Below are 144,179 nucleotides of genomic sequence, written 5' to 3'. Positions count from 1 at the left end.
CAGTGAGGATGCGTTGCTACTAACCCTAGGCCATCATTTCACAGTATCTAATCTGCACACTTGCCCCTCCGCCCCAAACACACACTCTGTCCACACGTGCGCATATGCTCGCATCTATATTGGCGTTCTCCACCTCTACAAAGAGGTATTGTGGGGCTCGGTCCCAATTAAAAGCAGACAGCATCGGCGCGTCGCCCGCGTTCTTCTTCTTTCTCCTATTAATCATCACACGCTGAGCAGCCGTCAATCACAGAAAACACCGGCAGCTCAGCAAACAGAACTACTGATCTTCTGTGGGTAACCAAGCAGTGTGTCTGCATTGGGAGAAGCCTATTTCCGTGTATTCGTGCTTCAGCATTGAAGCATATGGTGACACAGTTGTACGGGGTAAAGATCGGAATCCTCTTTGGGTTCCCACAAAGCGTGAGAACTGAGTGTAAATTCACTAGTCAGATTAGTGTGGGCATAAACTGGTAATCAGATGGGATTTTTTTTTTTTTCAATGGGTTTACTGGGAGTATATCCCCGTGTGTAGACAATAACTCTGACAATCTGGTTAAAAAATCACGTTGACAGTTGAATAAAACAGTACTAGATTATTCCTTAACATGTCTCCTCAACCCTATATAGGGCAAGTGACTATTTTTGGTAATTAAAAAAACAAAAAAAACAAAAATCTGACGTCCACATACTGTATGTAGACATCATGTTTTGGGTCATGTAGGCCAAAACATTAGTATTTGGCGTGTAGTGCTGCAATGATTAATCGATTAACTTCAGTATTCGATTAGAAAAAAATATTCAAATTAAATTTTGTTGCTTTGAGTATTCGTTTACTTAAATTGGCGTTGTAATGGTTTATTTTAAAAGTGTTTGCATTTAGTTTTATTGATTAGGGTGGATACTCTGCCCTCTGGTCTGCCTCTTTTCACATGGCTGAATCCAACTGCTCCCTGTTAAGACCAAAATAAGCTAAGTTTTTGTTTGAGCTTATGCTTTTTAATGCATTCATCATTTAGTTTACAGGTATATTTAGCCAATTTTTGGGAATATGTGTCTGAACCATTTGTTAACAGCATTGTAAATAAAATTTCAGCATTTTATAGCATTTAAGCAAGCAGAGATTTTCTATTTAAGTTAGCCAGTTGTTCTTCTGTTGTACATAGATACTCATTTTAAAAAAAACAAAAACATTTGAGGCTCAGCTCAGGGATTTTAATTTTTAATGTTTCTTATCTGATTCCTCGATTATTCGAACTAAGTAGTCCATCGATTAATCGACTTCTAAAATATTCGATAGCTGCAGCCCTACAAGCGTGTCCTATATGACCCAAAATGTGATGTCCATGTACAGTATGTGGGTCCCAGGTCTCCAGACTCCCTCATAATTATTTTTAATTAATATTTTTTGTATGCACTAGTATTTAAAATATTGTTTGTCTTTATATTATATTAATAAATAAAAGTATGAAGTTATAAAATGCTAATAAAAACTAAGCTGGAATAAAACCTGAAATACACACTGGTTATGCTCCCCAATAGCACTCTTAAGCGTGCCATTGACAACAATAGACGTCCAATTCATTTAAACCTGTGGTCTCCAAACTATTCCACATAGGGCCTCAGTGGGTGCAGGATTTCACTCCAACAAAACAAGACCACACCTTTTCACCAATCTGGTGTTTTATAAGTATAATCAGTTGATTGCATTCGGGTGCTGCTTGTTTTAGTAGAAACCACATTGGTTAAAAGGTCTGTTCTTGATCGGTATGAACAAAACGGTTTGGAAAAAGGAACGGTTTGGAGACCCCTGATTTAAACTGTTGGACTGGCTTTCTCACACTTTTATTCACACATGCAAGAACTAAGAAGCAAAAAGGTTAACCACTCACCTACCATGCTGTCCAAACAGAAATATGGTAAAAGATATAAAACAATAGCAAAGGAGATGCAGGCTTTGTTGTTAGTTATCAAAGTGTCTTCCTCTTCCTGTTTCCCACGAAGTTGTAGGCTTATAAAACCCAACTTTGTGGCACGCTAATAAGGGCAAACAAAGGTTGCAAGACTGATGGGTGCTGCTTTACCGAATAAAGGCTGTTTTCCACCAACAGGAATAAACATAGGAAACACCTGCAACTGCTCGAAATCCAGCATTTGACCAAAATAGACCCCCGGCCATGCGATCAGACCTCTCTGACCTTGCACTGAGTTGTCTGGCATTGCATAGTGACGGTAAAATGTCTCACTAGCAAAAGCCCGTCTGCGGCAGGCTCCCAAGCGCACAACCAGAAAGAGATGTTTCTCTCTCCCACAAGGAGAGGGTTACCAACATGGTCCGGGCTTAGCTCCATGTGAGCCTAAGTCCATCACAAGTGTACAAGTGTGCATCATTGAATCAACTTTATTTAATCCCTAAAGCCAGCGATCCGCTCTGGGCAGAGTCCGTTCCTTGGGTGCCCCAATGCTTTGCACAAGCAGGAGTCAATGGGCATTTGACTGCTCCTGTTCTGAATCACGCGCTATTGAATGGTTGGAACCTGTTTTGTCACTAGACCACCAATAATCGTTCCAGTAAATCTGTCGCAGAGATACGCAGCTCCTAGCCTTGACTGACAAACCTTGCAAGACTCACTTGAAATTGTCAAAAGTAGAACTTCTGGTGTGTTCAGCGTTGCACTCCAAGAGCTAAATGATTCTGTGAATGCGTGACACCCAATCTGTGCATTAATTAGATGTTCTAAAAGATGATAGCTGATATGAGTAGCATGATGTGTAATTGAGCTGTGAACAATAGATAAAAGATCATCTGAATAAACAGAGATTACAAGTAGAGAGGCAGTCATGTAAATCTTTCCACTTGGCTCCTTTTTACAAGGTGAGACAGGAACTAGCCAATGGCCTCTGTGACACTTGCAGGAACAATTCATTTGCTGTAACGTAATGTAACACCACTTAAAGGGACAGACCTTTATTATGTGCTTGTAGCGGAAAGAATCTCACCTGCGCTTGAGTCAATCAGTGTGTGCTGCATGTGCGTGGGTATAAATGGTTGTGCTAGTAAGCGGTGTCATTTTTTTGTGTTTAAACATTATTAGAGGTACAAGAAATTCGTGATTTGCATACTTATATTCATATGATGGTCACTTATACTATGCGTTGTCTGTACCTTTAAGAAAGGTACACAAGAGGGAGTTTAGCAAATTTAAAAATGTTAGAGATCCACAATTTACACAAGCTGAAAGAAAGGGCTCCACAGGACAGAAAAAATAACACACCACAGGATAATCATTTATTGACAGCTTCTACAGGATAATCATTTAGTGACAGCTTCTTCCGACTGAAGTAGGGCTACAGCTATCGAATCTTTTAGTCGTCGATTAATTGATGAACTACAGTGATCCCACACTACTTCGCGTTACAAACTTCGCGCCCTCAGTCCATCGCAGATTTTTTTTTTTTTTATTAAAAAAAAAAAAAAATACAGATGAGCTGGCCCGAGCCGATCGCTAGTCTCGCGTTCACTCCTTCCCTCTCCCTGTTCTTAGTTCGTCAGAGGGTGAACTGGACTTGCTTTTTAAGTAAACGATGATTGACGGACGGTTAAGCTTTGATCTTGCCAGTGACTCAAACTTCAAAGCGCTGCGTGCGTCAATCATCATTTAACTTGTTAAAAAGTTGCTGTGGCAACTCATGAGAAGCTGTAGCGGATTTGAGTGGACACTCAATGAAGCATTTAATAAAGACAATTTATTGGGCGTCTACTTTTTTGCTTGTTAAACCATAATTCTGTGAGACAGTTACATGTTTAAAACGTATCCTAATTATTACACTTAAAGTGCTGGAAAACCACTTATTAAAATATATAGATGCATAAATTTTTTTTTAAAATTATACTTTGGGGAAAAAGGTAAAAAAAACATGTCTTATATGGATCTCTTTCCAATGATAGATCCGAATAAATGCATTGAACAACAAAAAAGTTTTTTTTATGTTTTGGGGTGTGCTACTTAGCGGTTTTTCATCTATCGCAGCGGGTTCCAGTCCCCATTAACCGCGAAAAACAAGGGATCACTGTAGTTAGTTCGAATAATCGAGTAAGTCCGCTAGCTTAAATTCTATAAAATGCTAACTTTTTTATTTTTTTCATTTTTTATTTTGACAATGTTCTTAACAAATGGTTCAAAGACATAAAATGGCTAAATATACCTATATACTAAATTACGAATGCATTAAAAAAAACATTAGCTCAAACAAAAACGTAGCTTATAGAATAGAATAGAATAGAATAGAATAGAATAGCCCTTTATTGTCATTATACGGTTGTACAATGAAATTGTGGAGCATCTCCCTTTACAGTGCAGGACAAGTAAAAAATCTCGAAAGTGGCTTGCAAGAATAGTGTATAAAATCTAAATAAATATAAAATATGTATGAGGTAGTCCTATGTTCAGGCAATGCAAATAATTGAAGTGAAGTAACAGCAGTTGACAGTGAACACATTGAATATTGCACAAGTAAAATTCTCGAAAGTGGCTTCCAAGAATAAAGTATAAAATCTAAATATATATAAAATATGTATGAGGTAGTCCTATGTTCAGGCAGTGATAATAACTGCAGTGAAGTGGCAGCAGTTGACAGTGAAGGCATTGAATATTGCAGATTAATATAACACGTAAATAAGTATTGCACAATGCACATAGAATATGTGTGAATAGAAGTTAAGTTGCAGAAGTTGACAGTGAGGCATTGAATATTGCACTCAGTCAGTATTGCACATAGTATATTGCATGTAAACGAATATTGGACATCGGGTGATGTGATGTTATATATGGGTGTTCAGGGTGGAGATGGCTTTAGCAAAGATGTTGGTTAGTATGTTGGTCTTAACAGGGAGCAGCTGGATTGAGCCATGTGAAATGAGTTATGTCATATTCACTGTTGCCACTAGAGGGCAGTGTATCCACCCAAATCAATAAAACTAAATGCAAACACTTGTAAAACAAACCATTACAACGCCACTTTAATTAAACGAATACTCAAAGCAGAAAAAAATACTTTAATTCACTAACTTTTAACATATCCCATTAAACAGGAAAATCACTCTGAATAGACAGTGCTGTATTTTTTTTTTCTACAAAAGTGTAATTCTTGCTGTACTGTATTCATACAACTGAATGGAATAGGTACTGTACAGTAAATGTTTTATTTTAGCGAAAAGCAAAACAAAGAAATTATCAAAGCAGACACACTTTGAGAGACAAAGAAAGGGGGAGGAAGAGGACAAAAGCTCACATAACAGTTTCATAAGCACTGTGAAGCAAAGTGCAAGGATGTCAAATTTTACTGTATGTGGTTGACATAAGATTTTCCACAGCGGTGGCATTTTCCATCCCACAATCAGTCTGGTTTTGTGTCGTCAATGGGGGATAAAGTCACCACCGAGAGTGGCAGATGGCAGGCCTGGCCCCATCAGCCGGCAGTGTGGTGGGGGCAAGCATTGAGAGGGGAAAAGGCAAAAGAGGCTGTCCCGACACAAAAGTGCTTCGGGTCAGAGGTTGGGGGAGCATCTGCTCTGGGCCTGAGGGGGACATTGCATCGCTGGGAGAAACCTGTTGCCGTGGTGCGTGTGGGTGGATCTTCAAGACAAAGAGGGTGCATCCCAAAAAAGACGTGGAGAAAAGTTATGCTATGGTTATCTTAAGTACAATACAGTTGCATTTTATCATTTATAAATGTCTGATTTCAAATTTTTAGTTAACTGTACTTTAAGGTTCACTTCGTTTCAATTGACGTATCGACACCTTGTTAAAATAATCGCCAATTTTTTTTAGGAAACACAAAAAAAAATGACTTCAATTATTTTTTATATTTACAAACAATTTTGAAGGTTTTTGTAAAATATTACAGAGGCAGTTATTTTAAGAGGGTGAAAATATTTTACATTTCCCCCCTATATTTAATGACAGTGTCTATGTTCAAACTACGCCTAAGGTTACAGTGGTGAAATTTTTTAAAAATATACTTGTTAAGAATAAAACCTCTCAAAATTCTGGTCAACGCTCAGTGTTTTACTTGTGTAAAAAGTTTGTGAATCACTGTTGTAGGATAATTACATGTTAATAGTGGGGGAAAACTGTGCACTCGTACTATTGCCAGTACAACTAGTTAAACGCTGGTAGAATGTATTATGCCACTCGTCATACTAGTAGAATAGAGCACAGAGACTTGGGGGCCGTTTACATGGTGACTCTCCGAGAAGACGAAAAATTTCATGTTTGCATTTATATGGTTCCGTCTGCATTCGAACAATGTCACAATTTAGCATGAAAACGATGTAATATTCATGCCAGGCCCTAGGGGGCAGTGCTGATTTACAAGGCGAAAGCGAATGATGCACTTTGACCTCCTCAGCTCGGAAGACAACATGCCTGCCCACTCCAAGCAATGGCATTTTGTATTGTTCAAAATGACACAAAAATGGAAAAATTCTACCTATTTAAATTAAAAATATTACAAAAACAGTAAATTAAAGCCGTCGTTCTGCCATATTTGCTGTTTTTAATGTTTAGTAGCACCGCTGCGCACGCCCAACGTGACATGTACGAGTGCTGACGTTATCTGCGCGGTCCCGCGCCGCTGGAGCTTTTGATATGCATGCGGAGCAAGCCCCCTTCAACGCCCCGCAATCGAATTCCTCCACTTTGGAGGCAGGATTCCAAGGTTTGCGTCTTTGCCTTCCGTCTTCGCCGACAGCATATGAACGCGAGGCCACTCCGTCATTGTGTCTTCGTGTCGCAGTCGCCATGTAAACTGTCCCTTATTGATTTACCGATAAGATGAGAGAGCACACAAGTAAGTGGACCTTAAAAGTGCCTGTGACACAAAAAAAGTATGTTTATTTCATATTCGATGCGGTATTTTATGCTCCTGAATGAAATGGACCACTAAAATGTGTGTGGAAGCGATTGATATATTCATTACATTTTTTTGATCCCGTGCCATGAAAATGAGTGACTTCTGGCCAGAGTCTGGATTGAGGAAGAAGGCGAATGTGACATCAGTGGACTAATCATTTTGACAATACAGCCATTACTATAGTATGCAGAAGGACTCTGGATTCAGATGATTTTGCGGATTAATTTGTTTTATTTTTTGCGTCACGCCAGCCCAATGTGCTGCAGGCTTTTGTTGCTACACCAGGGAGAGTGGTGTGAGCCTTTTTGGGTTTCAAAAAGATCCTGTTTACTGCAAATAATGGGCAAAACAAGTCCGACAATCTAGAGACCATTGGATGGATGACAAAGCTTTAAGCTACGTGTTTTATGCTACGTCAAATACTGGGATCATGGCAAATGTTTTAAGAAGGAGGTGGCTTGCATTTTGTAGGTGACAATGCTCCCTGTCCACCGAGAAGGCCACTCGGGCGACGACCGGCGGCTTGTTGCACACCATGGTCGCCGGCCGATGAAGACGTGCCCGCCTAGCGAGCACTAATGTATACTCGGCTTGGGCCCGGGGAGCCCCCCCTTTTGTTTCCGGTCTTTGATTGTGTCCAGACTTCCAGTGAAACTGGATTGGAAATACTTGTGCCATCAATTGCACTGAAACATGACCATTCACAGCCAGTCAAGCAGCGGAATCAAGAAATATCACCGCAGAATCAGGATTATTCTCTGCGGAATCAACCCTTTTTTGCCGCTGATTTCTGAGGGGACTACTACAACAGCGTTTACTGTACTAAATAATAATCATGTAACGTACAGACCCAAAATGCTATATCCGCGTATATAGATGCCAGAGCTTTAAAAGGGTGCGTTTTGAAATGATTAAAAATAGTCACTTTCCCTATAAAGGGTACGTAAATATCCAGGCAGTCGTCATATGTTCATATAATTTTATTTTAGGGATGTCCCGATCGCATATTCTTGCAACAAAGTCTGAATCCAAGTCACCTGATTGAGAATTTGCCGATGGGCTGGGGCTGCCAAGTCTGGAGCCGATACCGGAAAAAACCACAGTCTTTTTAGAAAAATTTGGTTGAACAAAAGTTCCAAACATGTTACAGCACTGTACTGTTTACTGTTATGTACCTCCTCAATTTAAGTACATTTAAGGCCGAGACTTGAGTGGAGCAACAGTTCTTTATTCAGTGTGCTTCTCCTCACATGTGCACACGACTCCTCACTTAGGTTCCTTTTTACCGTGTTAACACAACAACAGGGGGCGCACAACTATGGAAACAGCAGTGTGACATAAATATGTTAAATTTACAGTGCTTCCTCTTCCGCTTTTTCCGGGAGTGTTGCGGAGTATAAAATGTTTAGAGTTTTGTTTCTTTTGCCAATGCCATTGTCTTTCTGGATTATTTTGTTAATTTTTAGCCCTTTATATTGTATATAATGTTTTTAAATTAAGAACCAAATCTTTTTACCCGATTTAGATCATTTGAAAAATGGCGCGATTTCCGATCACGTGATCGGATTGGGCACATCCCTATTCTATATTACGTTGAATTTTGAAGCGGGGGGGGGGGCTATCTTCAAAGACTGCCTGAATGCCTTGGCAGTCTTGTGCCGATTGTAACTGTCTGGACTCCCCGTGGTGCGCATGGGCCCGTTAAGAGATCTCACCTCTGCAAAGTCAACAAGAGAGGTTTCGGCAGCCCTGTGTGACACCGGGGGTCGGGCGGGTGCTGAAAAAGGGAAACAAGCAGTTGAGAAACATCTGCAAAGGAAAAGGTAGGGGAATAACTAAAAGGATAGACCTGAGGAAAGGACAGAAGTTGCAACAGATGACTTAATGTGAGTTCCTAATGTCCTCGAAGGAGAGGAGAGCTTGGATTGTCGGCAATCCCACCCGCCCGGGAGGGACGGGGAAGGGAGTTTGGTGGGGAAGGGGGGAGGAAGGAGAAAGGAGAAGGATTCTTTCCCAACAGCTGCCCTCATTAACATGCGCACCTGCTCCCTATGGAGACACAAACAGATGCCCCCCCTCCAACCAAACACACAAATTCAAACCATAGCACTTGTTTTTTTCCTGAGATAACAGTAGTACTGCTATTTACAAGAGTAAAATCAAAACAGATTACTATCATCATTTCTTTCTTTCGGTCTTACCACATTTATAGGGGCACCACAGTAGACTAGTGGTTAGCAGTTAGCACGTTTCCCTCTCAGTTCAGAGTTTGGCAGTTACAATTTCAGGTCTGGTCTTGCTGTTGTGTGTGTGCTGTGTGGCTGTTCGCTAAACTCAGGTGTTGGGAAAGTATAACCCACTGTGTATTTACATAATTACGATTCCTCTATAGTTTTCTCCACTACAATTGTGTTATTAAAATGTATTTGAATTCATTTAGGTCTTCAAATAATTTAATTGAGTTATATGATAATGATAATAATAATAATAATAATAATAATAATGCAAAAATAGATTATTTTAGTAAAGAACATTTTTATTCATTAATATTTTATTAATGTTTTATTATTAATTTTTTCCAAAATATTTGTAAAATCTATCAAATTTCTTTTTACATTTTCAACTCTCCATGAGGGTTTACAGGTTGCTGGAAAGTAACTACGGTACTTAAAGTAATTACTGAAAGGCGGACGAAAGAAGGCAGACTATGCCCTGAACTGGTCGCCAGTCGTTCACAGGGCACAGATTGAGATAGACAACCATTTGCACTCACATTTAAACTGTCACTGTTTTATAAAATAATTTTGTAGGATTAAATAATGAATATGTAATAATAAAAATCAAATATATTTTAAATGCTGTAATATATTATATACAAAAAAAAATGTAACCAAATCGTTCATTTGTTTTCTAAATAATAGGCTAATTGACTAAAAAGTAGGGCTGGGACGATCCGCTTTTGTCATGATCCGATCTGTATCCCTATGGCAACATATTACCTTTTGAAATGTATAACAACACAGAGGCTTGTTTCTCCGTTTAAACTAGATGCCATTTGATATCTACAGTGATACCTTGTTTTTCGCAGTTAATGGGGACTAGAACCTGCCGCGATAAGTGAAAAACCGGGAAGTAGACCCTCCCCCCCCCCAAAAAAAAGTTTATTTATTTTTTTGTTCAATATACACATTTATTCAGCTCTATTATTGGAAAGGGATGCATATAAGACATTTTTTTTTAAAAATGTTAAAAGTTTTAAACATGTTACTGTCCTACAGAATTATTTTTAAACAAGAAAAAAAGTAGACGCCCAATCCATTTTAAAAAAAAGGGGAAAAATGCTTGTCTTAATTAAATGTTTTATTGAGTGTCCTCTCAAATCCGCTCCAGCTGCTCACTTACACACAATGAGTTGCCACAGCAACTGTTTAACAAGTTAAACGATGATTGACGCATGAGGTGTTTTGAAGGTCGAGTCTCTGGCAAGATAAAAGCTTAACCGTCTGTCAATCGTCGTTTACTTTAATAAGTAACTCCAGTTCACTCTCTGATGAACAAAGACCAAGGAGAGCTCATCTGTATTTATTTAATTGAAAAAAAAATCCGCGATGGACTGAGGACGTGAAGTTTGAAGCGCGAAGTAGCGAGGGATCAGTTTCTTTTTTTTTTTTTTTTACATTGAAAAGTGCATTGACTGTGGCAGCAACTGTTCCTGTGCAAAATAGAACAAAAACTATTTAAAAAACCTTTTATACGGTATCCCGATCCGATACCGAAATTAAAAAAAAAATTTTTTCAAACATGTTGCTGTCCCACTGAATTATTTTTAAACAAGAAGAACATAGAATAATACTTGTCTTTATTAAATGCAGTCCACTCAAATCTGCTCACGCTGCTGAGAACACTTACACACATAGACTTACACAGCACACTACGGCAAGTTTTCAACAAGCTCAACGATGATTGATACATGCGGCTCTTTCAAGTTTAGTGCTCCCAGGCTTCTCTGCCAAGATCAAAGCTTCAAGCTTGTGAAGCATCGTTAACTTTAACAAGCAAACTGCAGGAATTGGATCGGGACATCTCTAGTTTGTTGGCTTGTGCTAGGCAACACAAGCGGTCAGACGTTAAACAACTTTTTATTGGCTCTTGTGTCACTCCTGGTTGAAGTCAAATGAAAATAATTTCAGATATACCGTATATATTTAAAAAAAAAAAAGATCATAGCATTTAATTGGTGCTTTGAATGAGACCAGGGCTTTCTCTTTTTTTTTTTTTTTTTTTTACACACAGTAGCAGCCTTTCACACAGTGCAACATCTGAACTCCTGTGCAAAATCAGTAATAACAGTCACTGTATTTTAGTCACAACGACCCATCAATAAAAATATTCAAGTAAATATTAAAGAAAACGACAAAGAAAATATTGTAGTGCAGCAGCATCTTTATTGCAATATCAATCCAGGGATCAGTTCAGTTGCAAACAAAACACCAACTAAATTGCAATGTAGAACAAAAGTAAAATGTAGGCCTAGCCCACTATATATGTGCAATCAACTTAGAAATGCAATCAGTAACTACCACATAACAATAAAAAATAATGAATTAAAATGAAGTGCAGCAGCATTTTAGCAGCCATAACAATCTGTTTCAACATGAGGAAATATCAGTTTTTTGCAATCGAGAGAGCAGAGAGATAGTAGAGGTTAGATCGGGCCTAAAAAAATCCAGCCTGACCCGACACGGCCCGCTGGTATTGAAGCCCGACCCGGCTTGGAGTGACGCGAACCCCCCCCCCACGCAGCAGCAATTTATTTTCATTTCTTCGAGTTTTCTTAATGTTTAAATAGTCTACATATTTTTATGATCATTATAAAAGCATATACACAACGAAATAACGCTGGGAAAGTTTAATATAAGAAAAAAAACATGCGATTTTGCAGGCACAGAGGAGAAGATTCAAAAGTATCACATTTGTGTTGCCTTTGTGTGCATAAAAAAGTGTCTTTCGTAACGAATTCTCAGTTGGGAGAAAAAAACCCCGCAAGTTTTCTTAATGTTTAAATAGTCTACATATTTTTATGATCATTATAAAAGCATTTGCACAACGAAATAACACTGGGAAAGTTTAATACAAAAAGAAAAAAACGTGATTTTGCAGACACACAGAGAAGATTCAAAAGAATCACATTTGTGTTGCCTTTTTGTGCATAAATAAAAGTGTCTTTCGTAACGAATCGCAAGCGCCACAGCGGAGGAGAAGAAGAAAAAGCGGGCGGCGCCACTGCTTCATGTGCGTGCACAAGCAAATGCACAATACAGAGAGCCTGCTCTTGGTTTTATCCCATTTTTAAAAATAATTTATTAGTCCGGCGCGGCGGCCCACCCGAACGTGAATGCTTAACATTTTGGGCCTGACCCGTTCGGTTTGGGCACAAGATCTAACCTCTAAGAGACAGGACATAACATAACAATGGCTGAAGCGGAGAAAGAGGGAGCGAGAAAAATTATTGATGCACCTAAGACATTGAAAGCAGACATCTGGAGACATTTTGGCTTCTATGAGGTTGGTGGGAAACTTGACCAGAGTTATGCAGTGTGTAAAAAATGAAACATGAGAATAATAATACAAATAGGGAAACCAAATCAGTTGCTTCACCGGAATTGCGCAGGGAAGATTTTTGAACGTACTTATATATTTTAAAATGCGCTGAATCGATTCAGCTTGTTGCACGCATCGAATCGAATCGTCCATGCCCCGCATCGGGATGCATCGCCGCATCGATTATTGTTGACACCACTAGTATCGATACTCAGAAAAAAGTATCGATTCTTAGTATTGGGACATAAAGGATCGCGATATATCGCCAGATGATATTTTTTCCCAGCTTTTTTAAAAAGATTATAGTAATACTAATGAAATTGCTATTAATTATTACATTACATTCACATTCTTATATTTTTTTGCCTCATCTGCAAATGAACTGGTGCATTCTAAAACTCAAATGTGGTCCGAAAGCAGAACATTTAAAATTTTCCCTAGGCGTGGCTAGTTGTTAATTGAGCGCTTGGGTCGCGACCAATCAGCTCGGATAGACTTTTGTTTTGCCTGTGACACTAACGAGAGCAAGCAGTATAGTAGGTAAATGGACACATTCAGCAACCAGCATGACTGTACAAGCATCTTTGCTTTTTTGTCTGATCAGGAGCAAAGAATTTTTGGGTGAGTCCTGAATGCAACTGTTCATGGTGGCTTTCCACTGAGCGGCATGGTCACCTTGATCTCTGCGTTCATTTGGGATGAGTTTCGACAGTGTGGGGGATAAAAGGTTGTCAGAATTGGCTGGACTCTCCTATGGGGTCTCTTGCTCCACCGCAATGTGTTTTTAAGGTTCAGAGAGAATCTAATCCGGAAGAACAACAGCGCTGTCAGAACGGGTGGGAAAATATGGGTACACCCTTTCCAACATACCCACTCATACAGTATAACCTTGTGAAGTCATGAGATGTTTGTTTGTGCGCAGGGCTAACAAAAACATCGAACGTCACACCGCAACTAAGGCAAATGTATTTTTTACCCAATGCTTCATTATACTGAAACTTCTTATTTGAGTTACATTCCGCAGCTGCATGGAATTATCAAAGATACGACATTATAGAAGTACAACCCAAACAACAACAGAATCAAAGTAACGAAGGAAGTAAACCCATAACGATAAGAAAAAACATGGCAAGTGCAACAATGAACTGAAAAGGTCTGACTCCGCACTTGCAAGTTTTTGTAAAACTGAATAACCTCCCCCCTTCATCTAAGAAAAAAAAATACTTGCATACACAGCACCTCATATGCAGAAAATAAAATCATGTACTCTTAAATGCAGAAGTGTGTTTTTAAGCACATTCATAATTATATGCCAGACTTTTAGATTGTTTCACTAGTAATACAACTTGATCAAGTTTCAGAGTGTGTCACCTTGTACCTTAATGCAGTGGTTCCCAGACTTTTTTGCACTACTGACCAGTTTGATATGGGCCTTTTTTTTCCACGGACAGGCAATCTGTGGCAGAAAATTCCACTAAATATGAAATAACACAAAGGGGCTAAAAACAAACATGAAGTGCAAGGAAAATGTAACTTACCATACGCTCAATCAACATTTTTTAACAGCGGAATCTCCTAAAACTTGATAGCACATCCATGGTCGCAGGCATAATAATCTCCTCCAATCGTGAAAGGTGTCTTGGCTTTAACACTACAGTTCGCTACGAGGTACGATGCATTCGCTTTTGTTGCGTCCCCTCGTTTGCTAGCTTTTAGCCACATACTGTACAAAATGCAGTTGGTTGTAGGTTCCTCTTCTGGCTCAGTAGGTGGCCTTTTCCCCCTAATAGAGCTGTCCAAAGATGTCGCAGCACACATCCAAAAGCAGCTAACGTTACTGTTTACATTGACTGACTCTAGGCTGCTATAGGTGTGCAAACACTCCAGCAATGGCGGCCAACCACTAGAGGGTGACGAACACAAATCTCTACTTGTATTAGTCAATAGAGTAGACAAAAATATTGATGTGTTAAGAGGCACAGGCCAGATTGCGATAAATTATTTAATATTTCTCTGCGGCCTGGTAACAAATGCGCCACGGACTGATACAGGTCCCCGGCCCGGTGGTACATACAGATGAACTCTGTGTAGCTTATTAAAGCGGTGACAAATCTGCAGAATGAGAAAGAGAGAACCTGCCTGTACTGGGACTTGGAATGGCGATGTGGTAGAATATAGCCGTTCTTAAAGTCATCCATCGTGCCTGTCGCTCGAATGTGAGAAAGTATCTGGCGTTGTAAAAGCAAGCAAGAAAAAAAGTGTCTGGATGAGAAACAGCACCAAAATCCTTGTGTGGGCATAGGTACTGTTTCTGAATGTAAAACACAGGCTGCATATGTGACCCATGTGTCACATTTGTAAGAAAATATTTTGTCACACCTCAAACCCTCTGTTTTTGATGAACACACAACGATAAATTAAACAGAGAATTTATAAAAATAACAGTAAATCTGCTTTTATGTGTGGATGACAGACAAAACCATAGGAAAACATCTTCGTTAATAGTATATGTTGCTGCGTGTGAACAAGGCCTGAGGGAAGCAAGAGTAAATAGAGGCTAACTGACGAGATACACCTGGAAAAGATCGTAGTAGCTTTGGGAAGTTAATTGGCACAAGGAAGGCATGAGAAAAACGGGTAGAAATTAAAACCTAATTGGTCGGGAAGACATAAACGAGGGACAAGAAAACAAGAAACAGCATGTAAAAAAGCTAAATATAGTATCAACAAATATAGTATCAACAAAACACATATCATGAACTGTAGCAGGCTAAAAGCAGTTATTCAACAGAAGATAATACTGAAAAGTGAAACCAACATAAAAACAGGGCTACTGTGCCAACATTTTAGCAATTCCCATTTGTAGTTAGGGACCCCTCTCACCCACATCACAGACTGTTTACCCTGCAGGTTCTGTTGCGTGTGGGGCAGGACCACCAGGTTCTTAAATAGTTTTGTCCCCGTGGCAATTAGACTTAAACTGCAAATCCCTCACATAACATGTTTACCTGCCTTGCACAGTGCATATATCTTTTCCTCTGCTTTCTTCACAACAGCTGTCCCAATGACTACGTAGGCAACCGATGTCAATTTCCAAACCCGTGCAGCCCGTCCCCGTGCCGCAATGGTGGCGAATGTCGCGCCGTCTCCCACGGCAACACGTTCGACTTCCGCTGTGTGTGTCGACCGGGTTTCACCGACCGCCTCTGCCTCACGTCGTCCAACCACGCCTGCATGAGCTCGCCCTGTCGCAACGGGGGAACGTGCGACCTCATCAGTCTCACGGTCTACCGCTGCCGATGCCCACCTGGTTGGTCAGGTAAGAGACAGCAGAGCTTGGTCCCACAATCTGCGAGGTGATGACTGCAAACTTTTTCTCTTACTAGAATTTCTAACGTTTTCTTCGGTTTTGCAGGCAAAACATGTCAACAACCCAACCCCTGCTCTTCAAATCCGTGCGCAAATGGCGGCCAGTGCTCGGCTTTTGATTCCACCTTTGTGTGCACGTGCCCGCCCGCCTTCCACGGTCAAACTTGCAAGCAAGACGTCAATGAGTGCGCCCAGAGCCCGGCGCCCTGCCTCAACGGCGGTGTTTGCGTCAACGAAGTGGGCTCCTACCACTGCCGCTGCCCTCAGGATTACACGGGGATGCACTGTGAGACCCGCTACGTGCCATGCAGCCCTTCGCCATGCCAGAACGGGGGCACCTGCGTTCAGAAGGGTGACACCATCTACGACTGTAGCTGTCTGCCAGGTAAGGGGCATTGAGACGAAGCAGCAGATACATTTGATTTCCTAGTAAATGTGCCCAGCCTAATGCCTGGAATATAGTATGAGCAAGTGGAATGGCGGCAGGAAGCAGCAGTGCAGACGTTTCCCTTTGATAAGTCAAATGTTTGGGCTTTGGGCTTGTTTAACGCCTGTAAAGTTGAATCGGTGCACTACAAATCTCTGACGCCACAATGGAAAGATTTGTCTCACTTTTTGAAAAAATAATCTTTAAAGGAGTCTAGAGCTGAAACGAATACTCAAGCAACTCGATTAACTCGAGTTTAAAAACTGATCCGAGTAATTTTATTCACCTCGAGGAATCGTTTAATTTTGCCAGCTCTAAGCATCACGTTTTGCCTGGACTACTTTTAATGCGGGACAACGCGCTGAGGTCACGTGCGTAGAGGAAGCAATTGAAAAAAAAAAAAAAAAACCTTACTGCAGCCGACAGCCGCTACAAACTACGCCGACGTTCCTAAAAACTACGCCCGCATGATGCTAGTGCGGTAGCAGGTAGTGTCCGATGCGGCTCATAGATATCGCATGCATTTAGAACTAGATGCGAAATGACTGACTCGGCCGCGTCTGGGCAGCGTTAGTAAACAGCCGCCATCTTTAAGCAGTACACTTCTCAGCGCTAATAAATATTACGTTACTATCACTTGCTCACGTAACGTTAGCCCTTCGGAGGGCTAGGTTTCTATTGATTATGACCACTGTCGATGCATGGCTAACGTGTCTTACATACAGGCTTTATTTAATCTGTAAAAACACAGCGCTGTAGAATGATGAGGGTGTAAAATTAAAACATAATAAAGCTAACTGTCAGTTTTAGCTCAGTAGTCATTGCTGAATAAACACCAAGTAGCTCTGGTCCCTAATGTGCTCCAATACAGCAGCAGGTAGCATACATTTATTTTGAACACTGCAAAAACTCAAAATCCTATCAGTACTTACGGCTTAGACTAACTTAAAACTTAACTAGAACTTAAAAATAGCTTGACACAAATGGAAATTCAATTGAAACACGTGGGAAAAACACGTAGCTTTCATGTGATGTGTGTTATCAAGCGTAATTACATTTTTAAGTAAGAATTTTTTTTTTAATAAGATCTAGAAGTTTTTTGAGTGAAAGCAGTGAATTTTTTTTCTAGTCACATCTGAGATGCAATTGTTGGCTGTTTTCAACAATGTCCATCGAAAATAAAGACATTGATTGACTGAAAATGGTTCAATATTGGATTAGATGTCTTTTTTTCTCATGTAGATTTATAATTGCTCTGTACCTAAAAAAAAAAAGTTTTATCCGATTACTCGATTTATCGATAGAATTTTCAGTCGATTACTCGATTACTAAAATATTCAATAGCTGCAGCCCCAAAGGAGTCTATATACTTGATCGAGTTGGCAACAGTGTCACTTAAGAACTGATAAAGTAAGGAATCTACTGCCAATTTGAGTTAATCACAATTTTTCCATTTTCTTCTCCACGTTATACTGGCTGTGTACATTCACAGAATGAAGTATTGTGTAGCAGTTGTGTGTGTTCAACTTTAAGCCTTGCTGTGTAACTCTTGCGGGTGTCCGTGCTGGAATGTGGCGAGATAGCGAGCTGGGCCAGCACCTGCTGAGCTGTGGGTCGATGCTCTCTCTTACTATTGTAGCTGTAAAATAACGTCTGTTGAAGCTCTAAACTTCACTCTAATGTGGTTGAAGTCATCTTGTCCTTGTTTAATTGCTTCCTCACTGTGTTATCAGGATTCACGGGTCAAAACTGTGAGCACAACATCGATGACTGTCCAGGCCACAGCTGTCAGAATGGTGCGGTTTGTGTTGACGGCGTCAACACCTACAACTGCCAATGTCCCCCACATTACACAGGTAATTCAGCCAGATAATCAGTTCACTGGCGTACCGCAAGCAACACTTCACTTTTGCTCAATAATATTCATGACGTTAGCAGTTGTTGCAATGCGGGTCAGCCTCCCGTTTGTTTCTAATAATAAATTAATTGAAATATTTATGGACGAGATGTTTACTGAGCTAAACCTACCAATTGTGTCTGAAAATGATGTCCCTGGTGCCAAATTCACTGGTAAAGACATGGAAGAACATACAAATGTTCAGTCAAAGAGATGGCTTGAGTGTCGCGGGCTGAAAAGATGTGAAAAAGAGCCGACCTGATCCATTTTCTTGTGTGCATTGCCTTACGCCACAATGACAATGACATTCTCCTGCTTCAACAATGAATTCTTTACCCCAATATGCCCTGTCTTTCTTATATATGATGTCCTCTGGTTGTCTTACGTCTCTGACCGTTCTTGGGAGCAATTAACATTGCTATTTTTGTGTAGCGATCGCAAATGCTACTCAGTGATAGCCAACGAACACTTTTAATCATTTCATTAAAAACAAATCTTAATTCTATAATTTATTTACACTTCCCCCTAACTAAAGTTTTTTTTTCTACAGAAAAGGTAACAGTGGCATTCAGATACCATTTTAATTTTTGTCAGGTCATTCATTGTCAGACAGAAGCAGCATGGCAAAATGCCACGCTAAAAATAGGTAAAAATATCAAAATGGCTAACCTTTTCGTCCTCTGTAGGACCATGGCCCTCAGCAAAATGTTTACTGCGTATAAAATGTGAATGGCTTCACCTTGCTGGCGTTAAACTGGACTTTTGGACGTCCGCGCAAGTCGATCCATTCTTCACATTTTTTCTTCCGAGTTTTTTGTTTCGGGAAACGTTAGAAGAAAACATCCTTCATATGTTGTGATGTCTAGAGTCGTTTCTACAAGTTCCATAACAGCAGTATTGTTCGGCATGTTCTTTTTTTTGTAGATTACCGGAGAAAATAAGCAGAAATAACATGGATTGTATGCGAGGGCGTGTGTATAATGTCCCACTTCCGCGTTACAATGGCGACGTCACCGTCTAAAAATAGCAATCGTGCGGTGCGCTATTCAAAAGCGATATTCATGTATGAACATGACAGAATTATTCCAAAAATAGAATACAATACATCATACGCACTGGAGATGCTGATTATAAACTGTACTCATGATTTTTTTTTTTTCCGCATCTCAGGTCAATATTGCACTGAGAACGTAGATGAGTGTGAGTTAATGCCCAACGCATGTCAAAACGGGGGCACCTGCCACGACACTCACGGCAGCTACCACTGTGTTTGCGTCAATGGGTGGACGGGCGATGACTGCAGCGAGAACATTGACGACTGTGCCAGCGCTGCCTGTTATCTTGGTGCCACCTGTCACGATCGTGTGGCCTCCTTCTTCTGCGAGTGTCCGCATGGTCGCACAGGTATGGCTCTTGTTGTAAAAAGAACTGAAATCTTACAGGACCATTATTAGAAGTGCAGGTACCTGCGTAAGAAAGGGCCGTGGTAACATTTGTGTGAATGTTCTCTCTGGGTTTATAGGTTTGCTTTGCCACCTGGATGACGCGTGTATCAGCAATCCGTGTCAGAAAGGCTCCAACTGTGACACCAACCCAGTCAACGGGAAAGCGATCTGCACCTGTCCACCGGGATACATGGGCTCAGCCTGCAACCTTGACATCGACGAGTGCTCTCTTGGTACGTCCGGTTGCTTCTTCATCTGAATCCAGTTCTTATGAAAGTGTGTAACATATTACTCACTTCCCAGGTGCCAACCCTTGCGAGCACGGCGGTCGCTGTCTCAACACCAAAGGCTCCTTTCAGTGTAAATGTCTTCAGGGCTACGAGGGTCCCCGTTGCGAGATGGACGTTAACGAGTGCATGTCCAATCCGTGCCACAACGATGCGACCTGCTTGGATCAGATCGGAGGATTCCACTGCATCTGCATGCCAGGTTCCAGCATTCAGGAAATAGAAAAATAATCAAGAAAGTGGGCACAGTTGGACTTACTGAGGTTTCACTCTTTTCAGGTTACGAGGGTGTCTTCTGCCATATTAATACGGATGAATGCACTAGCCAGCCTTGTCTGAACAACGGCAAATGTGTGGACAAGATCAACTCCTTCCACTGCGAGTGTCTTCAAGGTAAGAATATAATAGAGATTGTTCCTGAGAATCTCCTTATTGGTATTGAGACAATAATAAACAAGATAAGTGGATCATTAACCCATCTGTTAATGATTATGCTAAACCATTAAGGGCTCACAGAAGAAAGGTAAACAAATGGTTTACTACGCTCAGTGTGGGAAAGCATTAGCATATTTGGCGGGCACGGGAGTTTGTGCTGGATCTTGGCGCCGAAACCGAGGGCAGGGATTGGTTTATGGCTCGCCAGCCTGAGCCCATTGTGTTGTCTGAAAGAAAGTTTCGGTTCACAGTAAGGCCTGGGGGAGAGGGAGGGGTTCTGAGCAGCATTGTTGTGGAGTGGTCCATTGGTAGTGTGGCGGGTGAAAAACTTTTTTACCAATCTTTGCCTTGAACAAAGTGTCTTTTGTTGGATTGCACCTGCAGGATTTTCAGGGAATCTGTGCCAGGTGGATATTGACGAATGTGCCAGTACCCCTTGTAAAAATGGAGCAAAGTGTACTGACGGACCCAATAAATACACCTGCGAATGTGCTGAAGGTACGTCATCTGGTTTTTGCTGTGTCCTTTGTGAAGTTTCTTGATTTTCCACTTGATCTAATCCTCCAGTTTCCTTTTGGTTACAGGTTACACAGGGCAGCACTGCGAGACCGACATCAATGAGTGCTACTCTGACCCCTGTCACTACGGCACCTGCAAGGACGGCTTGGCCTCTTTCACATGCTACTGCCGTCCGGGTTACACGGGCCGCCTGTGCGAGACCAATATCAACGAGTGTCTGAGCCAGCCTTGCAAGAATGGCGGTACTTGCCAGGATCGAGAGAACACTTATATCTGTTCCTGCCCCAAAGGCACGGCAGGTGAGACCTCATCGGGTGGAGAATGTTGATTATACAAACGAGGGTTGCTTAATTTTTTTCTTTACGGTCCAGGTTTCAACTGCGAAATCAACCTTGACGACTGTAAGAGCCACCCTTGTGACTACGGCAGGTGTATCGACAAGATCAACGGCTATGAATGCGCCTGTGAGCCAGGCTATACAGGTGAGCGTGGGTGGAGTTTGCAGGTGCAAGGGGTGGTCCCTCGAGCATAAGGAGGGGTGGACGAGACAGGTGGCTGGCGGGCCCGCTCTGATGGAACAATGGTGTCAGGTTGCCAGTGGGAAATGGGGTTTGTGTGGGGACGGCCTGAATGGAGCACTGTCCCCAACCTGATCCAAAACATACTTGAAAAGACTATGTAAGAAGAGCCTTTAATAGGAACAGGGAGTTTATTAACATTTCTTGTGTGATTGCACGGCATTCTTGTTAGGTTTCCTCCCCTTTTTGGCCCAACAGAACCGGTTCTGACTGGTAGTTTCTGTGCGATTATGCTAAAAGAGGGCAAGCCAGGACCAAGTGCGTGCGTGTGTGTGTATGTGCGCAGGCTGCTGTGCATCCTCCCTCCCCTTCGTCCACTCCGTCTTTTTGTGTCGATATGGGGAGAGCGGAGGGCACGGCGGGACGGAGACGCAAGGGGACAGAGGACTTATTGTAACTGATGATGAGGCGGTTGGGCCCCTCCCCTCCTGATTGATGAAGAGTAAGGGAGTCGGGTTAGCGGATTGGGAGGGGGGGGTTAATTGTTACTCGGCGGTGTGTGAAATGGGTCTGGCCTTCTGTCCTTGTAAACAAGACTTGTGAGGTTAGGTGTCCCTGGATTGGGGGTGGTGTGCATATGTGTGTGTGTGAGAATAGGGAGGGTAGTTACACTGGCCCCCTTCCCTTCCTGGAGCCACCTCCCCCTCCCAGAGCCCAAACGCTTCTTCTGGCTATTCAACAGGCTGCCATTCAGTCAATGGCGGCAAGGAAAAAAGGCCCCCAAGGGGCCACCAGGCTCAGCACTCACTGAGCTGCTCCTGCTCCTTTCAATTGAATGCTCAGGGAGTTTTTAGTGTTAGCCGTCTATTGTCCAAAAAGCCGCACTGTTCACCTCAATGGGGGGGCTCAAAGAATACCGCAGAGCAGAGCAAAGTGTCCAGCTGTGCTTTGTCAATGTGCAGAAATTTGTGTACAGGCATTTGCAGTGCAAAGATCCCACATTTTTACACCGAAACACATGTCCTGATGAAATCATCTCATCCTTTCAGGAACAATGTGCAACATCAACATTGACGATTGCGCCATCAATCCGTGTCACCACGGTGGCACGTGCGTGGACGGCATTAACGGCTTCACCTGCCTCTGTCCCGAGGGCTACGATGACGTTACATGCTTGTCCCAGGTGGATGAATGCGGCAGCAACCCCTGCATCCACGGCCGATGCCAGGACCTCGTCAACGGGTGAGCGGTAGCCTCGTGTCTCCGGTTAGCGCAAAGCCGTAATCGCGTGAAGAAAACGCTGACATTTTATTGTCATCGAAGGTATAAATGCACCTGTGACTCTGGCTGGAGCGGTCCAAATTGTGACATCAACAATAACGAGTGCGAGTCCAACCCGTGCATGAATGGAGGAACTTGTAAGGACATGACCAGCGGCTACCACTGTACATGCAGAGCTGGCTTCACAGGTCAGCCACACTGGCTTCACACTCCCATTTTTTAGTTCTCCTTTCCTGGCATCTAACCATATCTAAACCTGCCAACTTAGGACCAAACTGCCAAACTAACATCAATGAGTGCGCTTCCAACCCCTGCCTCAACCAGGGCACCTGCATGGATGACGTGGCAGGATACAAGTGCAACTGTCAGCTCCCGTACACCGGTACGACACGTAGACACTTGCTTTATTCGCTGACAGTTAAGAAGGCTGTCTTCCCTTTTTTTCCTTACAAAATACTTATCATGTGTTTTTTAAACAAACATTGTCCAAAAGACATTCTAGCAGGGATGCTTGTTTTGTTCTTCAGTGTGTGGAAAGATCAGCCCATCTGTGTTGGAGGGATAACATAGAATGTGTGTGTTTTCCTTGGGGGGGCCTGGGGGTAGTGTGCTGTAGTTACTAATATAAGCGAGAGAACTTGAGCTCGCTCCGCTCCACCATTCCCATTCCCGCCACATCCTGTTTCCTGTCTGTGATCGCACAATAACAGGAAACAGGAAAGCCCTTCCTATTTTGTTAAGTCGTCATGGAAATGGATAAGGAAGAGGGATGGAAACTCTTAGTTACCGGCTTCAGTGTTTGTGCTTTTGTTCCCAGGTGAAAACTGTGAGACTTTGCTGGCCCCCTGCAACTCGAGACCCTGCAAAAATGGTGGACTATGTAAAGAGTCTGAGGACTACCAGAGTTTCTCATGCAGCTGCCCTGGGGGATGGCAAGGTGTCTATTTTTGTCGTTTTCCAGACACGTGTTTGCTGTGCATCTAATGGTTCACGCAATTAACGGCACGCTTCTTTTGCATCAAGGTCAAACTTGCGAGATTGATATCAACGAATGTGTGAAAAGCCCGTGCCGCAATGGTGCCCAATGTCACAACACGATGGGAAGCTACCAGTGCAAGTGCCTGGCTGGGTACACTGGTCAAAAGTGTGAGACTGACATCGATGACTGCAAACCCAGTAAGGACCACATTTAAACTATCAAATCAAATTTGATAAATGTGTGGATTACAGCAATCACCACTTGGAAAGATTAGCATTATTATAATGTCCTTGCAAAAATATCCTGTTAGGGCACGTCTAGGAGAATGTGTTAGGCTTTTTTCATACACAAATATTAGCAATCCTCTGAGAGTGATTTAATATCATTTGATTTGAAACTTTCTAAAATTTGAAATTTCTTTGTAAAATATACAGTGTACATTAATTTTCATGTCAACCATTACCTTTTGCAGTGTTGCCTACAGATAAGAGTAGTGCTGCAACGATTAATCGATTAACTCGAGTATTTGAATAGAAAAAATTCTTCGAATTAAATTTTGTTGCTTCGAGTATTCGTTTAATGAAAGTGACGTTGTAATGGTTTATTTTGAAAGTGATGGCATTTAGTTTTATTGATTAGAGTGGATACACTGCCCTCTGGTCTGCGTCTTTTCACATGACTGAATCCAACTGCTCCCTGTTAAGACCAACATAAGCAAAGTTTTTGTTTGAGCTAATGTTTTTTAATGCATTCAGAATTGATTTTATAGGTATATTTAGCTGTTTTTTGTGGGAATATTGTATGTGTCTGAACTAGGGCTGTCAAACGATTAAAATTTTTAATCGAGTTAATTACAGCTTAAAAATTAATTGATCGCAATTCAAACCATGTATAAAATATGCCATATTTTCCTGTAAATTATTGTTGGAATGGAAAGACACAAGACAAGTTATAGAAATTTTATATTAAAACCCCTCTTAATGTTTTCATTTTATTAAAATTTGTAAAATTTTCAATCAATTAATAAACTAGTAGCTCGCCATTGTAATTACACCATGCTCACTCATTGTGCTCAAACCCGTAAAATCATTTGGACCCAAGCGCCAGCAGAGGGCGCCAAACACCAAAAAACAAGTAACAAGCGGACATTACACTGCTGTCATTTTAATCTGTTTGAGCGGGGGATGTGCATTAATTGTAGAGCTGTCCCGACTAGTCGACATAGTCGACGTCATCGATGACGTAAATCCGTCGACGAGCACAACATCCCGTCGACGGTTAATGAAGGGTTAAAAAAAATATGCGTGGAAAGTTCAGAATGTCGGATGCTCTGTATGCAAGCGGGGAAAGCGGCACAAAGCCAAAAAAAAGCGCACCAGAGTGTCCAAAACATTGACTTATTTCAAAGAAACAACGGAGGGTACACTCTTCTGTCCTGTCTCTTCAATGCCAAGCTTGGCTGCACGTCGGCCGTGAATAAACACCTCAAGCGCCGTCACCGTTTGTAATTTTTTTTTTTTTTTTCATTTTTTGTACACCAGAGGGTGCTGTCGCCTTACTGAATAATAATGTTTCATTGACAATGGGCCTATAAGTGCTATTAGTATTGTCCTTAATGCTAACTGAAAGGTTTATTTCATGTTATGGTTTATTTTATGGTATAGAAAATTATATAAGGTTAAAAGGTCATAAATATATACAGTATATACAGTGATTGCACTCAAGGGAGAGATTGTCAATGATAAGGTAATAAATTAAGGTAAAGGCAATTCATTGATATATAAATAAGGTTTAAAAGGAAAAAGGTGAAAAGTTTTTGTTAATTTCTAATTGTGTTGTTTCATTTGTGTGCACCATAGCTTTTACGGTGTGATTACATCAAGGATGGAATAAAAGTTGTAAACCATCAGTTTAAGAGACCACCTTTTCAATCGGGATGCTACACTAGTTAATTCTATCAGCATTTGAACTCATTGTTTATTTGTGATTTATTATTATTTATGTGTTTATTTGTACTTTAATAAATAATTTAAGTGTTCCCATGTTTTTTGTGAATTGATAAGCGTCAACAAAAATTTCATTGCTAAATTAGTAGACAAAAACTTTTTTTTTTTTTTTTTTTAATTATTAGATTAGTCGACTAATCGTAAAAATAGTCGGCTGACTAATCGGGAGAAAATTAGTCGTTTGGGACAGCCCTAGTTAATTGCGTCAAATATTTTAACGTGATTAATTTTAAAAAATTAATTATCGCCCGTTAACGCGCTAATTTGGACAGCCCTAGTCTGAACCATTTGTTAAGACCATTGTTAAAAAAAAAAAAAAAAAAAAAACTCTAGCATTTTATAGCATTTAAGCTAGTGGACTTTTTCAATGTAAGTTAGCCAATTGTTTTTTTGTTGTTGTACATGGATCCTCATTTAAAAAAAAAAAAAAAACGTTTGAGGCTCAGCTCAGGTATTTTAATTTTTCATGTTCCTTATCCGATTATTCGAACTAAGTAGTCCATTGATTAATCGACTACTAAAATATTCGATAGCTGCAGCCCTAGATAAGAATTTAATTCATGCTTACATACGTGTAACATAAAACACTAGTACAGTGGTACCTCTACATACAAAGTTAATTCGTTCCAGGACCTTGTTTGTAAGTCAAATGGTCGTATGTCGAGCAGGATTTTCTCATAAGAATACATTATAATTCCATTAATTCGTGCCACAGCCCAAAAACCTACACTAAATCCTTAATAAATACTGCTGGTACCATTACAAATGGCAATTACACATAGCAAAACAAATACATCATAAATAAAAAATCGGAATAATAATATGATAATAGTTCCTGTAATTATGTAATGAATCGGGTTCTAATGTGGCGGGCGTGTTTTGCGTGCTGTATCTGAACGCACCGCGTGGCTGACGTGACAGAGAAAGATGCGGTAGAGATTTTACTTTCTCTTTTAATGTTTTGTTGTTGGTGTCATCTGCGGCAGACAGTAGGCGTGTTGTGTTGCACAAGTTCTGAAATAAATGATTAAAAACCTGACGAAGCTGGCGATTTCTTTGGCGATGTTACCACAATAATAATTGTCACCTTAACTTATAAAAAATGGCGAACTTCATTTTAATGGTAAGTGTCTTTTTCCTTTTGTCAACACCTGCACTAGCCTTCTTGGAAACCGTGTTGATTTCCCTCACAAGAAAATCCGCCGTGCGCTGTCTTGCGGCAAAACAAAGAAACTGCGGCGCTATCATTAATAGTTTTTATGACAGATGTCGAAAAGACTGTGTGTCGAAAAGATCGTATGTCAAGTTACCACTGTATTTCAACCCATCTCTCAAATAATACATGGAAATAAACATTTATACAACATTTTAAAGTTTTTGTAAGTATTTCATGAGATGAACATTAATGTTGCCGCCAAAATTACTTTAAGCAAGAGTGTTGTACAGGCTATAGTTTGCAATCATAGTGTTGAGAGTTTTACTTTTTAAAGTTAGGGATGTCCCGAGCCAGGTTTTTGTACTTCCGATCCGATACCGATATTGTTTTGCACTTCCGATCCAATACCAATACTAGTCGATTCTGATACCGGCCTATCTGAGCATGTATTTAAGTTTAAAGTTATTTAGCCTCCTTACTTATTTGTCAGACTCATGTTGAAAAGGGTTTCAGTACTCTTGATAACAACTAGCCAGCTGAATTAGGCGAGTTTGAATAACACACAATGGTTGGTAACAAGAAACTGACCTGTTTACTCAGTGATTAACACAAAACATTATAAATAACAAACAGAAATGGCATAGTCAGTCAGTAAAACGTGTAAATAATATTGTAAACTGTCTTAAAAAAGCAAAACACACAAACAACCTCAGTGGAAAATCCCACAAACCCCCGAAGTTATTAGCTGCTTTTAATGTTTTAATGTATGTTTTAATGTAAAAAATGTACAAAAAGCCTCTGAGGCTTTAATAAACGACTAATTCAGTATCAAGTTAACAAGTTAACCATTCTGTATCAGCAGCTTTAAACTACATTCAATTAATTTAATGTTGCGAATCAACTGTTAAAGTTCCATAATTTCCCTTCTGTCTACTTTCAACATGTGAAAGTTTTAAAACTGTTTTGAAGATAGATTCAAGTCAAGATTTTGCTGATTTAGTATTTTTATGCTGTAAAATGCGGACCAGATTTTAGGGAAACCAAAGCAAAAACTGGAATTGATTATGTAAATTGGTGCACTGGAAAACCCGGACCGGAACCCCCCCCACCACCACCCAAAAAAAAAAAAAAACTGGATCGGGAGTCTGGATCGGTATTGTTCCGTGTCGGCCAATCCGATACCGATGCACATTTTTTCGCGCATATCGGCGGTTGATCCGATCCAAATATTGGATCGGGACAACCTTATTGAGAGTGCCTTATTATATTTTAATATTATTTCTCTTGTTTGCCTTGAATCATCTGAATATTATGAGAATGTGTGTTAATGGAAAAGTATAATCTGGTAAGGCTCAAACATCCTTTTGCTCTGCTTTTCAGATCCATGCAGCAATGGCGGTCTGTGCCATGACAGCGTCAACACTTTTACATGTACCTGCCTGCCCGGCTTTCGTGGCGGCAGATGCGAGCAGGACATTAACGAGTGTGAGAGTAACCCATGTAAGAATGCTGCCAACTGCACCGACTGTGTCAACAGCTACACGTGCACCTGCCCACCTGGTTTCAGCGGCATCAACTGTGAGATCAATACTAATGACTGCACCGACAGGTAGTACTCACAACATTGCTGTAAACTCCGAACGTGTGGGAGATGTTACAACTAACTCTGTTGTGTTTCATTAGCTCCTGCTTCAACGGTGGCACCTGTGCTGATGGTATCAATGCTTTTACTTGCCTGTGCCTGCCTGGATTTACCGGCAGCTATTGTCAATATGACATCAACGAGTGTGACTCCAGACCGTGCCTCAATGGGGGCACGTGTCTAGACAGTTTCGGGATGTACAAGTGCACCTGCCCCCCAGGCTACACGGGAATCAATTGCCAGGTAATGGGAGTGCTCTTCAGTGCAGGCTTCTTCATCATCTTATGGTAGTTTGAAGTTAACATTTCTTTTTTGTTAGAATCTCATACGCTGGTGTGATTCGTTCCCCTGTAAAAACGGGGGCACGTGCTGGCAAAAGGGGGCCTCATACACCTGCCAGTGTCAAACTGGATGGACTGGCCTCTACTGTGACATTCCGAGTGTGTCCTGTGAAGTCGCAGCCAAACAGCAAGGTAGTCATTACTCGGTACTTGCCTTGAAATAGGGGTGACATGATTTAAGAGTTTTTTTGCGATACAAACTCTCGTTATAATTGACCTGGAACCTACATGGAATGTGTCTTTTCTGGCAAACCATTTTCAGATATGACAGAGAGCCACTATGCTCATTAGGTGTAGAATCTAAAGCAGACTGAACTATGACACGTTCTCTTTAATAATGTTTATTGGGATTTGAACTCCGGTGCAAAGGAACCATAGTTGATGTATGTTTATGGAGGAAAAAATGTGGGGGAAAAATGGCTCCAAGGGGCTTTTAATGCACAATCAAAGTTGACATTTACTGTCAAACACAGACATAGACAAGAAACAAACATTTTGTATTTAAAACTACCACTTAGGCCTTTTAATCTGTTGGCTAAATACTAATGCTAACACTTATAACGTGTCGCAGCACAACACAATGCAAAAAATATTTCGTGCTCATTATTGAATGTTTGGTTAATGTAAAATATTAAAGCATGCTATTTTTTTTCCCTCTAAAACAGGGGTCCCCAAACTCTTTCCTTGTGAGGGTCACATAACTTTTCCCTTCTCTGATGTGGGGCTGGGGTCAGTTTGTAACAGAAAAAGTGGGACGATAGCAGGTGTGTCTAAATGTAAAAATTTATTGTTTTTCAGAAAGCCACAATCAAATAACCCTTTCTGGATTCTTCACAGAACAAACGTAAATAAAATAAAAATAATATAATATAAAAATAATAACACTATTAATTAAATAGATAATAACCAAATAACCCTCTCTGAGTTCTTCACAGAAAAAGGCCAGGAAATAAATAACACTATTGAGAGAGGGAAAAAAAATTTTTTTTTTAAAAATGTTCTCTGGTATTGTTCAGGGGGCCGGACCAAATGTGGAGGCAGGGCCCGCGGGACGTAGTTTGGGGACCCCTGCTCTAAAACAACACAATACAAAAAGTTTTTAGAGATATACGTATGTATACGAATGTTAGTGTTACGACCTTGGTCACGGAACGACTATGATTCTTCAGTCAAGGCATCAGTCTACTCATTGTAGAATTGTTCCATGTCAAAACAAAAGACTATTAGGTAACCACAATTCTTGGCTCTTAGGTGTAGAATTGGCTCACCTGTGCAGGAATTCTGGCCAGTGTCTTGATGCCGGAAGCACACATTACTGCCGCTGCCAGGCAGGCTACACTGGCAGCTACTGCCAGGAGCAAGTGGACGAGTGTTCCCCTAATCCATGCCAGAACGGTGCCACGTGCACCGATTATCTTGGAGGCTACAGTTGCGAAGTACGTGATGGCATTTAAGTTGAAGCATAAAGTACAACATTGTTTCAGGCTACAAATTCTCATATTTGTCTTAACTCCAGTGTCTCCCTGGCTACCATGGAGTAAACTGCTCCAAGGAGATCAATGAATGCCAGTCTCAGCCCTGTCAGAATGGAGGGACTTGCATTGATCTCATCAACACGTACAAGTGCTCCTGTCCCAGAGGAACCCAAGGTACATACTATAATTGCACTCCAGAGTTCCCAAAACAAAGAAATCAGGCCATAGCCTTCACCTGACACTTGCTTCCTGTCAGGTGTCCACTGTGAGATTAATCTGGACGACTGCAACCCGTTCAACGACCCGCTGACCCACGAGCCCAAATGCTTCAACAACGGCAAATGCGTGGATCGCATTGGCGGCTATCAGTGTGTGTGCCCGGCGGGTTACGTGGGTGAGCGCTGCGAAGGCGACGTCAACGAGTGCTTGTCGGATCCTTGTGATCCCAGAGGCTCCTACAACTGCATCCAGCTCACCAATAGTTACCGCTGCGAATGCCGCACCGGATATACAGGTACAGACTGTACATCCTGATATGTGACATGACAGCAGGATGAGTGTGTTATTGGTGATTAACACATGTTTTTAAAAAAATCTATTTAACAGGGCAGCGTTGTGACAAAGTGTTTGATGGCTGCAAAGGAAAACCTTGCAGAAACGGAGGTACCTGCGCAGTTGCTAGTAACACGCCTCATGGCTTCATCTGCAAGTGCCCACCGGTGAGTTCAGCACTCTAAAAGAACCTTCAATCACCTACACGCTTTTTAACTTAAAGGGAACCACGGATAGAAAGACTTAGGGGCAGTTTACATGGCGACTCTGCGACACAAAGACGCAATGACTGAGTAGCAGACTCGGCACGCGTGCATATGGTGTCGGCGAAGACGAAAAATCCTGAATCCTGCCTCCAAAGTGGAAGAATCCGATTGCGGGGGTTGAGGGGAGCTTCCTCGGCATGCATATCAAAGGCCCTCGCGGCGCGAGACCGCGCCGTTAATGTCAGCACTCGTACACATCACATTGGGCGTGCGCAGCGGTGCTACTAAACATTAAAAACAGCAAATATGGCGGAATGTCGGCTATAATTTACTGTTTTAATAATATTTCTAAATTAAAAATGTTGAATGTTTCAATTTTGGTGCCTTTTAGAACATAAAAGAAAATGACATTGCTTTGACTGGGCGGGCATATTTTTTTCCGGGCTGAGGGAGCTTGGTGGGATCAAAGTGCATCATTCTCTGTCGCCCTGTAAATCTGCACTGCCCCCTAGGGCCTGGCATGAATACTACAACGTTTTCATGCGTAATTGCGACATTGTTCAAATGGAGACGGAAATGCAAATTTGAAATTTTTCGTGTTCTCGGACAGTCACCATGTAAACGGCCCCTTACTTCTTAAAAGATAAATGTTATGATAAGTTAAAATAATTTGATATTAAGACCCCTCTTCATGTTTTCGTTTTTATACAATTTGTATTAGATCGCCATTGTTCTTGATGTCGCAGGGCGGTGACGTCAATGGGTTATGCTGCCAGGCATCATGAGAATGACTTTAGCGACATAAACATGCCCTCTGTTCAGCCCTTTCAATTTGAACCTGAGAGGAACATTAATGAGCATAACATCAATGTCAATATTTCACAAAACGAGCAGCAAAAGCAAAACAAACAGGAAAGACTGGATGAGATGAGACGAAAGTAGGACCCAAGCGGTGTTCTGCTAAAATGTGCCACACCAGCAAAACGTCCTACAAGAGGAAAATTTGATACCCAAAGTACTACCGTGCGCTTTCAGCTTGTTTTGTTTAGTTGCATACAGACAGAACTTACTAAAGATGCCTTAAGAAAATACTAAAATGTAGTCATATCAAAGGGGTGGTTTAAATACACAGCCTGACTAATAATCTGCTTTAAAGGTGCCACAAGAAAAAATACAATGCTTACAGGTATGAGAGGGAAACACATGCACAAAGTATTTTGAGGCAATTAAAAGGTAATAAAAGACTCCATGAAAACACAAATAGTAAGACTTGCCGCTTTTAACCTATGTGTGCATGAGTGTGGACGTCTCGCCGCGTAGGAGGAATTGCAGAATACTGGTAGTGTTCGTCAAATTACGTCATCACCGGGAGCGTCCATTGTGCGCATAAGACATAGCGCCCTCCATTGGTCAGAACGTGGACTAAATACAGTGGTACCTCTACATACGATCGCTTCGACACACGAACTTTTCGACATCCGACGTAAAATTTGACTCGCCATTTGTTTCTACATCCGACGACATGCTCGAAATACGACGACAATGGCAGCACCGCAGACGAATGCACGGCGGATTTTCTTGTGTGACAAATCAACACAGGTTTCAGAAAAGGTTGGTACAGGTGGTGAAACAAGGAAAAAGTTGACGCTTACCTTCTAAATGAAGATGCAAATGACAGAAAAATAAGAGCGTAGGGTGGGCATCCGTGAAATGGCTCAACAATACATCTCCACGGTCCTCCTCCGACCATCGTTCGCCAGTCTTTATAAGTTAAGCTGACAATTCTTATTGTGGTAACATCTCCAGAGAAATCGCCAGCTTCGCCACGTTTTCATCATTTCTTTCACAACTTATTCAACACAAAACGCCTGCTGTCTGCCGCAATTGACGATGTTCTCAAGAAAGCATTGAAAGCGAAAGTAAACTTTCACCCGCTCCCCTCCCTCTTTGTCACGTCAGCGCCGCGGTGCCTTCAGGTACAGAAAAAAACGTCCGCCTTATTAGAACCCGTTTCGTTACACTATTACAGGAATTATTATTATTATTATATTATTAATCCGATTTTTATTTATTATTTATTTGTTTTGCTATGTGTAATTGCCATTTGTAATAGTACCAGCAGTATTTTTTAAGGATTTAGTGCAGGTTTTTTGGCTGTGGAACGAATTAATGGAATTATAATGTATTCCTATGGGAAAATCCTGCTCGACATACGACCATTTCGACTTACAAACAAGCTCCTGGAACGGATTAACTTCGTATGTAGAGGTACCACTGTATTATAGATTTTTAAATCAATTGCAATGTTTTACGTGTTTCTCATATTATAACATATTTTAGTAAAAGAGAACAAGTGTGGCTTATTAGAGCCTATAAGTCTTAGGTTCCCTTTAAAACCCAGTTCTTTTTAGATTTAGATTTGATAAGCAGTATCGATAAATCATCCGGAATCGCTTCTCATCAATTCATATTTTATTTTGATGATACAGATGATGACTCATGTCTATCTCTTCATGTTAGGGCTTTACTGGATCCTCCTGTGAGTATGATTCTCGCTCATGTGGGAATCTAAACTGCAAGAACGGGGGCACCTGCGTATCAGGTCACTTAGGCCCACGCTGCCTGTGTCCTCCTGCTTTCATCGGACCCGAGTGCCTGACCCCGACTGACAGCCTCTGTGTCTCCAACCCGTGCTACAACGGCGGCACTTGCCAAATCACCCCAGACGCACCGTACTTCCAGTGCAGCTGTCCCAGCAATTTCAATGGCCTGCTGTGCCACATCTTGGACTACTCCTTCATCGGTGGCTTCGGCCGTGACATTACACCCCCTCCAGAAGTGGAGGTGAGCTGTGAGAACCCCCAATGCGACGAGTGGGCCGGCAACCACATCTGCGACTCGCTGTGCAACAACCATGCCTGTGGCTGGGACGGAGGAGACTGCTCCCTGAATTTCGACGATCCATGGCAAAACTGCTCGGCAGCTTTACAATGCTGGCGCTACTTCAATGACGGAAAGTGCGATGGCCAGTGTAACAGCCCCGGATGTCTCTACGATGGATTTGACTGCCAAGGACAGGAAGGACAGTGCAAGTAAGTCTAGAAATGTGACTACAATTTGTGTATGTGCCGATAGCGCAGGTTTCAAACCCAAGGCAAGATTCGGTCAGGCATATTATTTTTTGGGGCCTGTGAAAGTAAATCATGTGTGTGGACTTCATGATTCTCGCCAAAGTAAAACTCAAATAACGTTTCTGCAGTCCTCAATGAAAGATGGAGGACTACAAAAATCAGAGTATATTTGGTATATAAAATAAATGAATAGACATTTCATTAAAAAAAAATAAAAAAGAGAATATTTCCTGTTTTTCCCTTGTAATTTGAAATAAAAGAAGAAAAATGTAAACATACAGTATATTCTCTATCAAGAGGCTCAGAAAGAGAATTTCAAAAATTTCGACGACAACTCATTTGTTATCAATTAGATGTTGAGTAGTCGATTAACTAAGTCGGCCCTATTTGCCAGACCCTCTGATCGAAACCATAACAACATGGCCAGCGACAAAGATGAGTTTGACAGGGCTACAATGAGTAATCAAATAGAATAGAATAGAATAGAATAAAATAGCCCTTCAATTTACAGTTGGACAATGAAATTGTGGAGCATCTTACAATGCAGCATAAGTTAAAATCTCAAAAGTGACGTGCAAGTATACAGGTATAAAATCTAAAATAAATATAAATGTGCATGAGAGTCCTATTTTCAGGCAGTGCAAATAATCAAAGTGAAGTAGCAGCAGTTGACAGTGAAGGCATTGAATATTGCACGTTAATATTGCACGTCAGTAAGTATTGCACATAGAATATGTGTGAAAAGAAGTGAAGTAGCAGCAGTTTGACACTGAATTAATTGAATATTGCAAGTTAATATTGCACGTGAGTAAAGTATTGCACATAGAATATTGCATGTAAATGAATATTGGGCATTGGGTGATGTTGTATTACACCTGGTTGGCAACCCCAAGCAGACAAAAATGCTACTTTCACCTCACATCAAGGATAATACGCTTCACAAAAATAAACTCTCTCTGAAACTGAATTTGACTTAAAAAAAAATCTCAAATTGAAATAAAACAATGTTTTTTTTTCCCTTTAAATGCCGACTAATTGAAAGGAAATGTTAATTTACATAACTGCAGTGTGAGACTAGATTTTTGAAAAACTAAATTCAAAACAAAATGACGGCAACTAAAAGTAATTTAAAAAATCCCAATATAAATGCAACATCAAGTTTTATGCTATTGTTATGTCTCCAATTTGTATTAAATTAATTTGTTATTTTCTACCCTACAGCCCACTTTATGACCAGTACTGCAAAGACCACTATGCTGATGGCCACTGTGATCAGGGCTGCAACAACGCAGAGTGTGAATGGGATGGCCTGGACTGTGCCAACAACATGCCAGAAAAGCTAGCAGATGGGCATTTAGTCCTGGTAGTCCACATACCTCCAGAACAGCTTAAAAATCGCTCTTCGGCATTCCTCAGAGACCTCAGCAGCGTTTTGCACACCAATGTCATCTTCCGCCGTGATGCCAATGGGGAGCCCATGATCTTCCCCTACTATGGCAACGAGCAGGACTTGGTAAAGCACAATGTGCTGAAGCGCTCTGCAGACGGTTGGCCCGAGTGGGCGGCGATGCCAGCGAATGTGTTGGGTCAAATGAAGGACAGTGTGTCTGCCATGGTCAGCCCGCGTAAACGCAGGGAACTGGATTCTCTGCAAGTCAAAGGGTATGTACCGCATAACTAATTGTGACTTATTCCCCTGTATTTTTACAGGAAGAGCGTGTACACTGTTAAAAAACAAAAAATGTACAATATTAATGCTAACTTAACCTTTTATAAGACGCTCCTTTAACTCATTCGCTTGAAAGATTGGCAGCCCCTGTCAAAATGATTGGATGTCTAAAGGTTATTCAAGGCTCAACATCGTTTTGGAATTTAATATCCATTTATTTGGACAACAGGTCTTCAGCTTGTCAGAATAATAATGCCCAAACAATGCTGTCAGAATTAGACGGATAAAACACACAGCCTTACATCAGCACTATAAAAGATATAAATAATTGACATAAAATGCTCATAAAACAACAAACTGTACCTCATTGGCTACATAGACTCGAAGGGAATAAAGATGAGGTTTTGCAGCTTCTACAACTTAGCTTCCACGTCCAGCTCTTGAATTGCCAATGCTTAACAAACATAGTAGTGTGTGACCTTATAGTTATTCCCTGGGGTAACGTGAACATGCGGACCTTTAATATGTGTTCCCCCAATATACTAGTATATATATCCTATAATAAAATATACTCATAAACCTATTGAACTGAATTACGACTCTAGACGTCTTACATTTTACCCAATTATTTAACTAATTCTAAACATTATGAGTAAGTACCGTAATTTTCACACTATAAGGCGTGCCTGACTATAATCCGGCACCCACCAAATTTGACACGAAAACGGCATTTGTTCATAGATAAGCCGCACTGGACTATAAACCGCAGCTGTCCTCACTGCATTATGGGATTTTGACACCAAAAGATATTAACCAGTAACACTTTATTTGACAGCGGCATCATACGACTGTCATAAGACCAAATGAACCACCATGAAGCTTTGAACCAATTGGCTGCAAAGCTTCATTGCTTCAAGAAACTTCATTTGGCCATTACTGCTCCCTTGAGGGAGACAGTCAACCTCTGCTGCCACCTGCTGTCAACACTGTTGTTGTCCAACATGCCTCATAGCATGCATTGCAGCGCTACAGATGTAAATAACAATCAAAATTCATGTTCTGTGCTAATTAGTTCTTCAGTTACTGCTCCAGTTGTTTCATTAATTGCTAGTTATGGTATTTGGTAACACTTTGACAGTGCCACCATAAGACTGTCATTAGACAATCATAATTACGACATGACACTGTCATGAGTATTAATGAATGCTTATAACACATGTCATTTAGGGTTATCCGGCAAATTATCTCGCTTTGAATGGATGTAAAAGATACGAGCTGGACGTAAATGGAGTTAGTGACATAATTTGCCAGATGACACTTCATGACTTTTGTCATAAGCATTCAGTAATGCCCATGATTGTGTCATGTCATAATTATGACAGTCTTTTGACAGTCTTATGACACCACTGTTAAATAAAGTGTTACTTATTAACCCAAAAAAATCAACAACTAAGCCGCACTTGACTATAAGCCACAGGATTCAAAATGAAGGAAAAAAGTAGCGACTTATAGTCCGAAAATTACAGCATATCAGAGATGACCTGGTTGGCAGCTACACTCCCACCAAATGAGTTGTGATTTCTCATTAACTATTTGTCCGATTAATACCTGTTACGCCATGTTTTAGACAACTGCCAATGCAGGAGAAGAACAATAGGGACAATGTGACATCTGCAGTACTTGCACTCTTGCCAAAGTGCTCCAATATGTGGAAGTCAGTCAACTACAAGCTAATGGTGATTCAGAAAAATGTATATAACTATGCAAAGGACTAAAAAGGTCGGTAGTGTGCGAAAATATATGTAGAACTTGTATAAAATATCACTAAAAATGCAGTTTTCATGAAAACTAGAGAATACAAAAAATGATGGCAGATTTGAATTCAGCACCCAAAAATTGTACAGTGTCAGTTAAAAAAACAACACAAAATGAACAAAAAAAGTAGGCCTGTGTGAGTTGTGTGAAATTAGCCTCACTCCCGATGGTTTCAAAAGAGGTGGCAGCTAGAGAGTCCGCCAGAGCATTTAGCTCAGTGGTCTGTGTGCTGTGTTGACACCGAGGTAGCCCCAAGTCAAGTCAAGTTTAACTTGATTTTGTCAGTTTTCTATCTAAACTTGAAAATTCAAATAGAATTGGTTGACTTGAAATTTCAAGTTCTGCCATTTTGTTAAAGTGTCAGTTTAACAAATCTCTCCTTTCAACACATAGATCTATAGTCTACCTGGAAATTGACAACCGGCAATGTTACCAGCAATCCAGCGAGTGCTTTCAAAGCGCCACAGACGTTGCAGCATTCCTCGGAGCACTGGCCTCCAGTGGAAATCTCAATGTTCCCTACATCGAAGCTGTCACCAGTACGTAACTGACGCATTCCTGCGCATGTTGTCGCCAATTCTATTACTTAAGGAACTAACTCTGAATGTGACTTTTTTTTTTCAGGTGTAAGACCTACTCCTTCAAGTTCAGAGCTGTATCCCATGTATGTGGTCTTCCTTGGATTAGCAGCTTTGGGTTTTGTAAGCCTTGGCGTTTTGGTGTCACGAAAACGACGACGAGAGCATGGTCAGCTTTGGTTCCCAGAAGGATTCAAGACATCCGAGCCCAGCAAGAAGAAACGCAGAGAACCCGTTGGGGAAGATTCTGTTGGACTGAGGTAAGAACTCAGCTGCCTGGATTATGAAGGTGGTAGCACACTGAATGCGTCAGATATAATCTATTCCCTTCTCTTTTTTTTTTCCTGTTTTCTTTTTTTTTAAACAAACAGGCCAATGAAAATATGTGACATAAATCTCATGGATGACAATCAAAACGAATGGGGTGATGAGGATCCCGACTGTAGGCGTTTCAAAGTAAGTGGAGGGCCATAGGAGAGCCCTTTTCCAAGCATGGTTGATAAATAACTTTGTGTTTTACAGTTTGAGGAGCAGTCCATGCTGGACCTGAAGGACAATACTGACCAAAGGAAATGGACCCAGCAGCATTTGGATGCGGCTGACTTGCGCATCCCGTCCATAGCCCCTACGCCTCCTCAAGGAGAGATAGAAAATGACTGCATGGATGTCAACGTTAGAGGACCAGGTTTGTGTGTTTTACTAGTCCAGTGTTTCAGTCTTTACTGAGACAAAACACATACTGAATACGGGCCATTTCACCCAAACCACACCCTTGGGTCCAATATCATGACTTTAAACATTTATTTTTTATTTTTTATTTAATAATAGTAATAATAATAATAATACATTTTATTTCTAGAGCGCTTTTCAAAACACACAAAGACGCTTCACAAGAGACATGGAATCACAGTACGATAAAAAGGTATTAAAAGGATAAAAAATTAAAAGCACAATAAAAAGAAGTAAAAATATAACAGCTAGGAGTTATGGTGGGTAAGAAAGAGTGAACAGGTGTGTTTTCAGTCTAGATTTGAAAAGTGATAGAGTAGATATGCTGCGGAGATAAGGGGATAGGGAGTTCCAGAGCTGGGGGGCGCAATGACTAAAAGCTCTGGAACCAAAGGTGGAGAGGCGGACATGGGGGACGGAGAGGGGAAGAATAGTGGTAGAGCGAAGTGAACGGGTTGGAATGTTTAGACGGAGAACATCGCAAAGGTAGGGAGGGGCCAGGGCATGGAGTATTTTGAAGGTGATAATGAGGATCTTGTAGTTTATTCTTTGTTTGACGGGAAGCCAGTGAAGTTGACGGAGGATGGGGGTGATGTGGTGTTTTGCGGGGGTTTGAGTGATGAGGCGTGCTGCTGAGTTCTGGAGGAGCTGCAGTTTCTGGAGGGACTTGTTTGGGAGACCGAAGAGCAGTGAGTTGCAATAATCGAGCCGGGAGGTTATTAGATTACAGACCAGGGTGGAAGCGGTATGGCGGGTGAGAGAAGGGAGGAGGCGAGAAATGTTGCGAAAGTGGAAATAGGCTGATCTGGTGATGCCTTTGATATGTGACCGGAAGGAAAGTGTGCTGTCAAGGATGACACCCAGACTCTTAACCTGAGACGAAGGAGAGATTGGTAAATTGTTAGTCATCTTTGAGCTTTTGACAAGCTATCTGAAACTGCAAAACTATTTGGATTCTGATTACCGTATTTTTCGGACTATTGAATCCTACGGCTTAAAGTCCAGTGCAGTTTATTTGTTGATTTATTTGGGTTAATAAAACTTAGTAGTTAGTAACACTTTACAGTGATCCCTTGTTTTTCGCGGTTAATAGGGACCAGAACCCGCCGCGATGATTGAAAAACTGTGAAGTAGCGCCCTAAACCCTTTATTTATTCAGAACTATCATTGGAAATAGACACATTTAAGACGTGTTTACCCCAAAGAACTGTATAATTTAAAAAACATTTTACTGTCCCACAGAATATTTTTAAACAAGAAAAAAGTAGATACCAATCCATATAAGTTAAAAAAAAATGCTTGTCATTATTAAATGCTTCATTGAGTGTCCACTAAAATCCGCTCCAGCTGCTCGCTTTACACACAATGAGTTGCCACAGTAACTGTTAAACAAGTTAGACGATGATTAAGGCATGAGGCGCTTTGAAGGTCGAATCTCTGGCAAGATCAAAGCTTAACCGTCTGTAAACCATCATTTACCATTTAATAAGCAAATCCAGTTCACTGTCTGACGAACAAAGAACAGGGAGAGTGAGGTAGGGAGCGAGCAAGCGTAAGACGGCGTGATCGGTTCGGGACAGCTCACCTGTATTTATCTATTTTTTTTAATTTGAAAAAAATCTGCAATGGATTGAGGGTGCAAAGTTTGAAGCGTGAAGTAGCAAGGGATCACTGTATTTGACAGCAGCGTCATAAGACTGTCATAAGAACTTCATAATTATGAAATGACACAAGCATGGGCATTACTGAATGCTTATAACAGATGTCATTAAGTCCCATCCGGCAAATTATCTCACCAACTCAATTTTTGTCCAGTTTAGATCCTTTACATCCATTTAAAAGTGAGATAATTTCCCGGATGACACTAAACGACATCTGTTATAAGCATTTATTAATGCTCGTGACAGTGTCATGTCATAATTATGATTGTCTTATGACAGTCTTATGGTGCCACCGTCAAATAAAGTGTTACCAAATACCATAACTAGCAATTAATGAAACAACTGGGACAGTAACTGAATATATAACTAGCACACAACATGAATTTTGTCTGTAGCGCCTCAGTGCATGCTAGAAGGCATGTAGGACGACACCAGTGTTGACATCAGGTGGCAGCGGTGGTTGACTGTGTCCCCCATGGAGCAGTGATGGCCAAATGAAGCGTCTTGAAGCAATGAAGCTTTGCAGCCAATTGGTACAAAGGCTTCATGGTACTCCATTTGGTCTTGTGACAGTCTTATGATACCGCTGTCAAATAAAGTGTTACCGATTAATTCTTTTAGTGTAAATATCTCATAATGCAGTGTGGACAACTGCGGTTTATAGTCCAGTGTGGCTTATCTATAAAATAAATGCTGTTTTCGTGTCAAATCTGGTGGGTGGCGGCTTATAGTCAGGTGCGCCTTATAGTCCAAAAATTAACGTAAATTTGACAAAGGAATAACATTTTTTTATATCAAGTTTGAAGAAGTTCACGATCTTAAATTGTGAGAATATGGACAAATAACATACACTTTTGCCTTTAAAAAATGTCTTTAGCAACTTCTGACCCTAATTCGTATTATTCATGTAAAATTGTATATTACTGATATTGAATTTGGCAGCTTATCTTATTTCTTAAAAAGATACATATGGGGAATTTTCTACCCAAAACCAACCGAAATTCAATCAAAATCATTCGAATAGCAAAACATCTATTAACAATTAAAAATTTAATTAAATTACTTTGTATAGAAATGTCCATGTTTTATGCATATTGGTTATGAATCACTATTCATTGTTTCTTCACTATTTGTGTTTTGCAGATGGTTTCACTCCACTGATGATTGCCTCCTGCAGCGGTGGCGGACTTGAGACTGCAAACAGCGAAGAGGAAGAGGATCCTTCCACGGAGATCATTACGGACTTCATTTACCAAGGTGCAAACCTCCACAACCAGACCGACCGCACAGGCGAAACGGCCCTCCACTTAGCTGCACGCTACGCCCGTTCCGACGCCGCCAAGCGCCTCCTGGAGTCCAGTGCTGACGCCAACGTTCAGGACAACATGGGACGGACTCCTCTTCATGCTGCTGTGGCTGCAGATGCGCAGGGGGTGTTTCAGGTAAGGGCCTCGTTGTATGAAACAGAACTTCTGTAGTTGTTTTTAGTACAGCAGAGCATCACGTAAATCAACGCTTTCTGAGTCGACCATGATAAAAATGGTTAAAAGTATTGCACACATATTGTGGGACTGTTTTATTTGAGCTTAAATTAGACTAGCCGGCGTTGCCAGGCATGCTAATTGTGTGGGTTCTTGGGGCCAAGGTTTTTTAAATCGACACCTAAGAAACATTGAAATGTGGGCTTTCCCATATTTTTTTAAATGTATACTGGATGGCTTGATCGAGCAGTGTGGGCCTGCATTGCTCGGGTGAAAAAGTCAAAATTGGCATTTTCTATGCTAATTTTTGGAGTTCCAGATTAATTTTCCGCACTAATGGAGGCCTACAGCGATCAAACCCATCTAAGAAGACTCTCAGACACATAAAGTACAACTGTGTAAAATTTCGTCTAAATCAGCCCAGCCGTTTCGGCGTCAATAAAACACGAACACACAGACAGCCACACAGACAAACTCGCCTTCATAGAGATTAAGTTATCCAGCCAAAATGTATCCCTTTTTAATAGTCCAGAAATTATTTATTTTTTTATTTAAATCTAGCGTCTTGTTATGGAGTACTCAAAGACACAACGTATCATCACAGTACATTTAAATTTGTACATGAAGTTTGAAAGCCAACTGCAACATTGTAATCGCAGGAGACGCGGCTTTTGGCCAATTTGCCCAAAAGATGGTGCTGTCGTCTCCACAATCAGTTCGCATTTTCCATGCTAATTTTTGGAGTTTCGAATTATCTGTCCACACTAAATAGAGGCCTGCAGAGATCAAACCCATCTAAGAACACTGCCAGACACAAAAAGTACAACGTTGTAAAATTTCGTCAAAATCTACCCAGGCATTTCGTAGTCCATAGGGAACAAAGACAAACGCACAAAGTTCCATTGAGATAATTATAGATCATTAACAATATAGGACAATTATTTAGGATATTTGGTGTTTTAAAAAATATTTGCAAGCATTCTTTTTTTCCTTGTTATTTTCTCATGGTATCAAGTCTCACACAAGTCCTAACAGTCACTAACTAAACATGCGGGTGTTTTTGCAGATTTTAATCAGAAACCGCGCTACCGATCTTGATGCGCGTATGCATGATGGGACAACGCCGCTCATCCTGGCTGCCAGATTGGCAGTTGAGGGTATGGTGGAAGAGCTCATCAACTGCCACGCTGATGCCAACGCCACCGACGATTCTGGTAGCTAACCCTTTGTCCAGTTCCATACTCCATTAAATACACAACTGTTATGCTCACTCAAAGTCATTTTCCTCACCAACTTTTTTACTTTTCAGGAAAATCCGCACTTCATTGGGCTGCAGCTGTAAATAATGTGCAGGCTGCCATGATGCTGCTGAAAAACGGTGCCAACAAAGACATGCAAGACAACAAAGTACGTGTGATAATGTGAAAACTTTGACCTAAGGTTGAAATACTGTGCCGATTGTGACAGAGCAGAATTGGTGCAAAGTAGTAACTACATGAGGCATCATATTTTCAGCTTTTGGCATGTTAAAGTCAGCAATGTTCTTGTCGAAATTCTTTCACTTAAAGGGTTAATGAATTAGGAAGGGCGGGTAATCTGACATACTCAGCTAAAATATTACCGGCCATAGACTTCACTATCAGTTGACGAGTCAGCCCCTTGTGGCTTTCACTGCGATAAACTTGCATTCTAACGCTGGATTTAGGTGGAAAACAAAAGTTTTAGTGCATACAAGCAGGCAGGAGTGTCTCAAGAGTGATTTGATCAAGGATTCACAGGTAATTATCATATCAAATAGCACCATGCATGCACTTTGAAACGTTGTGAAAAAAATTAAATGAATGGAAATAATCAGATATTTATGTAAAATTAATGATAGCTGGCGGTTTTTTTTTTTTTTTTTTTTTTTTGCTACTAACCAAGAAGCGAACTGCCTTACGTTCATATTCATAGAAGCATGAGGCGCTTTGAAAGTGGAGTCTCAGCCAATCAATCAATCAATCAATCAATCAATCAATCAATCAATCAATCAATCAATCAATCAATCAATCATTGTTTACTTTAATAAGCAACTCCAGTTCACTCTCTGACGAACAAAGAACAGGGAAAGGGAGGGAGGGAGCGAGTGCGATTCGAGACATATGAAATAAACGCCAGAAGTGATTATGAGGAGTTTGCAATTTCTATATGTCACTCCAAGAGTCAAAGCCATGTTAGGTAGACTGATCATAGTTATTGCATTTGAAGTGCTTAAAAAGCATTTATTAAAATACATAGTATATTCATTTTTTTAAATCATACTTTGGGGAAAAAAAGGGAGAAAAAACATGTCTTATATGTATCTCTTTCCAGTGCTAGATCTGAATAAATACATCGAGCACACACATACACACACACACACACAAAAAAAATGGGGTGTGATATGCGCTACTTCGCGGTTTTTCACTTATCACGGCTATTAACCGCGAAAAACGATGGAATACTGTACACTGTGGTCATGATGAGTCATCCAAAGTCTTTCCAAACAGCTATTCAAGTCATCTTGTAAAAATTTCTTTAAAAAATATATATATATAATATCGCAATATATCAGAACCCCCCCAAAAAATCGCTGCAATAGTTTTTTCCAATATCGTTCAGGCCTAGCGCGAAGTTTGAACCACGAAGTAGCGAGAGACTGTAATCGGGATTTTATCAGAGAAAGACTTTGGAGAGGTTTTTGATGCCGCTGGTCATGGAGGTACTTGTTTTGGTTTTATGTCACTAGCGGCTTTGGTTTTGAAAATAACTGAATTTTAGTTTCTGAAAATAGGCCCCCTACGGAGCGGCCCAGTGCCCCGTTTCCCGTCAACTGATAGTGAAGTCCATATACCGGCATTCATAGTAAGATAGGCTTGTTAGCTCAGTTGTCTATGCAAAGCGCTGTCAATGATATAACTCATGTTGAGATCTGTTAACATTTTCATCAACAATTTTGAGTTTTCGGCATTAACTTGACACCTCCATCAAAACTGCAAAATTCAAGTGAAATAGGTTGACTTGAAATTTCAAGTTCTGCGAACGTGAAAATCACACTGTGAGGGTTGGCAGCGATCATTCCCTGCCAGTCAGAATGGATTGGAGGTCTAGCACAGTCAGTTGCCGTTTAGTATATTTAGCCTTTTAGTATGTTTCTTTTGGCGCAAATAATAAAGTACCCTGTTTAACTGCTTGTAGATTGAGAACCGCCTTACCTGCTAAACATGAAGTATTCAATGTATTTTTTTTATTGTGTGTTAGGAAGAGACACCTCTCTTCCTCGCTGCACGTGAAGGAAGCTACGAGACGGCGAAGGTTCTGCTGGAGCACTTTTCAAACCGCGAGATCACCGACCATCTAGACCAGTTGCCGAGGGATATCGCTCAGGAGCGCATGCACCACGACATCGTTCGCCTACTGGACGAGTACAACGTCGTCCGGAGCCCGGGCCTTCACGCCGCCCCTCTGAGCACCTCCTCCAGTCTCTCACCACCGCTTTGCTCCCCCAACGACTACCTCAGCAACCTCAAACCCAGCTTGTCTGTCAAGAAGGTGCGCAAAGGAGGCAAAGACGGCGGCGGCAAAGATAACCGGGTTAAGAAGAAGAAGTCACTGGACGGAAAGGGCAACCTGTTGGACACATCGGCTGTGCTCTCCCCGGTGGACTCCCTGGAGTCCCCCCACGGTTACCTGTCCGATGCTGCCTCGCCTCCCATGACGTCGCCATTCCAGCAGTCGCCTCCGATATCCCTCAATCACCTTCAAGGGAAGGGAGACTCGCACATGGGTCAGATGAGTATGTCTTTTGATCCCAACCCACCCCGCCTCTCCCATATGCCAGTATCCAGCCCTAACAGTCAGGGGACGACGTCTATAGGTGGCACTAGGGTCGGCCAGTGCGACTGGATGTCCAGGATGCACCCAGGTCAGCAAGGAAGCTTCCACCAGGCCTCAGCCATGAGCCACAACATGATGGGAGGCCTCAATGGCGTCAGCACGGCCACATTGTCGCAGATAATGGGCTACCAGAACCTACAGACCAGCCACCTGGGCTCGGCCGCGCACATGATGCAGCAGGCCCGCTCGCGTCAGCTGCAGCACCAAAACTCCAACTCGGCCACGGCCGGCGGGCAGGCCATGACGCAGAGCTTCCCCGCCATGGAGTTGAACGGCAGTGAGATGCAGCAAAGCAACGCGCGCTCCATGGCCATCCACAGCGTGATGCCCCAGGAGACCCAAATCCTCGGAGCCCAGTTCCTCACGCCTCCTTCCCAGCACAGCTATTCTGGACCGGTGGACAACACACCAAACCACCAGCTGCAGGTGCCCGACCACCCGTTTCTAACACCCTCCCCCGGCTCGCCCGACCAGTGGTCCAGCTCGTCCCCACATTCCATGTCCGACTGGTCGGAGGGCATCTCGAGTCCACCGACCAGCATCCACTCGCAGATGAATCTGATCCCAGAGCAGTTCAAGTAGACTCTTGTGCAATGAACGAGGACTTCACATAGTAGGAGATCCTGTCTCAACACTGAAAGGCCTCACATGATTACTTCATGATCAATTTTATACTACTAACGATAAGACCCGGTTTTTTTTTGTTGTTGTTGTAACTTTTTATTTATTTATGTGCTTTTTTTGGCCTGAAAATATAAAGATGCTTTTCTATTTATGCCTTTTTATTTCCTTTTTTTTTGTATGTATGGAAAGAATAGACAACTTTAAAAAGGAGTGTGCATCAGAAAAGAGACTCCTTAATGTGTACACTGGCTATTTATTTCTCTCTTTGGTTGCTACATCCACTGGATTTTCTTTTTCCCTTTTACAAGGTTTAATTGTTGCATTATGTATATAGAGATTTTTTTTCTTGAAATATTTTCAGTATTAACGCTTATTTTTTCCTCCAAATGACTCTCATGCCTGGTTACTGAGGTGTATTTTGTCAAGTCTTATCAAGAGTGTGTTCGATGATCAAATATATATCAAGAGACACTTGTCAGAAGGAGAGCTATCCATCTACTCTCTGCACCGCTTATCCTAGATGACTCGTTTCGGAAAGCCTGTGATTTACTTTTAGAGATTTGGGACCTTAAAGCACCACGCAAATCTCTCATCAATTGAGAGATACACAGCTAAATGGGGAAAATGCATCCAAATCAACCTGAGCCGACTGTTTTATTGACCATTGATTGAAAATGGTGCTGAGGAAGAGGTTTGTGTTATTTATGCTTATACAGTAGAAAGGAGTCCTTATTTCATTTTTGATCAAAAATCAATTTTTATGGTTACCATGTTTAACCTGTCATGTGCTAACTTACAGCCCATGTTTGTAGAAAATTTTATGTTCGCCACAGTCCGAGTTAGTGCCTGTGTGGAATTAGTTTTTCCTGGGAAAAGCAAATGTGTTTGTGGGATTTCTTGCATAATGTCTTCAAAGTGGAAAACATTTTTTGCGAAAGAAACGGGGACCTTAATGACAGCTTTCCTGCACTTTGTTGAGAAGTGTAGAGCAAGGTGTCGAAATGTCTTGTTTTATAAACTAACTCAGAGGTTAAAAAAGAATGTTTTAAATGAAGGTGTAATTAAATCAACCTTGATGCAAAGTTGTAGTTTGCAAATTACTTTTGACTAAAAATGTTTGGTAAAAATTGAATAAAAGCTGTTACTTAAAAAAAAAAGAATTCCTGTTTGTTTGTTTTTTTAAAAAAAACCTGAATACAGCGCAATGCATTGACTGACAAACAAATAAAAATATATTGTAATGTAAAATAATCATCTTTTCAGGCGTGTATAACAAATTTTTGTAGTGGGCCTCATTGTAGCTATGCTTTTCCCCCAGATATAAATGTATGATCACATGTTTTACTACATTTACAAAACAAAATGAATGCTGGTTTGACACCAGTGAATGGGATTCATTTTTCTCAAGGTGTTTGCATTTCACGGAGTGGGTTGAGCTTTTAACCTTACATGTTAAACGGGCTTTAACACTGCGCAGAATTTGCCAAAATTACTTTTAATTTTAGCGGTATTGAACTTTTAACACAAGACAAAGCAATGAAAATTTGTGAGCTAATAAAATCTGATGCTGGTGTTAGTTTAAGGGATTAAACTTTTACAGGGTGATTCTATGTTTTGCTTCTTGGTTAGTAATTACCACAATTGTTTTTCTTGATTTCTTTTAGTGTTTGCTAGTCAGAAAATTGCCATTTGAAATGACTTTAGTATTGGGTCAGGCCAATTATCTTATTTTTCTTGCCCTTGTCTCCAATTTCTGTCCTCATGAAAAAGATATAGAATGGTTACACGTTCTCCTGCGTATATTATTTCCACTTACGGTTTTAGTATTCTAAAAAAAAAAAAATTTTTTAAATTTACATTACTATTTCCACATTACTATAGATTTTGTCAATGATTGCCAATAAGCATGTTTACGAATCAAATGTCTGTTTGAACTGTGAATGCAGTATGGGGGAATCCTTTCTGTATAGGTTAGTATATCTGTATTATACTGCCTCCAGGCGGCCAAAGTACGCACACAACAACAAACAGCCAAATGTCCATTTGGAGGAGAAAAAATTTAATGAAATTTTATCCAATTATTTATTAAATCTAAGATAATCTGATTCTAATATATAAAACTGTTGAACTCACCATGAAACTTAAACCCTTTCCTGCACGAATATATATACGAAAGATATATATGGCGGAAAACACAGACAAGACTGAAAAAGTAGTTTCTGCTCTTGCAATCCTCTTTAAAAGAAACTGCTGTACTTTAAGCCAAAACAACTATTGTGTTTGATAGAACAACATGTCTATATGCTGCCATAGCAGATTCATGGCGCATTAAGCCCCCGAACTTTTTTTTAATTTGCCCGTTTTACCCTGAAAACCCCCGTTTACAGACGTCGCGCAACCATTTTTGTTTCAACCCAGCCATGAAAACAAGTTATCATATTTATTATTCAAAATATCTGTCATTTTTTGCTTAGAATCATTAATTGATGTCTAATATTTTGTGTAAAGAAAAAAGACGACTTTAAAAAATTATTCACTCGCATAGTTTAAACTTTTAAACAAATTACGTCACAATGAAAAAAATGGCGTCTGTAAAAAAGTCATGGATATCTAACTCATAACTATCGCTAACTTGTATTTTTTTTTGTTACTGTCGCATTTTCCCCAATATGTTAGATGATAAATAATCGCTCCAAACAAAGAAAAATTGGAAAAAAAAGTTCAAAAGGGTAAATATATGAAAAAGAAAATCTCGACCACTCCTTGATGTCTGCGATTTCTGCATCGCGACCCTTTTTATATTACCATGTTTCACCTTTAAAATCCCCCAAAAATCCAGCTGTGGCCATTCACAGCTGTGTCTTGACACTCAGTGATACATGGGACATGGAATTTTTGGATCGAAACAAGGTAAGTACGCGATAATATCTCGTTAAAGTCATGGCATCTGTAATTCTGCTCTCGCGTGCTCTCACCTCCAGATTGGGTTTTGCTGTTTAAAAAACATTTATTTTTAAAAAATGACCTCCTGTCCAAATTTTTTCTTCCCCCAGAAAATTGAGATTTTAAGCTTTCCAATGATGGATCACATGTGATCTCGTTAAAATCATGGTGTCTTTAATTATGTTTGAGTTAGGGGTTTAAAAAAAAAAATTTGTTTTTGTTTGTTTGTTTGTTTGTTTTAAATGCCCTCCTGTTCAAAAATTTTCTTCCCCCGGAAAAGACAGATGTCAAGCTTTCCAATGTTGTACCACACATGCATATCGGACAATTTTGAAAGTTGGCCAAATTGGGGGTCTCAGAGCGGAACTTGAACACTCCGATGATGTTCCGCTCTGAGACCCCCAATTTGGCCAAATTTAAAAATTGTCCAATATGCATGTGTGGTACAACATTGGAAAGCTTGACATCTGTCTTTTCCGGGGGAAGAAAATTTTTGAACAGGAGGGCATTTAAAACAAACAAACAAACAAAATTTTAAAAATGATAATTTAAACCCCTAACTCAAACATAATTAAAGACACCATGATTTTAACGAGATATTATCGTGTACTTATCTTGTTTCGATCCAAAAACTCTGTGTAGCATGTCTCACTGAGTGTCAAGACACAGCTGTGAATGGCCACAGCCGAACCTTTTGGGAATTTTATGGGTGAAACACGGTAATATAACAAAGGTTGCGATGCAGAAATCGCAGACCTCAAGGAGTGGTCAAGATTTTCTTTTTCAAATATTTACCCTTTTAAAAGTTTTTTAAAAAGTTTTCTTTGCTTGGATCGATTATTTATCATCTAAAATATCGGGGAAAATGCGACAGTAACAAAAAAATACAATTATTTTACAAATATGAGGTAGACATCCATGACCTATTTACAGATACTATTTTTTTCCGTTGGGATGAATTTGTTTAAAAGTTTAAAATATGCGAGGGAATAATCTTATAAAGTCCTTTTTTTAACTAAATATTACACATCAATTAATTCTAAGCTAAAATGATAGACATTTCGAATAATAAATATAATTACTTATCTCCTTTTTGTGGCTGGGTTGAAACAAATGCGGTTGCGCGGTGACTGTAAACGCGGGTCTCCAGGGTAAAATGGATAAAATAAAAATAGTTCGGGGGCCTAGTGCGCCATGGAACTGCTATGGCAGCATATAGACGTATTGTTCTATCAAACGCAACAGTTCTTTTGGCTTAAAATATAGCAGTTTATTTTAATGAGGGGTGCAAGAGCAGAAACTGCTTTTTCAGCCTTGTCTTTGTTTTCCAATATATATTTTAATTTTTGTTTTAATTCTTATTTTTTTAGAATTATCATCATCATCATTATTATTATTTTATCTAATACTTGCGGCCCAGAGGACAATAGCAGCCACACGTATGTTGCGATGGGCAATATTAAAAATAGCTTAAAAAAACAACAACACATGTATATATACTGTATATATATAATTCAAATAAAATTAATGAATTAATTGAAGGATCCACTTTGAAAAAATAAAAACAATTATATAAATAGCAATAATAATCTTCTTCATCTTTTCCTTTTGGCTTTTCCCTGCAGGGTTTGCCACAGCAAATCAGTTGTCTCCATCTAACCCTGTCCTTTGCATCCTCTGTTCTCACACCAACTACATTCATGTCCTCATGAACTACACCCATAAACCTCATCTTTGAATAATACAAAAGAATTTTAAAAACACCCAAATTAAAACAAAAACAAACAAACAAACAAACACACAAACAGACACACTAAAAACAAAACAAAACAAAACAAAACAAAACATGAGTAATAGAAAAATATATCTTACATAGCTTAACTCATTTGCTACCATTGATGGCAAGGGCGTAGATTTGCATAGGGACGGTAGGGACATGACACTAGCAACTTTTCAGGATGCTCAAATTGTCCCCACCAAATTTTAAGCAACCTTATTGGCATTATATCATGACTTCAGTTATATAGGTAATTGAGATTGTATTTCCATATGTTGTTTGGATAGAATTGACCCGACTATTATTAAGTGAATTACTTTGATTAGGTTCAGGCTGACAATGCCAGTCCATTTTTTCCCTCAAACACAGGTTTGATTGGCTGATGACATGACCCCCCCCCACACACACATGCACTCACAGCCCAGACAGAATACAAAATGTCGACAACATGCTGCCTCCTCCGCCCCCCTCAAAGACTAGGGATATTAGAATTTTATTTCGGCCAGCAGAAGCGGCAACCATTGTAAGTAATGTAAAAACATGTCAATGTTGTGGAGGTGGGGAACATAACACTAATTTTGCGACTGAAAGTCCGACCAGCATTAGAGTTGGCATAACATTAAACTGTATGAATTTGCTAACCTGCAAAAGTCAAGTAGTAGCTGCTTAGAGAGAAGTGTCCTTCGGTATGTTTTCTACTGTTAACGTTAATTGTGAGAAATGTAATGAACCGAGGTTTAACCCCTTCTCCCCAATTTTCATTCTTATTTGATTTATGTGGTCTAAAAGCAGCCCAAAGGAGCTTTCCTTTTTTTGTTGAGTTTGGTTGTGTTTGTGGACAAAAGCAGTAGTGTTTTACCTGAAGGAAGGTTCCATTTTGGTTTATTTTTGGTATTCCCTAACTAAGACGTTTTTTCAGTTGAATTTAATTTCTTTAGTTAGACAATGTTGAGTGGTCTTAAGGCATATTTTTTTGCATTCCCTGATAGTTAAGTGATTTTTGTGTATGTTAATATAATTTCAATTCTGTTCAAATATTGCAATTTAAATTTGCTAAAAAAAAACATTCCAGGCATTTATTCAGGAAGTTTTCGAAATGTCTCGTTAGAATTTTTTTTTTAAAACAAGGGTTTGAATCGAATGATGTATCATTTGAACTAATACATATGAACGTTAGTATAAGTCAGTGCAGATTTATTGTATATTGATTATTTAGCCTATCGATCATTAGGTTCATATCCGTGATAAATGTATCTCTGACCCCCGTTCACCCTATCTGTTTGGTCTTATTAATGTCCCTTCCCCAGCAAAAAGTGTACATTCAGGTTATGCTGTTATTTCGTCCCTACCAATGTTGGGACCAAACCTACGCCCTTAATTGACGGCAGTAGACATCTAATTCATTTAAACTGGGATGGTCTGGAGGCGATCACAGGATCGATTCGACCTAGGCTGGCTGTGAATGAGTTAAACCTAATGATAACTTTTGACAAGAAGTGACCACTGTCCCAGATAAGGTTAAATTGAATTACACGGTATTGTTCTTAAACTTTGTAAGATTTTTTCGATTTAGATTATCTCGATCACCCAAGAGTCTTTACGTTATTCAGACAAATCTTGACGGTTTTTAGTCAACCAACCGTTGAAGGTGACGTTGCGGTGCCTGCGAGTCTAAAAATGGGGAACATTATCAAAAGAGTCGTGCTTCTTTCTTGCGTTTCTCCTATGCGATTCGACGCAGTAGCGCGCCTCCTAGCGTCCTTCGCCGGCACTGAAGCGATAAGTGGCTGCCTTGGGTAGGGAAAAGCTGGGCACGGGGGATCCATCTTGGCCGTAAAAAAACAGACCAAAAAACAAGAGGCGAAGAGTGACGGCGACGACTTTCCTGTCAACTGTTATTCCCCATTCTCGCATCGTCGACGGCGTTGTGGGGGAGCCCCGGGAAGGGCTTGTTTTGTGGGCCGCTTGTAGGATGTCCCGTCATGAGGGTGAGTTGATAAACAGCGCCGCCGTGGCTAACTGGGGCTATGCTATAAGCTTCGGTCCAAACTCAAAACGAAGCGAAAGACTCAATACAACTCTTAATTCTAAACACGTTCCATTACAAGCAGAGGTAACGACAGCAATTTTACGTGTTGAAAGCTTTAATAATTCGGGACTGACTCGAAAACATGGCGTAGCTTAGCAGTTAGCCGTTGCTAGGAGCTGCTTTTAGCCCCGGCTAGCCGTGCTACGTTCGCTACCAGCGTCCAAATCTTGTCGCTATGTGCTTGCCTTTTGCAATTTAAACACAAAAACTATCACAAGTAGTCATACAATACGTACTCTTAATATATAGTAAGTGAATAGTAAGCTAGACAGGGAAAAAGTGTCCCGTCGAGCTAGTGCACTGTCATCAAGAGTCAGGCCGCAAAAGTCACCAACGTGTCTCATAGACTTAAACAAGTCTACAGAATTTATTTTGGGAGCTTTTCAAATAAAACCGCAGTGTTACAGACCCGAACTACAGGGCTGTGTGCTTGTGTGTGTCTTTTTCAGTCACATCGCTCAAGGAAGATCAAGGAGAAGGGCCTTAAAGGTGGAACTTTATTGCACCTGACGTGCTCTTTTAAAAGTTATTTTTGAAACGAAGTTTGTTTGAAAACATTGTGGGGAATACTTGGCAGTCTCTGAACAATCAAGGAACAGTTGTCGGTTATCAAGCAGTCACATGTGCTTATTTACCTGCTGATTGTGTGCAGGGATTGCTTAAATGAATCCGCTATAGGGCATTCATGTAACTGATTGGTTTCCAGCTATCATTCGCTGGTTGAATGATCGCTGCCAACCATGCCAGTCAATGTGAAACGGGTGTCTAGCGCTGTCAATGGCATTGAAAGATGAGCATTCACAGCCAGTCCTACCAGTTTAAATAAACTGGATGTCTATTTTTGTCAGTGGCAGGCAATGAGATCGATGTAATGAGGGGAAAAACAACCTGAGTTTTATTGGGGGCCATAACCAGAGTATTTTTATTTTTTAAATTTTTAAAAATTAAAAAATATTGGACTAAATATTCTAATAAAAATATGCTGCAACCATTTCAGGGTGGACCCCACCTCCTGCCCGCCAAGACCCTTGTGAGGATAAGTGATATAGAAGATGACTTAACAAATGAATAAATATAATTATGATTGGAAAGAAATTTACAATTGTAATTAAAACCTGACATTCACATGTGTACATTAGGCATGTGTCCGTATGAGATTCTGACGGTATGATAACCTTAAGCAAAAATTACAGCTCTAAAATGTTTTACTTTGAGATATCCGGGTTGGAAAAAAAAAATACTTTTTTCAATTGAACTGGATTTTTATTTTTCAAAACATTAGCAAAATTGGAACACAAGTATCGTGATAAGTTAAAATAAATGAAAAAAAAAAAACAAAAGTAACAAATATTCTAAATAAAATCAAAATAAATGCAGTCGTTTTGGTAAGCCTAAACCCACAGCTCAACATTATTACCATCAGAACAAAAATAATTGAATTCCATAAAAAGCACGTGTGTATGACTCGTATCATGTTTTACCTTATACACACAATCTCTTTCTCAAGTTGACAGACAGAAACAGACAGTTGCCAGAGAGAAAAAAACACATTTTACCACCGCTAGACACACTAAACATACTGGAGTTAACTCCTGTAGTTGATTGGAAATGTTGATGACAGGGTTTACTAACCTTTGATTTTGTATAAATGCGAAATCATTAGCAGTGTAACGGTACACAAAAATCTCGGTTCGGTGCGTATCTCGGTTTTGAGGTCACGGTTCGGTTCATTTTTGGTACAGGAAGAAAACAAAATGCAAAATATAAATGTGCTAGTTGTCTATCACACACCTTTGGGCTTTCAACAATAGGAACATTAGCCTATACAAAGCTAGAATTCTGCTCAAAAAGTAGCGGGTATTTAAAGATAATCCGACAGCAATTTGCCTTTCAGACCCTGCGTATTGGTCAGCTTTCTTTCTGAAAGAAAGAGGAAAAAAGTCGAGTGCTAAAGAGAAAAGCAATCCCAATGACAAAGATTTTAACATGTATTTTACAAATGAAATGCCTCAATAAATCATTTTTTTTCTTTTGAATGGTTTTCAAAAGCTTTATTTGTGGATTTTCTCAAGTTAAAGCGCCACACAGAAATGAATAAATTCAATTGTGTAAGCAGGATATTTGTATTATTCTTATTATTTAATTACAAGTGTTTTAGCTCATTTCAATGTATTTTATTTAAATGGGCTATTATTTGTTATTATGTGTTTATATTTTACAAATGTGAAGTAGTATTCATTTATATTGTATATTTTATGTTGTATAACTTCAGTTCCTATGTGAATATTAGTTCCTACTTGTTTTGTTGTGGTAGGAGGGTTTTGTATTGAACACGGGGCCGTGTTGGTTATTATTATAGCAGAGAAGACAGCAGTAAATCAACAAAGACAAGTCAACTGTGCCCCGATCTACCACTCAAGAGATCTGATGGACTCAAAAAGTGGGTTACGATTGCATATTAGTTTGAAAATCGACCGGATCCACCGTATTTTTACACGAGTGACTTCCGGTCTGCCCGATCCTAGCTACCGGTAGTAGTATTGACGCAGGAGGGTCGCGTCTCGCGTCAAATAATAAACGCTGCCGTTCTTTTCGCGTGCGTCGTGTTGAGCCGCTTCTGGGACGCGTCTAACACGTGGCCGCACTGCGACTGGTGTGCATTGGCTGATAGACTTTCACGCCCGCGTTTCACTGCGTTCACGCGACGGCCACGTTGTCGCGCCGTTGACGTTTCTGGGTTATACTGTCCTACCGTGTTGGTCCTCATTATAGTAGAGAAGACGGAGTAAATATAATCTACACAAAGAAACTGTAACCAGATCGACTCACAGCCTCGAAAAGTAAGGGTTACATTACATCAGAAACTCGTTCGGTACGCCTCCGTTCCGAACAGAGCACCACGTACCGAAACGGTTCAATACAAATACATGTACCGTGACACCCTTAGAAATCATACTGGAGGTATTGCCTCCTCGGCAGCCACCCTCCGCAAACATGTTTTACATGGCGGTTGGCCCTCCTCTAAGTTGCGGCCGTCTGTAACTTTTCTGTAGCCGAAGTATTCCCAGCGATTTCGTTTTCTCCGATGGGGAAAAAAGATAGGAGTTTCACCTCCTCAAGTTATCATGTAGCACAGCTGACTCACTGACACTGAGCAACAACCGGTCGGGGAGGGTTGAGCCTTTTCGCCGCCAGCGAGGGATTTCCCCATGCATTTTTGGGACATAGAAAATAGCTAAGACCTTAGGAAAAATTTTGTCGTTTTGAAACCTTGATGTTTTCATACCACGGTATACCTTGAAACCGGTAATCGGCACATGCCTAGTGTACATAAGATTTTAAGTCATGGACGACACACTTCATACCCAAAATGTGATGTCCACGTTTGTCTACGTCTTTATCTTAACTGGCAGTGTAGTAACACTTGTCCTAGTATAACATACCACTGTGCTGTCAGTTAGTGAAAATATCTGACAGATATAAGATTAATTTGCTTGCAAAATTTTCAAGTCTATCTTGAGATACAATAAAAGCACTATGGAAGTAGAACCTGTGACACAGAAAATGCTTACATTTTGGGAACCTTGTTACAATGACATTATACAACCTGCTATGCAGGGGAAAACAACACCAGACACGGGTCATTCTGTGTGATTATTGTCCCTTGTGTCGTAACCGTCATAAAGAAACCAAAGAAAAAACACTGAGCTGACTTGTCTGATTAATTAAATGTTCCTTTTTTCCCCGGAAGGTGTGAGCTGCGACGCTTGTTTGAAAGGAAACTTCCGGGGAAGACGATTCAAGTGTCTCATCTGCTACGACTACGACCTGTGTGCGTCGTGCTACGAGAGCGGTGCCACCACCACGCGACACACCGCAGAGCACCCCATGCAGTGTATACTAACCAGGGTAGACTACGGTAACTTCTTTTCCCTTGCTGTTTCCACGCAATTGTATGTTTAGTGCGTACGTTTAGTAAAACGTGAGGATGACATGGGGGAAAAGAGTTCTAGAAAGTGCATGTTTTTTGTGAAAATGCATTATTTTTAAGGGGGGAAAAAAAGGAAAACATCTAACCTTGTATGTTCATGTGTCTTTGATTAAGTACTGTATATCTGTATAAAAAAGTGATAAGCCATCCAGTCAAAATGGATTGGATGTCGCTCCCGGTTAATGGCAGCCAATTAGTTTAGGAAAAAAATTTACTTTATGAAAAGTCATGTTTTTTGTTTTTGAGAAGACTTTCTAATATTTTTGGGAAGTTAAATGATTTTCAGAATGAGTCTAATGGTTGGATGATTATTGTGAGAAAGCTCACAGCACTGCAGGAAGTCTCTCTCATTAGGCTTTAGTCGTTTTTCAGCATTTTCTCACAACTTTATTTGAGAAATATATCTTCCAAAAACATTATAAGGCACTTCTATCCTTACCTCACAGTTTTCATTTGTGTACCCCTAAAATGCCATTATTGCTGCCGTTATATGCTTGCTATGCACACAAAGCAAAACGTTCCATTGAGAAATTGTCTGTTCAGTAATTTAACAGTAATGTGTTTTTTATGGTGGAAAACACTCAGGTGACTTGAAGTACCGCTCTGAGACCTTCAATTTGGCCAAATTTCAGAAGGTCCTATATGCATGTGTAATACATCATTGGAAAGCTTAAAATCTCAATTTTCTGGGGGAAGAAAAATTATGAACATGAGGGCATTTAAAAAAATAAATAAAACACCCCTGAACCCCAACTCGAGTTGAGAGCATAATTAAAGACACCATAATTTTAACGAGATATTATCACGTACTTGTTTCGATCCAAACTCTCAGTGTAGCATGCTTCACGGAGTGTCATGACATAGCCGTGAATGTCCACAGCCGGGCTTTTTGGAGATTTTATGGGTGAAACACGGTGATATAACAATGGTCGCAATGCAGAAATCGCAGACAGCAAGGAATGGTCTAGATTTTTTTTCAAATAGTTACCTTTTTAGTCGTTTTAAAAAAAAAAAAAGTTTTAATTTTCTTTGTTTGGATCGATTATTTATCATCTAAAATACTTGGGAAAATGCAACAGTAACAAAAAAAAAAACACAATTAAGCGATAGTTATGAGGTAGATATCCGTGACTTTTTTTTACAAACGCCATTTTTTTCATTGTAACATAATTTGTTTAAAAGTTAAAAATATGCGAGTGAATAAAGTCGTTTTTTAAAAAAAAAAAAATATTTTAGACATCAATTAATGATTCTAAGCTAAAAATGATCGACATTTCGAGTAATAAATATAATTACTTGCATTCTTTTTTTGACTGGGTTGAAACAAAAGCGGTTGCTCGGTGTCTGTAAACGGGGGTCGTCAGGGTAAAACAGACAAATTAAATATAGTTCGGGGGCTTAATGCACCTAGAAACTGCTATGGCACCTTATAGACATATTGTTCTATCAAACACAACAGGTCTTTTGGCTTAAAATACAGCTGTTTATTTTAAAGAGAGGTGCAATAGCAGAAATTGCTTTTTGTAGCCTTGTCTGTGTTTTCCGCCAAATATCAAAACATTACAAATTCAATATTGCCCACTAAGAGGGATATTAATGCTTAGAGGGAAAGACAACGACTGGCGTAAATGATTTAAAAAAAAAAATGCAAATCATGTAGAGAATGGTTGCCCAAAATTAATTGAGTACACTAATCTCCCAATTTCTTAAGACCTGTGATAACGAAGAAAATGTTTACCAAAAATGACACCACTTATCATCGCAGGCACTTACCGTAGTGATGTTAGTTATACCAATACAGATACACAGGGATAGCCTCGAGCAAATATTTATATGAATTTTAAAACATTTTTAGAAACGTTTTTCACAACTATTACCAATCAGAAAAAAAAATCTTTAATTTATTAAACAAGATTCTCTCTGCTTGGATGCTCTGTGCTTACACGCAAACGTGAGTTGCGTATCCTATTAGAAAAGTTTATACTGGATTAAGAAAATAGTTCTCACGTAACCTGCGAAGTGTGTGTACGTATTTAGGTAACTCCCAACCATTTTAAACAACAAAAGCTACTTACTAGTATTTTGACTAGACAAGACAGTTACTGCAGTAGTGTGAATATTTTGATATGTTAATATTTTCAAGAACTGAGCTGAAATAGCTAAAATAAGTATACTTTTTTAAACAGAGATATTGGACGAAAAAAGTGTAACGTATTTCAACAAAAAAAAGTATCATTTCCAGTGGAGATTTTTTTTCTCACAAAGACACGGTTTATATTTCTAGGGGTAAAATTGAAAATTTTATTTGAAGGTTTTATTAATTATGTTTGAAGTAGTCTGCATTTGCAGTAATGCTCACATCATCCATGAATGGTTGCTGTTACCCTTGTAGATTTGTATTATGGCGGCGACACCTTCTCACTGGAGCAGCATCAGGCGTTCACGTGTCCTTACTGCGGCAGGATGGGCTTCACGGAGACATCCTTAAATGAGCACGTCACCGCCGAGCACCCAGAGACGACCACCGAGGTGGTGAGTATGCCCACTCTGTTCCCTTAAGACTTTTAGAGAAACCTTATCAATATTACCAGTCCACCGCAAGTCTTATTACCGGTACTTTTGTCTTTGTTTTCCAGATCTGTCCAATATGCGCCGCCTTGCCTGGGGGGGATCCCAATCATGTCACAGATGACTTTACCGCCCACCTCACACTTGAGCACAGAGCACCTAGAGATTTAATATCCTTTCAAAAACGTAATATCACTGAACATATGAGTGACAAAATGGCTTATATCGCATTGATATTGTTTATTAGCAGCTAATTCAGCAACCCCGGATTTGACCTCCCAATCATTGAATTAGTTTTGTCATGTTCTTGTACTAACAATGAAAAAAAAAAAAAAAAACATAGAGCAAAGCACTTTTATTTATTAGTTGATATTTAATTCAATATATATATACTTATTTTTGCATTTAAATTTTTAAAACCTTATTTCTTCGTATTTATATTCATTTATTTTTTACTTTTATTTAATTATATATTAGGGATGTCCCGATCGCATATTTTTGCACCCATGTCTGCGTCCGAGTCATCTGATTTTGAGAATCTGCCGATACGGAGTCACGATCCAATACAGGAAAAAAAAAAAGTTTTTTGGAACAAAAGTTCCAAACATGTTACAGTACTGTATAGACCCTACTCACCTACGTCACAAAATGACGTGTCACTGTGTCTGGCCGCCATATTGTCCGTCATTTTTTAGCCCTATTCTCAATGGTTTCAATTAGCCGTGCAATTTATAGAGCAATTCATGGAAGCCCCGGTGTTATCTGAGGCTGTAAACTCATTGGATGCGTTGCATAAAAGGCGTTATGTGGAAAAGCTTCAGTTTATCCATTCGCCAGATCCATATTTGATGCCTAAATCGATGTTTTTCGACCCGCTGTCTTCGCCGTCTCTGCCTGACATCTGCTACCCTGATATTTACAACTATCTTGTCCACACAAAATCAGCCTATTCTCACGGAAGTTTGAAAAACTTTAAGAGCTTGGAGGCTTATAAATACTTCGTTGCTGGTTGGGTGAAACAGGTCCTCGTCCACGAAAATTAGCAGGAATCTATCTTGTGCTCGGGAAGGTGAGTTACGAAATTTTCAATTCAAAATATTTTGTTCTTGCTAACATCCACTGTCAAGTCTAATGTATTTCATGTCATTTGTGAATGGAGCTAGGGCTTTTAATGTTTATATGGTTTAGCGATAGCACTCTCACTACATACATATATAATATGTAATAAATATGAAGTGCGATAGCACTACTCCAGATTGTCCCTAGTTGAATTTATTTTTTGGCTTTTGACCTCAATAGTGAAATTGTAAATTAATTGTATGACACCTGTCTTATTATCCCCTTATAATTCTATATTTTCAGGTAGTTCATTCACAACGTCTGAGTGTATGTTGTCGGCGATTAGCCTAGCAATGATCTTAATTGTGGTTGTCAGCCCAAAACCCTCTAAATATATATTAAATGCATCTTACCAGATATAAAATGACTACTACATAATCTGTGGTAATCGTTTGGAGCCCAGTTTTCTCGTCGAATTGCAGCAGCCCATCTCGCTCTCCTCTCCGGGTCTCTCGGAATCCGGTAGAACTTCAAGTCTCTCCGTCTATCTTCTCTGTTACTGCAACCGACCGCCACACGCCTTCACCATTTTGATTATTAATGTTAACGAGCAGAAAAACACGCCATAATAGGAGGTATTTACGTAGCGGTAATGCATCAACAGTGACGAGTTGACGGACAATATGGCGCGGGGGCGTGGTTGTGACGTCATGTGAGTAGGGTCTATACAGTACTTCCTCTTCTGCTTTTTCCGTGAGTGATGCGGAGTATAAAAAGTATTTTTCTTTTGCCAATGCAGTTGTAATTCTGGATTATATATATATATTTTTTTAGCCCTTAAAAGATTATTATTATTTTTTTAAAAGTATATATTTTTAAAATACTAAAAACCCGATTCCCATCCTCTGAAAAATGCCCTGATCAGCCTGATTTCAGATCACGTGACCGTGAGCATCCCTATGATATGTATTCTTCCATATTTCTTTTTTGTATTTGTTTTTGTTTTTTAATCTCTTATTTTTGAATTTATAGTTTTTATTTTCACTTTTAATTATTCTTTTTTTTTTATTCTGGCAGTTTTGGTCCTCCATGTTAAATAAGCTAATCTGTTAGCAAGTTATTGCAAAATGTCTTTTCTGGCCTTTGACCTCATTACCCCCAAATTAAAGAACCGCTTCCATTTCATATTATAAACATATGATAGAAGTTTGATAATAATCGCTTTATTCGTTCTTGAGTTATCTTGCGTACAAACGTTTAGACATTCATGAGCTCCGCCTTCCATAGGGTTCAGTAAAAACAAAATTGAGTAAATGTTAATAAAAACAATTAATGTAATAAAATTAAAGTGAATGAAAAAAAATAAATCCTCCCAGTCAAATTGGAATGGACGCCTCGTGCTGTCAATTGCAGCCGATGAATTCAACGAGAAGGTTATGACAAATTAACAAGGATTGCTAGAGACAGCTGTTTTCAACGGTCAACACTTGGACACTTTTTTTTGTCATCGTTACAAATTTTCGTAACTGATAATGATTGATACAAGCAACACAATCGTTTGTTGTAAGCATGTCAACAAAAATCGCTGCTGCTTTCTTTCAATGCGGCAAGTGTTGACAACAGTAAAGTCTTGCAGCACACTTTACTACAATTTGCCCGTTTTGTCGAACACACATTTTTACCTGATATCCATCGCTTTTATGACATCATGACCTTTGTGAAGACATACAGGCTTACCTCGCTCTCTTTTCTCAAAGATGAAAGAAACACTTATGACTACCGTTTTCTGCACCGTTATTACACTTTAACACACCTCGCTTCACGATGAGTCGAGCAGCGTTCGGCACGTTCGGCGGATGTTCCATCCTGGGCGGGGACTGGGCGGTCCCCGAGCACGACGCACCAACATGCACTTTACCGGCGGCTCCACAGGCGGCCTGTCCTCATCCACGTCATCATCACAGAGCTCCACCTACACGCCCAGCAACAGGGAGGCCATGGACCCCATTGCTGGTCAGTATTATGACGACAAATATAGCCATGTCCTGTTAACGTAGCGGTCAGTTTGTTGCCACAATATTTTTCAAAAATACTTAACCCCATAAAAACGTGGACTTCACACGGACACTTTAGGTCAAGTAGTTTCACAATATTAAAGTTTGGTATTAAAGTGTCCCTTACATGATCAGAAATGTACGGTAATGTCCACATAAGTGGACGCTAGGTCTCAATTATAATTTTTTAAAGTTTGCATACTTTGCAATATACTTTATCGTCATATCGCTAAGCACTAGGTACATATTAGAGATGTGACCAAAAATTTGGCACCGAAAACAGCTAAAATTGCATTTTCGGTTTTCGGTTAAATGACCAAACGTTGACCACCGAGAAGTGTGACAACCTCAGTCCTCTTGTGATGACGTAATCAATACACAGCGAGCTAACACTACTGGCTCACAGCCAACATGTCCGCCGTGAAGAATTCTGCCCACTGGCCTGGCTCTTGATCGATTCAACTTGTTGCACAAGAAAACGCTGAGTCTTATTTTACTCTGTAGGAAAGATTGTAATAGCCTTGTGAAGAGCTTTACAATTTTCGGTGAAAATAAAATAGCTTTTTGTTGATGTTGTGAACTACATTTCCATACAAACGTATGTCGAGTTTTATTTGTTTAGCATAGCAATTGGAGGCATCAGACCCATTTTCGAGTGTTCCAAAGTTGGCGTGAGTTGCAATTTCTGATGGGGTGCAAAATCTGACAGAACACCTGGAACGCATCTTTCCATAAGGGTTTCAAAATCAGCACCTTTCAAACTAAATTTCTTGAGTGTTCAGAGTTGTAGGCAAAGGGCATGAATCAGAATAAAATGAAACAAAAGTATTTTTGTAAAAAAATTATTTCTATGTATTTTTCAGCCTTTCGTTTTATTCGGCCAAGTGTTTCCAATGTTTGGTTTTGGCTTAGAATTTTGCTTTTACTACATCTTTCGTGGTTTACCGTAGGCAAAGATTAAATAGTTAGTTTTGGTTTTTTTTGTTTGTTTTGTTTTCCTTCAGAGTTGTTGTCGCAGCTGTCGGGTGTGCGACGCGCTGCGGGCGGCCAGATTAACTCATCGGGGCCGTCGGCCTCACAGCTGCAGCAACTACAGATGCAGCTGCAGTTAGAGCGGCAGCAAGCGCAGGCGGCGCGACAGCAGGTGGAGACGGGCCGTCATGCCGCCCGGCGCGGAAACAACCCAACTAATTCCGCCGCCAGCTCAACCGCCGGCGCCGTCCCACCGACCTGCGCGGCCGCGCCCATCACGGGAGCGCCGGCTGAAAGCAACCCATCAGCTTCATCCCACAACTCACAATTTCTATTAGCACGGTACGTGGCATTTGCTTTTATTTAGCATGCCTGTGTTAGGGCCACACAGAGATAGGAAAAATATAGGCAGAGAATGAAGTCCTAAAATAGTTTTTTCACCATCACATGAATCATGACGTATCATGACAACTTTCCGCCATCTTGGACCTCGCAAGCATAATTTTTTTCATCTTACATCAAGGAGAAAAAATGGAAACCGATGTCATTTTCGGCAAGATACAATTAACAGGCAAAAATTGTGAGAGGTATAATAACAAGATTACATAGATTGGGTCAATGGATTCATATTTGTTGACAAAATTGATATTTAAGGACATTGTTAGCTGCTTTTGGACTGCCACATTTAGATTACCTGGACATTTATAATTATCAGTGTTGTCACTAACGTGTTAAGAAGTAATGCTTTATTGTAATCTCATTACTTTCTTTGAGTAACAAGCAGTCTAACGTGTTCATTTTTCCAAACCAGGAATCTGATTAAAGTTACCTCAGTGTCTTTGCGTTACTATTTCCTCACTATGTATGTTGAATTAAGAATATTGTCATGTACGAAGAGCATTTTATATAATAATAGAAAATGTTAGAAAGGTTTCTACTACGCATTTGTTTTCATGGTAACTGCTCATAGTTACTTCCTGTTGTGGTCTCGAGTTACACGCGCTAAGTGTTTTGGGATGCATGAGGATCGTGGGTGCACATCCGAGCCAAGTGCATTCACCAATTGATCTGTGTGTGCCCATAAATGTATGTGTTTTTCCTTCTTTTTGGAGAGTTCAAGCAATAGGTTGGAGCCGCTACATGCGTGACCGTCTCGTAGCTTTGCCATTGCAATGGTGGGTACTCATCGGCGAGCATTGTTTACATCATATTCGTGTTGTACATTTATGCCGTGAGGTAACGTGATCGTTTAGCGTCTTTGGGATGTGTTGTAAGTCCGATTAAGTGTAAAGCGCTTAGTTGCCGCCATGTTTTGTGGCCAAATTGACAGCGTGTGTGTACGGCATACTTCCGGGTTGTGTGCGCTAATTCGCGCCCGCTCCCACCTTTGTGTTTGTTGCACTGTGCAATTCATTGGTGTGTTGTTGATTATTGTGCAATCAATTGGCATTGTTTTACATTGGCACTGATATGCTGTTAACTCCTGAACCCTAACCCGAAGTACTGAATTTTTTACATTAGGCCTAATCTTCAAGTTAGCGGGGGTTTAATTAGTCGGTGGAGTAAATTTAAAAATAAAAAAAGAATAAAAAATTCCGTGTTATTTGTTAGTTTCAGGGCTACGGAGTGGCTAAGCTAGCACGAGTCAATGCTAGTTGAAATCAACTCCACTGACGAATTAAACCCCCACTATCTTAAAGATTAAACCTTATGTGAAAAAGTCTGATCTTCGCCTTTAAATTCAATTATCGGAATGTCGATTACATGCAATGACATTTTTCTGTTGTCTTATTTTTTAGGCAGCAAAGGAAGAGAAATTGGTAAAAAGTAACCGATAAATTACTTTTTTAGTAACTTAGTTACTTTGATAATGAACTAATCAGTAAAATAACGATTACTTGTTTTGAGGCATAATCAGTAATTAAATTACTTTTCCAAGTAATCTATGGCAACACTGATAATTACCTGATAAACACCAGTACTTAAACCCACCAAACTTTGAAAGTGACAAGGAGCTTTTATTGGCGAAAAACATGTCTACTGGACTGTCTCAGAAAATTAGAATACACAATATTCTAATTTTTTGAGACAGTCCTGTGTATATATACAGGACTGTCTCAGGAAATTAGAATACACAATATTCTAATTTCCTGACTGTCTCAGGAAATTAGAATATTGTGTATTCTAATTTCCTGAGACAGTCCTGTATATATACACAGGACTGTCTCAAAAAATTAGAATATTGTGTATTCTAATTTTAGAATTAGAATACACAATATTCTAATTTCCTGACTGTCTCAGGAAATTAGAATATTGTGTATTCTAATTTCCTGAGACAGTCCTGTATATATACACAGGACTGTCTCAAAAAATCAGAATATTGTGTATTCTAATTTTCTGAGACAGTCCAGTACATCGTCATTAGTAAGGTGACTAAATTTTCCATGTACACTCGCACACATAGATTAATTTCAACCAGACCTGTTGCCAGACAGGGACTATGAAATGTGTGGGACGGCACAATAAATATTCCGCTCTGTCTTGTCTATACATTTTGAATTGCGTGTGTTTCGGCTATCACCGTGGATCGGTTGAATCTCCACCCATTGACCTAGGTGAAGATTCAAGGGAATTTGCAATTCCCAAGCGGTCTCCAAACCCACATGTATACCAATAGTGCTACTGCCATGAAAGGCGTTGCCAACCCATTGGAGGGCAAGTTACGGTTTGATGCCTTGCCTTTCAATTACTTTTTAATCCGTATATATACTATTATTTATTTGATATTGTGCTTTTAGAATGACAATTTAATTTTGCATGAGGGAGCAGCATGATCTTGTGTCTTAATCGTATTAGTCTTGCAAAGCTATGGCGTGTGTTTGTGTACAAGCGTGGTGTGAGGTCCAAGATGTGCTTTTCCATTTTGGCGGAAGTGTGGTGAAAAACCTATTACTAGAAAATATTCATATTATTACGCTATGGGCAGCCTCCAGTGCACGCCACTGTGTTTGTAAGATCCGCCATTATTTTTGGGTCACTGTTGAGGTTAAAAGCTTCAATCCACATTATGTGACGATGATGAGCGACACAACCAGCAACCCATGTCGAGGTGATGACGTAACAGAATCGAGTCATGATATTACAAGAAAGAGTCATAATACAGGTAGTCCCCGGGTTGCGACGTACCCGACTTTCGTGATTTTGACTTTACGACGCCTGTGAGTCCAGTCTCTAGTCGTTTTTTTTTTTTTTTTTTCTTCAGTCACGTAAACATTACCTAGTTCTCGTTGGGGTTCTTCATGTCAGGTTCCCTTCCTCCGCCAAACAGCGTCCCCGCTGTCCCACAGTTGCTTTCCACCGGGAGATCTGCCTTCAGATCACATTTCCTTGTTCTCCTGAAACTGCATCTGCTTTCTCCCCGGCACTGACTCCTCTTGCGAGTCCCGATCCGTTTTTATTTAGTTAAGACAGCGGTGGCTCCCGATCACTTATCTTCTAGACCCCCTCTCCCTTCTCTGGTTAACAGGCCCCCCACATGGCGTCAACCGGAAATGCATCTACAGTGGAGCAAATAAATATTTAGTCAACCACTAATTGTGCAAGTTCTCCCACTTGAAAATATTAGAGAGGCCTGTAATTGTTAACATGGGTAAACCTCAACCATGAGAGACGGAATGTAGGGGGAAAAAAAACAGAAAAACACATTGTTTGATTTTTAAAGAATTTTTTTGCAAATAATGGTGGAAAATAAGTATTTCGTCAATACCAAAAGTTCATCTCAGTACTTTGTTTTGTACCCTTTGTTGGCAATCACGGAGGCCAAACATTTTCTGTAACTCTTCACAAGCTTTTCACACCCTGTTGCTGATATGATGGCCCATTCCTCCATGCAGATCTCCTCTAGAGCAGTGATGTTTTGGGGCTGTCGTTGGGCAACACGGAATTTCAACTCCCTTTACAGATTTTCTATGGGGTTGAGATCTGGAGACTGGCTAGGCCACTCCAGGACCTTGAAATGCTTCTTACAAAGCCTCTCCTTTTTTGCCCTGGCTGTGTGTTTGGGATCATTTTCATGCTGAAAGACCCAGCCACGTCTCATCTTTAATGCCCTTGCTGATGGAAGGAGATTTTCACTCAAAATCTCTCGATGCATGGCCCCATTCATTCTTTCCTTTACACAGATCAGTCGTCCTGGTCCCTTTGCAGAAAAACAGCCCCAAAGCATGATGTTTCCACCCCCATGCTTCACAGTGGGTATGGTGTTCTTCGGATGCAATTCAGTATTCTTTCTCCTCCAAACACGAGAACCTGTGTTTCCACCAAAAAGTTCTATTTTGGTTTCATCTGACCATAACACATTCTCTCAGTCCTCTTCTGGATCATGTGTTACTGATGGTAGCCTTTGTTACTGTGATCCCAGCTCTCTGTAGATCATTCACTAGGTCCACCCGTTTGGTTCTGGGATTTTTGCTCACCATTCTTGTTATCATTTTGACGCCACGGGGTGAGATCTTACATGGAGCCCCAGATCAAGGGAGACTATCAGTGGTTTTGTATGTTTTCCATTTTCTAATAATTGCTCCTACAGTTGATTTTTTTTTTTTTTTTTTTTTACACCGAGCGTTTTACCTATTGAAGATTCGGTCTTCCCAGCCTGGTGCGGGTCTACAATTTTGTCTCTGGTGTCCTTCAACAGCTCTTTGAACTTGGCCAAATACTTATTTTCCACTCTAATTTGGAAATAAATTCTTTAAAAATCAAACAATGTGATATTATGTTTTTTTTTTTCCACATTGTCTCTCATGGTTGAGGTTTACCCATGTTGACAGTTACAGGCTTCTCTAATCTTTTCAAGTAGGAGAACTTGCACAATTGGTGGTTGACTAAAGACTTATTTGCCCCACTGTAGCTGACGATAGCGCCAACAGATTCACAGTTAGTGTAGGCATTCAATGTATTTCTTGTTGTTGTTTGTGTTTCTTCTCTCTCTCCTTCTTTTCCCCCGGTTGGCTGCTTTGTCTTAATAAACAAGGTATATTGAATGATCACAATGGGAGTATGTCATACTCCAATGTGACACATTAAAACTGTTCAGACCAACCGGACACTCAGACTTCATTCTCCGTGTCAAACAGCTAAACAGGACAGTTCTTTAAAAAAAAAAAAAAAAAAAAATGCGCGGAAATTTGGGTTGCGTCGCCAGCGCAGGAACGGAACTCGTCCGTAACCTGGGGACTACCTGTATTACGACTTTTACTCCCGTAGGCAAATTTTTTTCTTTGTATGGCCCTAATACTCCAATCATACCATAGTAATACAAGATACATTAAACTGTGAGTGTCGCCACGGTTGCTGTGTCCCATGTGCAGGCTGAACGAGCCCAAAATGTCGGAGGCGGAGCGTCAGCTGGTGGAGGGCGAGCGTGCCGACCGCAGCCTGTTCGTGCAGGAGCTACTACTGTCCACGCTCATGCGCGACGAGAGCTCGTCGTCCGACGAGGATGAGCGGCGGGACTTCGGCGACTTCGGTGCCATGGGCTGCGTGGACGTCATGCCCCTCGATGTGGCGCTGGAGCACCTGCAACTCCGCGAGAGAGCCTCCGCCGCCAATGAGCCTCCGCCGCCGCCTCTTTGATGTCCAGGCGGTGCGCAGACTCTGTCCCACCTGCTGCAACTGTCAGTGATGGACGCTTCCCCCCTTCCTCCGAAAAAGCCCCTCCCGTTCTGTTCTTGTTTGTTTTTTTGGGGGGGGATGATTGTAATGTCAGACCATATTTGGTTTTTACATGTAAGCAACACTCTAAGGGGAAGCATACATGACAGGTGGGAGGAAAATTTTAATTGTGGCCACAACATACAAATATAACCAGCATGATATACATGCGCACAAAATTCTAATCGTAGCCACAAAATAGGTATAATTTGCTGAAAAAATTTGTGGACAAGTAATCGTTTTAACAGGAATATCGCTGGGAATATAAATCAGTTTATCACAAGTAGAAATCTAACCAATCTGACTTGGGAGGGTTGACACATTCATTCGCAGCCAAATTTGTTGGACATGTATTCCTGTCAGTTGCAGGCAATTGGCTGCAAATACCATTTCTATTGAAGTTGTTGAGCCACTGGTCCTCTTTGGCGAAAAATTACCTTTTTGTTTCTTGGTTTCACATTCTGTTAATATTGAGGCCACAATTTAAATCCCCTTCCCCATGTCATGTCTAGGGCGCCATAAAACTACACCACATTAAGCAGGTTCAACACAGCAACGGAGTGAGCATACAGAAATATATCTAGATCTATAAATATATATATACATATATGAAGAATATATGACGGTGATAATCATACAGTTCCCCCATCAGTGGAAATGCTTGACGGCCACCAACCATTGCTTCCTATGGGACGCAGCTCCAAAACCTCACTGCCCTCACTCATAGTCCCCAATGCCCCGCGCCTATAAATAGCCCCCCACCCCACCATTGACAACCCCAGAGGACGTGGGGCCCCTCTGCCCAAGCTGCTGTGTGTGTTTCTGACTATTATCAATAAAAAAAAAAAAATTGTTCGGATGGGTTACCGTAATACCTGCATGCGTTCTTTGCAGCGTGCATGACTTAATCATTCAAAAGGAGGAAAAGACTCAAAATACATCCAGTTAGCTTTCCTACGATGGTTCTAAAATCAGGAGAATGCGCTTTCTTCTCAGTGTTTTTGTTCGTGAAGAAAAGCAGTGTCCAAATACGCACATTGGAAGGGAAAAGTTTTGAGAAATGTCGAGTAGACGCTGTGTACAATAATCCATAGACGAGTGCTTGTGTCTACTCATGTTTTCATTTTTTTGTATTACAGGAGACATTATTTTTCTGCTAAGGTTAGCACTTTGTATTTATTCTTGTTTGTTTCGGAGCCTTGACGAATTTCGCTGCCTTTGCGCCTTCTATACGTTGACCCCTTTGTGTACATTACAACAAGATGTATATTGAATTTGTGGCTTTAATAATGGTTCAAAGACTTGAGCAGACCTTTCTTTTATTTAAAAAAAAAAAATGTCTAGAGTATAATAAAACCAAACTCTGCACAGTTTTTGGTGATGCCAAGAGGCCCTTTTCAACTGCACACGTCCATGTATTGGAATAAATCCTTAATGATTCAAAAAAAGTAATACCATAAAGACCCGGTTTGCACATACAGTGGTATGAAAAACTATCTGAACCTTTTGGAATTTCTCACATTTCTGCATAAAATTACCATCAAATGTGATCTTTGTCAAAATCACACACATGTAAAAACAGTGCTTTAGCTAAAACCACCCAAACATTTATAGGTTTTCATATTTTAATGAGGATAGCATGCAAGCAATGACAGAATAGGGGAAAAATAAGTAAACCCTTTGCCTAAGGAGACTTAAAGAGCAATTCAAATAATTTTTTACCAATCAATTTAAGTCAGGTTTGTTCCTAATCATTAATGAGTGTTTTAAAGCTGCCCTGCCCACTATAAAAAACACACCTGGTAAGATTTGTCTTCATGAGATGCATTGGCTGATATGCATCATGACTCGGTCAAAAAAGCTGTCTGAAGACCTGCGTTCAAGGATTGTTGATTTGTATAAAGCTGGGAAAGGATACAAAACCATCGCTAAAGTCTGGATGTCCATCAATCGACTGTCAGAGAAGTTTTCTTAAAATGGAATTTGGCACTGTTGCTTCTCTCCCAAGGAGTGGCAGTCCACCAAAGATGACGCCAAGAGTTCAGCGCAGAATACTCAGTAAAAAAAGAACCCTACAGTCTCTCCTAAAGACAAATCGCTGGCACAGTCCAATATCTCTGTGCACACATTAACTATATGTAAAACTACGGCCAATAATGTTGATGGGAGGACTCCACGGAGGAAGCCACTGCTGTCTTAAAAAAACAAAAAACGCTTGTTTAATGCTCGCAAAAAGGCACTTTTGGCAAGTTTTGGCAAAATATTTTGTAAACTGATAAAACCAAAGTTGGATTTTTTGGGAGTAACAACATATGTGGAGGAAAAATGTAACAGCTCACCAACATTAACACCTCATCCCCACCTGAAGCATGGGGGAGGGAGCATCATGATTTGGGGCTGTTGTCCTGCCTCAGGGCCTGGACAAATTGCAATCATTAATGAAAGAATGAATTCAAAAGTTTAACAGGTTGTTTTGCAGGAAAACCTGAGGCTGTCTGTCAGTTGAAGCTAAAAAGAGGATGGATGTTTCAACAAGACTGCTCCAAAACGCATAAGTAAATCAACTTAAGAATGGTTTCTGAAGAACAAAATACACGTTGTGGAGTGGCCAAGTCAAACTCCAGACTTGAACCCCATTGAGATGATGTGGCATGACCTAAAGGCAGCAAATCATGCCAGACATCCCTGGAATCTGACGGAACTACAGCAGTTTTATAAAGATGAATGGGCCAAAATTAGTCCTGATCGATGTGCCAGACTGATCTGCAGCTACAGGAAGCGTCTGGTTGAAGTTATTGTTTCCAAAGGTGGGGTCCATGAAATATTAAATGTGATGGTTCAGTTACTTATTTTTCCCCCTTCTGTCATTGTTTGCATACTATCCTCATTAAAATATGAAAACCTTTAAATGTTTGGGTGGTTTTAGTTAAGGCAGACACTTTTTTTGTCAGTGTGATTTTGAAAAAGATCAGATCACATTTGATGGTGATTTTATGCAGGAATGTGAGAAATTCTGAAATGTTCAGATACTTTTTCATACCACTGTACTAGTATGTGGATGTCACATTTTGGGTCATGTAGGCCCCACTTGTATACCAAACTTTAATTTTGTGGCCTACATGATCCAAAATGATATCCACGTATGTGGACACCAGGACTCAATAAAAACAATGACATTAAAAAGAATAAACACAAACACTATACCAACCAACCAAGCAAAGAACAATAGTAACAAGTAGGTTATGATAAGGATAAAGCCAATTTGTGTTTAGTACAAAAAATACGCTTTTTTTTTTTTTTTTTAGAGGCTATGGAAAAAACTTGCATAGTGAAGACCAAAATATATATAAGTATTAAACGCAGTGGTGTCAAAAGAAGCATGTAAAGTAGTAGCATTGCAAAGGAATATTTTTAGGTTGCAAAAAAACCCAAACCTATATAGCCTACTTCCGAGACTAAAAAAGGTAAGATTCAAATGACAGCACAAAGATGCTGATACATAATTTAAAAATATACGAACGCAGAAACAGGATTCTTCCAAAATTAAGATAACACTCTGGTAACAGGATTATAACTTTGTTCTCTGTTTTACCCTTTGTGAACAAGGGACCTTAAATGTACATAATATTTTGTGAGAAATGGAGAATCGGATGAGAATGAATGAAAAATGGGAAACACTTGTGGTTGGGGTACCAAGCCATGAGGAACTTCGTAAAAAATAAAAATCCAGTTTAAATTGAGAGCTTCACATATTCTGTAAGTGACGTGTTAATCAACCAATTAGTGTCACCCAGAAGCAGCTGTTGGCAAAAAGGAGGATGACCTTGAAGGTCTGACTGATCCCAGTGTCCAGCAGATCTTTGCACGGTAAGAAAGCCCTTTACTCAATCTGCTAAGTCTTCTGACAAAAACACTGTCGTGACCATACAAATCCTGCAATGTGTGTTTGTGTGGCAGCTGCTCTTGTCACTTCTCACCATAGGCGGAATAAGGGGGAGGTTGACAGTGCCCACCGGTATCCAAAAAAATGTCATTGCATGTAATTGACGTTCTTTTAAATGGATTTTAATTGGAAGTTCATAATTTTTTTTTTTTACATTATTTGGTAGAGTTGATTTCAACAAATTCCGTGCAGTTTGTTATTTGTCAGTTTTAGGGCTCCGGAGTGGCTAAGCTAGCACGAGGCAATGGTGCCTGCTTAGCATACAAATCTTACAATTTTTTTTATAATTGGTCAAAATTAAACTACACCTGAAGAGGCAAGATGGATATTCAGAATTTATTTAAACTAGGGTGACCATATTTTGATTTCCATAAAAGAGGACACTCAGCCCGGCCTCAAGATACTTGAATTTTACTCGAAGTTCACTCAAAGATGCCCATATCACTTTAATCTATTTAAAGTGTGCCCCATCACTCTGGATGGAAAAATGCAGTTTGAAAAAAAAAAAAAAAAAAAATGAATTAAAAAAAAAAAAAAAAAATATATATATATATATATATATATATATATATATATATATATATATATATATATATATATGGCGGAAAACACTCAGGTGAAGTTCTGCTCTGAGACCCCCAATTTAGCCAACTTTCAAAATTGTCCGATATGCATGTGTGATACATCACTGGAAAGCTTAAAATCTCAATTTTCTGGGGGAAGAAAAATTTTGAGCAGGAGGGCATTTTTTTTTTTTTAAATATATTTTTTAAACAGCAAAACCCTATCTGGAGGTGAGAGCCCGCGAGAACAGAATTACAGACGCCATGACTTTAACGAGATATTATCGCATACTTACTTTGTTTCGATCCAAAAACTCCATGTAGCATGTATCACTGAGTGTCAAGACACAGCTGGATTTTTGGGGGGATTTTATGGGTGAAACATGGTTATATAACAAGGGTCGCAATGCAGAAATCGCAGACCTCAAGGAGTGGCCGAGATTTTCTTTTTCTTTTTCATATATTTACCCTTTTAAACGTTTTTTTCCCAACTTTTATTTGTTTGGATCAATTATTTATCTTGAAACATATCAGAGAAAATGCGACAGTAACAAAAAAATTACAATTAAGCGATAGTTATGAGGTCGATATCCATAACTTTTTTACAGACTCCATTTTTTTCATTGTGACATAATTTGTTTAAGAGTTTAAAATACGTGAGTGAATAATTTTTTAAGGTGTTTTTTCTTTTTAAACCGAAATATGAGACATCAATGAATGATTCTAAGCTAAAAACGACAGAAATTTTTAATAATAAATATAATTAATTACCTTCGTTTTATGGCTGGGTTGAAACAAAAGCGGTCGCGCGACGTCTGTAAACGGGGGTTTTAAGGGTAAAACGGACAAATTAAAAATTGTTCGGGGGCTTCATGTGCCATGAATCTGCTCTGGCAGCATATAGACAGATTGTTCTATCAAACACAACAGTTGTTTTATCTTAAAATACAGCAGTTTCTTTTAAAGAGGGGTGCAAGAGCAGAAACTGCTTTTTCAGTCTTGTCTGTGTTTTCCGCTATATATATATATATATGTATATATATAATGCAGACCCATAGAAATGTTGTCCAGTCAACAGTCAAGCCATCAGTGTCACTCCAAAACACCCAAATAACATGTGAAATGATATAATAATGTGTTAATAATGTTGCACATAAGTCGCTCCAGAGTATAAATCGCACCCCCAGCCAAACTATGAAAAAACTGCAATTTATAATCCGAAAAATATGGTATATAATATTAAAAAAAAAAAAAAAAAAAAAAGATTCTCTCTGTACTTCTTTGTCAAGGCTTTTGTGAAGTAATTCTCTCACTGTTTCTTTTTATGGCTCTTGTGTAGCGCCCTGCTCTTGCACTCTCCGCTTCTTTGTTTTTTGCTCAGTGCTTCTTTTTCAAGAGAATATGTAGTCATGGTCTCCCTTTGCACTTCAGGCTTTGATGTAGCAACACCCTGCTATCTAGTTTCATCACCCCATGCTTCTTTTTCAACATTTTAGTTTTTAACACTATCTCTGATTTCATTATTTTGCGTTATGCGCTGCACACACTTTGAGCATAGCCTTCATAATGATATTGACCGGTCACAGCCGTCATACACTGCGCCTCGCCTTCAGGTAGGGGGCCTGCCCACATCAAGAGGAGTTATTCTCAAACACATGCACGCAGCGCTCTAACGCCGGATTTAGGTTGAAAAAGTACAAAAGCTGTACCGCATACAAACAGGAAGGATTGTCTCAGGAGTAATTTGTTTGAGGATTCAAGGGAATTATTTAATTTTTTCGTACCATGCATGCATTTTGAAACGTTGTGAAAAACATAAATGGGAGAAATTAGCTGCTACGGCACTGGCGTCACAGTTCGCGATATCTATGTAAAATAAATGCAAACTGCCTGGTTTTTTTTTGCTTTAAACGAAGAATCGAGACTGTTTTACGTCCATATCTATAAAGAATTCAGGTATTTAAGCATTTATTCACAGGAATTTTCAACGGAAAAAGCTCTTTGTTTTCATAAGGCGGCTGCAGCACATTCCACGTAGTTACGTAAAATAAATGCTAACTGCCCATTTCTTTGCTCTTTTAACCAAGAATCGAGACTGTTTTACGTCCATATCTATAAAAAATTGGGGATTCAAGCATTTATTCACAAGAATTTTCAACGGAAAAAGCTCTTTGTGATGATAAGGCGGCACTACAGTGGCATAAACACTAGCAGCACATTCGACATATTTACGTAAAATAAATGCTAACTGCCTGTTTTTTTCTTTTTCTTTTTTTGCTTTTAACCAAGTACGTCCATATCTATAAAGAATTCAGGGATTTAAGCATTTATTCACAAGAATTTTCAACATAAAAAGCTCTTTGTCTGTGTTTCCACTCAGTCAGCTTTGACGTAAAAAGGCCCCCTATGAATCGGCTAAAGTGACTCAAAGACTAGCAGCACATTTGATACATTTACGTAAAATAAATGCGAACTGCCTGGTTCTTTGCTCTTTTAACAAAGAATCAAGACTGTTTTACGTCCATGCCTGTGAAAAATTCAGGGATTTAAGCATTTATTCACAAGAATTTACAACAGAAAAAGTTCTTTGTGAAGATAAGGCGGTGCTACAGAGGCTTAAAAACGAGCAGCACATTTGACATATTTACGTAAAATAAATGCTAACTGCCCGTTTCTTTGCCCTTTTAACAACGAATCGAGACTGTTTTACGTCCGTATCTATAAAGAATTGAGGGATTTATGCATTTATTCACAAGAATTTTCAACAAAAAAAGCTCTTTGTGATAATAAAGCGGTGCTCCACTGGCTTAAAAACTAGCATTACATTCGACATATTTACGTAAAATAAGCGCTAACAGCCCGGTTCTTTGCTCTTTTAACCAAGAATTGAGACTGTTTTGCGTCCATATCTATAAAGAATTGAGGGATTTATGCATTAATTCACAAGAGTTTTCAACGGGAAAAGCTCCTTGTCTGTGTTTCCACTTGGTCAGCTTTGACGGAGATAGGCCTATTAACTCATTCACTCCCAGCCATTTTCACCGGAGCAAGGCCCTTCGCTCCCGGCTGTTTTACTGGATTTTAACTGATTTTGCAAGGCCCACAGAAAATTCTGTTCTTTTGCTATATAAACAAGATTAGACTCTCTTCTTTCAGCAGGAAAAAAAGTTCATATCTTTTCCCATTCTTTATAAATCAGCATTAGAAAATCGCTTAGTTTGAGCAATTTTCCAATTTCTGATGAATAAACTGAGAAATTGAGCTTTTTGTGAAAGCATACATTTCAAACATAACTTTGATTTATGCACAGCTATTTTTTGCTTTAGTTTAGAGATGTCCCGATCGATCGGCGATCGGGTCTGATCACGTCATTTTCAAAGTATCGGAATCGGCAAAAAATATCGGCCATGCCTTTTTTTAATATATATATATATATATATTCATTAAATCGTTTTCTAAATGTATTTAAGGTTACAGACATAATATGTTACACTCATCCAGAGTCTTAAATTAGGCTTAAGGTACCGATAACGGCGGTAAATAACTTTGTTAAAATGTATCACGTTAAATATTTAACGCAATGCATTATCGCGCTTAATCTGTTATGGTGCCGTTTTACCAATTTGGAGAGATAAAAGGCAGCGCTAAATGAGTAGAGTGCATTTTGGCAGCCTTTGGAGCCTTTTTTTAATAGGCTAAAGCCTTACAATCCCTCTCCCTATGATTAGAAATATCATGGGAAGCAATGTGGGGAAGCAAGGTAGCAACTGATCTTTTTCTTAACACCTTATGTTATTTCCCAACGCAGAGAAGATATATCCATTGGTAGCACTACGCACAGTCATGGGTCCACTTCCCATCATGCATTTGGTTTGAATGGCTGCAGTATCATTTACTGAAAGCTCAACAAATACACTAGATGGCGATATTTAGTCACAATATACAAAGTCACAAGTCTTTCTATCTGTGGATCCCTCTCACAGAAAGAATGTTAATAATGTAAATGCCATCTTGAGGATTTATTGTCATAATAAACAAATACAGTACTTATGTACTGTATGTTGAATGTATATATTCGTCCGAGTTTTATTCATTTTTTTTCTTAATGCATTGCCAAAATGTACATGATCAGGAAAAATTATCAGGAATGATTGGAATTGAATCGGGAGCAAAAAAAAAGCAGTCGGATCGGGAAATATCGGGATCGGCAGATTCTCAAACTAAAACGATCGGGATCGGATTGGGAGCAAAAAAACATGATCGGAACAACCCTACTTTAGTTACATCCCAAACATCTGAATAACGTTTTCGTCCTATTATTAACTCCGCAGAACGTGTGTTGAACCTGACGCTGTTGTGGATGTCACCGTTGGTCTCAAGATAGATTTTTTTAATCCTTCTTTGACGATGGCTTCGTTTTCTTTTCAAAACACTCCTCCAGTGTCATTTGCCTTTTCCCCCGCTCGTTCTCCACATTTTTCTCAATTCTCACGCGTCTTCACAAGATCCATCCAACTTACGTTTCCTGACTATTTTTCTTCACTTCCTTTCTTGGCCCGAGATGAGTTCTTACCAAATGCGCTACTGACCTCCAGTGGCCAGTTTTATTGCTTTAAAATGGATTTTGAGCTTTGTGCATTATATTTTAGATAGATCGGAACCTATAGATGCCTCTTGTCCCCCCCCCAAAAAAACGCAAAAGACGTATAAATACGTTTTTGGGAAACTGAAGCAATTAAAAATAGAACGTATTTATACATTTTTGGGAGCAAATGAGTTAATTGGCCCCGCGCCCCATGTCCCGTCAATATCATTATGAAGTCTATGCCTTGAGTTAGCTGCATAATGATGGAGCGTTGCACATAGTGTAAGACATACCACCTTTATTAAATGCACAGTATCACAAGGAACATCTCCATTAATTGTGGTTAAGCTACTCACATGATGCACAAAGCATTGGATTGATTGTTTGATTGATTGATTAAAGCAAGGTTAAATCTGCCACACACCCTCGCACGCACACCGTCTTGCATCCGAGTGTACGTGGCAACGCACACACATCATGTCAGACACACACGTACTCACATTCTTTATAGTATTTTCACAATAAGTAAAATTTATCTGCACATGAATGAAAATGTATTTTTTGTTCCTTTTACCACATATTTACAAAAACAATTATTATCCCCCCACACCCCCCCAAAACCCATGTTAGATTACATTCAAAAGAGGACCCCGGCCTTCTAGATTACATTCAAAATAATATACTATTCATGATGCAAAGTCACAGTTATTCATCTGAAAGAGGATCCCGAGAGGCTACAGTCAGTCAGAGGCCTTTCCCCTCAAAAAACATCATTAAAACAAACTTGTCTGCGCCCACAGATTCCGAGTGGAGGAAAAATAAAGTGAAAAGGATTGTATTTTTACCTGCATTATTTTCCCATGAGCACAAAAAAAAAAATCCAAATGGTATTTACATGGAGTATGTATTGCCAGTGGCCCTGAAGACGTGATACCTGCTGGAGTATACTAGTTTGGAAAGTAGCCTATGAGTCGTGTATGCAAATATCCCAACTGTACAGGGTGGACAGCAGCTGGTTCATCTACAGTGGACACATAAAAAAAAAAAAAAAAATACACACAAAAAAACAGGTGATTCTGCAATATTTTTCTTATTGAAGTGACTGCTTAACATAACTCCACAAAAAAACAGAACAGAACATTCAGCTCCGTTCTGTTTTGGTTTAAGCCTAAAAAATAAAAATAAAAAAAAATCCATGGAGCTTGACCAAAATGTTGCAATAAAGTACTAAACCCAACTAGCAATAACATTGTTGAAATTAGGTTCAAATTTGTTCAATTGGTTTTTTTGTTCCCATATAAATTTACTGTTGGCAAGACACAGAGATTCAGGATACAATTGCACTATCCTGCCTACGATATCACGTTACCGCAGTGATGAAAACCACGTTAAATTGCACATTCTTGTCAATAAATGAACTGTCGCTATACTATAATATCTTCACTGAAGGGAAAAATAAATGATGATTTATCGCAAATTTGTGCGATCACACACGTTGTCTCAAAATTGCTTGATCATGGTATCAAAATCCCGAATTATTATTAGAGGTATAAATCACTAGTTTCACGAAGATACGATATGATAGATTTTTTTGGACAATGATATATTTGTCGATATTACAAAATAGGCCACAATTCAATTTTAATTCGATTCAAGGGCCTCTGATTTAATGCAGTATTATGTATATATTTAAAACAATAAGTTCAATTGATTGTTCAATGATCAGTGATAGTGCATGTTAAATTGCTGAGTTATCAGTTGATCACTAATATTCAAATATTGGGCTATGACTAGAGTTGCCCGATATTATAGGGTGGCCAATATTTGTTGCCTTCAAAGTGAACATAGAAGCCTTTTGCCTTTGTACAAAGGCTAGTCACAGCTTAGCACAGCAGTTATCATTATAGACCGTTAGATGTCTCCAAACTAAGATGCTTGGGATTTGTTATGTGAGCAGTGTCATTATTAAAGGGATCCACGGATAGAAAGGCTTGTAGTTCTTAAAAGATTTTTATTTACTATTATTATTATTATTATTATTTTATTACATTTTTATGAGTTAAAATAATTTGATATTGAAACCCCTCTTGATGTTTTCTAGTTTACTAGTATGTCGCCATTGTTGTTGACATCGCAGGGCGGTGACGTCACATTGTTACGCTGCTGGGCTAGCGACATGAACATGTCATCTGTCCCTTTCAATTTGAACCCGCGAGGAACATTAATAAGTGCGACAGCACTGTCGATATTTCACAAAACGAGCAGCAAAAGCAAAACGAACAGGAAAGACAGGATGAGATGAGATGAGAGTAGGAAAAAATGAGCGTGCACTTTCAGCTTGTTTTGTTTAAATGCATACAGACAGAACATACTAAAAATGCCTTAAGAAAATACTTAAACGTAGTAATATAAAATAAGGGTTGTTTAAATATGCTACGTGACTAATCTGGTCAACAGATCAACAATCTGCTTTAAAGTGCCTATGACGGCAAAAAGCAAGTTTATTTAATATTTCACGCGGTATTTAATGCTCCTGAATGAACTGGACCGCTTGGATGTGTGTGGAAGCGATCGATTTCTTTAATTTTTTGAATCCCTCGCCATTAAAATGAGTGACTTCCTGGATTGAGGAAGAATATCTCACAATACAGCTATTACTTTATAACATGCAGAAGGACTGCAGATTCAGACGATTTTGCGGGTTAATTTGTTTATTTTTTGCAACACGCCAGCCCAATGTGCTGCAGGCTTTTGTTGTTTTAACAAGGAGAGGCGTGTGAGCCTTTTTGGGTTTCAAAATGTTCCTGTTCACCGCGGAGAATGGCCAAAACAAGTCCGACAACTGTGGGACAATTGGACCGGCAAGGAAGTAAACTACGTGTTTTGTATTATATCAGACACTGGGATCATGGCACAAGTTTTAATAAGGAAGTGGCTTGCATTTCGTGGGGGCCAAAACTCCATGTCCGCCGAGAAGGCCGCATGGCCAACAACTGGGGGCTTGTCGCACACCCCCATTGGTTCTCTTCATGTTCCCGCCCACATAGCGCTTTCCTTGGCTTGGCCCCCAGCAGCCCCCCCGCTCTGACGTCGGCCGGTTTGTCCACCAATGAGGCGCTATTTTCGTTCATTCCCCTCTCTCCCTTCTCTGCCTGCCCGCCGGGGCTGAGCAGAACAACGAGTCGTAACTTACTCGCCTCCGGGGGCTGGCCGATCGGTGAAGACAACCCCGCCGCCATATGCAACATGAGTCGGGCCAGTTTTGTGTGATTTTTTTTTTTTTTTTTGGAAAGGCAAGAAAAAGACTTGGAAAAGCCGCTCAATTCGGGTTAGCATGTCGGCTAGCTGTCACACCTCCTGCTTTGTTTACGCTCTTTCCTCCGCCACCGAAGCCGGGGCAAGACAATGACAAAAGCCGGACTAATTCTGGTGGCATAAAATACCGCTAGGGAGGTGCAAGAAGTTGGCATTTTTGACCATTATGCAGTAATTTTGCCGTGTTGTACTGAATAAATGTATTTTTGATATTTTATATTCCATTTAGCACTAGACTGTTATTTGTCATGACCATACCATTTATTTAGCAATTGGGGAAAAATACTTAGATCTTAATATCCTGTAAAAACATTGGAGTAGAGAGATTTAAACAAAGGTGACATTTTGCTGCTCTCTGTCATATTTTCCTCGCTCTGAATCTCCCCCCTCAATGGGCTAAATTCTAAATCAGCTGAAATCGTGACCCTGCAAACGTCATCAGCCAGCTGGGGACGCTAGTGCGCTAAAATGACAGGCGGAGCTAAACAGCAGATTAAAAGACTAATTTCTCTTCATCTTTGCTTTGCCAAATTGTTGTATATAGTCGAATCGTCTCCAAATATGATTTTAATTCACATAATAATGCTATTTAAGATTTTTTTATGCAATCACAGGCACTTTAAAGCTACCACAAGGAAACGCAATGCTTTAAAGTATATGAGGGAAAGACATGCAAAAATTATTTTTAGGCAATGAAAAGATAATAAAAGACTCAATTAAAAACAAAAAATAGTAAGTACTTGCCGCATGTCGGACATTTTGCCGCGTAGAAGGAATTTGAGTAAAAGTCTTCATTTAGTGACAGTGACATTCTACGTCATCACCCTGAGCGTCCATTGCGCGCATAAAACATTGCGCCCTCCGTAGGTCAAAACATGTCATAAATATTATAGATTTTTAAATCAATGGCAATATTTTATGTGTTTCTACTAACATATTATAGTAAAAGAGAACAATTGTGGCTTATTAGAGCCTATAAGTCTTTAAGTCCGAGATTCCCTTTAAAGCGTCCAGTGGGCCATCACAATATAATTAGCCTTAATATGTTAAGTCAACGACCGCCTATATTGGTATCAGTTTTTTGGAGTTGGACAATATCGGGATATCGGTTAAAATATATATCGGCAACTGTAGATATCACGTTGTCCTAGTAAATCGATTGTCGCATTATCAATATTTTTGGCAAAATTTTGAAATCCCATAGCACAGCCCTCCCTCAACTTATTTTCATATAATTTGAAGCCATCATAGAAATGAAGATGCAAATATTTAATAAATAATTATATTTCCAATATAGATTTGGACTTCTCTTAACACCTGAACAACATAGATTCACAAAACAAAAAAGGCAATGCTGCTCTGGTGGATTCAAAATGAAATCTCTAAAAATATGAGATGTGCTCTTCGTGGTTTTTTTTTTTTTTTTTGGGACTGGCGAGAGACACAGCTCAATATCTGTGTGCTTTTGAAGTACATGGAATAATACAACTGCTCAAAGCACTCCTGACAACATTGAAAACACCACACGGTCATCGTTATGTACTCTATGTAGGGCCAGTCTGTGGAAACGTATTTACAGAGAATATGACATCATTGATGGGAGAAATAGGAGGGTTAAGGGGATCAGATGCTAAATAGTCTCCTTGCTCAAATAGAGCATGTTTAGTATAAGCACTTTTTTCCTCATTGGAAACACTTTGAAATTTTATACAAAATTAAAATATTCAAATAAAGAAGACTGACAACAGTGAGGAGAAAGCTCGGTCTATTTACGTGTACGTTTCTCTTTGTTAACGCATCAAGATAAAATCGCATTTAGTCTCTGAGTGTTTGGATGTTTATCTCGCCACCCAGAATACATTGTAGCGCCCCCTGTTGAAATCTGCCTGCTACTGTGCGCATGGCAAGGAAACGTAAAGCAAAAATGACTCCCGAATTTAAGGCTTTTTTTCTCAACGCATTGACGACAGTTAACATTTACAGGGGACATTTACACGCCTGCTATCTGTACATGGCCCCACGCCTTCCCCCTGCCACACACGCACATACACACGCGCATACACACAAACGGTCCGTAGAGCAGGGCGTAGTAGCAATGGTCTCAGCCCAGTATATCCAGGTAGACGGGGGAGGCCTTGGCGAGGCTCTGGAGCATGGCATGAATCTCCTTGATGTTAAGCCTCATGTAGGGCTCCCTCTGCCAGCAGCCCAGCATCAGATCGTAAACCTCCTTGGGGCAGGCGCGCGGCCGCTGGAGTACACGGCCCTGTGTGATGCATTCGATCACCTGCCAAACATTCATAGAAAAGTTAAGATAAGAAATGAACGCTTTGCATTTACCAATCGAAGAATGAAGAAATGACTTTTCAATACCTTCTTATAAGCACACATATCTGTAAAAACATTCACAATGACTAGAAATAGTGATTTGCAACTTATCCAGTTTAAAGTACTTCACAGAAGGCACATAACCAGCACATAGTCTTTTTCCCAACCTGATGAACGTAAGTGTAAAAAGTGTAAAAGAAATACTCCAAACGCATATTTTAATTGTATTTGGTCATGTACAGTCCTTCACAAAAGTCTTGTCGCTTATCATTACCAAAATCATGGTCTGGGGTTACATCCAGTATGGGCGTGTGCGAGAGATCTGCAGGGTGGAAGGCAACATAAATCGTCTGAAATATCAATAAATCTTAGCTGCCTCTAACATTCCTAACCATAAAAAGGGACAAATTATGCAGCAGGATGGTGGTCTATCGCATACTTCAATCAAGATCCTCCAGGACTGGCCAGCCCAGTCACCAGACATGAACATCAGTGAGCATGTCTGGGGTAGGATGAAACAGGAAGCATGGAAGACGAAACCCAAGAATGTTGATGAACTCCGGGAGGCATGCAAGACTGCTTTCTTTGATGTTTCTGATGACTTCATCAAAAAATTGTATGAATCCTTGCCGAAGCCCATGGAAGTCATACAAAATATTACATTTGGATCTCACAGCACCACTACTAATTCGCTTATGTTATGTAACATATTTTTGTATTTGAAGTACATTTTTTGTTCAATTTTCACACTACTTTCTGTAGGCGACAAAACTTTTGTTTTGCCAAAATTTGACCTTATGCCTTCATTAGATGATAAATCTTTTTTTCAGTGAAACAAATATATTTTTGTACATTCAACATCATTTGGGAGGGTCTTAGCTTTCATATGAGCTATTTCTGAAACCAATTGATTAATCAAAAGTCAGGTTACTGGGCAATTGTTTCTACAAAATGGATAAGCGACAAGACTTTTGTCAGGGATTGTATACCTATCAACAAAGGTGTAGCAAGGGTCCCCGGGGGTCCCAGGCAATAAGCAACATGGGGCCCTTCGAGCGTGTGCAAGTAACGCCTCGGTCCCATAGAGCGCTTTTTAGGACACTCAAAGTGCCCGGCTTCTACTACATTAGGACATAAAACTACAGTAACATAGTACATTTAACGCTGTCTTGCTTCCTTTTCTCCTCTTCTGCTTTTTTTTCTTTCTTTTGTCGCTTCCAGAAGGATAACTTCTCTTCATTTTGGATATACGCCAGATAAAAAAAGCCAAATCGCCGCTCACTCTCACTCTGAGTCACGTGAGGGGGGGGGGGGTGTAGAGCGAGTGAAGGGACCCCTTCAGGGAACTCAGACACAAGGCTTTCACTGCACCAACAAGTGCGACAGTGCAGTAAAGCTGCGTGTGCTAAATCTATTGGCCCTCTGGGGGCCCTAGGCAATCGCCTGGTTTGCCTAATGGGCCGCGACGCCTCTGCCTATCAAACGGTTCTGTTGTAAGTGACAAAGAAACTCTTGCTTTTTGTAATGCAGTATTCTACCATCACCTAATCTTTGTCTGCTTGGTAATCTGCGTACTATAGACCTTTTAAAAAAAGAAACCCATTCAACATTTGTACTTTTAACATTTGTTTATTTTGTTGTTGTTGTTGTTGTCATAAAACTGTAAGAGTAAACAAAATACTAGCATGCGTCAATAGCAAAATCTTGCCATAGAACCGGTGTCAGATGCTTGTCTTTTCATGTGGGGACGCTCAAAGTGTGTCCGCCTGTGAGTGCTTTGTGACGGTGGAGGGGCTGAGCGGCACCCTCTGCTCGGTAGGGAAATACACTAGAGTGCCATAAGTCAAGTCTCCAAACACAAGAAGCTTGATGTTTCACTGGTTGTTTTAAACAAAGCAAGTGTTGCCAAGATGATTGTGAAAGTCTCCCATTCAAGTCAGAACAACAAAATGCAAATTGCAAAATGCTGCCCATGAATGTAAAGCGGTAATTCGGAATTTTTGATATTAGGCTTAATCTTCGAGTTAACGGGTGTTTAATTAGTTGGTGGAGTTGATTTCAACAAATTCTGTGCCGTTTGCAAGTTATTTGTTAGTTTCAGGACTCCGGAGTGGCTAAGCTAGCGCGAGTCAAAGAGGTCAACTTATCATGCGAATAAAAAAATTATACAGATCTACGAACAAATCCAACATAGTCTAATAAATTCAAAACACAGATCATTGGTTCAAATCAACCATGTGGCCAAAACAATGTCACACCAAACTGCTGTAAGTCGTTTCATTCTGCAGGACTATTTTTTTTTAGATGCGTAATACGACCACAGTAGAGAGGAGTGCGTCGGCCACTTGTGCTCACGCTGCATTCGAGGAAGGTGGAAAGTTGGATTTATCCCGTTCGGAGGGTACCAGTTGCGACCTCAAAGCGTTCCAAGTGAATGTAAACGCGACAAGTTGTTTTTCATTTTGGCCATCAAAACACATTTTGACCTCCAGCAAACATGCTTTTTCGTAAGCAATCAAATAGTGGAGGCGTTCCAATGATATTTTTCCAGATCAGAGGTTGGAAACTCTGACTTCCTAACTTCCTCGAATGAAGCATCAGTCTGCCGCGTTAACTGACGGACAGCAACATGGTGAAATGTGCATTTGGAGGCTGTGGAAACAGATAGAAGAAATGGGCAAAGGAAAGTTTACACAAATTCCCTCTGAAGAACAATGAACAATATAAACTGTTAACTTGCTTCTGGCTATGACATAAAAAATCAGTGGTGAAAAAAAACTGATATCACTCCGCCCTGCTCCTCTGCTGAGCTTCTGGGTGACAAATGTTGCTGTTCATACTGCAATTATAGACAAGCAGTGATAAGTTTTAAAGGGATCCTCTATTTTTAAGACAAGTAATTCTTAAAAGATAAATGTTAGTATGAGTTATAATAATTTGATATTAAAACCTCTCAATGTTTTTGTTTTAATAAAGTTTGTAAAATTATATTAAGAGATAGGTCGCCATTCTTGTTACGTCGCAGTGCGGGACGTCACCGGGCCCGTTGCCGAAATTCCAGCGTGTCACTCGTTAGCTTTCCCAACATGTCGTTGGTTCTACCCTTCCTATTTGAACCAGATCTGAAAAGTGAGAAGCAGGACAGCACTGTCGGTCGTTCACAAGACGAGCTTCAGGGAAAAATGCGTGCAGCAAATACCTGATAAGGCAAAAGTCTCAATGACAACAGAGCGAGAGCGCGTATGCTGTTGGGAACTCCGGTTTTATTAGCAGATATTCAAGGTAAGCATATTGCGTTTTCAAACTTATCCCAATATAATTATGTAGATTGTTAGCATCCAGAGCTGTCGTGTGCTTTACATACAGTACAGGCCAAAGAGCACACCTTGTGTAATCCATGTCTTGTACATTGTAACGCGTGGTAGGTAGGATACTGTATAAAAGTACATAAAAAGGGGAGAAGCTTCCACCTATGCAAATTTTATTCACAAAAAAATAATATGTCCACTTTGACCACTCTTCACTCGGGAGCTCAGCAGTACGCAAACACGCGTTCCCTGACACTGTAGCGTGCCATAGTGCTTTGATTATTTGGTATGATTTGGGGAAAACTCCCACGAAGAATAGTCAATAAAAAAGACAATAGTAATCCAAATCCGCGTTTTGTACTCACTCGAAGATCCAGGAATTAGACCGATCCCATGGCAATCTTGCAGCCACGATCAGGCCGTTGATTCCACAAAATAGATTGATCCAAAAATCCGCTGTGGGACCAGCGAATACAAAAAATAGACAGATCCGAAACCAATATTGCAGACGGATCCAGAAAATAGACGGATCCCTTACTTGACTGAGGATCCAGGAAAAATGTTAGGGCGCCAGTTGTAACGCGTGGTGGGTAGGATACGTGCATACAGGGACCAAAAAGGGGGAGAAGCTTCCACTTATGCACATTTATTCACTAAAAATAATCATTTCTCCTTGACAACTCACTTCACTCCCCTTGTTTCCATTTGACTGGAAATTGCATCCAAAAGCAGCACATCGTGGCACTTTACTTCGCGAGTTTAGGCAAGAATAAGCAATTGTTGAACACGCTAGACATTTGTAAAGATCCCAATGACGTCATCACTGCGAGCTCGCAAACCATGGCGCCAACTAACGGTCAAAATATGTAGTAAATATTATAAAATATTGCCATTGATTTGACATTTTATGTGTTTCTAACAACATATTTTAGTACAAGAGAACAATTATGGTTTATTAGAGCCTACATGTATTTAAGGTAGAGGATCACTTTAATAACCTTATCCTGAAAACATAGCCAACACTATTGATTGCTTGGGTCATCGATTATTTTAATGTGTGCATTTGTTGTTTTTTATTGGCATGCTAAGATGGCCCAATTGACTCGTGCTAGCTTAGCCACTCCGGAGCCCTGAAACTAACAAATAACTCACAAACTACACAGAATTTCTTCAAATCAACTGCACCGACTAAACCCTCGGTAACTCCAAGATTAAGCCTGATGTCAAAAATCCTGAACTTCCCCTTTAATACGACAAGATCACTGATTCGCTCATTTCCCTGTCAATCAAAAAGGGGTTCAGCCTCAGACAGATTATCCAATCATCATGCAGAGAACCAGAATGTCCAGGCCATTTGAGCCCCGCCCACTGCCCATAGACCCACAGAAGCGCAGAGCGGGATAAAACCAGCATTTAGCCAATGACTTATCTTGCTTCGCTTTAGTGGAACAATGTACTCTCAACTCTGGAGAAGCCAAGCTTCCACACTGTGTAAAGGACTGTCAAGCTGCGTGACTGAAGGAACAGCAAGCTGCAATGTAACCAGTGTTACGAAACTAATTCTGAACAAAAGTTAAGCGGGTAATAGCTCATATTTAGTCAATAACATGCACACACAATTGACACTTTGGGGGAGGCCGATCTTCCCTGGCAGTCTTAGAGCAATGACCTCTGCATAGAACACATAGCAAGGAAAAAAATACTCAAAACACAAGAACCAACAGGGCAACTATGGAAAAAAGTCACCATTCATTAAAATGGTGAACATGAAATAGTTTTCTTTTACGCCTGCGTAGGAGTGTCATACCAAAAACGGTTTATCTAAATAGTGCAGTCTCTCTCGAAACCCAAATGCAATGGCCCTCTTGGAGTGTACACAGGACCAACCTCGTTGTTGGATAGCTGGTACCAGGGTTGCTTGCCATAGGTGAAAATCTCCCAGAGGACCACACCCAGGCTCCACACGTCGCTTTCGGTGGTAAAGCGTCGGTACATGATGCTCTCTGGCGGCATCCAACGAATAGGCAGCATCGTGTGACCACCCACCTGCAGCAAAACAACAACAACAGGAAAGTTAGAAAAGACAATCAAATTGCTGACATGATTTTTATGGTTTTGCCTCTCTTACTGAATTGTTTCTTATGTATACTGGGCCTTTAGTAGGCACTTATTACCTGACCTAATCCCAAATTATATTAGCACCATTATTACATAGCAATTATAGAACCCATCATTGCTATACAGAAATGCATTATAACAGGATGCAGCCAGGTCATAAACATCATCTGGAGCTTTTCAGAATCAATATTAATCTAATAATTTACCAATTCAAATCTCTTAAATTTAGTACATTATTCTTCCCAAGAAATCAGTGAGCGTGATTATTAACAAGTAAAGATGTCCCGATCACGTCATTTTCAAAGTATCGGAATCTGCAAAAAAAATATCGGACATGCCTTTTTTTAATATATATGCATTTTTAAAATGAAATCGTTTTCTAATTGTATTTAACGTTATAGACAAACTGTCTTACACTCATCCAGAGTATTTAGTTTTGGCTTAAAGTAGGGCTATCAAATTTATCGTGTTAACGGCGGTTATTAATTTTTAAAAAATTAATCACGTTAAAATATTTAATGCAATTAACGCATGCGCCGCTCGACCCACTCACGCATTGTCGCGTTCAATCTATAATGGCGCCGTTTTATCTATATACAGTGGGGAGAACAAGTATTTGATACACTGTCAATGGGAAAACCCATTGGCGGTGTATCAAATACTTGTTCTCCCCACTGTATATATAGCTAAAAGGCAGCGTAAAATGAGTAGAATGGATTTTGGCAGTCTTTGGAGCCTTCTTTTAATTGGCTAAAGCCTTACATCCCCTCTCTCAATAATTAGAAATATCGTGGGAAGCAATGTGGGGAAGAAAGGTAGTAGTTGATCTTTTTCTTAACACCATATGTTATTTCCCACCGCAGAGAAGATCTATCAATTGGTGCCACTACGCACAGTCATGGTCGCACTTTCCATCATGCATTTGGGCAGAACAGTTAAATGGCTACAGTATTATTTACTGAAAGCTCAACAAATACACTAGATGGCAATATTTAGTCACAATATACAAAGTCATATTTATCCTTTAAGAATTACAAGTCTTTCTATCCGTGGATCCCTTTCACAGAAAGAATGTTAATAATGTAAATGCCATCTTGAGGATTTATTGTAATAATAAACAAATAGAGTACTTATGTACTGTATGTTCAATTTATACTGGACTGTCTCAGAAAATTAGAATACACAATATTCTAATTTTCTGAGACAGTCCTGTATATTGTTCTATGTAAAGGACGTCAGCCAAGGTCGGCCCCCCACATTTTTACCACGCCAAATCTGGTCCCCTTTGCAAAAAGTTTGGACACCCCTGCTTTAAATGGTGGATTAATGTACAGGACTGTCTCAGAAAATTAGAATATTGTGTATTCTAATTTCCTGAGACAGTCCAGTATATTCGCCCGGGTTTTATTCTTTTTTTTTTTCTTAATGCATTGCCAAAATGTATATGATTGGGAAAAATTATTGGGAATGATTGGAATTGAATCGGGAGAAAAAAAAAAAGCAATCGGATCGGGAAATATTGGGATCGGCAGATACTCAAACTAAAACAATCGGGATTGGATCGGGAGCAAAAAACATGATCGGAGCAACCCTATTAACAATATTACCGTATTGGCCAGAATATAAGACAGCCCTGATAATAAGACGACGCCCTCTTTTTCAAGACTCAAGTTTTGAAAAAAGACTTTTTGAACACCAAATTAATTTTTATACAGAAAATAATTACAGTACATCTGAAACAAATGATTATAACAAAAATTTTGAGAGAAAAAGCATGTTATTTTGCCTCATTCAAATCTTAATATGTGAACATTTAAATATGTAAACTAAAGTGCAATGACATTCGTAAATGAATGGCTTTTGGTTTTTGAAATGTAAATAAACCAATCTATTGTGATAAAACAACAACATTGCAATAACTGCATTAACCATCAGATTGAAGTCTAACTAACTGTAGTCTTGAAACAAATCTGAATAAGGAAAAACATTGCAATAAAATAATGCAAACTGGTTAAACTTGAGAGTAGCTGAGATCTGTCATGACAGAGCATCGCTTCAATGATATCCTTCACCATCTATCGTCGTGAATGGGTATAACGTCTAGACCGCGAATATAAGACGACCCTCACGTTTCAGTCTTATTTCAATGCAAAAAACACTGTCTTATATTGGGCCAATATGGTAATGTGTATAGAAAACTAAAGGTGTATTGTTTGTCAAAGTTGGCTGTATCATGAACAAATCTTAATAACCAATAAGAAGATTGAAAAATGTGGACATCAACAAGGGCCAGCTCACAAATTGGAAGTCTTATAGGTGAAAGAAACAGCTGAAGAGGCCTGGGACTAGATATGAGGTACACAGATGTCTCTTCTTGAAATGCATTAATCAGTGATTCCGTAGCATGGTGTTGCCATAATAAGATAATTTAACTTCATTAGTCTAGAACAGTGGTTCTTAACCTGGGTTCGATCGAACCCTAAGGGTTCGGTGGAGCCTCTGTCGCTGAGGTCAAGACACACCGTCTCATCATGTCTATACGCGATTGCATGCCCCGCTTGGCCATCACTGGCTGCAGATGATCATGTGACATTGCTTGGCCAATCAGTGCTGCGAATAATTTAGTGCACTCAGGAGTGATACAACGTCTGAAAGTCATCGTAGTACGTCGTATAATTACTTTTTTCATATTTTAATCCATACTAACTAAGTCGAGCAAAAAAAGAAAGTGGTCAGACGAATATATATAATATGGATTGTCATGTATCACGGAACGGGATGGGAGTCAGCATCTTAGCTGCATGATTTGCAATGCCAAGTTGAGCAACTCTAGCCTCGCACCAGCAAAACTAAAGGAACACTTCGAGAAGCTGCATGGAGATGGAGAATATAAGAGCACAACGTTTGCTGAATTCAAGGTGAACAGAGCCAAATTCGAAGATAAGGCCACTCTGCCTGCTCTTTGATTTGTACCCATTTACAAACCGATCCCCACATCATATGAAGTTGCGTACCTGATCGAAAAGCAGGTATGTTATGTTGTTGTGAGTTCATGCACTATGTGGGTTTTGTTCTGCACGGTTCATTTTGTGCACCAGAAGAAAAACTATATGTCTTGAATTTGAAAAAAAAATATATACAGTATATTTTATTTAACACTAAAGTAGGGTTCAGTGAATGAGAATATGAAACTGGTGGGGTTCAGTAGCACCAACAAGGTTAAGAACCACTGGTCTAGAAGGTCTATTCAGGGGTACTGGAGAGAAGGGTCTGTCAGGAAATTGAATCTCCGATCCATGAGGAGCAGTGTGGTTTTCGTCATGGCCGCAGAACAGTGGATCAGCTCTGTACCCTCAGCGGGGTTCTTGGGAGTTCATTGGGAGTCCAACCAGTCTACTTGTGTTTCGTAGACTTAGAGAAGGCCCTTTTGGGGGTGCTCTAGGAGTATGGTGTATCGGAATCCCTGATACCGGTGTTCCCGTTCCTGTATAATTGGTGTCAAAGTTTGGTCCGCATAGCCGGTTGTAAGTCGGATCCGTTACCAGTGAGGGTTGGACTCTGCCAAGGCTGCCCTATGTCACCCGTTCTGTTCATAACTTTTATGGAAAGAATATTTCGGCGCAGTTGAGGGGGTCCAGTTTGGTGGCCTCAGTATTGCATAGCTGCTTTTTGTAGATGATGTAGTTCTGTTGGCTTCATCAGGCCATCACCTTCAACTCTCACTAGAACGGTTCGCAGCAAAATTTGAGGCTGTTAAGATGAGAATCAGCACCTCCAAATCTGAGACCATCAGTTGGGAAATTGTGGAATGGCCCTCTCTGGGTCAGAGGTGAGGTCCTTCACCAAGTGGAGGAGTTCAAGTATCTTGGGGTCTTGTTCACGAGTGACAGAAAAACGGAGTAGCGGATCGCTGATACGGACTCTGCATCGTTCTGTCATGGTGAAGGGAGAGCTGACCCTAAAGGCGAAGCTCCCTGTTTACCGGTCGATCTACGTTCCTACCCTAACCTATGGTCTTGAGCTGTGGGTCGTGACCAAAAGAATAAGATCCTGGATACAAGTGACAAAATGACTTTCCTCCGTAGGCTGTCCGGGCTCTCCCTTAGAGATGAGGTGAGAAGCTCGGTCATCCAGGTGGGGCTAAGAGTAGAGCTACTGCTCCTCCGCATCGAGAAGAGCCAGATGGGGTGGCTCGGGCATCTGATTAGGATGCCTCCCTGGTGAGGTGTTCCGGGAATGTACCACTGTGGGGAGGCCATGGGGCCGACCCAGGACATGTTAGGAGACTGGGAGCGCCTTAGGATCCCCCAAGAGGAGGTGGATGATTTGGCTGGGTGAGGGAAGTCTGGGCTTCCCTGCTGAAGCTGCTGCCCCTACGATCCGACCTCGGATAATCGGGAGCAAATGGATGGATTGACAGTCAGGATATTATTGACTTACCACATGGTGTATCTTTTTTTTATCTACTCCAGGATTGAGAGTGAAAGGAAAAGCTGTTACAGAATATGGTCTTCCACTAGATGGCATTAACCACTTTTGCCATTTGTATTGCAAAAATATCATATAATGAGTAAGGGAATGTGTAATTGACAGCATTATGCCTTAATCCATTAGTAATTGCCTACGTGAAAAGATTTGTGATTAACTATTGATGTCACAAGATAGCGGCAAAGCAGTCTTATAACTACGATCTGACAGACAACATTTTGAAACTGCTTAGACCTGAAAAAAAAGACATTTTGGTGGTTTTATTATATATATTAACTCAATGCTTTTGAAGGGTCCGCTCATGAAAACATTATAAAGCATAACTTTTAGGATCCAAATCTTTAAGTGAAAGTTTCAGAGATGAGAGGTCATTCATAAACCATTTTAAAAAATATCAAAGACGGTTATTAGATAAAATGCAAACATTGCATCTAGGGGGCGTCATATCTAATTTGGACACAGCGAGATGTGTTTGGTTGTCGTGGATGCTGACCTAAAGGATGTACAATCCCTCATAGCTTCTGCACTGCAAATTTATAACGTTTTAATTAAAGATGTCCCGATCGAGCGATCACGTCATTTTCAAAGTATCGGAACCGGCAAAAAAATATCGGACATGCCTTTTTTAAATATATATATATATATTTTTTTTATTTAAATCGTTTTCTAATTGTATTTAACGTTACAGACAAAATGTATTACACTCATCCAGAGTAGTTTTGTCTTAAAGTAGGACTATCAAATTTATTGCGTTAATGGCGGTAATGAATTTTTTTAAATTAATCACGCTAAATAATTAACGCATGCGCTGCACGACCCACTCATGCATTGTCGCGTTCAATCAATAAAGACACTGTTTTACCTATAGATAGCGCTAAAAGGCAGCGTATAATGAGTAGAGAGAATTTTGACAGCCTTTGGAGCCATTTTTTATGTGGCTAAAGCCTTACAATACCTCTCTCAGCAATTAAAAATAATGTGGGAGGCAATGTGGTGAAGAAAGGTAGTAGTTGATCATTTTCTTAACACCCTATGTTCGTTCCCAACGCAGAGAAGATATATCAATTGGTGCCCCTACGCACAGTCATGGTTGCACTTCCCATCATGCATTTGGGCAGAAGTTAAATGGCTGCAGTATCATTTACTAAAAGCTTAACAAATACACTAGATGGCAATATTTAGTCACAATCTACAAAGTCACATTTATCCTTTAAGAATTACAAGTCTTTCTATCCGTGGATCCCTCTCACAGAAAGAATGTTAATAATGTAAATGCCATCTTGAGGATTTATTGTCATAATAAACAAATACAGTACAATACAATATGTTGAATGTATATATTCGTCCGAGTTTTATTCATTTTTTTCTTAATGCATTGCCAAAATGTATATGATCGGGAAAAATTATCGGGAAAGATTGGAATTGAATCGGGAGCAAAAAAAAAAAAGCAATCGGATCGGGAAATATCGGGATCGGCAGATACTCAAACTAAAACGATCGGGATCAGATCGGGAGCGAAAAAACATGATCGGAACAACCCTAGTCTTAATCAGATTATTTTTCTTTAATTTAGTCAAATAAATTTTCTCCATCTTGTGTGTTAGAGTGTTAACAGATTAATGCGTCAGATTATTCCGCTTACTTTAAGCAAATATTACTATTTAATATTAACCCTATACATCTAAAAAAAAAAAAAAAAAAAAATGGTAATTTTTGACCTAAATCAAAAAAATCTGCTTTCAAATAATGGTTTGAACAATATCTATTCTTGAATTAAGAACATTTCAACATTTTAAAGCTTTTTTAAAGATGAAATATACTAATTTATTGCTTAAAAAAAGACCGTTAAGATTATTTTCAGCAGCTATTTTTCTTATTTCAAGAAATCTGAGTAAAATTGTCTTGAAGCACCGGCAGATAATTTCACTTATTTCTAGTAGATTTACACTGAAAACAAGGGAATTTAACTAGTTTTAGGGAGGTGTTTTTGCTGTGTGGTGCCAGAGGACAATCACTGCTTAATACCTTTTGATACTTTAATTAATTTAATTTTTGATGCTTTTTTAATGATTTAAGTGGTCGTTATAATCCAAAAAATGTAGAACGACTCAATGTTTTGCACTCTTGGCCTTCATTACCCTAGCTACTCACCCATGTATGCAGAATATGTTATTTTTGTTTAAGAGGCATGGAAATTAAAATGTACTAACTCTGTAATAGTCGGTGCTGTAGACGTCTCTGGACATGCCAAAGTCTCCGATTTTGACCAGCAGGTTCTCGCCCACCAGGCAGTTCCTCGTGGCCAGGTCTCTGTGCACAAAGTGCTGTGACGCCAGATAGACCATGCCGGCTGCGATCTGCTGCGCAATGTGCAGCATTTGCGACTGCGTCAGCTCCACCAGGATGCTGTGCTGCCCGTCCGCCATCAGCACCGCGTCTGGACCGTGGGACCTGCGTGCAACCAGCGTTGAGGGGTAAACGACAGAATTAAATATTCATTAATAGGAGTGGAAAGCTCTTTGCTCAAAATGATATTGGCTTATACAGTATCATAAAGTCTCCCACAAATCCCATTTCAGTTCAACGGCGTCTCATTATATCTAATCTGATTCTTGTTTAACCAATCGACTTTTTGATCCAGATCAATGTCTTGTTAGACCCCTAGTCATTAATAATAGGTCCAAACGTGCAGGAAGAATTGTACATGTTTTTGTAAACACTGACAACGTTAAAAGGTAATCACAAGGAAAGAAGTTGCGAAAGTGTGAAAGTTTGACTAAAGGTACCAATGCAGTCGTACCTGAGGAACTTGTTGAGGTCTCCGTGCTTCATGTACTCAAAGACCATGATGAGAGGGTCGCTGTCCACGCACACGCCATAAAAGGTGACGATATGTTCGTGCTGCAGGTTGGTTAGCAGCTCAGCTTCCCGGTAGAAGTCGGCACGCCCACTCTCGCTGGCCTCCTTCAGGGTCTGCCGCACACACACGAGCCAGAATCCATTAAGTTTAGAGGGAGAACGGAGTTGGTTGTCTTAGAATAGTCCATCAATTACTACAGGAAAGCTTAATTTCTTGGGTTGGGTTTGACACTTTTGTTTTCAGTTGTTTTTGTTTTTAAATTACAGTAATTTATTATCAGTCAGACATCCTGACACATGGGGACATTACGAAGTTGGATGTCACTTGTTTTTTAAATGTGATTTTCTTTAAAAGTGATCTTCTCAAATGTTTTATTTTTATATAAAGAACCAATAATAACAAGAATACGTTAGAATCTTGCTGTTACATTAGAACAGGTTTAAATGTGATACTTTATTTTGATAACACATAGATTTTTCAGGTTATTGTGAAAAAACAACTCATTGCACTTAAAGGGAACCTTGAACTTAAAGACTTGTAGGCTCTAATAAGCCACAGTTGTTCTCTTTTACTAAAATATATTAGAAACACATAAAATATTGCCATTGATTTAAAAATATATTATTTAGTACATGTTTTGACCTGCGGGGGGCGTCATGTTTTATGGACGCTCGGGGTGATGACATAGAATTGTCACTGTAACTCGACGAATACTACTGAGTTACTTCAATTCCTTCTTTAACGGTCAGCGGTTGAAAGTGGCAAGTAAAAATGGAGTCTTTTATTACCTTTTCATTGCCTCAAAATACTTTTTGCATGTGTTTCCCCTCTCATACTTTTAAGCAGTGTTTTCTTGTGGTAGCTTTAAAGCAGATTGTTGATCTGTTGACCAAATTAGTCACGTAGGTTATTTAAACCACACTTATCTGATATTACCACGTTTAGGTATTTTCTTAAGGCATCTTTAGTATGTTCTGTCTGTATGCATCTAAACAAAATACAGTAGTACTTTGGGTGTCAAAGTCGCCTCTTGTAGATGTTTCACTGGTGTAACACATTTTGGAAGAACTGTTTTTTCCCCCTACTCTGCTTGTCTCATCCCGTCTTTCCTGTTCATTTTGCTTTTGCTGTTGGTTTTGTGAAATATTGACAGTGCTGTTATGCTCAATAATGTTCCTCTCGGGTTCAAATTGAAAGGGTTGAACAGATGACATATTTATGTCGCTAGAGTCATACTCTGGAAGCCCGGTAGCCTGACCATGTGACGTCTCCGCCCTGCGACGTCAACAACAATGGCGACCTACTAGTTTAAACTAATTTTACAAATTGTATAAAAACGAAAACATCGAGTGGTTTCACTGTCGAATTATTTCAACTCATAATAATGTTTCTTTTAAGAACTACAAGTCTTTCTATCCGTGGATCCCTTTGAAAATTAATTTTGAGGTATTCAACACTCAGGTTTTTGGCTAAAAACTAATCTAATTACTAAACATATACTGTATATATTGCTTTTACTTCATATTTTTTTTTAATGATAACACTTTATTGTGTAAGATCCCACAAAAAGAACAGTGAAGACTTTAGAATTTGGAATTTGACATTACGTTTTAATTATGTAAATATACTGATGTTGTGCAGCATCGCCCTATGGTAATCGAGTGTGTGGCAACCAACCCCGTTCTCCCCTATAGATGGATACCTCTGAGACGATTCTCATACCTTGACGGCCACGTGGATCTTGTCGTGGCTTGGTGTCAGGTTGTAGCACTCGGCCAGGAAGACCTTGCCGAAGGCGCCCTCGCCCAGCTCACGCTTCAGCACGATGTTGTGTCTCTTGATGTGCTGCACAACTGCAGGCAGACCACACGACGTACAAAATATATTAATAGTACAGTAATAACCCTTTATTGTAATAACAAAAAAGTACTGTTTTTATTGTATTTTGGTTTGTTTCCTGTTTATTTTGGGTGTGATTCCACTAGATTGTGGGCAAAGGCGTAGGTTTTGTCTCAACATTTGTAGGGAAGATATAACAGCTAGGGTTGTTCCGATCATGTTTTTTTTTGCTCCTGATTCGATCCCGATCGTTTTAGTTTGAGTATCTGCCGATCCCGATATTTCCCGATCCGATTGCTTTTTTTTTTTGCTCCCGATTCAATTCCAATCATTCCCGATAATTTTTCATATACATTTTGGCAATGCATTAAGAAAAAAAATGAATAAAACTCGGACGAATATATACATTCAACATACAGTACATAAGTACTGTATTTGTTTATCATGACAATAAATCCTCAAGATGGCATTTACATTATTAACATTCTTTCTGTGAGAGGGATCCACGGATAGAAAGACTTGTAATTCTTAAAGGATAAATGTGACTTTGTAGATTGTGACTAAATATTGCCATCTAGTGTATTTGTTGAGCTTTCAGTAAATTATACTGTAGCCATTTAACTGTCTGGCCAAATGCATGATGGGAAGTGGAACCATGACTGTGCGTAGTGGCACCAATTGATATATCTTCTCTGCGTGGGGAAATAACATAGGGTGTTAAGAAAAAAAGATCAACTTCTACCTTGCTTCCCCACATTGCTCTCCACGATATTTCTAATTGTTGAGAGAGGGATTGTAAGGCTTTAGCCAATTAAAAAAATGCTCCAAAGACTGCAAAATTCACTTTACTCATATTACGCTGCCTTTTAGCTCTATATATCGGTAAAACGGCTCCATTATAATTTGAACGCGACAATGCGTGAGAACATTGTGCAGTGCATGCGTTAATTGCTTTAAATATAATAACGTGATTAATTAAAAAAAAAATAAAAAAATACCGCCGTTAACGCGATAAATTTGATAGCCCTACTTTAAGCCAAAACTAAAGACTCTGGATGAGTGTAAGGTTTTTTGTCTGTGACGTTAAATACAAATAGAAGACGATTTAATTGAAAAATACTTATATATTAAAAAAAAGGCACGTTCGATATTTGTTTTGCCGATTCCGATACTTTGAAAATGACATGATCGGACGCGATCGATCGGGACATCTTTAATAACAGCATAAATGGTAAAGGGTGTTATACTTATATAGCCAGCATTACAGTATTTACTGTGGACGGGACATTAATAGGACCAAAAATATCGGGTGAATAGGGGTCAGGGCTACATTTGTCACAAATATGAACCTAATTAAGTGCAAAATAAATCTGTATTGACTTATGCTAACTTTCACGTGTAATGGTCAGGTGACACACCGTTCGATTCAAATCTTTGTTTTCAAAAACTACTAAACATTTTGAAAACTTCCAGAATAAATGTCTGAATTTTATTAGCAAATTTAAAGTGCAATATTTGAACATAAATTATTATTGTCTATTGAATATGCTACGCCCGATGGTAGCTCTGTTGTACAATTGACATCTTTAGTCTTTAGTGGGGCAAACTGAAACTCCGCTCATCATTTTGGCGGTGCTCTCTGGCGTTTCATGGTCCAAATCTTCAATCCTTGGTTCTCACTCAGTAGTTGACGCTTTTAAAAGCTTAGGTTTGAAAGAAATTACGTACTGTATATCCACCTTGCCTCTTCTGTCCTGAGGTGGTTATTTTGGCTAAGCAAAGCAAATGACCGTCTCTAATGTGCTAGTCACATTATGTGTTTGAAAAATAATTTGACCCATTATAAAAATATATTTTCATTGTTTCATTTGTTCATTTCATTTATTTTGTATTTATTTATTTATTTTTCTTTACAACTTTTTTCGACAACATTTTACCGGCAAAGTCTTAATTTTTAAAATCATATGCAGTATATTGGAAAGTTAATTCCATGCAATGACATCTCCGGCCATGGGGGGGCCTGCTATCTCCCCTTAATATCCGCGTATGTCTTAACTATCTAGGAATGCAAAAAAATGAACATTTGTCTAAGACCACTCACCATAGTCTGTCCAAATAAACAAGTAATGTATAAGTTGTAAAACGTTTTAGTCACGGTATAACAAAAAAATTAATATATGATTATATGAAAAAATGTCTGCATAGGCTGCAAGTAAAAATAGTTTAAAATAAATGATGTAAAAAATAAATAATACATTTTAAATCAATGCAAGTCATCAGCAAATCAAACGTGCGTTTGCGAGGAGAAAATGGACCGGCACATTCAGCAAATGAAAAGGGGTAAATATAAGTCTGAACACCATGAGAATAATTCACTTAATATTGGTAGAGTCAATTTTATCCTTAAAACATATAGGAAGACAATCTGAATTACCTATATAACGAAACTCATTATATACGTAATGCAAATAAGGTTGCTTAAAAGTGGGGACAATTTGACCATCCTCAAAAGTTTGTAGTTTTACAGTGGGATGAAAAAGCATCTGAACCTTTTGGAATTTTTCACATTTCTGCATAAAATCACCATCAAATGTGATCTGATCTTTGTCAAAATCACACAGATGAAGAAACAGTGCTTTAAAACCACCCAAACATTTGTAGGTTTTCAAATTTTAATGAGGATAGTATGCAAACGATGACAAAAGGGGGAAAATAAGTAGGTGAACCATCACGTTTGGCAGCAATAACTTCAACCAGACGCTTCCTGTAGCTGCAGATCAATCTGGCACATGGATCGGGACTAATCTTGGCCTATTCTTCTCTACAAAACTGCTGTAGTTCAGTCAGATTCCTGGGTTGTCTGGCATGATTTGCTGTCTTTAGGTCATGCCACAGAATCTTAACGGGGTTCAAGTCTGGACTTTGACTTGGCCACTTCAGAACATGTATTTTGTTCTACTGAAACCATTCTGAAGTTGATTTACTTCTGTGTTTTTGATCATTGTCTTGTTACAGCATCCATCCGCTTTTTAGCTTCAACTGTCTGACAGACGGTCCCAGGTTTTCCTGCAAAACATCCTGATAAACTTTTGAATTCATTCTTCCATGAATGATTTCAAGTTGTCCAGGCCCTGAAGTAGCAAAACAGCCCCAAATCATGATGCTCCCTCCACCATGCTTCACGGTGGGGATGAGGTGTTAATGTTGGTGAGCTGTTCCATTTTTCCTCAACACATGACGTTGTGTGTTACTCCCAAACAATTGAACTTTGGTTTCATCAGTCACCAAAATATTTTGCCAAAACTTCTGTGGCGTGTCCAAGTGCTTTTTTGTGAACATTCAACGAGCAACAATGTTTTTTTAGACAGCACTGGCTTCCTCCGTGGAGTCCTCCCATGAACACCATTCTTGGCCATAGTTTTACATATAGTTGGTGTGTGCAAAGGGATATTGGACTGTGCCGGTGATTTCTGTAAGTCTTTAGCAGACACGCTTGGGTTCTTTTTTACCTCTCTGTGTATTCTGTGCTGAAATCTCTGATCGTCATCTTTGGTGGACAAGGCTTCTCATCAAGACATTTCCTACCAGGTGTGTGTTTTATAGTGGGCAGGGTAGCTTTAAACCACCAATCAGTGATTGGGCACACACCTGACTTAAAATGTTTGGTAAAAATTGGTTTCAATTGCTACTTAGGCAGAGGGCTCACTTATTTTTTCCCCCTTCTGTCATTGTTTGCATGCTACCCTCATTAAAAATATGAAAACCTATAAATGTTTGGGTGGTTTTAGTTAAAGCAGACATTGTATTTTCATCTGTGTGATTTTGACAAACGTCAGATCACATTTAATGTTGATTTTATGGAGAAATGTGAGAAATTCCAAAAGGTTCAGATCCTTTTTCATACCACTGTATGTTCCTACTGTCTGTATGCAAACATACGCCCAAATTTCCACATTTTTTCCCTGATCACCTTTATCCGGAATCTATACCTCCCCTAAATGGATTTGTCCGACGAGGTAGAGGACAACCAGATCAGGCGGTAACTCACACGTGTCTGGTTTCAGCATGCTGCCCGTGTTGCCGAAGTACTGCGGATTTTCAATGACTGGGATCTTGGTCATACCAATGATGACAGCGTCTGGTGCCATCTCGGAGGACGATGGCGTGTTGTTACCATTGGAGACGTGGTGGAGGGGGCTGGCAGAGTCATCGTCGTTGCTGATGACCGACGAGGAGCCTGGCAACACGGAAACAGAGAGCAGAGTGAGTGTGTCATTTAATTGAAACTAAGTACATACAGATATGATAATCACATTTAAAATTGGATTGAGAATTTAAGACCATGTAGAAAATGTGGGTTTTTAACAAAATAAAATGAGCTTTTTAAAAAAAATTGTTTTATTTTTTATTTAAGATGATGCCCTTTTCTGGTTGGCATCAGAGGACTCCAGACTCTACTGACTGAAACATATTAATCAGTCTAAGACTTCTTAATCTTACATTGAGTACATTGAATATGAAATGTTGATCGAGGAAGATGAGCTAACTCACCTTTAATTCCAAATTTGGAGGTCCTTCCATATTTAAGAATGATCACCATGAGAACGCAGCCCATCAAAGCCACACCGGCGATTCCCACCACTACATAAACCTGCAAAAAGAGAAACTTTATGGAACATGTTTACAAATATAACATTTGACCAAACCTTTCTGATAGCTAACTACCGTTTCTCAATGACTTGTTTTTTACTTACAGCAATGCTGTCGTCCATTGGTGGCAGCGGCGAGTCTAAAATTGAGCAGAAACATCAAAAGTCATTTAGTGTCATGTATATTGTGTTGCCACAGCAACACTTGTTGGCATCGGTGATATCCAAAGTGTTATTTTAATCCTAAAAAAAGGAGCTAATGAATGATTCATTTTGATACAAAGAAATGAAAATGTTGACACTGTCCCTGACTCATTGCATTCAAACCTAAAAGCTAGTTATTTATATTTTGGAAATAATGTCAAAAACAATTTTAAAACAATGTAAAACGAGAAAGTCAAAATTAAACAATTGAATCTTGTTAAAGTTATAGACTTCACGAACAGTTGACGAGACTCCTACAGACATTGCGCCACGGCTTCCCGTAGGGGGCAGGGCCAGGGAGAGCGTCGTGGCAGCTTTAACTGCGATAGCTCAAGCACACGCAGCGTTCTAACACCGGATTTAGGTGGAAACTGGACGAATGTTTTAGTGCACACAAGCAGGCAGGAGTGTCCCAAGAGTGATTTGGGTGAGGATTCAAGGTAATTATATAAAATAGCACCATGCATGGACTTTGAATCATCGTGAAAACATGAAATGAATGGAAAAAATTAGCGTAACTTTAGCTTGAAATATTTATGTAAAATGAACAATAACTGCACCTTTTTTCCCCTTATTACCAAGAATCCACACTGTTTTACGTTCATTTCTATAGGAATTCCGGGATTTGTGCATTTATTTACAAGAATTTTCAACTTAAGGCTCTTTGTTTTGTGATGACCGAAATGAATGGGAAAAAAAAATAGCATAACTTTAGCTTGAAATATTTACGTAAAATGAATAATAATTGCTAGTTTTTTTTTTCTGCTTTTAACTAAGAATCTAGACCAGGGGTCGGCAACCTTTGTCTTTAGCGCTGCCCTAATGGCTCCCTGGAGCATTTTCAAAAATGTTTGAAAATGGAAAAAGATGGGGAGGGAAATATATTTTTTGTTTTAATATGGTTTCTGTAGGAAGACAAAAATGACAGAAGCATTCTTAATAGTTTTTAATGCTGTAAAAATGTTTAGAATAAATATTACATTTCAACATTTCTGTCAACGAAGATTTGCGTCATAGCCTGCGACACGTTTCTGTCAGCAGGGCGGGTGGCTAGGCAGGTGGCTATTGTAAACAAACTGGTGGCTGTGTGATGTGCTATGGATCCGAAAGTGAAAAAAAGAAAAATAACTGAGGAGAACAGAGGATTCTACAGTTGTGGTCAAAAGTTTACATACACTTGTGAAGAACATAATGTCATGGCTCTCTTGAGTTTCCAGTTATTTCTACAACTCTGATTTTTCTCCGATAGTGATTGGAACAGATACTTCTTTGTCACGAAAAACATTCATGAAGTTTGGTCCTTTTACGACTTTATTATGGGTTAACAGAAAAAGTGATCAAATCTGCTGGGTCAAAAATATACATACATGGATCTGAAAAAGCGAATGACTGACTTGAACAAGTCAGGAAAGTCACTTGGAGCCATTTCAAAGCAGCTGCAGGTCCCAAGAGCAACAGTGCAAACAATTGTTTGTAAGTATAAAGTGCATGGCACTGTTTTTGTCACTGCCACGATCAGGAAGAAAATGCAAGCTATCACCTGCTGCTGAGAGAAAATTGGTCAGGAGGGTGAAGACTCAACCGACAATCACCAAAAAGCAGATCTGCCAAGAATTAGAAGCTGCTGGAACACAGGTGTCAGTGTCCACAGTCAAGCATGTTTTGCATCTCCATGGACTGAGAGGCTGCCTTGCCACAAGGAAGCCCTTGCTCCAAAAGCGGCACCTTAAGGCTCGACTGAAGTTTGCTGCTGATCACATGGACAAAGATAAGACCTTCTGGAGGAAAGTTCTGTCGTCAGACGAAACAAAAATCGAGCTGTTTGGCCACAATGCCCAGCAATATGTTTGGAGGAGAAAAGGTGAGGCCTTTAACCCCAAGTACACCATGCCTACCGTCAAGCACGGTGGTGGTAGTATTATGCTGTGGGGCTGTTTTGCTGCCAATGGAACTGGTGCTTTACAGAGAGTAAATGGGATAATGAAGAAGGAGGATTACCTTCAAATTCTTTAAGATAACCTAAGGTCATCAGCCCGAAGATTGGGTCTTGGGCGCAGTTGGGTGTTCCAACAGGACAATGACCCCAAACACACATCAAAAGTGGTAATGGAATGGCTAAATCAGGCTAGAATGAAGGTTTTCGAATGGCCTTCCCAAAGTCCTGACTTAAACCCCATTGAGAACTTGTGGACAATGCTGAAGAAACAAATCCATGTCAGAAAGCCATCAAATGTAACTGAACTGCACCAATTCTGTCAAGAGGAGTGGTCAAAGATTCAACCAGAAGCTTGCCAGAAGCTTGTGGATGGCTACCAAAAGCGCCTAATTGAAGTGAAAATGGCCAAGGGACATGTTACCAAATATTAGCGCTGCTGTATGTATATTTTTGACCCAGCAGATTTGATCACTTTTTTCTGTTCACCCATAAAAAAGTTATAAAAGAACCAAACTTCATGAATGTTTTTGTGACAAAGAAGTATCTGTTCCAATCACTCTATCAGAGAAAAGTCAGAGTTGTAGAAATAACTGGAAACTCAAGAGAACCATGACATTATGTTCTTCACAAGTGTATGTAAACTTTTGACCACAACTGTATGTTTATTGGACCGAATCATTTGCATTCATTTCCAATGCGGAAGGTTTGCCTGACTGGTTAGTTTGTAGCGAGAGGTTGTCAAATAACATAAAGAGTAATGTGGAAAGATATTTCCAGGGAAGGCATGCTACATTTACAGCCGAGTACCCAGTTGGTAGTGGGAGAAAAAGTGCAACTGTATTACTTCTGAAGAACTTAGAGGAGTGCAAAAATAGCTTTAAGACGTGGATTGCATCGTCGAACTCCACTACTGCCGCAAGTTTTGTTGCAATCCGCGAGATAAAAAAGGGTGAAAAACCGTTCACAGATAGTGAATACATGAAGGAGACATTCATCAACATATCAGAACACCTGTTTGCAGACTTCAAAAACAAAACCGGGATAATACAGAAATTCAAAGACATGCCCAGATAAGGCGCATGTTATGCATGTTCCATTTAGTTGTTTTTCGAAACCTCAAAATAAAAATGACATAAAAAAATCGGATTTCTCTATTGCATTTCTTTAATTTCCTAAAAGCAATGAAACAATTCATTTGTATTGTAATGAAGATAAACTTGAGGTGGCATCATACTACAGAGTAGTCACGTGGTGCGTTGGATACACTGCAGGGAAAATAAACATTAAATCATGAAGGGTCATTATGTATTTTTAGCCAACTTAGTCATTTTGACAGAAAGCTAATATTGCTAATACAGATACATACAGCATGTGTTACCTTCATTATAAGGCTAATGTAAGGCTTTTAATTATTTGCGGCTGCAGACATATTTGGTTTTTGTGTTTTTGGTGCAATATGGCTCTTTCAACATTTTGGGTTGCTGACCCCTGATATAGACTGTTTTACATTCCTGTCTATAGAAATTCCAGGATTTACGCATTTATTTACAAGAACTTTTTAACTTGAAAAGCTCTGTTTTGTGATGGCTGTCGCGTTGGGTTTTTTATCCATACACAATAGCATAACGATCAAACAATTAGGTAATTTTCGGCCAACGGCCCGTTTTTTGGCAAAAAACTAGTAATTTAGACATTTCTACGTCCATACAAAAAAAAAATCGGCATTATGTGTTTTATTTGATGTAATGTTTCAGTCTATAAGTGACGAGGGCAAAATAGCCGGCAAGACGTGCTGAGGCAATAGTGACATCGGAATTCAACCAAAATAAGTTGTGATTGTATTTAGAAAAATGCTAAATTTGCTTTTGTTGAGTAAAATTAAGATGATTCCGCATGCTTTCCTCAAGTATTAAGTTTCTGATGTGAAAACTGAGTGATTTATTAGCTGTTGGAAACATATGTCAAAATTGCACAAAAAAAAAAAAAAAAAAAAAAAAGTCGCTATTTTGGGCAAAAACGTATATGATATGCTAAATATTACCTATTGATGCTGAAAATACGTATAAGTGATTATCTCATTTGGTGATTTTTGTGCATCTAGCTTAAAATCTGAGAATTTCATAGCCATTTTAACTTTTGTTATACTTACATAAAAAATAATTAATCGGTATAAGAGAATTGCTTTGATTTTTTTGGTACCGCTGCTCATGCAGACTCATATGCCTAAGGCAGGTGCCTGTTTTGGTTTTAGTCGCTAGCGGCTGTGGTTTTGAAAATATTTGAATTTTACGTTTTTGAAAATATACCAATACAGAGCAGCCCCGCGCCCCGTTTCCCGTCAACTGATAAAGCCTATGTTAAAGGTTTTTCAAAATGAAAAATTGTAAAAACTCACAAAGATCCAAAACTATCAAAATTGTGTATTAAAATCAATTTTTTAGTGGTTTGCCTCACCAGAGTGATACCTGATGAGGTCACAGTATAGAAAATGACAGGCAATATTCTGTACTTATGTCCATGTGGTGGACATTGAATTTTTGGGCGGAAATGACAGTCGAGACTCATTGATTTTATCATGCAACATGTCAGAATACGCACTTGAAAGCAGGACAGAAGAAGTAAAAAAAAAAAAAAAAAAAAAACCAAATGAGATGTTTACGAAGTAATTTTACCGTCCGAGCAGGGAGTAAATTTGCCGTTTATGTCAGCGATCATCTTTGGCAGATGGAAGAATGAAGTCAAACCAGAAGCATTAGCTTTCACTTCATTGCTAGCTATGCTAAGGCACCGACAAAACTCTGAGGTAAATGTTTATTTTTTTAATGTAACCAGAATCTATAATACAGCAAGCATAAAGAATAAAAAAATAAATCATTTCTGATTGAAATTCAAAATGGCTTCGACTGTAAGCAGTGTAATTTTCTTGTGTTAAGACATTATTTCCTCTATTATCCGTGGTCCAGGAAATTTGCAATTTCCGTAATGAACCGTATTGGCCCGAATATAAGACGCTGTTTTTTTGCATTAAAATAAGACTTTAAAAGTGGGGGTCGTCTTATATTCGCAGCCTAGACATTATACCCATTCACGACGCTAGATGGCGCCAGATACCATTGAAGCGATGTTCTGTCATGACAGATCTCAGCTACTCTCAAGTTTAACCAGTTTGCATAAATTTTATTGCAATGTTTTTCCTTATTCAGATTTGTTTCAAGACTACGGTTACAGTTAGACTTCACTTTGATGGTTAATGCAGTTATTGCAATTTTGTTGTTTTATCACAATAGATTGGTTTATTTACATTTCAAAAACCAGAAGCCATTCATTTACGAATGTGATTGCACTTTAGTTTACATATTTAAATGTTCAGATATTAAGATTTGAATGAGGCACTCTTAGGAGTACATTTCTCTCAAAAAGTTACTCAAGTAAGTGTAAGGGAGTAAATGTAACCACCTCTGCTAACAACGCTAATTGTTAGCTGTTAGATTTGAATGACGCAAAATAACATGCTTTTTCTCTCAAATATAACCTTATAATCATTTGTGTCAGATGTATTGTAATTATTTTCTGTATAAAAATTAATTTGGTGTTCAAAAAGTCCTTTTTTAAAAACTTGAGTCTTGAAAAAGAGGGGGTCGTCTTATAATCAGGGCCGTCTTATATTCGGGCCAATACGGTAAATACTTTGAGCATGAACGTCATTTGCACTAGACGAGGCCTTTCTCTTTAACAAAGTTGCATAATGTGGCTACAATGCACCAGTACAATGATTAAAAAAATGTCCTACCAGTGGTGTCTGGACAGGTGAAGATGGGCAGCAGCAGAGGTGGAATATACCACATTGTTAATTCAAAACACTCATACAATACTGTAAATTCACAGCCAGTGTGGTTGGTAACTTACAGTAGTAGTAAGGATCATCTACAGGAGGAGAGCCAAAATGGAAATTAGTTATTGAGTGTATAAGGAGAAGTCAAAACAGAAAAACATGGCAATATGGGCACACCTGTGTGGTCGTCCGGTGGGTCGATGAACTGCGCCGCCACCATCTTTTCGTCATGGCCATATTGGTTCTTGGCCACCAGCCGGTAGATGCCGTTGTGGATGTGCGTAGGGTTGACCAGTTGCAGGCAGCCGTGATATTCGCTCTTGGTGGTCTTGTGGTAAGTGGTCCGGATGTAGTCATGCTCCTCCAGCATCTCGTTTTCAAAGTACCACTTCAGCTCTGGCCTGGGGTTGCCCGTCATGCTGAAGGGGATGCACCAGTGGTGGTCCTTCTCCGGTTCCAGCAGCTGCTGGATGGTGGGCGCGACTGATGGGGCGACCGGTCGCACGGGGAATGGGAAGTGGTTGGCAATTCAACGACCAAGGGAGGGAGCGAGGAGTGTTCCGGAGGAAAAACAACATTGAAAGGCTGAGAGGACATGTTGTTTCGGGAATGTTGAATATGGAGACAAACAATACAACTGGAGTGGAGACCAACGTTAGCACCTGCTAAGATTAGCTTTTAGGGAATGCAAAGTAGTACAAATGTTAAAGAGCCTGTGACACCAAAAATGTTTATTTCATGTTACGCGTGTTATTTTATGCTCCTGAATGAAATGGACTACTTGGATGCGTGTGGAAGCCATGAAAATGAGTGACTTCCGGCTCCGGTCTCGGTTTGAGGAAGAAGGCGAATGTGACATCAGTGGTAGAGATTATCTTCACAAAACAGCCGTTACCATATAGCATGCAGAAGGACTGCGGATTCAGCTGATTATGCGGATTTTTTTTTTTTTGTGTGCATCATGCCAGCCCAATGTGCTGCAGGCTTTTGTTGCTACACCAGAGAGAGTGGTGTGAGGCTTTTTGGATTTCCAAAAGATCCTTGTTCATCGCGGTCGCTGCAGAACGACGAGCCGTAACTTGCTCGTCGCGGGGGACTGGCCGATCGGTGAAGACAATCAACCCCGCAGCAGTGTGTGACATGAGTCAGGGTAGTTCTGTGTAATTTTTTATTTTCAAAAGGCGTGAAAAAGACTTGGAAAAGCCTCTCGGTTGGGATTAGCATGTCGGCTCGCTGTCACGCCTCCTGTTTTGTTTACACACTCCGTCTTCGAAGCCGGGGCGGGAAATTGACAAAAGCCGGACTAACGCTGGTGGCATGAAATATCGTTCAGGAGGTGCAAGAAGTCGGCAGTTTTGACCAATATGCAGTAATTTTGCCCTGTCGTACTGAATAAATGCATTTTTAATATTTCATATTCCATTTACCACTAGACTGTTATTTGTCATGACCATACCATTCATTTAGCAATTGCGGAAAAATACTTAAATAAAAAGAAAATCCTGTAAAAATACTGGAGCAGACAGATTAAAACAATGATGACATTTTGCTGTCTGTCGCATTTTCCTCATTCTGAATTTTCACCCTCAATGGGCTGAATTCTAAATCAGCTGAAATCGTGACCATCATCCAGCTGTGGACGCTAGAGCGCTATAATGACAGGCGGGGCTAAACGGCAGATTAAAAAACTCATTTCGCGTCATCTGCGCTTTGCCAAATTGTTGTTGTCGAAAAGTCTCAAAATATGATTTTATTTCACATAATAATGCTATTGAAGACTTCTTAAAAATCTTGTCACAGGCACTTTAACTTTGTCTAAGAACGGAAATCATGCCATTGAGTTGTTGTTGTGACTTTTTGGCTCGTCACGTTACGTAAGGGGTCGTCGCAGAGTAGTCAGTTGTTTTTGTATCTGAGCACTTACTGCAACTACTTCCCAAGTATCCCGGCATGGACTGTCTGTGGCTATGTATAGCGGTACTGACTTCGAATCCAACCCACGCTGTAAGTGTAAAGAGTTGCAGCATGTACCAGAACACTAGCGGGGAAACTTTACCTACCATTAGCTGATAGTAGCTATGTTATGTGTGTTTCCAGAGTATAGAGTTAAACATAGGAAGAATCATTAGTTAGAACTATTATTGTTACTGAGTATCGAACATTTCTTTTTAATGTTTTGTAAATAATGGGTATTTCTGAATGGCAAAATTTCACTGCCTAGAACTAGATGACTGCCTAAAGACAGAGTAGTCAATCCAAAAGGATGAGACTGACAACCAAACTTCCATTATCTGTTTTTGTGTAAGGTATTTTTTCACAGGTATGTTAAAATTTTTTGTTTTGGTTCTCTTTAGCTCTACTGTACAGTCGGCTATTCGTTTCACTTTCAAAAGAGCACGTCTATGGCCATTGGGCAACTAAAAAGTCAGTATTCCAATGAACATGTTAACTATGAGTTTCCACACCTCTATTTTTTCAATCCGATTAGTTGAAATATAGATCAGAGCGAGCATTCAGTCTCCCTTGGAAACAATTTACTTTTGGACTAACATGACACACGTTTATGAAGAACATCATTCAAGCCATTTACCCTGTTTACACAGATTGCTCTACCTTGGTCAAATGACAGAATAGTTAGATCACTAGCAGTGCCATTTGCGCTATTGCGTTTCAGAGGAAAACGTGGCGATCTCGTGAAAAACTACATCGAGACAAGCATTCGTTTTCGCTACAAGTTTTTTTTCACTAAGCATAGCAAAAAACATCCCCACGGTGAAGCGTTGGAGAGGAGACGCGGAAGCAGAGGACGGCAAGGCTTCACAAAGGGAAGAGTCACGGATAGGAAACCACACCAACAAGTCAATAAGATCAGCAGATGCAATAATGGAAACAAAGTGAGCAGCGCTTCTGCTTCCGCTTGGAAACAAAACAACAACAATTGTAAGGATATACAGTATATGACAGTGAGTTAGTGTGTGCTTACAGAGGATGTTGAGTTGCAGCGTGGCCTCCGTCTGACCCACCATGTTCTCTGCAGTGCATGTAATCACCTTTCCATTGTCCTCGGGTGAAAGGTCAGACAGGGTGAGCCTGCTCTCTGTCTCCATGGCGTCAATCTGGACACATAGCATATTATGGTGGCTAACGGGTGTTAGAGAATCCAGGAGACAGTGTTTGTCATGGATTTATTTTGCGAATTCCATAGTAAGAGGGATGAAGAATACTTGAGTCAGTAGGGATACAGAGTAACACTGGTGTACTTATTTAGTCATTTATTAATTTGGTTAACCTATTGGTCATTTTGTTTTCATTTGGACCCTCAAAAGAACGCCGTGGTTGACATTGGCGCCTGCACAGCCTCTTGATTATATTCTGTTCTAATTTTTTTTTCTCCAAGAAGTTACAAGGGGCAATACAGTGCCATCCACCCATCCATCATCTGCTGCCTAATCCAGGGTCAGGTCGTGTGGGCAACAGCTTTAGCAGGGAAGCCAAGACTTCCCTCCCCCCAGCCACTTCAAGCAGCTCAACCAGAGGGGATCCCAAGGCATTCCCAGGCCAGCCGAGAGACATGGTCTCTCCAGCGTGACCCGGGTCGTCCCCGGGGCCTCCCGCCAGTGGGACATGGCCGGAACACCTCTCCAGGGAGGCGTCCAGGAGGCATCCGAACCAGATACCCGAGCTACCTCAACTGGCTCCTCTCAACGCAGGAAAATAGCGGCTCGACACCTAGTCCCTCCCGGATGACCTAGCTTCTCACTCTTTCTCTAAGGGAGAGCCGCCTGTATCCGCGATCTTGTTCTTTCGGTCATGGCCTGTGAAGGTAGGAACGTAGATCGACTGCTAAATCGAGAGCTTCGCCTTTGGGCTCAGCTCCTTCTTCACCACTATGGACCAGCGCAGAGTCCGCATCACAGCAGACGCTGCACCGATCCGCCTGTTGATCTCCCGCTTCCTCCTACCCTCACTCGTGAACAAAACCCCAAGATACTTGAACTCCTCCACTTGGGGCAGGATCTCATCCCCAACCCGGAGAGGGCACGCCACCATTTTCCGGCTGAGGATCATGGTCTCGGATTTGGAGGTGCTGATCTTGATCCCAACCGCTTCACACTCAGCTGTGAACTACTCCAGTGAGAGTTGGAGGTCACGGCTTGATGAAGCCAACAGCACCACATCATCTGCAAGAAGCAGAGATGCAATGCTGAGGCCACCAAACTGGACACCTTCAACGCTTCGGCTGTGCCTAGAAATTCTGTCCATAAAAATTATGAACAGAAGCAGTAACAAAGGGCAGCCTTGGAGGAGTCCAACCCTCACTGGGAATGAATTCGACTTACTACCGGCAATGCGGACCAAACTCTGACACCGGTCGTACAGGGACCGAACAGCCCTTAGCTAATACAGTGGTTGGGCTAAAATGCTAACTCTCTTGAGTTCCCTCGTTATTAGGTCAACCTGTAAACAAAGCATTGATGCCCTGGTGTCTATGAATACGAAGCAAAAAAAAAAAGATCGCTTAGATGATAGCTTAGAGTGGCCATTGTGCCCTAGGCTCAGCTAAAATGCTAACCATTTTATATTTCAACACTTTGAAATTAAAGAATGTATGCAAGAAAAAGCTTGTTTAACTTGTCGCTATGTTGAATTGATGACAGTTGTGTCTTTTTAAACTTTTTTTTTTTTTTAACAGCAAGGCCCCATTTTAAAGTAGGGCAAATTAGCCTGGACTATTTTTACTTGTGGATTTAGACACTGTTAGATGCCCTGCTGAGTATTTATGTCAGTATGTCACGCTGTTCAACACCCAGACTGAGTTGAGTAAACCCTATATCCAGTACCACAATTGACTCCCAAACCCAAGATAAACCTAATTTAGCATAAATCTTCATCGATTTTACATCACAGAGCAGCTTTCCAAAAATGTTTGAGTCAAAAACCTCTTCTAAACCTCAACCGAGTTGGTGCACGCCTGTCCTAAACGAAAGTCAGTTATTTATTCGCTGCTGTTGACGGCGATAGATGTTGAATCCATCTGTAATTGGCAGCGACTTCATTAAGTATATAGCTACTGTGTCTTTATTTGATGTCATAGAACAGCTTTCCCCAGCTTACCCGTTTTTTTAAGAGTTGATGCACCCTTGTAAACAGTACACTCAAAGCTTTGAAGATGTTTTATTTTAAATCACTAAAAGCTTCAGTGGGTTTCAGGTTGGCTCCTGGATCATATCTATGTGGTAGATGATGCGGTGTTGAATATCGGCGGGTCGAAGCCGGATCTTGAAAAATAGACCTGTGGTGGGCTGTACTGTAAACCCTGGAGAATGAAACCTTAGACCTAATTTTAGCCATCGAGAAATTAACTTGAATCTTCAATGGAGCCCACTGGCTTATTGAATTAGACTGGCTCACCACAAAGCGGGAGAAGATTATGTCCAGGTTCCACAGAATCTCGGGAGATGGCGATCCCAAGGCACTGCACAATGCTTTGACATCACCGCCCTGCATCTCAGTCACCATCGTGGGGGTGACCTCTACTTGAGGGACAACTGCGGAACAACAAGGAGACGGTCTTAAGTAACCGAGTGAGAGGTGTGTGTGGGGAAACTGTAAACCCCCCATCGATCGCTCTATGGACTTTCAGGAAGCTCATGCCGCGTTGCTTATTCTAACGCGGTTTCACATTACCACAGTCAGGTGGAGTGAGCGTGGCGAAGGCTTTTGTTGCTCCGTATTCGTCCTTGCATTGCAGATCTTGGCTGTCGGGTTCTTCCTGGCTCCGCAGTTTGATCCAGAGGTTCTCACAGACGCAGTCCAGAGGATTTCCGGATAGCAGGAGCCTAAAAAAATGAGACGCGCCATGCTAGTAGATAATGGCTCTCAAACTGGGGTGCGCGAGCCTTAATGCGAGTTTATTTGTTCAACTGTTAAAACCAGTATAGTGATCGACTGGAACAGATAAAGGTTAGTGCTAGTTGATAACGTCTTCATTTGCAGAAAGACTGTCAGTTTGCCCCGACTCAGCCGTGTAAGCAATACTGAAATATTGGTTATTTGGCGCACAGAAAGAAAACCGAGCATCATCAGGCTTATCCTTTTCTTCATTTACCTTTTTTTTAATGACTGAAGTTAAGCCCGCCCCCTGCGTAAAAGGCGAGTTCAAGCTAGGCGCTAACGCTAATGCACGGCTACATCGCTGTTGTGCTGCCTGCCGCTCTCGCTCTTTGCTGGCGTAATTGCTGCATGAATTCTGTTTTGGGAGACTTGACAGTTTAGACCGCTACCAAATCCTGGAAATATGTGGTCAAGATCAGATTCAAACCACATACGAAAGTGACCCAGATCGTATTTGAAATAGTCCACTTCTATGCGACCTGTCCCATTCAGACCGTCACGTTAATGCCCCACTCGAGTCAGAAAAACACGAAAAATCAGATTCGTGCATTAAGCCCTGCCGTCTGAACCTAGCCTAAGTACCCATAAAGAGGGAGCAGAGACAGAGGAAGGTAAAGAAAGTATAGTACGATGTCCTGACTATTGTCAATCTTTTAGTAAAGCAAGGTAATGCCCAAACATATTCTAAGGTTTGTGTGCCATTGATTTCAGTGTGCCAAAATATAGTATATTTTTGTGTATAGGTGGAAAACAATTAATTATATTGGCGAATTAAGAGATAACTGGCTGTTTATGTGTGTACTGTATTGTATGTATGACCTTGCCTAAAGGGTTTACATACCCACAGTTTTCCATTTTTCACAGGATACAGTTGTAAGTTATTGTAATGCCCTTACACGTTGGAAAAGAGTCACTGTCACTGATGAAACTTATCCCTTGCACGCAACTCTGGTTTTCTGTGCAGAATGGGTCCTATTTCCAGCTCTTTACTGAAAATAGTCTTGCTGTTAGTGAAAGCAGTCCACGTCGGCTAGCAATGATACATACAGTAGCTGTGAAATTATCGATACAATAACCCATTAGTATTAAAGCAATAATAACCATCTCATTTAGTACACATACATGGTATGTATTTGATTTTTTATGATGTTAAGCAGTTCCTTGAAAGGCATTCCTCTATAATCGCTGGACCAAAAAAGTTATGGTTAACGTGAGCTGCAAAACAGGCAGCTAGCGTTTGTAAAGCAGGGCTTACGAATAGGAGATGTTGTAGTTCTGAAAGGTCCTCCATGACAGCTGCGACAGATTGTTGTCTCGCAAATTCCTTAAAAAATAAAAAATAAAATCCATTAGGCCACTTGTATGAAGCAGTACAGTACATTAATGCTATCTAGTGTAAGTAGTGTCTATATATATATATATATATATATACATATATATATATATATATGTATGTATGTACATACATATATATGTATGTACATATAATAATAGCAGTACAGTGGTACCTCTAGATACGGAAGTTAATTCGTTCCAGGACCTTGTTTGTAAGTCGAAATGGTCGTATATCCAGCAGGATTTTCCCATAAGAATACATTATAATTCCATTAATTTGTTCCACAGCCCGAAAACCTACACTAAATCAAATTAATTAATTAATAAATACTGTACTAGTACGATTGAAAATTACATATAGCAAAATGAATAAACTATGAATAAAAATTGTAATAGTAATACAGTATGATAATAATAATAATTCCTGTAATAATCTAACGAATTGGGTTCTAGTGTGGCGGATGTGTTTTGCGTGCTGTGCCTGAATGCACCGCGTGGCTGACGTGACAGTGAGATAGGTGCGGTTTTACTACTACTACAAGAGATTTTACTTTCTCTTTTAATGTTCTGTTGTTGGCGTCAACTGCAGCGGACAGTAAGCGTGTTGTGTTGCACAAGTTTTGAAATAAATTATTAAAAACCTGACGAAACTGGCGATTTTTTTTGGTGATGTTACCGCAATAATAATTGTCACCTTAACTTATAAAGACTGGCGAACGGAGGTCTAAGGAGGACCGTCGGGATCGTAGACATTCTATGGCCATTTAGTCGAGCCAGTTCACGGACACGCACACCATGCTCATATTTTTCTATCATTTCCATCTTCATTTCACTGGTAATCGTCACCTTTTTTCCACCACCTGCACTAAACATCTTGGAACCCGTGTTGATTTGTCTCACAAGAAAATCTGCCGTGCCTCCTTCTTGCGGGAACACAAGCTGTCATAAATAGTTGTATTTCGAAAATGTCGTCTGAATAAGAAACAAACGGCGAGTCAAATTTTACGTCGGATGTCGAAAAGATCGTGTGTCGAAGCGATTGTATGTCGAGGTACCACTGTATTTAACTATTTAGTAGCTACTGTAGCTCAATGTAAAAAAGAAAACTTCCAAAACGTTGTGCTAACTTAAGCTTTTAAGTAAGCACAACTCAAATTTGTTAGTAGAACTTGAAATTTTAGGTCATCCTATTTCACTTGCATTTGAAAGTTTTGATGGATAAGTTATTGCCGAAAACTCAAAATTTTAAGTAAACCGAATTTATGTTAAGCAAGGACACTTACAAAAAAAATAGTAATAACTAAACTTATATTTTTCAGTACATATGCTGTATATAAATTTGGTGCAAGCAGGAATTCAAACCTTGGTCTTCTCAATGACAGCACAATGCATAGACAAGTGACCTAAAGAGTCTGGGTGACTCTGTTCTCATCTACGCACTCTTTTTAAAGGAATTTTGAGTGAGGCTTCGGCTAACTTCACACAATTTAACATTTCCAGTTAGCGCTAGTTAACATTTCAAGTCAACACGAATGATCTTTTCAAGCTCTGTTTACTCAGAAATGTAAAATTTCCCCAAAAACCGGATAATTTTACTTATAAATATTCAAAATAATATAATAGAGTTACTGAAGCAAATTTGAAAATTTTGAGTTATGGTTATTTAAAATCTTAAATTAGCATAACATTGTATTTTTCTACAGAGTAGAAATAGCAGTGCACGTTCTAGAAGTAATGGTGATTGAAGTACTGTAGTTGTGGTTAAAAAGGAGTGGAAATAGGATTAATCACAATAGGATAACATACTGTGTGGTAAAATGTATTGTAGATAGTTGTAAAAGTAGTTGTTGAAGTAACAATTCTTGAAGAAATAATACAATTGGCATTGGTATTAGCTCAATAAATAGAGAGGGACGAGTACACTGCAAATTTATAACGTCCTAATAAGATTATTTTTCTTAAATCTGGTCAAATAATTTTGTTTTGAGTGTTAAAGACTAGTTAACAGAATAATGCGTCAGGTTATTCCTCTTACTTGAAGAAAATATTACTATTTGTTCTTAATACACACATCTTTTTTTCTTCTTCACCTAAGTCAAGAAAAAATTGTTTTCAAGTAATGTTTTGAAAAATATCTACTCTTGAATCATGAAAATTTCTAACATTTTAAAGCTTTAAAATTAAATATACCAATTTATATAGCTTATTTTCAGCTAGCTTTTTTTCTTATATCAAGAAATGTGAGTAAAATTTACTTGAATCACTGGCAGATAATTTCACTTCTTTCTAGTAGATTTACAATGAAAACAAGGGAATCTCACATGAATGCACCCCCTAAAAACGGTCTCATTTCAACAAATGGAATATGCCAAAAAGTTCTGATGAGAGCGTATTTTGACTCTTGTCATTCAAATACCAATAAATGGTTTAAAATTGTGAAAACAAGTGCACAATATGTTGCCTTGAAATGGAATGAATGATTTCTTACACAAATTGTAGTCTTGTGTTGTTGTAAAAGGCATCCGGAGATATGGACGTTAATCTGGTCCTGGTCACTGTTCTGTAGTAAAGAAGTGCTTTGGTCAGAGAGGGTATGATTTCAAAATAATCTTGCCAGTTGCAAAATACAGTGATGCTTGAGATATGAGTGGAATTCATCCTCGAATGCTCATGTATTCTAACTCGAGGCACTTCTTGTCGAAATTATTTTTTCGCTTAATGAGAAATACCAATAATCTGTTAAAGCCTGCCCCCACCACCCATTTTTTTTTGGCTATAAATGCATACTATATAGATACAAGGGAAAATACATATACAGTTGTGGTCAAAAGTTTACATACACTTGTGAAGAACATAATGTCATGGCTCTCTTGAGTTTCCAGTTATTTCTACAACTCTGATTTTTCTCCGATAGAGTGATTGGAACAGATACTTCTTTGTCACAAAAAACATTCATGAAGTTTGGTTCTTTTATGACTTTATTATGGGTTAACAGAAAAAGTGATCAAATCTGCTGGGTCAAAAATATACAAACAGCAACACGAATTAGTAATTTCTTGTGAGTGATTATTGACTTGAACAATCATTGACTTGAACAAGTCAGGAAAGTCACTTGGAGCCATTTCAAAGCAGCTGCAGGTCCTAAGAGCAACAGTGCAAACAATTGTTTGTAAGTATAAAGTGCATGGCACGGTTTTATCACTGCCACGATCAGGAAGAAAACGCAAGCTATCACCTGCTGCTGAGAGAAAATTGGTCAGGAGGGTGAAGATTCAACCGAGAATCACCAAAAAGCAGATCTGCCAAGAATTAGAAGCTGCTGGAACACAGGTGTCAGTGTCCACAGTCAAGCGTGTTTTGCATCTCCATGGAATGAGAGGCTGCCGTGCAAGAAGGAAGCCCTTGCTCCAAAAGCGGCACCTTAAGGCTCGACTGAAGTTTGCTGCTGATCACATGGACAAAGATAAGACCTTCTGGAGGAAAGTTCTGTGGTCAGACGAAACAAAAATCGAGCTGTTTGGCCACAATGCCCAGCAATATGTTTGAAGGAGAAAAGGTGAGGCCTTTAACCCCAAGTACACCATGCCTACCGTCAAGCACGGTGGTGGTAGTATTATGCTGTGGGGCTGTTTTTGCTGCCAATGGAACTGGTGCTTTACAGAGAGTAAATGGGATAGTGAAGAAGGAGGATTACCTTCAAATTCTTCAAGATAACCTAATGTCATCAGCCTGAAGATTGGGTCTTGGGCGCAGTTGGGTGTTCCAACAGGACAATGACCCCAAACACACATCAAAAGTGGTAATGGAATGGCTAAATCAGGCTAGAATTAAGGTTTTCGAATGGCTTTCCCAAAGTCCCACTGAGAACTTGTGGACAATGCTGAAGAAACAAGTCCATGTCAGAAAGCCATCAAATTTAACTGAACTGCACCAATTCTGTCCAGAGGAGTGGTCAAAGATTCAACCAGAAGCTTGCCAGAAGCTTGTGGATGGCTACCAAAAGCGCCTAATTGAAGTGAAAATGGCCAAGGGACATGTTACCAAATATTAGCGCTGCTGTATGTATATTTTTGACCCAGCAGATTTGATCACTTTTTTTCTGTTAACCCATAATAAAGTCATAAAAGAACCAAATTTCATGAATGTTTTATGTGACAAAGAAGTATCTGTTCCAATCACTCTATCAGAGAAAAATCAGAGTTGTAGAAATAACTGGAAACTCAAGAGAGCCATGACATTATGTTCTTCACAAGTGTATGTAAACTTTTAACCACAACTGTAGTATTGTACTTTATCAACGCATGGAGTAATAACATAATTAAATCAAAAGTAAAGAAAGTATGCAAACAGTTAGTGCATTATGATTTAATTCCGCAATCCAATTCAGTGTGCTCAATGGCTGCTCCCTTCTGGTGTATCTGGCTTGATTACCGAGAAGCAGTACTGAATAATAGTCATGCAGAAACCAACAAAGAAAAAAATAGACTTCAACTCCTCCTCAGCAGGTTGTTGTAATATCAGTAATTTTTTGTATGGGATTGTACATTGTGTTTTAGATGTTCTAAAAAGACTAGCTATTTGCCACTGAGTTGAATTGGGTTTCCTGCAATCATCGTATAGGGCTCGATAAATCAAAAAAGAAAATTGGCTCGTATAAAAAAACAAAACAAAACAAACACCTCATAATTTAAGTTAATTTGATTTAAAGTTATAGCTTGATGAGGTTGATTATTATTAAAAAAATAAATAAATTGTTCAGTGCTCCATGGCTAAGATGCGATTACACAGCATACAACACAGATGTGATTCAGTTAAAATATTTTTAAAGATTGTAAAAGGGGGTAATCATCTTGGGATGGGATCCCAGTTAGCTGTCAAAAACTGCAGGATAATGTTATATATATATATATATGTGTATAGAATGCCATTTGTGTCCCCAGTATAAATTAAGCTGTATTTTCACTAAAGTTGGACAAATACTAATTAATCTTATTTTTTGTGTATTATCAATTGCTGTCTATTATAAATTCAAGGGTAGAGGCTCCTAAATTCTTTTTTTTTTTTTTTTTTAATTGAAATTCCTAATGGTAAAAGGTTGGTGTGGACTTTTGCTATGTCCCCGGTGTGTTTCATTCAAATTCAGTCCATAACATATAATATACTTTAAGTAGAAAAAATAGTAAATTGTTACGGTTTTATTTTAATGGATAAACATAGACTTCATAAATATGCTGACGGTACACATTCCACAGACACTGCGCAACGCTTTCAAGTAGGGGGCCGTCCCACACTCCGCTTCAGTTATTCGCAGTCGGTCGCAGTTATTCAACACATGCAGCGATCCAAAGCAGGATTTAGGTTAAAAAAGTATGAAAGCTGTACCGCATACAAACAGAAGGGATTGTCGCAGGAGTGATTTGTTCAAGGATTCAAGGTAATTATTATATTTTTCGTACCATGCATGCATTTTGAAATGTTGTGAAAAAATCAATGGGCGTTAAAATTAAGCAATTAACCACTACGGCATTGGCGTCATAATTCGCAGTATTTACATGAAATAAATACCAACTGCCCGTTTTTTTTTTTTGCGTTTAACCAATACTGTTTTACGTTCATATCTATAAAGATTTCAGGGATTTATGCATTTATTCAAAATAATTTTCAACGTAAAAAGCTCTCTGTGTTGATAAGGCGGTGCCACAGTGGCCTGAAGGCTAGCAGCACATTTGACATATTTACGTTAAATAAATGCTAATTGCCCGTTTTTGTTGTTGTTTTGCTTTCAACCAAGAATCGAGACTGTTTTAGCTCCATATCTATAAAGAATTCAGGGATTTAAGCATTTATTCACAAGAATTTTCAACGTAAAAAGCTCTTTGTCCGTGTTTCCACTCGGTCAGCTTTGACGGAGATAGCACCCCCTATTAATCAGTCCAGTGTCCAGTCAATATATTATGAAGTCTATGGGACAAAGTAGCCCTAGTCATGTTATTTTTATACCAAAATATATAATTTACAAAAAAAAAAACGGGGGGGGGGTGGGTGGCCGGGTTTGTCTGTTCGTCCCCAATGTCACAACTAAACTAAATTTGTTGGTCAATTTAATGCAACACGGATATGATTTCGCAGAATCGACGCTACACTAAAACTACATTTTGTTGAATAAGAAGTCCAGTCGTCATAGGTTAGAATTCCAGATTGAATTTATGTAATACAAATGTGAAGTCGAACTCACAACTCGCGCTTTTACTATAACTTAATTATGAATACAGGTTAGGAAAGTTAAATTGCCATGTAACTGCTACTTTTAAGTTGCGTTAGTGTGTGATCTTTAACGTATCCACTCTGTTTGAGCTATCGATTAAAGAAATTAAATTAAGTGAATCATTTCGAAAGGTTTATTTGTAAAAATTATGGATTTCTCATCCAGGATCAAAGGTCTTGTTAGCTATTATGCTAGCAAAGCTGGGCTGAAGACTAGCTCTAGCACAAAATGTCCCCTCTGTTAGTGTCCTCGCTGTTATATCCAAATGGCAACCTATGAAAAAATGACCTGGTACTTTTTTTTTTTTTTTTTAAATGATATTGCAACTGAAAATCAAGAAAATATGACTTTGGCTATTCACAGTATAATAATGTTTCCTTGAGTTTTAGTTTGTATCACAATTGTTCTTGGTTGGAATAGCAGGGCTACCGCCCTCAGCACAGATGTGAATCATTTTAAAAGATAAACTGAGGATTCTTTACTTCAGTTTTTAAGAACTATGGAATTTTGTTCAGTTGCTGGAATAGCTGTTGCCCACGGTTATGGGAGGCTGTTTGAGAAGTAAATCATACTTACACAACCATACTCACACACACGTATTAAAATTTTCTCTTCCACACACTACTATACCCTCTCACACATAGTAGTATAGTCTCTCATATAAAATAGTATACACTCTTATATACACTGTTATTCTCTTTCACACACACGACTATATTCTCTCACACACACGACTATATTCTCTCACACACAGTGGTATAGTCTTACACAAAATTATACACTCTCTCATACTACTAAACCCTTTGACACATAGTAATATACTCTCTCACGCACATTACTATACACTCTGACCTACACTACTATACTCTTTCACACTCACACTACTATACTTTCACACACACTGCCATACTCTCTCACGCATAGCAGTATAGTCTCACACACACACTACTATTTTCTCTCAGACACAACTATAGTCTAATATGCGCACAGTTATAATAATGAGTTTTCATTGGTGATTTAAATTTTCCAAAGCCACCTAAACTTTGTGAACAGTGATCTTTATTTTTTTTAGGGCTGTAATCTTTAAATTGGTGTTTGAATCATTTTACTTCCTAACTGTGTACAGTATAATTGTCAGTGTATGAGACTATACTATTATGTGTGAGAGAATACAGTACTGTGTGTGAGAGACGAAACTCCAACATGTGAGCGATTATAGTAGTGTGCGTTAGACCATACTAATGTAAGTTAGAGACTATACTTGTGAACGTGAGAAACTACATTACTATGTGTGAAGACTATACTATTATGTGTGAGAGAGTATAGTGTGTGAGAGACTATACTAGTGTGAGTGAGAGACTATACAGTACTAGTACGCGTGACAAATTTTGTATGAAATACTATACTGTTATGTGTGTGTGTGAATATAGTAATGTGTGATAGTATAGTAGTGTGAGTGAGAGACTATACTACCATGTGTGAGAGAGTATACTAGTGTGAGTGACAGAGTATAGTACTGTATGTGAGAGACTATGATACTAAGTTTGAGAGAATAGTAGTGTAGGTGTAACGGTATAGTTGTGCATGTGAGAGTATGATGTTACATGTGAAAGAAAGTATGATTTACTTCAGAAACGGCCTCCCATACGCGATTGGTCAATTTAATGAAACACAGATGTGATTTCTCAGAAACAACGCTACACTAAAACTAAATTTATGTAGTTGAACAAGCAAAACATTTTGAAATTTTGGTTTGTCCAATCGTCATAGGTTAGGATTCTATTTCGAATCTATGAAACACAGATGTGAAGTGGAACTCACAACTACCTCTTTTACTATGACTCAACTCTGAGTACAAATTAGGAATGCTGAATTGCCACGAATTTTATTTTAGCACAAACGTTCTCCTTTGGAATATCAGGTCGACTACATGCAACACAGAAGAGAAGTGGGTTTGGGGGACATAACTTAGGTTACAAATACGCATGTGATACTTACAGGTTTCGGAGGTTTATGTAATGCCTCAGACTGTTGTCATTGAGCTCAAACAGCCTGTTTTGGTTGGCGATGTATCTGTCAAGAAACATAATGATAAATCATTAAGGAGAGTGTGCTTTTTTTTGTCTATAGACAAGTTTCCTGAGTGAAAATTAGGCGGCACCATCTTTGACAATTTCTGCTCCGGACTACCGGTTTAGACATAACACCATGAATTGCGGTTGAAGTAGTCAAAGTTTTAAACTGCCAAATCAAACCAGAGGAACCCACGGAATTTCCAAAAATTTATTAAGCATGACGTAGGTTAGACTTTGCTACTTTCCGTGCTGTGCTTGGTTGAGTGAACTCCTGGAAGTGCCTATATATATATGCTTGGAAGTGGAATGCTTTGAACTGCGTCCATTTTCAAAGCACCAGTGTGGATCTACCACGCCATACGCCTTAAATCGAAACCAGCAGCAGACAATAATCTAAGGGTGTGCTTTACCTCTAAAGGATCCATCTAAAAGATTGCATGTTTGTTCTTATCACTTTGTTGACCGTTCGTGGACCAAATTCTAACAATCTGCGCAGTCTGTGTTAACATGGGGTGTCAACTGATACGCCAGCTTGAGTAACCAAAATGAGGCGAAATTACAAACAATGTTTCAGTTGCCGAATGCAGAAGGGCTGACACGGATTTTGTTTTTACAAGGAAATACTATAAGGTAATTTTCATCTAGTTAGGTTGTAGCTATGGTACTGTATTATGAGCTCATCACACATGTACATATAAAAACAAATAGCATGTCGTTCTTTTTTTATTGCAGATATTGATCGCAATAAAACTTTTGGACAACATGATTCCATTTCTTGGTTTATTTAAAACAATTGGTGCATTTCCAAAATGGGCCAATAAATCACAATTTAGAAAATTATTAGAAAAATATTAACAAAGGTGAAGCATAAATTGAGCCTTTCATCTTCAAGGTAGAATACACGTAGTCTCGATATATGTCCATCAACGTAAGTGTTGTCGTGAGGCACATCAAGTTGTCTTCCCTTGCCTAACAGCGTTTTCCACCTGTAAACAAACGAACAAAAATGTGTAACACTTGAATTTACGCATTTAGGGTTAAAAGCCCTTGTATGACTTGTAGTAGATGAGTGTATTCCATTTCTTTATCGTTGAAACTAATGCAAAGCTAGTGATGTCAGCTGTGACACAACACAGAACACAGTCAAATCGAACATATTTGTACCTGTTATTGCTTTGTGGTGGCACTGTCTTGGTTCCACATCTGCCTTCATGAACACAAAATTCCCATATTCATGTATTAAGACTAGGGCTGTCAAACGATTAAAATTTTTAATCGAGTTAACTACAGCTTAAAAATTAATTAATTGTAATTAATCACAATCGCAATTCAAACCATCTATAAAATATGCCATATTTTTCTGTAAATTATTTTTGGAATGGAAAGACAAGACAAGATGGATATATACATTCAACATACGGTACATAAGGACTAGGCCTGTCGCGATAACAAATTTTAGTGTGCGATAATTATTATCATAAATTATTGCGATATGCGATATTATTGCGCCCCCCCAATTTTTTTTAACCAATTTACAATAACACAGTGAGAATACAGTATATATTAATAGATCCAGTACACCAATTTAAACGCGAGAAATATTTACTCTTAAATTCAAAAATACTTTTTAAGAAATCACAACTAAAAACAATAGACCATGCCTCTTAAGTAAAAAACAACAATATTGATACCGCATAGAAACACAGAATAAATAAAATGTGTTTAAAAAAAATTTTTTTTTAAATTGCACTTAATAACTTAGGCATTTAGGCAAATGAAAACTTTTCCCGTCATAGCTTCTGCAATGGTGTTCCATAGGGATGCAACGATACAGTTAAGTCATGGTTTGGTACGATTTTTGATACGGGGGACACGATTTTCGATCCGATTCAATACATTTAATGTTCTGTAAAAAGAATAGCAATTTTTTGTTTCGGTTTTTGTTGTTGTTGTTGTTGTTGTTTTTTTTGCTAACGAGCAAAAATTAAATTGCCATCATATAAAGATGCATTTTAGTGCATAATATTTATGTGCTTACTTCTTACTGATCTGAAAAAATTTTGTATAAAAGTTCTGAGAACAATCTTTACTGTTTGTAAAGTGAGGCAGGGCACATTGTTGATTGCTCCAGCTCTCTTAGCAGCTAGGTTTACTACATGAGCAAGACATCCTATTTGTGGTCCGAATCCATCTGTGTCACGTACTGAATTAACAATATTTGCAACATTATCTATAGTCACTGGTATGGATTGATTTGGCCTTCTTAACTTCCATTCAGTCATGACAGTTTAAAATTCATCGATGTAGTATATGGACTACGTGTCCCATAATCACTCTGGGCTCACGTAGCCAATGGCATGGGACGTAGCACATCTAGTTTGCCATTTCATGATACCTAGTGTGTGCGCGCATTAAAAAAGTTAGCAAGTGCAGCTGAAGTCACGTCTGCTCATTACTACACGACACCAGCATATGACAATCGACTTTCATAAACAGGACGAGTTTGAAGCACAGCCCTCTTAATTTCATTCAGCTGTTCGTTGTCAAAGCGAGGTTGTTCGTAGCAGCCAAGTCGGTAACAATGTTTTGGCGGACTTCGTTGTAAATATTCGGCGTTATGCCGAAAAATAGCCGCCCCGCGTGAAATGTCACTCCTGACGGGAGCGCCCACACGTCAACAACACCGGCACGCCATAGATGGTCCACAGTCACACCGGAGCACTGACGCGGCCGGTATACTCAAAGCAATAGGATATAATGGGAACGATTGGCTCCTGCGCTAGTTTTTGCCGGACCTGGAACGAAGATGCATTTTGTGCAGTTGGTAACGAGGAATCCGAACTTTTGACAACACGTCTGCCACACGCGCGCACGCACGTGTAGGCGAGGCAATAAATCGCAGCGGAAAAATTACCGCCTTAATTTTTATTTATCACACGATAAATGGAATTATTGCATATTGCGACAGGCTTGATAAGGACTGTATTTGTTTATTATAACAAATCAACAAGATGGCATTAACATTATTAACCTTCTGTTAAAGCGATCCATGGATAGAAAGACTTGTAGTTCTTAAAAGAAAAATTTTAGTACAATTTATTGAAATTTTATATTTAAACCCCTCTTAATGTTTTCGCTTTAATGAAATTTGTAAAATTTTCAATCAAAAAATAAACTAGTAGCCCACCATTGTTGATGTCAATAATTACTTACACAATGCTCATGGGTGGCTGAAGCCTATAAAATCAGTCGCACCCAAGCGCCAGCAGAGGGCGGCAAAACTCCATAAAACACAATTAACAAGTGGTGTTTCACTGTACCGTCATTAAAATCTGTCTGAGCGGGTAATCTGCGTTAATTGCGTCAAATATTTTAACGTGATTAATTAAAAAAAAAAAAATTAACGCCCGTTAACGCGATAATTTTGACAGCCCTAATTAAGACACATTCAACTGGATGCTTCGGAGCTTTCCAGGTCCTTGATTGCATTTCCATTCACTGCCAATAAATCAATAAAATACAAAACTATTTTGGTTGTGGTGACTCTAAGCCATTTCTTCATATTGTCCTTCCATGTCGCGATGATGGAAGATGGATGCGGCATTTCCATATTGTCTTTTTTGAGGTATTTTGATGAGTAGTTCCACGCCAGCTCTATTGTTGTTTTGGTTAGAGAAAGCATAAAACGGAAGCCGTGAGCAGAAATGAGGAGGTAAAGCGGAAGTACCTTGGAAACATGCGAAACATGAGTGGCGCCATCTTGGAAAATGTCTGTTCCGAACTTAAAGAACAACATGAATTTCGGTTAAAGTAAGCAGTGTGTTGACAAACTGCAAAATCAAACCACGGAATCTCCAAAATTGGATTCGGCACGACGTAGAAGAAGTTAATGATGTGATTTAAACCTAAGGATATACCTAGAAGATCGTATGATTGTTCTTATCACTTGATTGATCATTCGTGGACAAAATTATAACCTGTCAGCCTGTGTTTACGCTAGGTGTAGAATGATACGCCTGCCACTTGAGTGACCAAAATTAGGTGAAATTACCAAATTATATTACATTTGCCAAATGCAGAAGATTTTGTTCATACAAGGAAATACTTCAAGCTATGTACATATAAACAAAATAGTATGTCCTTCTTTTTTATTGCAAATATCGATCGCGATAAAGTATTTGGACAACATGATTCTATTTCTTTTATTTAAAACGATTGGTGCATATGCAAAACAGGTCAGTTAATCACAATTTATATAATTATTAGAAAAACAAAATTACGAGAATGTGATATCAGACAGTAGAGGTCCGGAGCCTCGCCAAACTTTCACCTGACATTACAGAGACCATTGTCGGCCTCCAATAGCGTATCTTAAAGTTGCTGCAGTTAAAAAGCTCGTAGTTGGACCTCGGGATCGAGCTGACGGTCCGCTGTTAGGCGACCCACCGTCTCCCAGCCGCCCTGGGTAAAACGCACGTAGTCTCGATATATGTCCATCAGCGTACAGTAAGTGTTGTTGTGAGGCACATCAACTTGTCTTCCCTTGCCTAACAGCGTTTTCCACCTGTAAACAAACAAACAAAAGACTTGTAACACTTGCATTTATGCGCTGACATACAGTTGTGGTCAAAAGTTTACATACACTTGTGAAGAACATAATGTCATGGCTCTCTTGAGTTTCCAGTTATTTCTACAACTCTGATTTTTCTCCGATAGAGTGATTGGAACAGATACTTCTTTGTCACAAAAAACATTCATGAAGTTTGGTTCTTTTATGACTTTATTATGGGTTAACAGAAAAAGTGATCAAATCTGCTGGGTCAAAAATATGCATACAGCAACACGAATTAGCAATTTTGGCGAATCATTGACTTGAACAAGTCAGGAAAGTCCCTTGGAGCCATTTCAAAGCAGCTGCAGGTCCCAAGAGCAACAGTGCAAACAATTGTTTGTAAGTATAAAGTGCATGGCACTGTTTTGTCACTGCCACGATCAGGAAGAAAACGCAAGCTATCACCTGCTGCTGAGAGAAAATTGGTCAGGAGGGTGAAGATTCAACCGAGAATCACCAAAAAGCAGATCTGCCAAGAATTAGAAACTGCTGGAACACAGGTGTCAGTGTCCACAGTCAAGCGTGTTTTGCATCTCCATGGACTGAGAGGCTGCCGTGCAAGAAGGAAGCCCTTGCTCCAAAAGCGGCACCTTAAGGCTCGACTGAAGTTTGCTGCTGATCACATGGAAAAAAAGATAAGACCTTCTGGAGGAAAGTTCTGTGGTCAGGCGAAACAAAAATCGAGCTGTTTGGCCACAATGCCCAGCAATATGTTTGGAGGAGAAAAGGTGAGGCCTTTAACCCCAAGTACACCATGCCTACCGTCAAGCACGGTGGTGGAAGTATTATGCTGTGGGGCTGTTTTGCTGCCAATGGAACTGGTGCTTTACAGAGAGTAAATGGGATAATGAAGAAGGAGGATTACCTTCAAATTCTTCAAGATAACCTAACGTCATCAGCCCGAAGATTGGGTCTTGGGCGCAGTTGGGTGTTCCAACAGGACAACGACCCCAAACACGCATCAAAAGTGGTAATGGAATGGCTAAATCAGGCTAGAATTAAGGTTTTCGAATGGCCTTCCCAAAGTCCTGACTTAAACCCCATTGAGAACTTGTGGACAATGCTGAAGAAACAAGTCCATGTCAGAAAGCCATCAAATTTAACTGAACTGCACCAATTCTGTCAAGAGGAGTGGTCAAAGATTCAACCAGAAGCTTGCCAGAAGCTTGTGGATGGCTACCAAAAGCGCCTAATTGAAGTGAAAATGGCCAAGGGACATGTTACCAAATATTAGCACTGCTGTATGTATATTTTTGACCCAGCAGATTTGATCACTTTTTTCTGTTCACCCATAATAAAGTCATAAAAGAACCAAACTTCATGAATGTTTTTTGTAACAGAGAAGTATCTGTTACAATCACTCTATCAGAGAAAAATCAGAGTTGTAGAAATAACTGGAAACTCAAGAGAGCCATGACATTATGTTCTTCACAAGTGTATGTAAACTTTTGACCACAACTGTAATTGTGCCATCTACACGTACTGATTAGCAACAGGCTAGCAGCCACAGGAGTGCAGTAGTTTGTAATAAATAATATTAAAGATCATCATAATTACAATCATCATCGTAATAACAATAACAAGGCAACAAGTCGTTTCATTCGCAAGATTTTAGCTGTAGTATTTTTTGAGCACCAGACACATGAAAATGCAGGGATAGGAAGAACATACCTTGCATAACACAGCGGCAACATGGCTACAAAAACACCCCGTCTTCGTGGTGGAACGAGCTTGGTTCCACATCTGCCTTCATGAACATGTTGTCCTCCCCTGTCGTGATGATGGCAGATGGATGCGGTATTTCCAAATGGTCTTTTTTAAGGGATTTTGATGTGTAATGTTAGTCCAGCTCCACTGTTGTTCTGGATGGAGAAATTCTAACACGGAAGTTGCGAGCAGACATTTGGAAGTAAAGCGGAAGTACCTCGGAAACTTGTCTATACATCCTGAGAGAGGCGGGTTATACCCCGGAGTGCTGGCCGTTCAATCGTAGGGGCACACAGAGACAAAAAGGACCTCACACTCATATTCACACCTATGGACAATTTTGTCTTCAGTGTGTGTTTTTGTATGCTGGTAAGAAGCGTGAATAACTTCCAATTGGTCACAGGCCAGTCACATGGCACACATAAGAAAGCAATACTTACAAACACTCATATTTACACATATGGATTAGGCGGAAAACAGTCAGGTGACTTGAAGTTCCGCTCTGAGACCCCCAATTTGACCAAGCTCAAAATTGTCTTATATGCATGTGTGATAAGTCATTGGAAAGCTTAAAATCTCAATTTTCTGGAGGATGAAAAATTTTGAACAGGAGGGCATTTTTCAAAAAAAAAAAAAAAAAAAAATTTAACAGCAAAACCCTAAATGGAGGTGAGAGCATTAGAGAGCATAATTAAAGACTCCATGATTTCAATGAGATATTATCGCATACTTACCTCTTTGCGATCCCAAAACTCCATGTAGCATGTATCACCGAGTGTGAAGACACAGCTGTGAATGGCCACAGCCGGATTTTTTGGGGGATTTTATTTGTGAAACATGGTCATATAACAAGGGTCGTGATGCAGAAATCGCAGACATCGAGGAGAAGTCAAGATAGTCTTTTTCATGTATTTACCCTTTTGATCGTTTTTTTTTTTTTTTCAATTTTTCTTTGGATCGATTATTATCTAAAATATTGGGGAAAATGCAAAAAAAAAAAAAAAAAAAAAAAAATACATTGAAGCGATAGTTATGAGGTAGATATCCGTGACTTATTTACAGACACCATTTTTTTTCATTGTGTCATAATTTATTTAAAATATGCGAGTGAATAATTTTTTAAAGTAGTTTTTTTTAAACTAAATATTAGACATCAATTAATGATTCTAAGCTAAAAATGACAGACATTCCGAACAGTTTTGTTAATAACGGCATTACTAACGGCGTTATTTTTTTTCCAGTAGTGAGTAATCTAATTAATTACTTTTCTCATCTTGGCAACGCCGTTACCGTTACTGAGGATGGAAAGGCGTGCGTTACTATGCGTTCCTGCGTTATTGGTTGAATGACGCGAGAAAAGTACGAGGGAGACGGACTCACCGAGACGACAGAGCAGACCAGGATTGGGGAGGAGTCAAAAAAGTTGTGACGCCGAGCAAACGCGATGCTAGGTGGCTCCAATGATACCTGACTGTAGCCGATAGCCTACAGACTACGCCCACATGATATGGTAGATATGGTAGACATGGTAGATATCACATCTATCTATAGAACTAGCTGCGAAATGACAGACATGGCAGCGTTAGCAACATGTACAGTATAGGAACTAGATGTGTTAGTAAACAGCCGCCATCTTAAAGCAGTAGACTTCTTAGACTTCTTAAAAAAATGAAAGGTAACACCAGTTACTTTGCCAAGTAACTAACTACTCTTACAGTCAGGTAACTGAGTTACTAACACAATTACTTTTTGGGAGAATTTGTAACTGTTATTACTTTTTTAAAGTAAGATTAACAACAGTGTTTACGAATAATAAACACAATTACTTACCTTCTTTTTATGGCTAGGTTGAAACAAAAGCGGCTGCGCGACATCTGTAAACGGGGTTTCCAAGGTAAAACGAATAAATAAAAAATTGTTCGGGGGCTCATTGCTCCATGAATCTGCTATGGCAGCATATAGTCATATTGTTCTATCAAGCACAACAGTTCTTTTGGCTTAAAATGCAGCAGTTTATTTTAAAGAGGGGTGCAAGAGCACAAACTGCTTTTTCAGACTTGTCTGTGTTTTCCGCCATAAGTGTGTACAATGAACCTAAAGGGGCAGACAAATTTAAGAACCGTGAACCCCAGAATGTGAGGCAGCTACACCAAGCACTAGTCCAACATGTTACCAGAAATTAACAATTTGAAATTTTGTCTGCCCTAAAGACTTTATTTAGTTCCCATGGAATAATTAGTTCACATTTCAGGAGTGTAGTTTTGCAGCAATTTTACAAAATAATATTTTGCATGCAGTCAGATCATGTTTGACCATGTGAATTGGCCATATCTATAGCTTCTACACCCCTGCGTATGTGCAATCTGTCAACATTGGTGGGGGGCTCACATTGACACCCATTTATGAAGAATACCTAAATCCAGGCCTGGACATTTGTATGTGTGTGTGCGCGCGCGCGCGTTTCATGGAATGCTGTTCAAATTCAAATAAACGTGCACGAGCCTTACGCTCTCGCTGGGTGATACGTAAAAACGCGCGCCCACACGCACACGCAGCACGATTTGACTGTTATGATGAAATGATATGTGTGGTGATATTAGGAGGTCGGGGGAAGGGGTGCGTAGTTGCATGACCACCATCATCCTTCTAACATCTCATCACCGTCGTCAGGTTGACATGGCCGCGCGCACGCACTTACATGTCGGTGATGTTTTCCATGTCGTCCAGTGTGAGCAGCGGAAAATCCTCTATGCTCGGTGCCGCTCCATCCACGCACGAGATCCGTGACACGGTGCAGGTGCAGGCGGCGGGGCAGGCGGCGCTCAGCCCCCGCAATCCGCGCAGCGCGAGCAGAAGGAATCCGAGCCGAGTGATGCCATGCCAGTCCATCTCTCAAGCACGGGAAAAAAAAGAAAAAAAAATCGAACCCAAAAATCCTAAACAGCACACCTCTTGTTTTATTCTCCCCTCTCCCCTTAAACCCCCCCCCCCCCCCTTTTTTGGTAAAATGTCTCAATCGGGTTGAATCCTTCTCTATTAAATCTTAAATCCGCGCGGAGGTCTTGTTGGAGGAGGAGGGGGGATTCAGGGTGCCATGGAGCGGCCTTGGCGTGTCTGCAGAGCCGCGATCGCGCACGACACGCTCGCCGCCGTTCGTGGAGGTGTCAAGTGCTCCAGCAGCAGCAGCAGATGATGATGATGAGGATGATGATGATGCTGTCTCACTCCTCCGGAGCCTGCATGCCTCCCCCACCCCCTTCTTCACTCTTTTTTTTTTTTTGTTGCCTTGTAAAAACAAATATGACGTGTTCCAGATGTTTGGAGATCAATAGGCATGCAGGAAGGCTAGATGAACGGACTCCCCTCCCTCCTACCTTCCTTCCTTCCTTCCTCCCTCCCTCCCTCACCTCTCCTCTCCCTCTTTTGCCGCCCCCTCCCCACACGCAAAGTGATGCAGGGAGGACAATGACTACCTGCATCGTCCGCCTACCCTCTTTAGTTACACGGTGGCCCAAAAGTAAGTAATAAAAAAATACTTACAGCGCCGTTCATAAAAGCCAAGTTTACATACAGTGGGGCAAATAAGTATTTAGTCAACCACCATTTGTGAAAGTTCTCCTACTTGAAAAGATTAGAGAGGCCTCTAATTGTCAACATGGGTAAACCCAACCATGAGAGACAGAATGTGGAAAAAAACAGAAATCACATTGTTTGATTTTTAAAGAATTTATTTCCAAATTAGAGTGGAAAATAAGTATTTGGTCACCTACAAACAAGCAAGATTTCTGGCTGTCAAAGAGGTCTAACTTCTTCTAACGAGACTCCACTCGTTACCTGTATTAATGGCACCTGTTGGTGTTATATAGCGCTTTTCCACCTTTCAAGGTTTTAACTCATTACCAGTATAAAAGACACCTGTCCACAATCTCAGTCAGTCACACTCCACTATGGCCAAGACCAAAGAGCTGTCGAAGGACACCAGAGACAAAATTGTAGACCTGCACCAGGCTGGGAAGACTGAATCTGCAATAGGTAAAACGCTTGGTGTAAAGAAATCAACTGTGGGAGCAATTATTAGAAAATGGAAGACATACAAGACCACTGATAATCTCCCTTGATCTGGGGCTCCACGCAAGATCTCACCCCGTGGCGTCAAAATGATAACAAGAACGGTGACCAAAAATCCCAGAACCACACGGGGGAACCTAGTGAATGACCTACAGAGAGCTGGGACCACAGTAACAAAGGCTACTATCAGTAACACAATGCGCCACCAGGGACTCAAATCCTGCACTGCCAGACGTGTCCCCCTGCTGAAGAAAGTACACTTCCAGGCCCGTCTGCGGTTCGCTAGAGAGCATTTGGATGATCCAGAAGAGGACTGGGAGAATGTGTTATGGTCAGATGAAACAAAAATAGAACTTTTTGGTAGAAACAGAGGTTCTCGTGTTTGGAGGAGAAAGAATACTTAACTGCATCCGAAGAACACCATACCCACTGTGAAGCATGGGGGTGGAAACATCATGCTTTGGGGCTGTTTTTCAGCAAAGGGACCAGGACGACTGATCTGTGTAAAGGAAAGAATGAAAGGGGCCATGTATCGAGAGATTTTGAGTGAAAATCTTCCATAAGCAAGGGCATTGAAGATGAGACGTGGCTGGGTCTTTCAGCATGACAATGATCCCAAACACACAGCCAGAGAAACAAAGGAGAGGCTTCATAAGAAGCATTTCAAGGTCCTGGAGTGGCTTAGCCAGTCTCCAGATCTCAGCCACATAGAAAATCTGTGGAGGGAGTTGAAAGTCTGTGTTGCCCAACGACAGCCCTAAAAACATCACTGCTCTAGAGGAGATCTGCATGGAGGAATGGGGCCAAAATACCAGCAACAGTGTGTGAAAAGCTTGTGAAGAGTTACAGAAAACGTTTGGCCTCCGTTATTGCCAACAAAGGGTACATAACAAATTATTGAGATGAACTTTTGGTATTGACGAAATACTTATTTTCCACCATGATTGGCAAATAAATACTTTAAAAATCAATGTGATTTTCTCTTTTTTTCCCCACATTCTGTCTCTCATGGTTGAGGTTTACCCATGTTGACAATTACAGGCCTTTCTAATATTTTCAAGTGGGAGAACTTGCACAATTCGTGGTTGACTAAATACTTATTTGCCCCACTGTACACAGAAACAATCATGGCAATTCGATGAACACACAATCAACAAACAGAGATTTTAACTTATGTTGCTGAAATGCAGAGGTGGGTAAAGTAGCCCAAAAATTCACTCAAGAAAGAATATAGCGTTACTCTGTAATAACATTTCTCAAGTGTAAAAGTAGTCATCCAAAAAATGTACTCAAATACAAATAAAAAGCATCCAATGAAAACAAGGGCGTAGGTTTGGTCTTAATATTGGTACGGACGATATAACAGCATTACCTGCATGTACACTTTTTGCTGGGGACGGAACATTAATAAGATAACATAATAACATATTTGGTGAATGGAGGTCAGGGCTACATTTCTCACCAATACGAACCCAATTAATTGATAGGGTAAATTATAGTTAACAGCTAGTTAACAGATTAATGCGTCAGATTCTTCCACTTATTTTAAGTAAATATTACTATTTGCTCGTATTGAGTCCACACATCTAAAAGTTGGTCATCTTTCACCTAAATCAAGAAAAAAAAAATCTTTCAAATAATGTTTTGAATAATATTCTTGAATTAAGAAAATTTCTGACGAACAAGTTTTTCTTTTAAGATTAAAATATTAGGAGTTGGAACCTCTTGGTCCCTCACGATATGATACGATTTTCAATACCAAGCGCACGATAACGATCTGACGATATGGCGATACAACGATTATCGATACACTGGTCAGGAAATCATTCTAGGATATTCTACAAACAGCTAATGAACAGGAAAAACAAGCTTATGCTGTGAATTGGAATGAGTCTATCACCAGTAGACGTCCAATCCATTTGAACTGGGAGGGTGGCAGCGAATGAACATCCCCTCCCACTTCAAACTGATTGAACGTCTATGGCCGTCAGTGGCAGGCAATGAGGTAATTTTGGGGCATCTAAGGTCATTTACCTGTTGATTTTCAGTTACTTCCTGTTGATTTTGGGGTATTTTATGGGTCACATCCTGTTTACTTTGAGTTAAAGAACAGGAAGTGACCTGGGAATCACCCAAATGAATAGGCAGTGACTCAAACTCAACAGGAAATGACCGGTAAATGTCCTAAAATGAACAGCAAGTGACCTGTAAATGCCCTGAAAATTGGACAGAATGACTGTGAATGCTCTGGTTTCGAATTAACTTACGTTCCCAGTCTAAATGGATTGGGCGTCGAGCACCGTCAATGCAGCCTTAGAGTTAACTGAGACACTATGGTGGAAGATTTTGGTAGCAACTTGTTGGTTCAATTAAAAAAAAAATATTTTTTTTGAGACATTGACATGTTTTTAAAATATCTCGATTTTTGGCTGGAGCATATCGATAACCTTTTTGGATACAAAGTATCACGATATATCACCATTTCGATATTTCGTCACACCCCTATTACATACACAAACTTTTTTGCTTAAAATAAGTCTGTTAAGCTTATTTTCAGCTGGCTGTTTTTCAAGAAATCTCAGTGAGTAAAATCGACTTGAAGCACTGTAGCAGTAGCAAAATTAGTGGAGCGTTCCCCACCTCCACAACATTGACGTCTTTTTACATTACTTACAGTGGCTGCTGCTGGCGGGAAAAAACGTCTAATATCCCTTGTCTTTGAAGGGGGCGGGGCAGGCGGCATGTTGTATTTCTGTCGGGCTGTGTGTGTGTGTGTTTGGGGCGGAGGGTGGGGGTTCAAGTCATCAGCCAATCAAACGTACATTTTTCCATCGAAAAATGCACTGGCACATTCAGCAAGTGAAAAGGGGTCAGTGGAAGTCTGAACGATAATGAGAGTACTGTAAGTCAATAATGGTAGGATCTATTCTATCCTTACAACATATAGGAAGAAAATCTAAATGATCTATATAACTGAAGTCATTATATAATGCAAATAAGGTTACTTAAAAGCTGGTGGGGATAATTTGAGAATCCTGAAAAGTTGGTAGTGTTATGTCCCTACCGTCCCTATGCAAACCTACGCCCTTGAATGAAAAGAATACTCAAGTAATGGGCAACATTTTGAGTAACTGCTTATTTCTGCTTGATTTTTTGTTTTTTAAACAATTTTTTTTCTCAGCACAAAGTTATCGATATGAACTGTTGTCATAATGATACTGTACAAATAACCCATTACATAACTACATCAAGCTAAATAAATACTTTAAAGAAAAATCATTAGAGGAAAAAAAAACAGTAATGAAGCATTATTTGTCCAAACAGCATGAGTGTCCTGCCCTCTAGTGGAGAAAATAGTTCCTAGTTTGAGTAGTGAATACAGTGGTACCTCGGCATATGATCGCTTCGACACGCGATCTTTTCAACATCAGACGTAAAATTTGACTCGCCATTTGTTTCTAATTCCGACGACTTGCAGTAAATACGACGATCTATGACAGCATCAGTTTCTTTGTTTTCCCACAAGACGGACGCACGGCATATTTTCTTGTGAGAGAAATCAATATGGGTTCTAATAATGTTAGTGCAGGTGGTGAAAAAAGGTGATGCTTGCCATTGACATGAAGATGGATATGATAGAAAAATATAGGAGTGGGGTGCGCATCCGTGATATGACTCAACAATACAGCCGTAGACTGTTTATCTCGGCGGTCCTCCTCCGTTCGCCAGTCTTTATAAGTTAAGGTGGCAATTATTATTGTGGTAACATCGCCAAAGAAATTGTCAGCTTCGTCAGGTTTCTAATAATTTATTCCATCAACTTGTGCAACACAACACGCCTAGTGTCCCCCGCAGCAAGTAAACAAAATGAAAGTAAAAAGGTTCACTCCGTCAAGTCACCCACTCTAACACACTCGCCACATTAGAACCCGGTTTGTTACATTATTACAGGTATTTTTTTATTATTATCATATTATTATTATTCCAATTTTTATTCATTATTCATTTGTTTTGCTCTTTGTAATTAGTATTTGCAATAGTAACATCAGTATTTATTAAGAATTTAGTGTAGGTTTTCGGGCTGTGGAATGAATTAATGGAATTATAATGTATTCTTATGGGAAAATCCTGCTCGACATATGACCATTTCGATTTACAAACAAGATCCTGGAACGAATTAACTTCGTATGTAGAGGTACCACTGTACTGTAGTTCCTTCATTGTTACTACCGTAATTTTTGGACTATAAACCGTTACTTTTTTCCTTCATTTTGAATCCTGCGGCTTATAGTCTGGTGCGGCTTATTTGTTGATTTATTTTGGTTTTAGACCCGTCTCCCACTTGTCTTTCCTTTCCAAAGTTTTAGAAAAAGTTGTTTTTATTCAATTGCAAACCTTCTTAGAGACAAATTCCACCCTTGACAAGTTCCAATCAGTTTTCAGGTCCAGACACAACACTGAGTCAGCATTGTTAAAAGAACATAACGACATTGCCCTTTCTGTAGATAATGGAAACCCGGCTATCCTTGTTTTACTGGACCTCACAGCAGCATTCGATACAGTTGACCATTCAGTCCTTGTATCTCGTTTAGAACATGTGATAGGTATCCACGGTAACGCTTTAAAATGGTTTAAATCGTACCAACAACATAGAACATTCTCGGTAATGATTGGGGAATTTTCCTCCTCACAAACTTCTCTGTCTTGCGGGGTACCGCAAGGCTCTATTTTAGGGCCGGTTCTTTTGGCGCTTAATCTCCTACCTTTAGGATCAATTATAAAAAAACATAATATCGCTTTTCATTTTTATGCTGATGACCTGCAGCTTTATCTGCCCCTGAGACCTAACAAAAAAACTGCTCTTGCTAAATTGATGGAGAGCATATCTGATGTGAAGCAGTGGCTTGCACAAAACTTTTTACACCTTAAGAGCAAAACTGAATTTATTACTTTTGGCACACCTTCCATGATGAAAGCCCTTGAGCCCAAGTCTGGCGCTCCGGCTGACATTTTTAAGACACACGTTAAAAATCTCGGAGTGATATTCGATAGCAGGCTTAACTTTGAAAAACAGATTAGTTCTGTTGTAAGAGCAAGTTTTTTCCAGCTCCGTCTCTTAGCCAAAGTGAAGCCTTTTCTTAGTCGCCACGACCTTGAAAAAGCAATTCACGCTTTTATAAGTTCAAGGCTGGACTACTGCAATGCACTTTATGTTGGCCTACCCAAGTTCTCGATTTCTCGGCTGCAACTTGTTCAAAATGCTGCTGCTCGATTTTTAACAGGTACACCTAGACGTGAGCATATTACCCCCGTGCTATCATCACTCCAATGGCTTCCAGTCCATTTTAGAATTGATTTCAAACTTTTACTGTTTGTTTTTAATTCTATTAATGGCCAGGCTCCATCTTATTTATCGGAAATTTTAACTTTTCGTTACTCTGGCAGGACTCTTCGCTTGACGGGCCAGCTTCTTTTAGATGTTCCGAGGTCAAAACTTAAACAGTGGGGAGACCGATCCTTTGCGGTTGCTGCCCCCAGGCTGTGGAATAGCCATCCCCCCCGAACAGGGTGGTCCTTATATGGGGTCAAAATTATTTTTTTTGGAAATGTATTATTTAATCATGCAATATTTTGAGGTTGCTCACAGCCTTTGAAATTTCCAAAATGTTCGTATTTTTAGTAATTTTACCGTTATCGGTTATTTTGGAAAAAATGCTTTCAATTTCTTTATTATCAACTGAATGTAGTGAAACTTCACAATGCATACACCAGATACAAATCTAAAAATTAAAACATAATACAAACGACACATGGTTACATGTATATTTGTGGAATCATAGACCTAATTTGGAACCGCCTTATGATTACAGTCACTGTTACAGAATACCATTGGTGTCCTCAGGTTCACAGCTAATGCAAAACTGTGAGGAGTGCTTCAAAACAAGAAACAAATTGATTTGAACCAAACTATTGTCAAGATATTTTGACTGATTAATAAACTAAAAAGTATGGCAACATACAAAAGCTTCACTATCAGTGACTGATGATTATTTATTCATTTCACTCTGGAGCAGTGTGGCCTTTTTTGCATCGGGGCATCTCTTCCTGTGGTCCTGTACGACTTGCAGCAAGTATTGTTTCTGTTCCTCATCATTAGTTAACAAAGGATTGTACTCTTCGATGAGTGCCACTCCCCTTTCAACTAAATCGTTAACAACCTTCAGACTGTGCACGATGGAAGATGCTGCCTGTAAGTCATCTCGGGAGTCCCATGTTTCTGGTTCAGCCTGGAGAAATTCTGCAGCTATATCCAAATTTGTGAAGAAAATCTTGGTGTTTCGGTTCACACACCCCACAAGGGACATTTCCTGGATGTACTTCTTGGCAGCTCGTATGCGCTTTGGACCTTTTGGCAAACTATCAGAAGCAGATCCTTCCTCCAACATAGCTTCCACCATGGCTCTCTTTGTATCATTGGTTGGGTCGAAGAGGGCCAACGCTACCAACTCTTCACTTAAATACCAAAGGTGTTCTGAAAACTTACTGACTGCAGCTTTGGAAAGTGCTGGGTTGATGTCCTCACACATCTTCAAACTTTGCAAAAACCACAGATCATGACGAGGAGCAGAGACAGCATCAGGAGCAGTGAACCAGACTCGGACGTACAATCGGACGATGAACACACAAACATCACGAATGCCTTTGTTTTCATGAGCAGTGAGCTTGAACTGTTCTCGAAATAGATAAATCTTGAGAGCATACAATGCCTTCACCATCCAGCGTGCGTGATGTATAGCTCCAGGAATCCTGAAATGAACACCACGAAGAGGACTACAGCCAAGAAAAATTATGACGAGCTCCAGGAGCTCTCTGTAATCATCTCTTGGTTGAAAACAGTCGAGGTGTTTCATGACAAAATCAGTGGTATCATCTTTGATGTCTGCAATCAAATCATTATCATCAGTTGTCACAGCCGGCCTGAAATCTGTGCGGTCAATGTACTCCCAGTGCTTCTAAAACCTTTTGAAAATCTTAACATCAGGACCAGAGGTTGGACCCATGCACATGGTGAACACACAAGCAAGCACAAGTTCAAATATGTGATGCCGACATGCAAAGTATAAAAGATTGCGATCCAATTTTGCTTCCAGTAATGGACATGCACCATTGATAATACCAGTGTTGGTAGCTGTTGTATCGAAGCATAAAGCACTGACAAGATGCTTTAGACCCCAATCCTCTAACAGCTGATCAACAGCTGTTGCTTGTGCTTCGCCAGTTCCAGAAACCAACTTTGGAACACCAAGAAGTTGGTATGTGTCAAGTCCAGATACAAGCACTGGCAAACGATCTACAAGTTCATTTCCCGTAAGGTCCTGCAAAAGTTTTCCATCCCAGTGAACCGTTAGTGGTGTTTTAGGGTCAAATGTGTCTTTCACGTGCTTGGATATGTCCTGTCGGAGACTCAGTCGGGATCTGCGGATAGACGGCCTGTTGAGTGTGTAATCTCAAATGTCAGTTCCAAGACTTCTGGCTGTCGCAGCAAGCATAAATGTTGCCTTCCGATCAAAAAGTTTGGCTCAATCCATTGTTGCTGCCAGCTCAGGGCTGACGATGTTCTTTCGGGCTCTTTTCTTTGTTCCTGAAACAGAAGGTCCTTCTGTGGAAGCACATGCTGGGGCAGAATAGCACTTGTCATCACTATCACCTTCTGTGTTGTCTTCGGAACCAGTCAGTGGCGCTAGCTCATTCATCATGGATTCCTGAGTTTGAGCCTTTTTTTGCCTGTTGTGTTCTTCGTGTCGCCTTTGTTTTTTTCTGGCTTCTTTTTTCGCAAGCGCACCATCAAATGCACCCAAAACCTGTTTCTTTTAAGGTAACTTCGATCCAGTAATCTCGGCCTCTTCTGACCCAAGTAACCACAAGGCAGACTTGCGTCTTGTTGCCTCAGCCATGATAGTCCATAATACTGGTACTGATTCACAAATAATTTGTCCTTTTTGTGTCTAAAAATGTTATGAACACATATACTGTACTGTAGTATTGCAGCACTTAAAATGGAAGAGAGCTCACAAAGAGTCAGAAGTTCTAACAATGTGGCAATCAGCATTCAGCAGACTCAGCAACATTTTGGAGAAAACCGGGACTGGGTGCTGAGGTCAGCAAAACCACCACCATAGGAACAGATTAAGCAACTGGATAAAACCACTGAATGTGATAAACATGAATCAATATTAATTCACGGCTGTGTTTTTAAGAATAGCCAAGTCAATTTCAACATAAATGTATAATACAAAATACCATAATCTGGCACACAATACATCTTACGAAACTCAAAAATACGGAAAAACGACAATATCTGCCATTTTTTAAACTTCTTGAGCAACCTCTAAATATTCTCTAATCGCCCCCCAAAATTTCCTAATTATTTTTAC

The 144,179-nt window shown here is 39.7% G+C and overlaps 3 protein-coding genes across 3 annotated transcripts in view; 2 read left to right on the top strand and 1 right to left on the bottom strand.

The window, feature by feature from the left end:
• Nucleotides 1-47,797, top strand: part of LOC130906018 (neurogenic locus notch homolog protein 1-like) — a 50,237-nt gene extending 2,440 nt beyond the window's left edge. Inside the window, exons 3-34 of the mRNA XM_057819882.1 lie at nt 15,573-15,835; nt 15,932-16,270; nt 18,046-18,168; nt 19,380-19,613; nt 19,732-19,887; nt 19,958-20,143; nt 20,221-20,334; nt 20,761-20,874; nt 20,961-21,194; nt 21,267-21,377; nt 22,463-22,655; nt 22,737-22,882; nt 22,963-23,076; nt 23,512-23,631; nt 23,718-23,870; nt 28,216-28,444; nt 28,519-28,720; nt 28,797-28,950; nt 30,070-30,254; nt 30,335-30,467; nt 30,550-30,807; nt 30,900-31,012; nt 33,572-34,143; nt 35,404-35,844; nt 38,060-38,205; nt 38,291-38,504; nt 38,616-38,700; nt 38,767-38,929; nt 41,778-42,076; nt 43,182-43,329; nt 43,425-43,522; nt 45,395-47,797. Coding sequence (XP_057675865.1) covers nt 15,573-15,835; nt 15,932-16,270; nt 18,046-18,168; nt 19,380-19,613; nt 19,732-19,887; nt 19,958-20,143; nt 20,221-20,334; nt 20,761-20,874; nt 20,961-21,194; nt 21,267-21,377; nt 22,463-22,655; nt 22,737-22,882; nt 22,963-23,076; nt 23,512-23,631; nt 23,718-23,870; nt 28,216-28,444; nt 28,519-28,720; nt 28,797-28,950; nt 30,070-30,254; nt 30,335-30,467; nt 30,550-30,807; nt 30,900-31,012; nt 33,572-34,143; nt 35,404-35,844; nt 38,060-38,205; nt 38,291-38,504; nt 38,616-38,700; nt 38,767-38,929; nt 41,778-42,076; nt 43,182-43,329; nt 43,425-43,522; nt 45,395-46,612 — 7,258 coding nt within the window. The 3' untranslated portion in view covers nt 46,613-47,797. The remainder of the gene's footprint in view (nt 1-15,572; nt 15,836-15,931; nt 16,271-18,045; nt 18,169-19,379; nt 19,614-19,731; nt 19,888-19,957; nt 20,144-20,220; nt 20,335-20,760; nt 20,875-20,960; nt 21,195-21,266; nt 21,378-22,462; nt 22,656-22,736; nt 22,883-22,962; nt 23,077-23,511; nt 23,632-23,717; nt 23,871-28,215; nt 28,445-28,518; nt 28,721-28,796; nt 28,951-30,069; nt 30,255-30,334; nt 30,468-30,549; nt 30,808-30,899; nt 31,013-33,571; nt 34,144-35,403; nt 35,845-38,059; nt 38,206-38,290; nt 38,505-38,615; nt 38,701-38,766; nt 38,930-41,777; nt 42,077-43,181; nt 43,330-43,424; nt 43,523-45,394) is intronic.
• Nucleotides 47,798-53,113: 5,316 nt separating this feature from the next.
• Nucleotides 53,114-73,727, top strand: kcmf1 (potassium channel modulatory factor 1). The gene is made up of 7 exons (XM_057819892.1): nt 53,114-53,362; nt 57,215-57,382; nt 59,847-59,986; nt 60,091-60,192; nt 62,905-63,094; nt 64,140-64,449; nt 69,477-73,727. Exons 1-7 carry the CDS (start codon nt 53,347-53,349, stop codon nt 69,739-69,741), a joined length of 1,191 nt encoding a protein of 396 aa, XP_057675875.1. The 5' UTR covers nt 53,114-53,346; the 3' UTR covers nt 69,742-73,727.
• Nucleotides 73,728-79,183: 5,456 nt separating this feature from the next.
• Nucleotides 79,184-135,033, bottom strand: ntrk2b (neurotrophic tyrosine kinase, receptor, type 2b). Its single transcript, XM_057819900.1, has 17 exons — nt 134,375-135,033; nt 125,281-125,355; nt 119,506-119,577; nt 116,938-117,006; nt 115,476-115,627; nt 115,200-115,336; nt 112,771-112,903; nt 109,947-110,270; nt 109,746-109,754; nt 103,921-103,955; nt 103,718-103,817; nt 103,215-103,403; nt 99,050-99,180; nt 97,268-97,440; nt 96,678-96,918; nt 89,749-89,907; nt 79,184-84,512 (listed from the first exon to the last, which is right to left on the bottom strand). Exons 1-17 carry the CDS (start codon nt 134,563-134,565, stop codon nt 84,327-84,329), a joined length of 2,376 nt encoding a protein of 791 aa, XP_057675883.1. The 5' UTR covers nt 134,566-135,033; the 3' UTR covers nt 79,184-84,326.
• Between the last annotated feature and the right edge of the window lie 9,146 nt (nt 135,034-144,179).

Source organism: Corythoichthys intestinalis, chromosome 17, assembly GCF_030265065.1.
Source record: "Corythoichthys intestinalis isolate RoL2023-P3 chromosome 17, ASM3026506v1, whole genome shotgun sequence".
Taxonomy (NCBI): Eukaryota; Metazoa; Chordata; class Actinopteri; order Syngnathiformes; family Syngnathidae; genus Corythoichthys; species Corythoichthys intestinalis.
The sequence above is the reverse complement of the archived record's forward strand: the minus strand, read 5'-3'. Positions and strand labels throughout refer to the sequence as shown.

What these genes read in the sequence shown, in the direction of transcription:
- kcmf1 (XM_057819892.1), top strand. An exon ending in GGCCATGGACCCCATTGCTG is followed by an intron (nt 63,095 to 64,139) that starts GTCAGTATTATG and finishes GTTTTCCTTCAG; the next exon opens with AGTTGTTGTCGCAGCTGTCG. An exon ending in TCACAATTTCTATTAGCACG is followed by an intron (nt 64,450 to 69,476) that starts GTACGTGGCATT and finishes TCCCATGTGCAG; the next exon opens with GCTGAACGAGCCCAAAATGT.
- ntrk2b (XM_057819900.1), bottom strand. Translation starts at nt 134,565, where the DNA reads ATGGACTGGCATGGCATCACTCGGCTCGGATTCCTTCTGCTCGCGCTG. An exon ending in TAATCTTCTCCCGCTTTGTG is followed by an intron (nt 112,904 to 115,199) that starts GTGAGCCAGTCT and finishes CTATGTGTCCAG; the next exon opens with ATTGACGCCATGGAGACAGA. An exon ending in ACAGCACCGACTATTACAGA is followed by an intron (nt 89,908 to 96,677) that starts GTTAGTACATTT and finishes GTTTTGCTGCAG; the next exon opens with GTGGGTGGTCACACGATGCT.